General features: G+C 35.8%; 6 protein-coding genes and 1 non-coding gene across 7 annotated transcripts; 4 read left to right on the top strand and 3 right to left on the bottom strand.

Annotated features, from left to right (window-relative positions):
- Positions 1–15,750: 15,750 nt before the first annotated feature.
- LOC136812864 (uncharacterized protein F21D5.5-like) lies at positions 15,751–38,824 on the bottom strand. Its single transcript, XM_067069390.1, has 6 exons — positions 38,492–38,824; positions 37,198–37,371; positions 36,182–36,310; positions 35,800–35,907; positions 34,387–34,580; positions 15,751–16,472 (listed from the first exon to the last, which is right to left on the bottom strand). Exons 1-6 carry the CDS (start codon positions 38,685–38,687, stop codon positions 15,996–15,998), a joined length of 1,278 nt encoding a protein of 425 aa, XP_066925491.1. The 5' UTR covers positions 38,688–38,824; the 3' UTR covers positions 15,751–15,995.
- Positions 29,129–30,940, top strand: LOC136812866 (uncharacterized). Its single transcript, XM_067069391.1, has 2 exons — positions 29,129–29,213; positions 30,059–30,940. The coding sequence occupies exon 2, from the start codon at positions 30,061–30,063 to the stop codon at positions 30,757–30,759; it is 699 nt and encodes a 232-aa protein (XP_066925492.1). The 5' UTR covers positions 29,129–29,213; positions 30,059–30,060; the 3' UTR covers positions 30,760–30,940.
- Positions 38,825–39,121: 297 nt separating the features above from the next.
- Positions 39,122–47,142, bottom strand: LOC136812867 (ruvB-like 1). Its single transcript, XM_067069392.1, has 3 exons — positions 46,824–47,142; positions 40,935–41,016; positions 39,122–40,557 (listed from the first exon to the last, which is right to left on the bottom strand). Exons 1-3 carry the CDS (start codon positions 46,962–46,964, stop codon positions 39,413–39,415), a joined length of 1,368 nt encoding a protein of 455 aa, XP_066925493.1. The 5' UTR covers positions 46,965–47,142; the 3' UTR covers positions 39,122–39,412.
- An 850-nt stretch (positions 47,143–47,992) lies between these two features.
- Positions 47,993–83,165, top strand: LOC136812868 (oxysterol-binding protein-related protein 9-like). The gene is made up of 24 exons (XM_067069393.1): positions 47,993–48,202; positions 53,867–53,917; positions 56,153–56,231; positions 57,383–57,558; positions 58,010–58,054; positions 59,026–59,055; positions 59,640–59,690; positions 59,960–60,582; positions 60,966–60,985; positions 61,455–61,496; positions 70,863–70,936; positions 71,414–71,499; positions 71,797–71,878; positions 74,273–74,368; positions 75,682–75,769; positions 76,851–76,961; positions 78,648–78,711; positions 79,042–79,138; positions 79,737–79,780; positions 80,360–80,441; positions 80,982–81,073; positions 81,280–81,349; positions 81,801–81,866; positions 82,110–83,165. Exons 1-24 carry the CDS (start codon positions 48,092–48,094, stop codon positions 82,206–82,208), a joined length of 2,379 nt encoding a protein of 792 aa, XP_066925494.1. The 5' UTR covers positions 47,993–48,091; the 3' UTR covers positions 82,209–83,165.
- A 2,914-nt stretch (positions 83,166–86,079) lies between these two features.
- Positions 86,080–86,151, bottom strand: Trnac-gca (transfer RNA cysteine (anticodon GCA)). Its single transcript has one exon. It is a non-coding gene; the product is annotated as a tRNA-Cys (tRNA).
- Positions 86,152–88,312: 2,161 nt separating this feature from the next.
- Positions 88,313–93,122, top strand: LOC136812869 (G-protein-signaling modulator 2-like). Its single transcript, XM_067069395.1, has 4 exons — positions 88,313–88,655; positions 90,643–90,872; positions 91,653–91,899; positions 92,767–93,122. Exons 1-4 carry the CDS (start codon positions 88,424–88,426, stop codon positions 92,865–92,867), a joined length of 810 nt encoding a protein of 269 aa, XP_066925496.1. The 5' UTR covers positions 88,313–88,423; the 3' UTR covers positions 92,868–93,122.
- Positions 93,123–101,763: 8,641 nt separating this feature from the next.
- On the top strand, positions 101,764–126,013 carry LOC136812870 (uncharacterized). Its single transcript, XM_067069396.1, has 13 exons — positions 101,764–101,919; positions 102,663–102,783; positions 107,289–107,475; positions 108,864–108,999; positions 109,990–110,252; positions 111,644–111,818; positions 119,103–119,254; positions 120,110–120,238; positions 121,205–121,325; positions 122,416–122,604; positions 124,144–124,227; positions 125,104–125,241; positions 125,773–126,013. Exons 2-13 carry the CDS (start codon positions 102,719–102,721, stop codon positions 125,940–125,942), a joined length of 1,809 nt encoding a protein of 602 aa, XP_066925497.1. The 5' UTR covers positions 101,764–101,919; positions 102,663–102,718; the 3' UTR covers positions 125,943–126,013.
- Positions 126,014–128,128: the final 2,115 nt, after the last annotated feature.

A 128,128-nucleotide genomic window follows, 5' to 3' on the forward strand; every position in this document is an offset into this window, starting at 1 on the left:
TAATATTATGCACTGTGTCGTTAAAGTGCAAAACTTCCTATCAGTCAAAAGGTCAAGATACTTCGGTCAGCCGGAAGAAAAATGAACCTTACTAGAGGCCCCCCCCCCAGCGGACCTTCAATTCTCGCAATCACGCAAATTTTTTCCCAAATTCACGCATTCACGTAATATTTTTTCGCAAATCACGCCATTTTTGTTCACGCAAAGCTTTCCAATTCACACATTCACGCAAGTGAAAAGCCCTCTTCACGCATTCACGCAAACCGCTGGGGAGAGGGCCCTTACTAGGCTTAAAGATTGCACCAGTAATGAAAAAATTGGTCACTTCAGTTTACAGTTTACAGAATCAAATAAAAATAGCCAAATCTAACTGTATACACCTGAACTATTTTGCAATCAATAACTTAATCAATATACTTTAGTAAGCCTCTTATGAAATGTAAGTTTACTGTTAGAGCCTCTGGTCAAATATTGAAAATATTATTTCTAGTGTTTGTCCGAATTTAAAACATACTTGGAATCAAATAATTCCTTTATAGAACTGTATATGCCATTTAATCGTAAAGCGTAATGGGTAATCAGGACCACGGTGCGCTAATGACGACTTACAATTAGCCCAAAGTTTTGAACAATTTTGAAGATTTTTGCATCTAGCCAACGGGAAGCCGCTATGGAGGCGTAATCAGTCCTGATTACCCATGATCCATTTCGACTGTCAAATGGCCTATACGAAGCAAGTTAGAATTAAGTTTGTAACCAAACTCGAACCCAGTCCCATCATTCACTTTTTTATGATTCTGATAGCGCTCATGAAAGGTTTTACTCATTAGATGTCGTGTGTCGAGGTTAGTTAGGAAATCCTACGTAGGTCATGCGACATTACAATAGAATTTCAGCGCTTGACCAATAAGAAGCTTTGCAGGTTTTCGAAAACAATAGCAGCAATATTTTTTGCGATATTTACTTAATTTGCTTGGAAGAGCTTAAAGCACGACATCTAGACCTTCGGGCTTTATAGAAATATGTGGTTGTACCAGCATCCATCAGTAAAATAAAAAGTGTGATGCAAGTGGCTCTTGGGATGAGATTGGGTTTAAACAAGATTTCGTATGTGTAATTCAGTGCCGTAGCAACTGGGGGGGGGGGGGGGGGGCAAGGGTGGCTATGCCCCCCATAATTTTTTCAAAAATGGTTATTTTGCAAAATGCTAAGTTTTTTTTTTTAATTTGTCATAATTGTCTTTATGTGCATGTTTTGAGTGTATTTTTAAGCAAAAAAAATTTCCCCTCGCGGTGTCACTAAACTTCAGCCCCCCAATATGAAAATGCTTCCTACGGCACTGTACACCTACACTCAAACAAATTATCCTTTCTGAGCACATCATGCTCTAGCCTGAATGTGGCGAATGTGACGATCTGACCTGGTTGAACAGCCAGGCTACAGTCCAACAATATTGAGATCCACCAGAAAATGTCAAGAAGCAAGAAGCCGAAGCGGTATAAAGGACCGGCGATATAGCGAAAGTAGTTAGGACGCGCCGTTTCTTCAAAAATGAAGTTGAATTGACAAAACATGTATTTCAAAAATGAACATACAGTACCACGAACGACGGTATGCTAATGAAAGACCAAATGCTGGTCAAATGAGATTTTATCAAAACCCCTATCAATTACAACATATGATCTTTCTGTTCCTCCTTACATCACATGAGTTATTTAAGAACCATAAATCTTTAAGTCAATTACTGTCCCCTAATTATGGTGTCTGGTCAAAAGTCACGTAGGAAAAGAAAATGAGATTTTTTTAAGAAAAAACAAATGTCAAAAGAAAATTTAGAAGTCATTCGCCAGCCATTCAAAATTGTACATTTAATGATTAAGTGATTAATAGCCCATTACCAGACTAAAATGTATAGTATAAGGTCACGTCAGCATACTTTTAGTTGGAAAAACACATTACCCAAATATAACCGATAAACCGTGGGAGAAAAGATTTGTTTAATTTTGAGTAAGAAGTCCCTCTATATTAACCTTCGTGCCTTCTAAAGTCCGAGCCAAATTTTACATTAGTTGAACTCCATTTTCTGTTGGTTTCCCCACACGCCACGTTGGTTCGACGTTTATCTAACGTTCACAACGTCCATATGACATCAGATGAACGTTAGAACAACGTTGTGTGCCGTTTGGATCAACACTAAAACTTGAGAATGAAAGTGGGCACGAGGCACTTTTCGATACGACGAACATCGGTTTAAAAACACTTTAATTAGCTTATCATCAAAAGGAGACTCAATAGGCTAAAAGAAGGATTTTACAAGCTGATACCTTAGCTTCGTGGTCTCGCGTTGTCTCCTACTCAAATTCTAAGTCAACTTAAATGATGATTAAATCTTGATGAAAGTCCTCGCATTGAAAATTTATAATTAGTGACGCAGATATATAACTGCAAAAATAAACGTTTCTTTATAAGAACAAACTATATAAGAATATAAGAACATAAGGCTTCGATGGCCAAAAAGTTAAGAACAAGTTAAGAGCATTTTAAGGCTTTGTGGACTCAAAACACCATATCTCTTAGGAAAATGGACAAAAATACCCACAAAATGGTTAAAGTAAGAACATATTAAGAACATTTTTAGGCTTGAAACTGAAAAAGTTAAGAACATCCAAAGGCTTCAAAAATTTTGGATGCTCTTAAAAAAACGTGTAAGAGTACCCTTTTTCAAACTTCAGTTACCAAAGCGCTAAAGAACTTCTCGCAAAATCTTTGTAATTCGTTGTAAGGAATAAATGCTACATGGAATAGATTTCGTTTTTTTAGATTTTGAACCCTGAATTAGCTCTACGATATTCAAAAATGCATATTCTCAATGAGAATATGTAAATATCCCCAAGAAACTAAAACAAAAGTCGGACAGTCTTGATAATTCTGTACACAACGCGCATTAGCTCCGAAGACCGTGGCTCTGTACAGTTTGGTAGTTCTCTTTGAAGATTTTAATGAAGATTTTGGTATAATATCAAAATAACCTTGACCAACAGTGATTAGCTAAATCAAAACAACTACATCAAAATCAAAATTGTCAATCATAAACATAAACATCAAGTACCCAGTCTGTTTATGTTTTAATAGCGAAATGCAAAGCAATGATTTTTTTTGGACTGAACAATCAGGTCGTCAGATAATGAGTTTGAAGTCCCGAAGGGGCTAGAAAATAATCTTCAATCTTTCTCAAGCAAAAAAAAGTGAAGCCTTAAGTTTGCCAGCATTTAGAAAGTTTTGTTTGAAAAACACACGGTTCACGTGTTCTGGATGGGAAATGAGTGGCTTCATGAGTTTCGGATCTAGCCTTGGGGGCTTTTAAGTCAATGGGTCAGATAAACTCAATCACCACATCTTTTTGTACAGACCCTGGATCTGATACTTGGCAGCTGCTATGAGACTTTAATCGATACCGCAAATCAGCTCATTTAAATCTACCATGAAGTAATAGTCGAACGTGCGCAACGCACTGGGCTCAACTTCAGTGGCTTCAAATTATTCATAGGCCCAATTGTAGACCCCCAGATATTTACCCAATGAACAAGTGTGCCAAATTTCAACCAAATCCGACCATTTTGGAGGCCTGTAGGCTGCCCCAAAGTTTTAGCCTCGTTTTGGCGAAAAACTCGTCTCCAGTCCCCAAAAATCTAAATTTTTGAAAAAAGAAAAAAACACCCCCAGATATTCACCCAAGGAACAAGTGTGCCAAATTTCAGCCAAATCGAACAATTTTTGAAGCCTCCAGACTGCCCCAAAGTTTTAGCCTCGTTTTGGCGAAAACTCGTCCCCAGACCCCAAAAATCAAAATTTTTGAAAAATGAAAAAAACACCCCCAGATATTCACCCAAGGAACAAGTGTGCCAAATTTCAGCCAAATCGAACAATTTTTGAAGTCTCCAAGCTGCCCCAAAGTTTTGGGACATACACACAGACACACAGACACACACACAGACACACATTCTCAGATTCTAACTCAACTGAAGTTGAGAATAACCATCGCACACAAATCTTTCAACTAACACGGAGAGAATTCCAATAAATCAAAACTGATACCTGACACCATTTGTCGACTTCTCTTCCTTATGAAAGAAAACATCAAATACCGCATATATCGCATTCGTCTTATATCACTCTTTTTTCGATTTAAATAAGGGGTGCAAAAACAAAGAGACTCATAATTATACCTTAATTACGCGAAATCCCCTTAACAACAAAACGGTTGTCAAGGAATTTAATTAATACTAAAATGTTAAGCCTATCAACTCAAAAGCTAGTCTAGTGTAAGTGAGGAACGAATAGTACCATATTTGGAAGGAGATCGGCATAGTCTCATGTTTAAAAGCGACCGAGAACTCAGCATTGACAATTATCTCTCAATGGTTTCCTTTGAAATCGACAAAATCTCTAAGTGTCCGAAAAATGTCGAGTAATAGTCCGAAATATGAGACCCAGTATTAACTACAGATACAGATTCGATTGTGGGTTAGATATTTCTGAAACGCTTAATTTAAAGGGCTTCATAATTATGCCGTTCTAAACATTGAGTTTCAAGCCGTTCCAGCTTCGAAGATTGTTGTCAATTTTTTTTGTCATTTTTTTCCCCGTTGGCACGGAAAGGGTTATTGGAACTAATTTTCGCGATTTTTGGTGTCTACCGCGAGAATAAGTTCAACGAAATGTAATTTTTACTAAAAATCCTCAAAAATCTTAGAAATATGAAAGAATTTCCGCCGAAAGTGGGTGTCAACTGGTAAAACCAGTTTCGCAAGTACCCTTGCACCGCGAAAATAAGCTCCTTCCAAAATTAGTTCCCTTAAGGTAGTTCCAAACTTAGTCAGAACACCATGTTCCTTGTCTGAATCGAATACTAAAGTAAACAAGATGAGATATGGTAAACAAAAACACACAAACATTCTTAATTACACTACAAAAGCTCATTAAAGGATTACGAGTGTGACTTCCATGTTATTAATTTCCCCCATTAAAAGTTTTATGATATCATGCCGACCTTAAGTATGACATGACACCCCCTTAGGAAACACCTTATAAGGGAAAATGATGTAGAATGACTTCCAGGTCAAAAGAGGCTAATGAGTCATATCGAGTTGTTTTTCAAATTCCGCAGGTTGTAAACAAAAATAATTTAAATTCTTATCCAACTCCCTAAATTTCTCAAAATACCTCTGATCATTTTAAAACTTTGAATACCTTAAGGGAACTTATTTTGGCGGGAACTAATTTTGGCGGGCAGCAAAAATCCTAAAAAGAATTAATTTCGGCGGGAACTTATTTTGGCGAATGGCGAAATTTTTTAATTTTGGCGGGAACTAATTTTGGCGTATGACAACGTAATATTTTGATGAATTTCAGGGTTCATTTAGGCAAAAAAACAAAAAAATTTATTTTGGTGGGAACTTATTTTGGCGAGTGAGCAAAATATTTAATTTTGGCGGAAACTAATTTAGACGAAATTCGCCAAATCCGCCAAAATTAGTTCCCTTAAGGTAAGTCTGAAGCAAAAATCTTGAACTCCTTTTTCATTCAAAGTACAACAGCTTTAAGTGTACACGATGTTTTGCTATCATGTGAAAAGCACTCTCAATGTTTCCCCTTTGTAGCAAAAGAAAGTGTACACTAAAAGCAAATGAACTTTAACACATTCAGCCAGTTTAACAAAATCAACAAAATTAAAATACTTGTAACCCCAAATTAATTTGTTTTATAATCTGTGCAGCATGTTCTAATGTATATGACAAGTCTGGAACAGCACAAAATTATCTTTTAGACCCTTTTAAATGAACCAGCAAATTTAGAAACTACAAGAACAGTCATCGAAAGGTTACAGTTGAAAGCCAACAAACAATTTTACAGTAATTATGGTCATCAAACCAAATTTAATTAACGATGTTGGTTTCAGTACAATACACCATTTCGACCGTAGCCACCAATTGACGCCCGGCCATTTTTTGTCCGCTTTATCCCACTAAAACCGTCCCAGTCCTTTTTTCGCACCTATAGACAATAATATGTCAAAAAAGGATTGGATCGAGTTTAGTGTGATGAAGCGGACAAAAAAATGCCTGCGTGGCAATTGGCGGCTACGGTCGAAAAGGTGTATTTTTTGTACAAACATGTTCAATTGATTAATTAACTGACACTAATTACATTAATTAATCAAACAGTACTGGAAAAATTGACAGGTATCAAACTCTCTAAATTATTAACTGAACTCTCAGCTTAAAAAGTAGCCTGGATATGCACACTATTTTCCAGGATGTTTAATTTCAATGTATCAGGTTTACGATCTGAATTTCCTAAATTACTTAACAAAATCACCAAAAAAATACCCAACGCATGCACACCTCGTGACTCAACGATTACGTGCAAATAAATGTTTGTCAACCTTAGACTTACTACATGTTTCAAGATACACCTGACATTAGAATTGTATGGCTGACCCAAAGTAGTTTTATATTTTCTAAAGTATCAATTCTACAATCTGGAAAACCCCCATAATATCAATGTTGATATGAGAATTCTCTGGGTCCGGTGACAGCCTTTCACCCATTGATATTAGGGGGGAGAGAATTTTTCCCACAATGTTTAATCACAGATCTAGTATGCCCAGGCTAAAGCCATCCAGATAATTAAGATCTGTTGAACTTTCAATATCACATCTTTTAAGGAGAGAAATTTTCCGAAGTGACATTTTATAGAACATTCAAGGTGTCGACTTTAAGAGTATATAAAACGTGTTCAGAAGTAAGTCACGAATTCTGTGAAGTCAATCATCAGTCACAAGCGAAGATTTACACCCTGGGAAACACCTTAAGATTCTACTATTATATGAGTTTTTTACACGTTTTTTTATCAGAACAAACTATATGAGAGCATAAGGCTTCGATGGCCAAAATATTAAGAACAGGTTAAGAGCATTTTAAGGCTTTCTGGGCTCAAAAACACCCGTTCTCTTAGGAAAATGAGTAAAATTGTCACAAAATGGTGAAAATAAGAACATCTTAAGAACATTTTTAGGCTTTGAAACCCAAAAGTTAAGAATATCCCAAGGCTTCAAAAAGTTTGGATGTTTAGAAAACTTGTACTAGTTAAAACCGTCAAGATTTCACAGAAACATTTTAACTACAATCGAAGGCGAACCCGAAGAAGGCTCTCTTTTGTTGAGCCATCTTTCCGAAGGTGTGGGAGAGTGCCACTCCCCTTCCCTGTATTACTCGACTAACTCTTGACACTTCTATTTACATAGTACACAGGGTATTGAATATAAAGGCATCAAGTCCAATTCCTTGGTTTGCTCCGGTTGGGGATCAAATTCACAACTTTGTAGACCGTAGCTAGAAAGTTTACCTTTATCCAACGGTCCTAATCCAGCTGACACACAATGTTTTTTCAGCGATTATCTAACGTTCACAATGTTCATATTATAACGTTAGATGAACGTTGAAACAACTGCGCATGTCAGCTGTGAAAACTTACATTTTAAGACATTGAAAGATTGATCGTGAATCATGATATTACAAATATCAAGAACTTATTGATAAAACCTGGAACCTTTTCATTTGTACTGGGAAATCTCAATAAATGCTACGTTTTTTAAAGGTTTTATTTTTACGTAAGTCTTCCCGTTTCATATCAGACACATATTTCATATCAGGACAGTGGGTACCTTTTGTTATATTATGCTGATATACTGTAAGCAAAATAATGTTGTTTTTTCCTATTTCTGACCAATCTTGCTCCCCATCCGTGTCAATCCAAAGTGAAAAAGCTTGTAAAATAAAATTGATGAGTAAGCAAATGATTACTCTTGTTTAAAAACAAAACCTTTAAGAGCTTGACTACATTTTGCAACGAGCCATCTAGATATCATTGCGGTTAGATAGAATGTACAATCAGAATTTGTTATAAAATGCTCTGTCAAGCTATTCTTTAGTCCCACCCATGGCGCCTATGGTTCCATTTTAATTGAAAGGGCCATTTCAAAACCATATCAAAATTTATCGTCAACATGGAGCTTTACTTAAATCAGTTTGTAAAATAAGCCGATATTTTTTTATGGACCAGTATCGCAGCTTTAATATTTAATCATTGTTTGTCCCCTACAGGCTTATTTTTGGGATTTCATTACAAATTTTTATCCGCCAAACTTTAATATTTTTTGAATGTTTGTAGGAAGCTTCCTACGCCCCTTTAAAGTTATTATGTAATTCTAAAAATTCATATTTTAAGAGAGTTTGTCTAGTTCAAAGTTGAGAAATGTTAACTTTTTCCTGCAAAATACACACCAATGAAATTCCTCTTAAAAAATCACGTTAAGTAGCATTTTCCTTAAACAATACACGTTGAATAACAACTCCCAGTGAATGAATTCATTTTACTTTAAAAATGTACTATATAACATTTATAAAAATTGAACAAATTTAATTCCCTTAAAAATACACGATAAAGATATGCGATAAATGGAAAGAATGGACCGAATGGACCAAAGAAATAACTCAAAAATAACTTTGGACATTTGACGAATTTTTGAAACCAAAGAATTCTTGTGTTTAAAGACACATTTACCAGAAATAATTATAGTATAACTTAAACTTTCCAAAAATGTGATCTTCTTTATATGGTTCTAACGATTGATTTCCAAGCCCGAAGAGCTAGACTCGAGACTCCTGGATGGGAAATGAAGCCACTTATTTCCCATCCATAACGCCCACGCGTGGTTTTTACACAAACACCGGATTGAGTAAAATCTATCACAAGATTTCAAAAAATGCAGTCCTCAAAAACAAAGGAACCGCTAGATACAATCCGTCCTCGTGATTGCGGCGCATTCTGGATGGGAAATAAGTGGCTTCACTTTTTCTCTCCTTGGAAAGGTTAGAGATTCTACTCTAGCCCTTCGGGCTTTAAACTCAATGGTTAACTAACTATTCCAACTCAATAAATATACAGATCACAATATCTTGATACAAAATTTCCTGTAGAGCAAATCACAAATTCTACTTATAGCCATGAATTTCAGATAAGGGGTAACACCTTATGTGCACGCCCGGGTGTACGCCCTGTAATCGGATAGACTTATTTCAAATCCCTGGAAAAATGTTAATTCGACAAATTCAGAGAACTCCTTCTTGATAAAAATGAATCAAGCTTCCGGCGAAGATAATATACAGTTTTACAAAATTTCAGAACTTCACAATCCACTGAGAATTTAATGCCAACAAAATTTCGTTGGAACTCTCCCGAAATGAACAGTTCGATTCTCACGCTCATGAATCTAAAGCTATCGTTTTTGTGGTCCGAAAGAAAAATGGTTTCAAAAATAAGTCACGCGGTTTCACAGATTGAACGGAAACCATATATCCGTTTGTTACTAGCCATATTTGAAAAACATGGAAACAGCTTTTGAAAAATTGACTTTATAGGACGAAAAAGAAATCAAAAAAAATGATGAAGATCTAATCTCAGGTAATGAATATTGAAGAGAAAAAAAAACAAAATAGTGAAGGATTATTTCCTTACTAAATAAATGAAAAAAGGAAGAAATCTTTTTGAAAAAAAATAAAATGTTTCAATCAGATGGAATTAAGATGAATCTGTATTAGAAATTTATGATTAAAACTGTCGTGAGAGAACCTAACTTGGCGCCGAATATCACCAGCTTTGACAGCAGCTTTCAACCATTTTGAACTTTTATGATGATAGGCTTTTTACTTTTCCCAGGGACAAGGACAATGAGATTTTCCAGAATTCGCCAAAATTAGTTTTCGCCAAAATTTTGCAAATTCTAATAGCATCATCACACCGAAAATAATTTTCTAGTCACAACGGCCACCATCACACACGAATAAAATTATTTTATCAACCACGTATCACCCAATCACAGCACCAAGAAAACCACTATATCATCCCCAGCTGAGACACAACGTTGTTTCAACGTCCACGTAACGTTATATAGGCGTTGTGAACGTTAGATAAACGTTGAAACAACGTTGTGTGCCAGCTGGGTCGATATTCCGTAACAGTGAGTCTATACAGTATTCTAGGTTATGTAAGTCACTAACGTTGTCCTTAATTTAGGACTATTAAAATCCGCTATTTTACACAGCACTGTCTCAGTACCAAATTAGAGTTTGATAATATACTGTGTGGAAATATTACATCATAAGTAAAATGGAAGAAAATTTCAATGGGTTACCAATTATATGTTTTTTTTTATAAGCATAACGCTTATAAGCATATGAAGGCTCAGATTTGCAGAATTCCTAAGCATAACATGAGCATATATGTCAGCCTAAAATATTTTTCAAGTGGTCATTTTTATCTGTTTTTGTTTCATTTTTATCTGGTTTGGTAGAGGTCAAGTAAAAAATAAGACATTCCATGGCTAGCTACATTCCACTGCTCCCAAAATCTGAACAATTTTTTTACAAAATTTCTGAAATTTCATTAAAAAACTTGGCTTGGGGTGAATCATAAGCATAATTCTTAAGCATATAATAAGCATAAACTATGCCTGGATGCTTTGAGAACTTAAGCATACACGAGCCTGACCAAGGGGCATACACTTGCTTATAAAAAAAACATGTAACTTCTACTAAGAAACTCTTCTAAAAAGTAAGAAGAAGACAGTCAGATACGTCATCGACTTAGGATGTCATTTTTGTAACTGTCTCGATTTTGCATAACAGGTTGTTCTTACAATTTCCAGCTGGCACACAACGTTGTTTTAACGTTCAAATAACGTTATTTGGACGTTATGAATGTCACATGGACGTTATTTTGACGTTGTGTGCCGTCTGGGTGATCTTTAAAATAGATTTTTCTCGTCTAGGAAGTTCTCGAGTGAAAATCCGTAGTGCTGTGTAGACACTCTACAACTCATTTTCACGAATTTTATCGAACTTTTCGATATTAGTGTAGATAAATCTCTGAAAAAAAAGGCGAACCCAAAACACATGGTAACAAAATATGGTATTTTTCTTTGTTTTCAAAAGATTCTTTCAAGGCTTTGAAAACTTTGACACTATTATGCACTCCGACTCGTAATGTTAATATGGAAATCATGAATTCATGAATTTACGGGTCCCGTATACGGCCCCTTCAATTTTTCGAAGAATTTTCACAACCTTAACAACTTATCATTTTATCCAATTCAAAATGTTCTAGGGTGATCAAGGCGATATTTTTCCCCTAAATTTTCTCACATCAAACGGCTCGCCGGGGCTCACGGAATTAGAATATTTGAAGGACGAAGAAACAAAGTTTAAAGCCAGTTAGAACAGGAGGGGCGTTTTAAGCTGAGTAGCTAGAACAGGGGCGTTTTAAGCTGAGTAGCTAGACCAGGGGTGTTTTAAGCTGAGTAGCTAGAACAGGGGCGTTTTAAACTAAGTAGCTAGAACAGGGGCGTTTTAAACTAAGTAGCTAGAACAGGGGCGTTTTAAACTAAGTAGCTAGAACAGGGGCGTTTTAAGCTGAGTAGCTAGACCAGGGGTGTTTTAAGCTGAGTAGCTAGAACAGGGGCGTTTTAAGCTGAGTAGCTAGACCAGGGGTGTTTTAAGCTGAGTAGCTAGAACAGGGGCGTTTTAAGCTAAGCAGCTAGAACAGGGGCGTTTTAAGCTGAGTAGCTAGACCAGGGGTGTTTTAAGCTAAGTAGCTAGAACAGGGGCGTTTTAAACTAAGTAGCTAGAACAGGGGCGTTTTAAACTAAGTAGCTAGAACAGGGGCGTTTTAAACTAAGTAGCTAGAACAGGGGCGTTTTAAACTAAGTAGCTAGAACAGGGGCGTTTTAAACTAAGTAGCTAGAACAGGGGCGTTTTAAACTAAGTAGCTAGAACAGGGCGTTTTAAATAAGTAGCTAGAACAGGGGCGTTTTAAACTAAGTAGCTAGAACAGGGGCGTTTTAAACTAAGTAGCTAGAACAGGGGCGTTTTAAGCTGAGTAGCTAGAACAGGGGCGTTTTAAGCTGAGTAGCTAGAACAGGGGCGTTTTAAGCTGAGTAGCTAGAACAGGGGCGTTTTAAGCTGAGTTACAAAGGACAAGATCTTTCCTTTTCAGCTTTTGATAATTTCCAAATTTCCAAATTTCACCACCTCCAATTGTTCAGTAAAAACAAAATTCATTCCATCTTGAAAATGTACAATCTGGCCATAATCAAACTAAGCACGTCTTATTACGTCATTACTCATAAATCTCACGAAGTCAAAAACAATATTAAAATTTCACTCGACTTTTAAACCTATTTATATCATAGACGCCATTATGGGGTTGAAAACACAGCAGCATATGTACGAACAGTGGATGATATAGATAACTGAACCTAAGCGTTTTATAGTACACGTTTTTTTTCATAAGAATACTGTTTTTCAATTTCATCATGGATATTCTTAGACGATCCTATAGTCTAAGACGAATTCGTACTAAAGAAAGGAAAAGTAGCCGCGCGGGCGGGTAAAAATTCGGAGGGGGCTCAATCCCAATGTCTTATATTGTATAATTCATCACTTCCGCGGCATCTTTCTACACGACTTTGACCTCTGCACCGTATTTTTCCCGCGCACATCATCCTAAATTATTCTGACAGTAGTCTTAGGTTAGTATCCGAAATTCAACCTAAACATGTTATGTATATCGGAAAGAAACAATGGCATTTTTGTGAAAGTATTAAGCCTTACCGGGAATAATTGCCAATTTACAGTTAAAATGCTCTAAAAATCTTAATTTCTGTTGCCATAATGTCATGATGGTGGCATTCTTAGCATATTCTTAATTTTTCGGCCGATTTCATCATTAATATTCCTGTAGAGTATATTCGTATAAAAAACGTTTAGATGCATAAGTAACTGAACCTAAGCTTTTTATAGTATTTAGCACTGAGAAAGATTTGCTAATATTCATTTAATGTTAGTCTAATGTAACCTCGTCTTTAAAAGTAATGGTGTAATAATAGAGTATTATAGGTGTTTTTTTCATAAGAACAAAATATATAAGAACATAAGTTTCGATGGTAGAAATGTTAAGAACAAGTTAAGAACGTTTTAAGGCTTTGAGGACTCAAAAACACCCAATTTCTTGAAAAAATGGACAAAAATACTCAAAAAACGTGAAAATAAGAACATGTTAAGAACATTTTTAGGCTTAAAACTCAAAAAGTTAAGAATATCCGAAGGCTTCAAAAATTTTGGATGTTCTTATAAAAAAAATGTGTATCCAATTTCGGATTGTTGGCTTTACACTAAAACTTGAGCAGCCTTTCTATATAAGTAAATGACAAGCAATATAAATGACAACAACGCCATTTATGGACAAGCCCTCTCTCCTTGAGCAGACACCTGAAAATGAATTGCAAAAGGCAGTGCATGCGTATTAAATTCCATGATCGCACGTAGCTAAAAATTTGCCGATCCTGGATCTATGGGTAGACTTTAGAAAGCTTTAGATAATAGAAGCATCAAATTTACTGCTTGGAAATCCAGGCAAAATTTGATATGAAAAAAGACGGAGAAAAAACTCTTTTTATAAATTGAGATGGAGTTTTTACAAGCTCTTATTTGATTTGGTTGGTTGTTAATCAGTAATAAAACAATTTTGTTACTTTTTCTAAAGAACACGGCATTTTTATTATTTCAAATGACCAATTATTGAAGTATTTTATAAAAACTCCGAAACAGAAACATTGTCGTCTCTGACGAAAGAACTTCCAACACTGAGAATACCAATGGCCAGAACAAAAAGAAAGTTCAGTTAAAGGTTGAGATACATTTTCCAAAACTAACTAACCTCCTGAACGAAGACTTTTTTAGAAAATTGTAAATTATCTGTTCCTATTCAACCTGCAAATCCTAACTGTGACATTTTAGTTTTTTGAAATAAAAATTATGATATCAAGGGTAGAAATTAATAGACCTTTTTCCATTGAGAAAGTTTCCCCAGTATAGCACAGGAAAAAGTTTTTCACACTATATTAACACAGCATCGGAAGTAACCTCTATTTTCTTCCAAATAAGGAATATGTTGGGATGCAAAATCTAACAATTTGTCTAAGGTGGTGTTTACTTTTTTTAGAAGGAGAGACAAAGGAGGGGTACCGATTGCTAGATTTGTTTGGTCTTATACCGGTGGGATTAGACCTAGGAGTACCATGGCTAATGCCGACCTGTTTTTTATCCAGCTCGAATAAAAAAGCTAAGCTAAGTCCCCCACGTGGGACTTTTTTTGAAAGAAGTGACCCTGAATGGGACTGAAATTACAAAATTTTCTCAAAATTTTCCATATTTTTTCCAAAGTCCCCCGAAAAGATACCCTACTAGTGACTGATTTTTCTATTTTGGTGATTTTGCGATCCTACCTGGGACTCATGGAGGTGAAAAAGGGTACCATGACCAGCGGCTCATCCTCGTACCCCTTTTTGTCCAAGTCCCCCACCCGGAGGTTAGGCGTACATACATGCATTTTAAACACATTTTACCATCCTAAAACCCAGTAATTTTTTCTCACACTTATAGACAATAGAAAAAAGTGTTAAAAAACGACTGGATTGAGTTTAAGGGGATAATTAAATAATTAAGTGACACGCGCTGACCGCGCGACTACAGTCGAAAGGTGTATTTAGAATTGAACAGCAGTTTTTTTGCTTGTTGAAAATTTCTTCAAAAGTGAAACATTATTTAGAAGAGAAAACGCAAAAAAGTTTGGGAATAGGAAAAAATGAAGAAAAACAGTGTCAACTCTGAAACGAAAATTTTGCAAGTGTGTACAAAATATAAATCGGTATCTTTAGTAAAAGCAAAAAGTTTTTAAGTGTCAAATGAATTTGGAAATTTTGTCAAAAAGAACAGGTTTTCCCTTTCATTTTTCGTTACAAAAAGATATCAAAATTCTGATATGAAACTCTACTAACAAAAACTTAAAGTAGTCCAACTTAGATTAATGGTTCTTTTTTATCATTTTTGGACAGTACATTGTGTCCCTTTCAATTTGTCACAACAAACAGCCTCTATTTTATAAGTACACCCCCTTCCCACAGACCCGGCAGGTTCTTTTCAGCCAGTGGGGGTAAAAATAACGGACTGCAAGTCAATGGGGATTGTTATTATCATATTTTTTATCTTTTATGGGTGGGGATGGGGAAAATAAAATTATATTTTGCAGTGAGGATTGGTTTATTCGATTATTTTTAGTGGGGACAAGATTTGGAGTATAACGTTCCACTGGGGACGATATTTTGGCCAATTTTTCCAGTGGGATTGGGTCCCAGTGGGTCTGTGAGAAGGCGGTGTACAGTAGTCTGTAGTGGAAAAGCTTTTTTTAATGGCTCGGGATTTGAATTGCATTGTTTTCGAGCCAGAAATTTCAGTGGGGATGGTAAAGATAGTAAATAATTTGTTCTGAGGATTTGCTTTTCTGATTATTTTCAGCGAGGAGAAAAATTATATCATAAAGTATAATTTTCCACTGGGGACGACATTTTGGCCAATTTTTTCCAGTGGGATTGGATCCCAGTGGGTCTGTGAGAAGGGGGTGTATAAGTACAGTAAACGACTAGAAAGTTTAACTAGGAACACAACGAAAACAGATTTTTTACCATACCCTTATAAGACGAGAATTTTCGTACCAAAAATAGTCCAACCATCGAAACTCAAACCGATACGTGATCTCCCGAGTTGGTAAGCTACGTCAGGTCAAGGTTCAACGTTATCTGAACGTCACCTAAGTTGCTTTGACGTTTTACGTAACAAATAATATAAAAAGCAATTAAAGTACAATTGACTCTCGCTAATTCGAAATCGAACAGGATACACCTTATTTGATTCGAATTTTAAAGAGTATTATTAACATCGGAAACTGAGAATAAGTTCGAATTATAGAAAGAAATTCGAATTATAGAGGTTTGAATGAGCCAGAGCCTACTGTATTAAAGATCGCTTACAATTCATACTTCAAGTCCAATGCAGAAACTTTTCTTTCTCTTCATCTCCATCGAAAGTCGGTATAAACGGGATCTTAACAATTTCTTTGAAACCCTCACTTTTATCCGGCGCCACGTAACGACTCTTAAACACATTATATCCGACGTCGGGAACACGTCGGTGTTTGCCGTTCGTGATTAACTGACGGTAAAAGTTCATGTGTTTGGCGGCTTCGATGGTGACGTCAAATTGAAAACAACGGACGGGCATGTTGTACGTTTTTGCAATCTTGACGTAAGCCTGACGTGCTTCTTTTGACGGGTTTGTATTATCGACGGCGACACTTTTCTTGGCTTTCAAAGCTTCGTGAACGGTTTTCTCACATTTTTCTTGCGTCTTTAACGTGTCCCGATTAACAACGACGTAACCCTTACTCTCCAGATAACATTTCGCGAATGTAGATTTTCCAGACGCAGGAAAACCAACGAGAATCACCAGTTCTGTATCCTAGAAACAAAAAATAAGATCACGAGATTCAATTCTAAGAACCAAAGTTACAATCATGGACATAAATTGTGAGACAAAAAAAACTCTTATCTATATCTCCCTCCCCCCATTCGCAATGATCAATGAACGGTGGGACGGCCGTGCACAATGAACATGCAAATAGGGAAAAAGGGGGTTCAACGCCTTTACTGCAAATTTCTGTGTTTGTCTCAAACATTTTTGTTCATGGTTGTAGATGAAACTCCATGTCCCATGTCAAGGAAACAAGCAATACGTTTATGGACCTACCTGGCTGTTCAACAGAATAACATTAGTTAAAAAAACAAAAAACGTCAGAAAAAACAAATGAGAAAATCTCGAGGAATTCCCGAAAAACCACTTTTCCTGGATATTTCGTGATCTGGCGAGCGGGAAATTGTTTTTCGAGAATCTAACGAACGAACGAACGAACGAACGAACGAACGAACGAACGAACGAACGAACGAACGAAGAACGAACGAACGAACGAACGAACGAACGAACGAACGAACGAACGAACGAACGAAAACGAACGAACGAAACGAACGAACGAACGAACGAACGAACGAACGAACGAACGAACGAACGAACGAACGAACGAACGAACGAACGAACGAAAGAACGAACGAACGAACGAACGAACGAACGAACGAACGAAAACAAACGATTGTTTTAAATATTCGTTTCTTTTTTCACAAGTAAAAGTAAAATTAGCACATAATCAATACATCAGTATCTTCAAAATCAATCAATCCCATGAGACTTATATAAAACTTTATAAACTTTAAAATGTATATACAATTGATTATTCGATTTCGAGTGATCATCATGTCGTATACTCTGTACCAGAATGTATCTCACGTTTATCGTTTTGTAGTACACTCTGTGCGCATCGTCTGTTTGATACAAAAATTCCAGTACGGAGACCTCTCTGCGATGAAGTATGATTTATAAATAGCGACACTTCTCTCGTCGTCTCCCCTCTCTCACCTGCATTAAATCTCAGCGCTCATTTGAAAAATCTCAAATCAGAAAAGACGATAAAAACAGACGGCAATGAATTTTCAAATAAGCTGTAGATATCGAGTCTGCGTACAGACTAAATGTCATATAATTGTAAATCGTCAACTAGCGTATGCAACCACAGATATCATATTCTTTGACACACTAGATAAGCTAACTTTTCACAGATTTCCCGTGAAAGTGTTCCAATTTTGAAGTAGGCTCCACGCATCCCCTGATACGATTTGATATATAATTTAGTGTTTTGAGCACTCTGGTGACAACAGCAGTCTATGCTCGCTTACCCAAGCCGCACTGATGAGTTTTGGGAAGGACGAAACACGTGTCTGCGGATAGATGTATGATTTGATATATCAATATAAAGTCTGGGGATGCGCATTTTCTTCATCCTTCATATTTACATAGCATTAGTCAGATCGTAATCAAAATAACGGTAACATTTGATATAACGGTCCTCTCTTTCGGTTTCGAATCTTTCTGTATTAATTCGAATTGAAAAATTGGTTCCCTCTGCTGGAAAGATAATGTTAAATTTTCAATGTAATTTGGATCTTTCTCTAATCCGAAGAAAATCCTTGATTCCTTGCAGATTAAATGAAAGAAAGTCAACTTCAATGGTAATTTTTACATGGGGGCTTTTCGAAATTCTGCCTACCAAGAAATCCTTGCAAAATTTTCTGCTTGTAAGAAATATACAACCTTGTCAAGGAGTTTTTGTTCGGTGCTTCATATGTACAAAAACAATGGTTACGAATGGTTAAGATTTCATAATAACAGTGGGTTCTACTGACAATTTCTGCATTAATAATAATCGTTCTTTAAAACCATTCGTTAATCTTTGTAATAAACGAAGAGGAATCAAAACTTTGGAGTGGACAAACTATTTAGGTCGGGCTGTGGACAGCGAAATTTGTCGTTCTTTTTGTTTAGCAAATGCAGAAATTGTGACATTGAAGCCCTCTCATTTACTGTCAGAAAATTAAACGATAACCCATAATTCCATAACCCATCGAAATGTCCTCTTCACCTTGAAACAAACAAAAATATATGTTTCAATTAAAATACATATCAACTGCTTTCGACATCAAATAATATTTCAAAATCAAAGTCAAGCCTTCCCGCTCACTTTCGTTTTCTTCGCATACAGCATTTCTTCTGGCTTTCATCATTTGTCGGTCACGGCCTTTTATACTGCTGATACGTTCCGAAGAAAGCGAGCGGGTTAAAAGCGGGACTTTTACTCCATTTGCATCAAATATTGGCCGATTAGTACCACTGAATATAGCATTTTTACGATTGTTTATTCCGTTATGATTTAGAGATTTGGAGCGTAACAATGGGTTCTTCTTGATACACGAAAATGACGTTTTTCGTTCCGTAGGCGAATCAGTCATGACCCGCCCAACCAATAGTGGCGGAAGATTATCAGAAGGCATATGTTTGAGGGCGTTTTTGGATTGGCAGTGCCCTTCGTTGCTACTGTTAAATCCGTTCAACGTATCCACTAGTTGTTTGTCGGTGACAATTAAAGCGACCCTGGCATCGCTTTTCCCGTTCTCGTTCACAGCACCACTGGCGGAATGATTTTCCGCGAGTATAGCTTCCTCGGCGCATTCTTCTTCTTCGATTGAAGAATATCGCTCGAAAGAATTATTCTTAGATGATGAATGAGTCAGTAACGTTTTATGCTCTTCCGCAATAGGGCTGGATTTAACGCTTAATCGACGTAAGCTTTTCCCATTATTTTTGTTCTCAAAAACACTACGGTGGAGCGTATTGACAATACTATTTTGAAGAACAACTGCTTTGACCGATCTCCTCCATATCGATTTTTGTTGTTGAGTGTTGGCGTCCGCTTTGGACGCACGGCGGTCGCGCGGATTTGACGATTCAGTATCTTTCCAGTAGTAAACGTCGATTTTAACGGTAGGTTCGTTCAAGGTGCGATTCTTTTTGGTACGCATGCAAAAATCGAAACCAGCACGCGCCAGCTCCGTTTTACGCTCCCGCTTGGCGAGTTTCGAAAGCTGTGACGACCTTCTACGAAGCATTCTCTCTTGTTTGGTAAGGATTAGATAGCTTTACGCATATGATGTTGGTTTTGATAACGAAGAAGAATCGTTCTCTTATCAAAGGAGTGATAATCAAGTGGTCTAAAACGTCACCGTTACAAACAAATATCTAGGTTCGGATTCCCGCTTCTTCTTACAATGCCGAGCCGGCTGGACGTGGTCACCGTGAAAACAATCGAAAGACTATCTAAAAGTCATGGATTACTAAGCTATCCACGTAAGATATCGAGTCTATCTACGAAATTTTACCAAATGTTTTATAGCATGAATCGTATCAGTTTGTAACTTAAAAACATCAATTTTTGAATTTCAGTAGTAACAACAAGCAAACAGATTCCAACAAAATATTTTGCCAATTAGTGAAGATAGTGCATCCACCAGTCTCAAGTGAATCAATACTTCAAACCCAGACGTCTTTCATGAAAGTCAAGAAAACGTTGCATGGCGAGGCGCAAATACCAGGCTTTATGAATATCCCATCAAGCGTGAAATTTTTAGCTCTTAACTGAAAATGATAAACGAGATAACAAAGCTGATACAGAACGTCAAAAAAAGGTTTTTCTAACGTCCATGAAGTCCATAAAACGTCAGGTGAACGTTTAATAGCAGTTGTAGTAGGAATGTTTACGCAAAAATGTACGCATTTTTCCATAAGAGCAAACTATATAAGAACATTAGGCTTCGATGGCCTAAATATTGAGAACAAGTTTTTGAAGAATATTTTATGAAGGCTTTATGGACTCTAAAACACCCAATTTCTTAGATGATTGCACAAAAAGTACTCACAAAATGGCGAAATTAAGAACAATTTAAGAACAATTTTTAGTTTAAAACACATTCGAAGGCTAAATTTTGGATATTCCTAAATAAAAAAACGTAAATTTTGCAAAAACAGCACTGCACTAGAATACAAGTAGCGAATACAAATAACCGCACTCTAAGAAAACATAATTGATCTCACAGATAAGGTACTGTGTTTTCCCCTCTTTTTTGTGGCAGAATTGTTGCTAATCGCGATCCGTTTTAAAATTGCTGATTATAAGAAAAAACTGAGATAAAAAGTAACATTTTAAGGCGGAAATGGATTTTGCTAAAATAGGGGAGGAAATCATTGTTCAAATCAAGGAGGGAGTCAAAAGTTTAGTCTCAACAGGTCATCTCTGAGTGAGAGACTTAAGATCTTCATGATCTCAAGAGAGGCGAGTCCAATTTATAATTTGTTGTTTTACGGGCTTTAAGCTATCCAAAAAAGAGGGCCGGTCGGTCGGCGAAAAAATAAAAATAAAAGTAGAATTTCACCTATAAGATCTCCTGAAAAAGGCAGTAAAAGCTACTACATATTGACAAAAATGCGAAATAGAAAATAAAAAGACACAAAAGGTCAAATCATGGATAAAATGAAAAATGAAAATTGAACATAAAATTCTCAAAACCTTGGAAAAACTACCAAACTTTGACAGTCTATATTATTAACCCTATTCAACCTAGGCTTTTAGGGGCGGTTCAGAACTAGGGGGGGGGCTTTTCCTGTACCACCCCTTAACTTTTGATCTAGTGGGTCTTTTTGGATGAAATTTGGCACCAAGATCCTTGTGACGTAAGGTAAATTTTGACAAAAATTTTTTTTGATGACGTCACTCATCATACCCAAAGTGAGCAAAAACCGAAAATTTCCTTTGTTCTTATAAATAGCTATTGTATTCTAACAAAGGCTTTAGAAAAAAGTTGCCTGAGTTTAAAATCCTTATTTTATCTTAAATATTCAATAAATTACGGTTCAAACGATATATTTGACATAAAAAATAAATTTTTATTGAAAAAGTGTCAATTTTTGTGACACCTTACTGTCAGAAATGTCATCATGCTCAAGGTGTGAAAATTTTATTTACTTTTTTATTTTGAAGCTAAATAAAAGTTAGGAATTTACAGAAAATTTCACGGCAAAAGCTCTATTATCTCAAAAGCTATGACCAATAGTTTGACCTCCGAACAGAAAGACCCCCCCCTCCCCCCCTAGGCCGAATAGGGTAAAGCAATAAAAATAAAAATGTACTACCAAAATCAATTTTATTTTTATTTCGATTTTTGGAATTTCGAGGTCGGTCGGGCCCGTAAAACAACTTATCAAATTGGTCTCGCCTAACAAGAGCTGTGTTCTCAGCTGAATAAACGTTGTTTTAACGCCCATCTAACACATCCATGCCGTCTCTAAAACGATAAATGAGCGTTGAAACAACATTGTGAGCCATCTGTCTAAGCTGAAAATACTTGAAAGTAAAATAACGAGGAGCTAATGAAATTGAGTCAGCGTGAGTCAGCGTGAGTCAGTATCCATTTTCGTTAATCTAGGCAAAGGCAATAACAATTCCTACCACTGACACGTTTTTTTAATAAGAACATCCGAAATAGTTGAAGTCTTCAGATGTTCTTAACTTTTCGGGTTTCAAGCCTAAAAATGTTTGAGTATTTTTGTTCATTTTCCAAAGAAAACAGGTACACGTTTTTTTTTTATTAGAACGTCTTAATTTTAGCTGAGGCTGGATGTGCCTATTTTCTCATCGATTTTCAGCCTGAAATGTTCTTATTGACGTTCTTGAAATCGATTCGCTTAAAATCTAATAAAACCTTTGAATGTCGATACGCGTGTTTCTCGGCGATCGAAGAAAGACGAGAAACGAGTTTCTCAACGCTTTCGCAGGCTAGCGCTTTATGCTGCGTTATATATCTTATGCACGCAGATTGGGACAAGCTGCGCGCATGCGTCGGAAATATTTAAAAATGGCATCTTTCGATTCAGATAATCCTCGCATTTGCAGAAGAGCACTAACTGAGATTAGTTAAGTTAACCTTTTTAACTCTTCTTTCCTAATTTTTTCTTATATGTATAAACCGAGACGATCAAATTTCCACGGGACGTTCGATAAGAAATAAAGACAACGAAATCTGTGAAGAAGTGGTTCGAACAAAGGTGAATGTACGATTAACCGACAATTTACAAATGTAGAAATATTTTTGTTTAACAAAATTGTACGTAAAGGGAGGGAAGACCTTTAACCTCCGAAGGTTGGGGTGACGGATGCTATCGGTCGGAGATAATGTTTCCTCCAGAATAAACAGCCACTGGGGGTTTTACGCTACATGCTTCGTCACAAACTTTATTTTTTATATTTTTACGAGTTTATTTTTTGAATTCTTGCCAGGGGGGGGGGTGAAGCAGTTAGTACAAGACATCATGCCTACTAACTGCTTTCTCGGAAGAAGTTAGTAACACCACCACCTTGGTACACTTAGTACAGTTAGTACTAACTGAAATTAGCCTTGAAAAAGGCTTTTGACCTTCATAAATTCAATAAAATCAAATAAAATTTAAAATAAAATTTAATATCTTAAAAATGATTCAATTTTCCATAGCTTTCAATAGGAAAAAACAACATTTTAGAAAATCAAATTTCTATTGCAACCAGCAAATTGTTTTTAAGATTTGAAAAAAAAATTTCGAAAATTTGAAAAAAAAATCTACTTCCCCAAAATCTTTTTTGGTAAAATATTGTCTTTTTTTTTAATTTTCTCACAAAATCCTATTTTTTACACAGTTAGTACCAAAATTTGGCAAATTTTTAGCAGGGGACCACCCTTTTTTGCAGTTAGTACATCTGAGTACTAAGTGACTTTATCCAATTCATATGGCACACCCCCACGGTACTAACCGGCATGATGTCTTGTAGTAACTGCTTCACCCCCCCCTGTTCTTGCTGTAAACTGAAAAGCGGAAAAATTATCATTGTTTTAGTGTTAACCAGATTGTTATGGTGTTACAACTTCAGTATTTTTCACTGGTCGATCGTTCCATAATCATTTAACTTTTATATCATATGAGCGTGATGTTCAACAAGATAAAATAAATGATCGCTTTACTTTTCACTTATAAATATTATATTATATACGTATATATTATCTCAGTTAGTCGTGTTTAATGCAATATGATTCCAAAATGAAATTATGATTTGTTTCTTTATATCCTTACCACTCCAAGCTAAGACGAGAAATAGTGGAGAATGTATTGGGTTAAAAATCGAGTAAATTTACTATTATTTTTAGATGAGAGGAATGATTACAGTAATAATTGCACAAAATTCCTTAAGAACTCTAAAGCGAATTTCGTCAAACTATTCGATTCTCAGGCTGGACATGTTCTTATAATGTTCTTAAATTTTTGCCAAATTTCAGCCAAATGTTCTTATAAACTGGGTTCTAACAAAAAAAAACGTGTATTTTAGAGCCCACAAAGCCTTAAAATGTTCTTAATTTCGGCCAACGGAGACTTATGTTCTTATAAAGTTAGTCCTTATAAAAAACGTGTAGCAAATGAGATACAAACGCCTGAAGTGAGTAAAAAAACTTGAAGAATACCTGAAGCATCTATTACCTCCAAACTCCAACCTCTTACTCAAAGTTTGAGCTTAAAATCTAAACAAACAGGGAGATATCCTTTCAGTATTTTCACAAAAAAACGAGGTGTTGTCATAACTTCTAGTCTGTACCAAACTCTTCTTCGCTGACTGAAAAGATAACATGAAATATAAAAAAGCACTTCGGCGGGGTGGTACAGGATAGATAACTTCCTAACATTCACTTCCAAGGGCTAGACTAGAAGGGCTAGACTCGAGACTCCTGGATGAGAAATGAAGCCACTTATTTCCCATCCTAAACGCGTGAAATGCATGACTTTCACACAAACGCCGGATTGAAAGTAAGAGGAGTAAAGTAAAGTAAAAAAAGCAGTCCTCATAAAACAAAGGAACTGCTAGATACAATCCGTCGTCATGATTCCGGCGCGTTCTAGACACGTTCTGGATAGGAAATAAGTGGCTTCACTTTTCTTTGCCTGGGAAAGGTTAGAGATTTTATTCTAGCCCTTCGGCCTTGGAAGTCAATACTTCCTACCCAAAACTTTCTACTTGTCAGTAATTCAGCCAGTACGCATCTTCAAGAGAAAAAGTATCAAGTAAAGCGGTAACAAATTTTTCCCTTTTTTTAACCATAGCAGATAAAAAAAAACAACAAAGGAGGGAAAATAAAATAAAAGAAAACGAAGTGATGAAATCTAAAATGAAACAACTTTTCTCAAGCAAATAACAGAAGAACAAAAAGAAACGCATTACATAGGGATTTACATCTTTAGTAACTCTGTTTTTTTTTTACCAAAATGAAATTAAAGTCAATGTCCCAGTGGGGCTGAAATCGTAGGGTATTTTTTTCCCACCAGGGACAAAATTTTGGGAAAACTTTTCGGTTGGGCGGGGGGGGCGACAACTTCTACAGTATATAGTATACTACGTAAGTAAACTAAAGTATAGTTGGAAAGATATTGCGGAGCATGTAAATGAAATCTCATTTCCGACTGGGTGGACTGAATCTCTATCGGACAATCCCTTGTGGATAAGAGGGGCGGCGGGGCCATGTCGCCAGCGGCAGGTTCCCGGACCTAAGCCGTATCGTCAATCTAGTTCATAAAATGTTATCGTTAGAAAAGAGCTTAACAAAACACCCACTGAAAATTTCAAATTTTTTTTTCATCAAACGTGCCCGGGAGGGTTAAAACAATAGCGTCGTGGGACAACCAGATTTGGGCCTATCTGGGTAGGCAATTTCTAACTTAAAGCACTTCAAAACCGTTTAGAGCACTTCCAAACCGTTTGTGGTTTTGAAAATTCGTGGGAATTTCACTTTTTTCTAAAATATTACGACCATGATTGTAGATTTTGAGTGTTAAAGTTAGGGTTAAAGTTACTTTTAAGGGCCCCAGAAAAAATAACCACGGGGGAGGGGAGCACTGCCTCCTGCCACCGCGCTTACTGGAGTAGATTCCGACCGAAACTAAAATTCAAGAGGTATAAGTTTTTTCTATAAGAACAAACTATATAGGAACATACGGCTTCGATGGCCAAAATGTTAAGAACATGTTAAGAACATGTTAAGGCTTCCCGGACTCGAAAACACCCGATTTCATAAGAAAATGGACAAAAATACTCAAAAAATGGCGAAAATAAGAGCATGTTAAGAACATTTTAAGGCTTAAAACTCAAAAAGTTAAGAGCATCCAAAGGCTTTAAAAATTTTGGATGTTCTTATAAAAAACAACGTGTATCTTTTGTAGGAAACAGTATAAATAACCTAGAATGGTATCCGAGCTATAGCACATTCTGTATACAAAAAAATTTCGCCTAAAAATACCTCAGCTTTTAGAGCCCTACCAAAACAAGTATCAAGACTTTTTTTTCTTGAAAACTTAAACCTAGCCTAACACAGAAACCAGTTATCATGATAAAAAGGCATGTAATAAATTTCAAAACTAAATTTCAACATCTCGAACGGGGGAAAAAGATACAGATGTTTTTTTTTCGACTTAAAAAACCTTCAGTCGAGTGTTATGTATTCACACCACTTTCATTCTTCAGAAGAACAATACACCTTTCTTTTATAAGAACAAATCATATAAGAGTATAAATCTTGGATGGTCAAAAATTAAGAACAAGTTAAGAATATTTTAAGACTTTGCGGACTATAAAACACCCGATTTCTTAGGAAATAAGAACATATTAACCCTTTCCGGACGAGAGAAATATACTTTAAAAAATATTTCGACATCCACTACATTCACTACTTCTTTCAGTCTGCGCCACAATTAGTTTTATGGCGTGAGATGCTAGGCAATTCGATCTGCCTAGCAAGGGTGCAGTATGCAGTGCTGACGAGTCCTAATAAGGACGAAATGCATATGCTGCTCTGCCACCCAAATCTTCTGAAAGAAGATAGTAGCTGGACGAGTTCTTGGGAGGGCTTGGCTCTCGAGATATCCTTGTTTGAATTATGGCCATTAGTATGGGGCTAACTAAAGGGTCGAAAACATTTTTAGGTTTAAAACTCAAAAAGTTGAGAACATCCGTAGGCTTCAAAGAGTTTGGATGTTCTTATAAAAACACGTGTACTCTCAAAACTTTTCAGTCTTTGGGAGAACAATAGAAGGGATCTAAAAAGGGATTATTTTTTCATCAATTTTATGCTAGTGTAGAGTAATGTTCATTTTTTTGTGACAAAAAAAAACATTCGTATGTGGGTTTTTGCTAAAATTATTATCAATATTTCACAATAACTTGTTTTTCCTCCATATTTCCATTTTTACACTTCGTGGGCTCTTAATCTTAAAGAAGCAATGAAGATCCATAATCATAAAAAAGTTATGCAAAATCCAAGGGAGGTCTCTTAAATTGGACGTAAATCAAGGGACAACTAGGCTGAAGTCGTTTGTAATCTGTGTGATACAGTAATGTGGGTGTTATATGATAATACGATAATCATTACGGGATAACATCAGTTTGACTGTAATTTCTCTTTTCCAAATAATTGTTTTTGAACTATCTCTAGATTAGTCGTCTATTATCTTAAACTAAACGCAACTATTACAAGAATTTGTAGAAAATCCAGGGTTCTTTGAGATTTTGGAAAATCCAACAAGGACATCCTCAACATGGGAAGAAGCTTTTTTTAAACAGTCCTATTATCTTACACGCTTTTTTTAAAAGAAGGGTATTTTTTTCAATTCATCATAAATATTCTTAACTTTTTGAGATAAATTATCATGAAATATTCTTACGGTATTCTTAGGTTTGGATTCAAACCTAGCCTAAATCTACCATGTAATACATAACTCAAGCAAAAGTCATTTTTAGTGGAACCTGTCAGCATTGCTTGGGAGTAATTGGTAATTTAATGGTAAAACGCTCTAAAAATAATCTGCTTGAGCCATCTTTTACCTATGATAGTAGCCTACTTTCATTCAAAAATTCAGAAAAAGTTAATGATCCAATATTTCACAAAGTCCAAAAAAAAATTTTTTAACCGTTTTTTGGCCCAAATTTGCCCAAAAATTTTTTTTTCTCGAAAATCAAGCTCCGTCACATTCGAGGGTATATAATTTTACATATTTGTGCAAAAAATCAGAAAAAACTAATGAGCCAATCACGAGGAAAGCTTATAACGAACGAACGGACGAACGAACGAACGGACGGACGAACGGACGAACGAACGAACGGACGAACGGACGAATGAACGGACGAACGAACGAACGGACGAACGAACAAACGGACAAAGGTTAATTGGTAGGTCCAAAAATTGAATTATTTAAGAATCTATGCATGATTTTTAATACTTTGACACTTATTCCAGGTTCAGTATTGTTCTTATATTGTTCTTATTTTGTTAACAATTTTCAGCCTCGTGTTCTTATAAACCGTTCTGTATAAAATGAAGTATAGAACGTGAAGACTTAATTAAATCAAACATGCGTTTTAAGAGAACGAAACAAATTATAATAGTTAAATGATGATGAGATAATTGCAGAATTGAAAAATGTGGTTATAATTCAATCTTATTGCAACAATATCCTGGTGATGATGTTCTGAGAAAGAAGGAAAATAATACGAAAGTGAAATTTCGCCAGAAAACGGCTTCGAAAGTAAGATTGCACAAAAACGTTGTCTTTGTGGTGCAGAATCACTTTGCTTTATTCCAGAAATTTTAAACGTTTCTTTAAGAGGTTCTTACTCTCAGGATTTTGATAGCTTTATTTCTCAAGAAACGAACATTTAAGAGTTTGCAAAACCATAAAATATTCTTGGATTTTTTTGACCTCAGGAGCCTTACAAGTCTTTTCCACACTTTTTCAAAAGACCTAATATTCAGGGGGCATGCCGATACCGAATCCCTCCTTTCGGTCAACAGCGAATCCCTCCTTTCGGCCAACACCTCACCCCCTCCTTTCGCCCGACACCCAACCCTTCCTTTCGGCCGACACCCAAACCCTCCTTTCGGCCGACACCCAACCCCTACTTTCAACCGACACCCAGCCCCTACTTACAGCCGACACCCAACCCCTGCTTTCAGCCGACCCCCAACCCACCCATCCTAACTCAGGGTGAAAAAACGAAATAGGTAAAAAGGCAGACAATGTTATGGGTATTCGCACTGAATCTTATAAAAAGAAAAATCTAAATTCCTCTCCAACAACGTGCTTCCTTTGCAAGATATTCCGTAACCCACAAATTATTGTGTATTTATCCAATCAAATTTCAGTGCCAACACGAGGGTCGTAGAAAGAGAAACACTTTCTAAAATTATTTGACCACTAATGATCAAACATGCCAAACCAAAAGCATGGCAAATTACGTCCTTAATGATGCTCAAGAAAAATACACCTTTTTTATAAGAATAGCAAAATTTTTTGAGGCCTTGGGATGTTCTGAACTTTTTGAGTTTCAAGCCTAAAAAAATATTCTTAAAAACAAATTTTGAGCGTATTTTGACCATTTTCCCCCAAAAATGGGTGTTTTAAATCCGCAAAGCCTTAAAATGGTCTTAAAACTTGTCATTTAATGTTTCGGTCACCGAAGCCTTACGTTCTTATATAGTTTGTTCTTATAAAAAACGAATAGTTTCGGAATTTGTTTCTTCTCCTATAAATAGGGATGGAAAATCCAGAACACCATCATCAAACGTTTCCAAACTTTAAGAAGAGTGAACTAACGGTAAAAGGAACAAAAACTACTTCAAAACGCAACTTTTAACTAACGTAAGTAGTATTTGATTAGTTTAAAGCCTTACTGAGGAAAATGATAGGCGTATTTAGGCAAAAATAAGTGATGGATGTGTGCGAATATTGAGGGTTTTTGACAAAAAAAATGATTCCCTTCTAACGTGAAAGTGTCTGTAGGAAATTTACTTCAAGAAAAAGTGCTCCGAAAAAAAATTCATTTCTTTTGTTATTGTGGACTTTACTAGGCTGCACACATCCCCTCTGATAAGTTTTGATATAGGGGATGCGAATCAGGCTCACAAAACCGTTCCGAACTTAGCAAAAAATCTGCTAACCAAAAAAAGAGTTGAATGATAAAGAACTTTGATTGACAGTTTGTCGTCTTTTGTTATCTTGAGAGTTTTGTTTGCTAATTCAATTAATTTCGATAAACAAAAAGAAAGAGAGGAGAAAGAGAGATTTCTACCCATATGTTCTTTTTATTTGAATCTTTATTTGATTTCTATTTACGTCATCAAATAACTCAAACAATACACATCGATTTTTTTGAAAAATACAAGTCGCCAAAATTCTGCAAAATACATAGCTATTCGGTAATTTTCTCGGAAGCGATATCAGAGCCCGATTCGCATCCCCTATATCAAAACTAATTTGGGGATGCATGCAGCCTAGGACTTTACTGCTCTTTTAAAGTCACTTCCTCGCCAACCTCACCCAACATAAATGTCCTGACTACATAAACTGAAATGATTTCAACACAAAGACGGCTACTGACTTTGAGAGCTTATCGGCAGTGTTTGATTTAAAAGAAAATCTCAAAATTTGCTACAGTCACTCCCACTAATTCGAATCTTTGACTATAATTCTTTCTTTTGTTATAGAAATGTATTTGAAAGGCGTTCTGTGCCTCTTGGCACTATACCAAGTCCATGGTTACACCAAGATAGACGAAGGACGAGGACCATTATACAAGTTGAATGCTATCAGAGATACCTTCTTGGAAAGATATGGTGTCTCTTATGATAGACCATCGTTTGGTCAGCTCCTCATTGGCAAACATCCACAATACCCAATTAAGAGGATCCTTATCCAGTTCGAGACCTTACCACGTCATGTCTGTCCAGTTGGTAAGATAGAATGGGCCCGAATCTACATGTATTTTGTTCGGCGTCATCGGGCCAGCTGGTACAACAACCAACGACATCGTGCACCTTGGCTCGATTACACGGTTCATGTTCATCGTGTGAAACGATCCTGGGAAGAGAGTTACGCCAGGCCCCGATATCGATGTCGATCCTGCTCACATCGAGCATGGTACAAACCGTATTTGGATCTTGGTCGTGATGCAGTGAACGAGCCAGAATGTAAGAAAACCACAATCTACTCATACACACCAAGACCAACTTGGCTAGCTTTTGATGTAACAGGATCAATGAAAGCTTGGGCTGAAGGTGCACCCAATTACGGAGTTTTGATGAAAGTCTCTGACGAGAAAACTGAAGGTGTTGATTTGAGATTCTGGAATCGACACAATCGAAATGTAAATCTTCGACCACACGTTGTTGTACAATGCAAAAAGTAAACCCCGCCCAATAAGTGTCAAAATTGTAAACTTTTTATAACTTTGTGTAATTTTTTTACTGTCAAGTTATCCAACAAATTTTTGTGGATCTGAAATTCCTAGTTCATTTAGATAAGTTTTCCTTGTATAAATAGTTAATTCGAAAAAAAATAGATTTAAAAAAAATCAAAATAATTGGTCTTTGAAAATTTACTCAAAACCCAGTCTGTTATGGCGTAGAATAAGAAATAGTCCAGGTTACAGTATGTGGCCCCCAAAACGGCGATAAAATTTGAAACTTCTCTCAAATCTAGAGGAAAAGAGGTTTTACAAAAATTTTTGCTGCGTGAAAAGCTTTAACATCTCTACTTTATTTCCTGGAAGTTCTTTTTCAAAATTTTCAATTTTAACAATATTTTTTCGCTTAAAGATAGGTAGCTTTTTTCTAATGGCCCCCAAAACGGAGGTTTGCAATTTTAGCGAATTTTAGCGATTTCTCGAGATATCTTTAAGATATGAATACAAAATTTTGCCCATAGTTTTGAAATGTGATTTAGAGGGTTTTGGGCATAAATTAGTTTGTTTTGATTTACAACGTCGTAATCAAGTTTCTGAAAACCAATCTCTTTTGAAAATAGTTCCATTCATGTATGGAATATGCTGTGAAAATTTTAGAAAAACAGCTTAACTGAAACTGAAAATATTAAGCTTTAAAGTTATTTTTCTCCTACATTTTGTTAAAAAATGACAGAATTTGCCGTTTCTGCTGATTTAGCGAAAATTTTTATACATAAAATGTTAATTTTTTGTTATAAACTATTAACTTAAGCTGATAGGAACGGAATTCCAAGATTTTTTGCTGTTTCTCATATTTAGAATTTTCGGTTTTATCAATGCTGATTCTAGGGCCCTAAAATTAGCCTCCGTCTCAGAACGCGGTCAGAAAATTTTGCGGATAATTTCACAGCGAAAATGCATCCAGTGAAATGTGAGTAATGTATCATGATTCAAGTCGACTGACATAATTATACACATAATACATGTTACAAGTTCTGCCTACGGATTCTCAAGCTCGGCTATAATAAAACTATTACATGTTAGTAGCAGACCCGACTAACCAATGTTATGTAGCAGGTTGAAACATGAGTTTCTGCTGGAAAGATGCAGTTTGTTTTCAAGTTAAATCTTCAAAATAAAACAAACTGTGTGGGTTTCTTTACTTCCAAACAACCTACCAATAGTTTTGGAACACTCCATAATAAAGGAAGATGGCTCTTCTTGTGGATTGGCTTTCTGATACCCCATATAAACACGATGTGACATGAAAGTGAAGAGACATGACTTGTTGGTTTTTGTTTGATTTGTTGACTCATATATCTCATGGCAAATGGGATAGCAAATGACTTTTCATGTATTGCTTGGCTCTACATATGATACCTCTAACTTTGAACACCTCCAGAATGTTTAAAAAAGCATTTTACGAGATAAGTTTCAATTATAATTTTCATGGAAATTTTTAATCGACAGATTTGGCTTGGCGTCAGTTTTGTTTGGTTGATGTTTGGTATCGTGATCATTAAAAGCAATGAAATGCCACACAGTCACTCTACACATGATGCCTCCAGCCATGATTGGTATCAGAATGTTGAAAAAAGAACATTTTACGAGAAATTGTTGATAGAAATTATGTTGACTTATTTTTACAATTTTGGCGGTGTGGGTTTAGCTGGTTGATAATGTTTACACTGTGGGATGGTTTTCAAAAAACTGTTATATTGATTATTGTTTGTTGGAATTGATTACCAAAAAAAAAGAGAACCTTTTTTTGATAAATACTTTATTTTTTTCATGAATCGAAGAAACCGTGTGGATAGTATGTCTTGTAGTAACCAATGCAGTGTCTGTTTTCAAATTTTGAAAGCTCTATACCTACTGAATTGAAGCTCTGACTAGGTCTGTTTTTAAAACTTTGAGCCATGTTTTTTTCTTTGTTGCTATTAAAGATAGATTTTTAAATTGTCGTAATGTAAATTTATGGTAAAGTTTTAGTTTTTGAGTTTAGTTCATCATCAGTAGTACATACAGTAGTATTTTTTCAGTAATCCTTTCTTGTAAATATAGTAACATTTAACCAGACTCATTGCCCTCATTATATTCGAATTTGTATTTTTTTAGGACTGATAAGTACATATTTTTAAACACCAAAACAAAGCAAACAACATGCCAGTTCTTTCTGGACAAATATATATGTATACTTTATTGTGTGCTTTGAGTTCTATTTTAATCAACCCTCTCAACTGCTGATCTTTCAACTAGGGGTATCATTTAGGAGTATAGAATGGGCTTCCATAGTACCATTTTCTCTAAGTATTTTGTGCAAATTTTCAACAAAGTAGACTTCTTGACTGTCCTTGTCCCTTATGTTAAAGTTGTTCTGATGGAGGACATTGCTATTTTTGGTAGCCTTCACATATCAATAAGGAGCTTTGGTGTAAATGTTTTTTCTGATGAAATTATACTAATCTGAAACTATTAGGGCTTTATGAACTTTCTAGAACAATAATCTTGCTCCAATCTTGAGAAACACTGGAAAAATAGGTTAGCATTCCCTGCCATAATTTAACAGATTTCCTCTGCTTTCTGCTTGAAAACGCTGTCGTATAGCCGAAAACGAAAGTGAAACTGTGAAAACGTCCGCAAATTCGGGCCCAGTCCTCTTCCGAGACGGAGGCTAATACTGGTTGACCTTTAAGATGCTATATCTTTTATCCATCTTCTAAAGTCACAGATGTATCTGTATTTTCTGAAAGACATTAGGTTTAGAAATTTCCTATACCCCATTTTCATAACTTATTTATTTATCTTATATCCAAGGAGCTAGAGTGAGTTATATGCAATTCTTATCTAATTTTGGTGTTAAAATATTTCCTTCAGACGCAAATATGTTATTTTGAATCTGTCTCAAACCATAAAAAACATGCTCATTTCTAAGTATAACCATCATTCTTTTAAAAATAAACAAAAATCGTTTAATTCTGATAAATCTACAAGTCAGAATCCTCATTTTAATGACGACCTCCGTTTTGGGGGCCGTCTCCATTTTGGGGGCCATATAGATAGATAGATATGAGCCCTCCAAATGCATTCGGGATGGGTCCTACCCACGAAGGAGTAGGAATCACGGCGCTGATAGACACTGCGACTTGACAGACGCGAGCTGCCAAGCCATGGCGTATACCATGACACTCGAACGACACTGGGAGAGCGATGCTCCCACGAGGCCGAACCTTATGAGTGCTACGGCACGTCGCAATGACTGTCTAATCTACCCACACTCTTGTATCAGAGTAATGGTACCCAATTCCCCTCACATGGCATGGGTTGACCCGGGCGAAGGTATATTCACTTGCCAAGTGAATCGTAGAGACACGGTGGGTATTGAACTCGGGCCTCCCAGGCGGGAGTCAAGGATGATAACCACTATACCACTACGCCATATACTGTACATTAAATCTTTTCTTAACAGCTTTAAGTCGTAAAATCATTTTTTCTTCTCGAAAACTCGAAAGGCGTATGTAGTTCATTCAAAATGAGCGTGGTCAAATTAAGCATTATTTTCGATTACAAAAGTATCAAGAAAGCTCATACCTTAGATGTAATGTCCTCAAACTGTTTGACATCAAGATTTTGTGCTGACGACAGCAAAGTTTTGGGGTTGATCGAACCCCATTCAAATCTGGAGAATGCTTTCATACCGAGGAAATATTCTTCCGGCGTGTAAAATCGAACACCAACATTCGCCGCAAACTTTCGATCACTGCATGAATGATCTTTTTTCTTTCCTATAGAATGTAATAGATATATTTTCAAATAATTAGGGGAATTGAATTTTTATCGAATAAGGGAGCTTATCGAATAAGGGAGCGTCGTTTATGAGAGTTTCTTGTTGACTGGGACTTTAAATTTCATCGAATAAGGGAGCTTATCGAAAAATAAAATGTCGAATTAGAGAGCGTTCTCTACTTTGGCGTTCTTCAACTACAGTTGATTCTCTCTAATTCGATTTTGATGGGACAAAAAATGTTCCTCGAATTGCGGAAGGTGTTTTTTATTTATTGACTGGCCAGATAAGGGAACCAATATTCCAATTTGAATTATATAAAGATTCGAACTATAAAGGTTCGAATTAGAGGGAGCAGAATGCCCTTGATACCCCTCTATTATTCGATAATATTGAAAGCAACCGTCGACGAGAAACTCTCATAAACGAAACTCTGCTAGATTCGATACGCTCCTTTATTTAATAGAAATCCGATTTCGCTAGAAAATCGAATTAGAGAGCGTCAACTGTAATTAATATAAAGTCAAGCCTCTCTCATTCGAGTCTCAACAATTCAAATCCCTCGTAATTCGATCTAAAATGATAGCCCCTCAGCCTTTAAAGCCTTACGTAGAACCTCTGTAATTTGAATATTTTTCTTATTTCTAAGAGATTTTTGGGTCCCTTGATAGACATAGTCAACTATATGTCCGTTCTATTAAACAAAAAATAATTATCATCCCGGTTTGGCTATGGCCAGTATCCCCTGAAAAAAAAGCCTCTAAAAGATTCAGCTAAACCAAACCTTTTGGGACTAGCAGATGCATTTCAATAGAAACAGATTCCCAAACCCAGGGTTTACGCTGAAGTATTTTAGAACGTAAAGGTTCCGTTTCACTCCGAAACAAAATGAAGCAATTATGTTGGTTAAATTCAATTTTTAGATAGATAGAGTCGATATTTTACGTGGATAGCCCAGTAATCTAGGACTTTTAGACAGTCTTTCGATTGCTTTCACGGTGACCACGTCCAGGGTCGAGAATCCCTTGTTTGAGAAGCTGGTGCCTTGACCACTTGGTCATCGCTCCACGCTCTACGTCACTGCTAATGAATAAAACGACTCCATTTCATTTCGGAGAAAAACAGAACCGTTACCTTCGAACATGGTTTAAGAAGCTTGGTACGATACGGAAACTTTTGGGCTGAATCTAGCTGAATTCGAGATTCAAATCATATATTACCTTTTTGCCAATCTTTTGGCCTTCCCGAAGCGTCACCGACAAAAAATGAATTTTCTTTATCGATTGTTATTCCTTCATTACAATTCGATGCCATGAAGTCCCAAGAACCTAATTTTGAAACGAACGAGAATAAAATGTGCATTTTCGAAGCTTTTCCTCAGAAGTAACTATGGGTCTTTTTCTATAATCACGCCTGAAACGCCTTCAACCGTCTAAATGACTTTGAAAAAGTGCAAAGGGTCGAACCTGGGTCTAATTTCAATTTTACAACAAGTAAGCGAGTACGAGTATTGTTAAATATTCTGTCAAACAATGTAGATCATGAATGTGTCGCTCTTTTAAGTAACACTAGATGATACAGAAATTATATAGTATTGCTAACCTGTGTACGGTTTTCGGTAGACATTTTCACCAGTAGAGATGAATGCTTGTACTGGAAAACCTAATTCGTTCATCATTTTTGTGATCTTTCCTTGGATGTCACTCTCCTTAGCTTTGTTCTTCTCGATTCCTATATAGAATTGTATGGTAAATATCAGTCAAATCGAACGAGCAATTCAACGAATACGTGATATTAGCCAAAATTTACATTCTGGTCTGTAAAATACCAACCAGAACCGAACCAAATGATCTCTAATCAACCAGATTTACCACTGGTCAAAATATCCAGGTCATGGAATTTGTCAGTCTTGAGACTTGGAGGCCTTTAGCTACCCTTCCCAGGATTCTTTCCCTAATTAAACAGTATATACTCAAAGAAGGGCAACATTGGGCCGCGTTTGGGACTAAGAATTGAATTTAGCGCATTCTTTGTTTTAAGTGACACATTTTTCGAGATCTAGCCTATTTATTAATTTTATTCTCAATCTGGTATAAAATTGGTACTAAAATTAGTGATTTTTTTCAGATTTTTTTGCAATTTTTCAACAAAAAGAAATTAAGAAAAAAATAGAAAAGAAAATTTCCCAAGTTCAATTATTTTTGCATTCAGTCATGAAAGAGCATTGTTTAAAAAAAGTGTCAATTTTTGCAAAAAATTAATAATATGTTGTAAAAATCAACACTCTTGAGAAAAATGGTCCCGAGAAGACAAAATTTTTCCTGAAAAGACCAAAATTAGTTGGTGTCTTTGTCTAAATGTTTCTAAATAATTTAGTACATGGGTACTAGAACACCACCTCACTAAAATGGGGTGATGATATACAAGAAATTCTCGAAAATCCTTTAATCATCCTTTGATCTAGGTCCAAATGGACCTAGGTCGGAAAAATTCTACTACCGAACCCCCTTTGGTACTCTAACCCAAGTCGAATCGAATACCTTTTGCAGCAGACGGTTCGATAGACACTGACCAAACAAAAATATAACGCTTTTTTGCTAAGAAATAAAACAACAAACCTGCTTGATTTGTGAAGATAACAACTTTATATCCATCACCGCGCAACGCTTTTAATTTAGGTTGAACCTGTGATAACATGAATTTCCAATCATCTGCGTTCTTAGGGAATTTAGCATTCGATTTTGGAACGATTAGACAGCCATCCATATCAAAACCAGCGATTTTTGTGGATCCTAAGAAAAAGTATAAGCAAGATCTTACACCACAGGGCTGGACTTAAAAAATTGTTGGTTTGCCGTCACCCGACCGACCCTACCTCGAAACCTGCCGACCCAAAAAATTTTATTGCCATTTTAAAGAAGATTTTTTTTCCTTAAAAAACTTCAAACAATAAAAAATCAAAACTCGTATCTTGTTTGTTTCAAGCATAAGAATCGTAAATTCCCTGCTAGCACTTCTGTTTTTTATTCAAAATTACCTAAATGTAAACAAACTGTTAACCCTTCCATGGACGAAAATTTCATAAATCGCCAAAATAAAAAAAAATTCCCACCGACTGACCCACCTCCTAAATCTAGGGTCGGGTGACGGCAAACCAACAATTCTTTAAGCCCAACCCAGTGTTATGGAAAATTTGGCCGAGGAATTTGTCCCCTGGTAAGAAAATACCATTTCAGCCCTACCGGGAAATTGACTTTGATTTTATCCCCTATTAAAAAGTCAATGAAAAAATTTACACTCCAAAACCACTCCCACTTGATTCTTTGGGCCGGGCTTTCTTCAGTAGAAGTTTTATCCCCACAATGGGTAAAAGTTACAATGGAAAAGTGTATGATATTTTAAATAAATATCAGGGTCTGATTAAATATATCCTGATAATGGTCCGTAAGAGAATCTTTCAGTGTTGGCGGACCCCTTTTTATTTTTCTGGATGACTATTATGAGCTTTCGAGCGGTGATTGGCAAAAGCAATACAATTGCACGAAAAGACCCAGTCGCGTTTTCATTTTCAATAAAAAAACAATGTGGTTTTGAACGTGTCGGCCAAACAACCAGATCAGATCGTCTCATTAGTCATACAAAAGCGTGGTACCGTAGGTTAGTCTAATGTCAATATCCCGACAATGGTCTTCTGATTGATAAAGAAGGTTGGAATCGCTGATCACTGAAGAGAAAAAAATTAATCAGTGATTCCAATCTGTATACCTTTTAAATACTATTTCTAAGAAGGGTGTCGGAATTAGATGAGGGATGTCAACATTAGATCAACCCACGGTATACGCAATATCTGTCATGTGATTAGAAGCTACTCAAAAACTCCGACAAGGAAGAAGCGAGTAAAAGATAACAAACCTTCCAAATCTTTGCATGTCATATAAGATAACGGTTTCAAGCCTTTCACAGCATCACCATAATTTTTCCAAGTGGATTGAATCTTTTGTTTCTTTGATGCTGTGTTGCCACCACCAAAAGCGTCCAATAAGCTAGATTGTTTGGATTTTTTATTTCCCTTGGCTTCACTGACATCTGACGAAGCTGCTCTTTTCATGGTGTAGTAAGGTTTTGTATGTGTGACCTTGGTATGGAAACTGTAAAATATCTGGCGTCGGCGATTTATATTCAATAAAACTGAATAAAAACGTTTTCATTCATTCATTTTTTGTTTTTTTTTATTTTTTTGCTTCTGAATATAAGAAAAGAATCAAAATTTTAAGGGCAGTATAATGACTTTAGTTAATAATACTTCGGTCTGCTTCGGTGACTTAAATAAAGCTAAAGAGATGAATTAAAGCTTATTAATTAGAAGGAAAGCAAAGGTTGATATATTGTCGTATAACCATTAAAATCAAGTCATCATCTTTACAGCACTTGCGTATAAACGATCCTTATGATGTTCGATTTAGAATAAACATCAAAATATTATCATGTGAATATAGCAAGACTGAAGGTCATTCAACTAAGTTCAAATAATACAGACCTGAAAACGCTACACAAGATGTTTATTCATATCCATCATATCCATTTTCACGTACTATAACAATTTTCGAAACCTCTAAATATTTCAACAGATAAAAAAACTAATGGGAAATAAATGAAAAATATAAATCTTAAAAAATATTTACACTACCATAGTATCATTTTATGTTCATTCTGTGACTTTAGAAAAGCCCTTTTCACTGTCATGTCAAAATAAGATTTGTTGGTCAAGAATCGAAGCCCCAAAAACACACTTAACCACCTCCAGCAATAAGGTTCCCAATGCAGAAACAAACGTTATTTCATGTACTTGCTTTCCTGTTCAGCTAATAGTTTCGCAGAAGCTTTCGCGTCAAAGAAAAGTTCATTGACTTCTTGAATCTCATTTACGGTGACGCTCTCTTGACCATTGATTTTGGCCAACACAGAGGCAGGTGTTAGACATTGGACTGCATACCGGAGTGTGGTTTTGGTACCGATATCGCCAAGCTCTTTTAAGGATTCATCGTCAACTTGGATTCCTTCTGTCTGGCATCTGATTTTGATGATTTGCATCATTTCTTTTTGGGAATAAGGCATAGTACGGATAATCATAACACGATCTAGCAAATCCAAAGGCATACCGTGTGGAGACCGTAGATCAGTGCCCCTAATAAGGCAATGACCTCTGTTGGTTGCGAATATGACAATAGGTGATAAAGAGGATTCTAAAGCTTTATGTAGGTATGTGAAACACTCAATATCTAACATGTGAACTTCATCAATAAACAAAACACCAGGAACCAACTCAGCTACACCTTGGTCAATATATTTGTTGACCACCTTGTTTATTTCTTTCCGTAGTTTATCAGTGATCTCAGTTTTCTTTGGCTTCATCAGCTGACCCATCATAGACATTATGTCCTGTCCACCTTGGGGTCTAGCGTTGGCAATATCCAAATCATGCAGGGTGACATCCTGGACAACCTCTTTCTTCTTGTGGACATCGCCCTTTGGTAAAGGGACATATTCCTCAGCTTCTAAGTCAAATTCAGTAGCAAAAGCATCCGAGCGACCTTGGCGTCTCACAGCTCCACTGTTAGCTTCAATGTAAATAACATCTCCCGGTTCGACCTTTTCTTTCTGTAAACTCTCGTAAATGGAAGGATCCAGTTTTAACTGTTTGGTACCTTTTGCAGTTTTCAAACCGATAATAATGTGACTGACACTCTTTCCATAACCCCCAACTGGATTCTCTGTTTCAAATGGAGTCAACTCTGTGACTTCTCCTTCATATACCTCCTTGGTTTCCTTGATTCTCAATCCAATGGCTCTTCTGAAGTTCTCCATCAGCACTTCAGTTTTCTTGACTTCAGTAGAATAAACCTCACTGCCAACCATGGGGCAGAAAGGAACTTTTGGTCCCAGTTCCTGAGCAATAGCAAGTGCCAAAGCAGTTTTGCCTTTTTAGAAGGAAAAAAGAAGTTTTTATATCAAAACAAATTCATAAGAAATACTCAGATAAGGCATGTTGTTCCCTTTGAATAATGTTAGAGGCTTTCTCTCAAATCACACTATATTTTTCCTTTTAAAATAGGGTATTTGAGCATCATCTTATCATTTTTTGTTTTTTCCTAGGTTAAAGCTGGACTAATAAAAAATGTATTGCCATTTTAAATAAGAATTTCTTTTCTTCAAATCATAACCTTTATTATGTCGATCTCAAGCTTCTATCTTAAGACGACAAACCAAAATTTCTCCATTTTCAGTCCAGCCTGAGAGTGTTTATTAATAAAAGATTAAAATCAAGAAATAAAATCAGGAAAGAAATGATTAATACCTGTCCCAGGTGGTCCAGCAAGTAAAATAGCTCTGCCTGCCATCTTCTTTGCTTTGATCAGCTCCACTATAACACCACATGCCTGATAAAAAAGAAATTTTGAAAAATACTAGTTTTCAATATTAAATCTTACTCTAGGTAAAGTGGAAACTTGAGTCAAGTTATATAACTTTATTTGTTTTAATTGTTAGTTTTGAGGGTTAAATTTTTTCTCATCTTTAGTTATCAAACGAAAGCAGGAATTTGATGTGAGCGTTATTTTTTCAAAGAATCCTTTGACTTGAGCATCATTTCTTGAAATGGAAACACACGGCATTTCCCAAGCTGATAATTGCAATTTGATTGTCAAATGTAATCGAATCTCAATCGAACGACCGATTCCTGGGTAATATTCTGGTTATGTTCAATTGCATTCGAATAACGTTTGATCGATTCAATTTATTGTCAATTACATTTATTGTCAATGAGCTTGGATTATGTTTGATTACGATTATGTTCGAAGTTAAGTTTGATTACAATTTTAAATCAAATTGGCCAACTCCTTTGGATCTTAATAAGCGTGGACATCAGAAAATCAGATAAGACCGAGTGCATAAGTACATATTAGCATAAGAAAGTTTTAAGATTTTCTTCTAGCCCTTGACCCATTCTGGCCTATACTTCATTAGATAAGATTGCAGAGAGCACTCTGAAAATAATGGCCTTCATTTTCCACTTTTAGGCGGAGAAAATTTAACGCCGATTACGTAATCTCTCTTCAAGGATCAATCAAAATTTAGATAGCCGATTGTTTTTAGCGCCCGGCTCACTGGAACCTAGAGCAGTAGAGAACGGTTTTTGTCAAAGTTCGATTAAGTTTGATTTCTTTAATTGAACTGTATATTTTAAAGAATTTGTGAGTATTCGATTAGAGTTTGAAAACCAAACTTAGGTTCGATTCAATTTCGAACGTTTCGAAGTTCAATTAATCATATCTTGAATAGTTGTTTTGGAGAACACGACGGCCTATTGAATAACTGAATTACTCCACAACAGTTACCTAGAGACAAGATAATTTATCACCTTTTCATTCGCTGAGGAAAAGTAATGTATGTGGAGTAATACACTGTTTAGGAGTCTCGCTATCTCCACAATCATAGTTCGTCCACCTCCCTTTCTTAAGGGGGGATGACAACTTCCGAAAAGTTGAAGAAGGGGGATCAGAAAATTTTTTTTACGGGGGAGAGTGAAGTTTCCCACGGTTGCTAAAATCAAACCAGGCGATATCAATCGAACTGTTTGATTACCGAACTAATTGAACTTAATCAAACTTAATCGAACGATAAGTATTCGATTGGGGTCAGGATCCAGATACCAAACCCAGGGCCGGGGGGTGGTGTCAAATTTTTTTTTCAAATTTCAAAAAGTCAAGTTGGTATCGATACCAAAATGAGGGGGTGGGTCCCCCTTTTTTAATTTTTGCTGAATTTGAAATTGGTATCTGACTTAAAATGTTGTACCGGGTGCCTCAGAAAAAACTTTGGACGTTTGGCGAGCCACTGAGGCCGAACAAAGTCTTGTTTAGACTCAAAACCACTTTTATTAGAAAGAGGACATGCTAACTTAAATTTTGCGGTGTAACTTTTTAAGTTTGGTCAAGTAGTTGTCAAGTTATAAGCTTTTGAAGTCAAAATTCACTTTTCGAAAAGTGTAAAAAATACGTAAAAAAAGGTGTATTAAATTTATGCAAATAATGAAAAAATAGCTCAGTATTTGACTTATTTAACGACTTTTACGACATAATTAATTGTTAAAATACTTTTAAAAGCAGTTTTCGTTTAATACATCGTCAGTTTTTAGTAAATAGTCAGTTTTTAGAAATATTTGAAAAAAATTCTTATCGAAAACGCTTAAAAATGCTTAATTTAATACCCTTTTATTACGTGTTTTTCACACTTTTCGAAAAGTGAATTTTAACTTCAAAAGCTTATAACTTGACAACTACTTGACCAAACTTAAAAAGTTATACCGCAAAATTTAAGTTAGACTATCCTCTTTCTAATAAAAATGGTTTTGAGTTCAAAAAAGACTTTGCTTGGCCTCAGTGGCTCGCCAAACATCCAAAGATTTTTCTGAGGCACCCGGTATAATGTAAGTATAAAAACTTATTTGAATCGTTTAGACTATACCCTGATTCTATATAAAAGCTTTCTTCATTCTATAATTGAAATTAAATTTTTATTTAACTTTTGCTGCTCTCAATCCTTTCAATCAACCAAAATTCATTCAAAACTAGAGTTGAACAAACTGAGTCAAGTCTTAGCAGATCTTAGAACTTTTTTAGTCGTGATAAAATTTTTCTGTACATAACGTTCATCAAAGACTCTAGGCGTGCCTAATACAATGAGTTTTTTATCTAGTCTAGTTTATCAACTAGTTTTATGAATTTGATACATTTTGCCAATTTAGTTCAAGAAACTTAATTTACGTTGTGTTAGAATAAGAAAAACTTGTTTTCATTTTCTTGGAGTCTAAAGTGTGGTATATACTGTAATATAAGTGATTAATAAGAGGAATGTTCTTTGAATAAAAACATCCAAAGATTTTGTTTAGCGTCCCTTGTATGCAGTATCCTATGCATATAACTTCTTGCATTTTTACTGATTGCCAATTTAGGGTGGGTCCCCTTTTTCAGAAAAATCGGGATTTTCAAGTTCGTATCGATACCAATTTAGGGGGGGGGTGGCTCCCCCTTTTTCAGAATATCAGGATTTTCATGTTGGTATCGATACCAATTTAGGGGGGTGGGTCCCCCCCTTTTTTAGAAAATTGGGGTTTTCAAGTTGGTATTGATACCAATATAGGGGGGTGGTGGTGTCTACTAAAAGTCAGGTTTTTGGGCCCTGGGTTGGTATCCTGGACCTTGACCCCCCCTGCAATTACCGAACCAAATTGAACCAAGAAATTTTGGCAAAGTTTGATTACTGTTCGATTGATGTTCCATCGTGATTCAATTGATTTTTGATAGGTTCAATCAAGGTTCGATAGGTTCGATCAATGTTTGATAGGTTCGATTAATGTTTGATTCTCTTTTTGATTGCACTGTGCTTTCTGCTATCCATCCGCACCCTTTCAACGCGGACCCTTTAGGCCACTGCTTACCGTAATTTAGGGTCTATAGGTTTAAACCAATTTAGGGCCGAAATCTCAAGGGGCCTAGAATTCCCAAGTTGTCAATGTTCTCTGTCATTAATTCTATCGCGGGTATTCTGGTTTGTTATTCAATAAGCCACCGTGTTCTCCAAAACAACTATTATTTGGTCATCCGTATCAGAAAATCCATAACATTTGCTTTATTTTCTTGCTAAGCTTTGGAAAATCCAAGATTTTTCCTTAAAAATTCTTGAATGTTACGGAAATCCTGAAGTTTTTCAAAAGTAAATACACCGTTTAACAGTGTCGACTGCGCACGCGTATGAACAATTTTCCATTGTTTTGATTTTGGCAACCACAGGAATGGTAGTTAAACATCCAGTTGTCATAAGAAAACCCAGCAGAGAAATGGTAGGTAAAGAGCTCACTTTTAATCATAACTTCTTTTCCTCTAGATGAATTTTTGTGAAATTTTCAGGAGAGATACATAAAATTGTCATTAATATCATGTTCAAACATCTAAAACATTCTTTTTAAAGGAAAGAAAACAAATGGCAATGTTTACATTTCTCTAACCTTCCACATTACTAAAAGTGAGAATTTTTACCAACCGCCTCTACGGTGGAGATGGCAAGACTGTTAAACGGTGTATTGTAACGGAAATCCATGTCGTCCACAGATGGTAACGGACTATAACTGGAACCGCCCATTGTATTCGACAATTGAATCGCAATTTTTTGATTACGTCCGTTTGTGTTCAATCAGGGGGGGTTATGCAGTTATTATATAAACACTATGACAATTACTACCGTGGTGGTATATATATAAACCAAAATTTGGGAAAACAATTACTCCACCAGTGGACTAACTGCAAGATGGGTGGTGCCTAAGCCCAAAATTGTGGATTTTGGTAGGATATGGTGTACTAAGTGAGCAACTTTTTCAATTTTTCACTTAAAATTTTAGGCTTTTAAAAATTCCGGAAACAAAAAAATTCAAAACATTTTTTACAAAAGTAAAAAAAAATCATAAAATTTTTCTTCAATCAAGGCATGGAAGATATTTTAACAAACTTGGAAAATGATTGAGATATTTAACTCTTGAACGGTCGTTAATAAGACGTACCCAGTAAAATGGTATCAAAAATGAGGAATTCAGTGAAAAAATTGCCAAATTTGGCATTTATATATGGGGGTGGTATACACCAATTTTGAGGGTAAAATCAGTTAGTACACTATGGAATAACTGAAAGGGTGGTGGTGTCTGTAGAAAATGTCCAAAATTGCAGTTACTCCACATAGTGTCAAGGAGTAACTGCAAGACCCCCCCCCTGGTTCAATACACCTTTCCCGTAATTCCAACTTCTCAGAAATGAATGTGGCCTGGGAAAATCCACCTTGTGTATGAAATTGTTTGGGAAGTAAAACTAACGCGTTTTTGCCTGCGAGGGGTTAGGGAAAGTCAGTCAGGACCTCTTTGGTCTTTTTTAACATTAGTTCCGATAGAATAAAAACAAACCTGATCAACACAACCAAACCTTGTCTTGCGTTTACTCTTTCCTTCCCAACAACTTTCGTTTTTGGTTATGTAGGTTTTAAAATCCCCAAGTAATGAACCTCTTATAGCTTTATCTGAATGAATCTGGTTGAAACCTTCTGTCAGGTTTCATTCCGTACGTTTTTTATCCACGTGGTGAACGGGTTTCCCCGATTTCCCGATAATTAAAAATTGGAACTTTCCCGTGGGCGCGATTGGGCGTACCGCCATCGCGAAATATTTTTCGTGAAAATTTACCGTATTCTAAAGCTAATATAATCTAGATAGGAAACAAATATTAAATTTGATCTTTTTTTGTTCGTATTTCTAAATTTCAAGATAAAAGGAACTATCTACGAATTATTTTCTTTAACGGGCGTTGAATCGACATCGACATATTTAATGATGTCATAATCAATGCCGTGCATATCTTGTCAGCCCCGTGCATATTTTGTCAACATCCTTTTCATTGGATAAATACCACTAAAATATACAAGATAAGTAAACATAAATTTATCGCCCGCGAGCACGGCTTAGCTAAGCGCACCTCTCTTATTCATTATCTAAGAATTGAAGCAGGCAAAGATTACCGCGCGGCTGATAGCGGACGAAGGTTTTTTTGAAGATATTTTCAGTTATAATCCAAGGTTGAACAAACTAAACATAGAAAGGGGGTATTTTTTAGTGCTCTATACGATGATCGGTATTTTTTTTGAATTCTATGTTTAGATTTTTCTACCCAGCCCCGTTTCTATGTACGCGCGCCCTGTTGGTAAGACCTTTGCTTGAAATCGAAAGCGAAACCAAGATTATTTAGCGCACACTGCCGTTTGCGTAATATCGATAAAGTGAAATGAGGTCCTGACTGGGGAAAGTGGGTTTTCAGCTTCTAACTTTTGATAGCGATCTTCCTTTGGCAAAAAAAAATTCAGGGTGGTTATAATATCATGACATGAATAGATTGAACATACTAAAATTTGAGGGGACTTTGATCTACAGAACTTACGAAAAGCTCAAAAAACGACTTTTCCTAAGGAAACACAATCAAAAACAGGTTTGTTTACCTCCAGAGACCAAACTGTGGAGAGTATCAAAGTAATGCGAGCGCATTAGTGGGAAAAGTGTATTGATTCTCGGCGTTTGATTCATTCAATTAACACGTTTTGATTAGATAAAAAATTCTACTACTTCCACTAAAAGTTTGAACTATGAATTATTTACCTCTCTTGCATTTTCCTGACCAACCAGTCCAGATCCGACAGCTGAGGCAGTTCCATCTTCATTCAATCCTAAACCTTTGACATGACTGTGAGTTGCGATTCTTTGAGTTTTTGTTGTGCTTTTGACTTCCTCAATCTTCATGATGATCTTTGATTTTAGAACCTATTGAAAATTAAACTTTCCTAGAGTCCAAATCAGATAAGAGATGTTGTAAACTTTAAACAAAATGAGCGGTCTCAACAATCACAATCAAGGTATATAATAAACTTCTTCACAAAAGCGTGGTCGACGAGAAATGCGAATCAATCTTCTTAGAATCCAGTAGAATCGCGCGTTTTGTGCAGGTGAAAACTAGTTTCAATCAGCAATTCCGCCCCTTCAATTTTTTTCGTTCTTTCTAGTCCGTGGTAATTTTCCGGGGGTCAGGATTCGATTATTATCAGTTAGGGGTTAGGGTCAGGGTTGCTAGTAACGGCTTGTCACTGTGCCGGGTGCATACTCGGCGCCTTGGGCCCCGCAGGGTTGCTAGTAACGGCTCGAATTTCAGTCAGGTTAAAAAAGGGGTACTTTCACCCATATTATAATAACAATACCCCCGTCTTTTGCCAGTTCGGTATAATATGTTATGAATTGCGTGATTTTGCTGTGCGACGATGGCGCAAGTGGTATGGCGTCGGGATTGGAAACCAAGGTTGCTTGCATTTGGTGGTTCGAACCGAGGTGTGGGAGTAAGTTTCAGAATTAGCAAAATAGCTTCAAATAGTCAAGTTCAGAAAAAACTATGTCCAGAAATCAGAAAAGACAGAGTTAGAGATGGGAAATAGAGAAAAAGAGGAGAAGGGCGGAATTGGTGATTGAAACTAGATTTTTCCTTTTGTGCAGTGGTTTTGAGTGATAGCTTTTATCGAACAGAAAAATATTCTGCCATGGCCATGGCAACGCCCCTCCCTCAGGGTGTAAAAGATTAGGCAATTATTTGACAAGATTTCACAGAAACTTTCTTATGTCATTGAAAATTTTCAGAAAGTTTTAAAATTTTTGCAAAAGGTTTCTATCAAATCCATCTTTAAGGGTCTGTCAAACATCAAATTACAGAGATTTTGCTTTGGGCGGCGGCCAGCCGTAAACAAACTAAAGGTCATAGATCAATGTTACATGATCGTCCCATCACCAAAATTTGGTGGTTTTGGTGGCGAAAACTGGCAGCATTTTGAGTTTTGGAATCAAATTTCACATTGTTATTTTTATTGCAGTTTTTCTTATTTAGTATGGCAGTAAAGATGGAGGGTCCCTTGACGAAGTGGACTAATGTTGTTCAAGGCTGGCAATACCGTTGGTTTGTTCTTGATGACCATACTGGTCTCCTTTCATATTACACTGTAAGTTTTACGAATAACTTTATTACAGTTATATCCTTTAATTCAAACGTCTCTAGTGGAATTAATGCCAGACCTAAAAGTTAGTTCTTTTCTTCTTTGTTCCTTAGATGAGGCCCCTCCCAGCAGCGGACCCAAATTCACGCCATCACGCCAATTTTTTTTCGATTTATTTCACGCCATTACACCTGAAAAATTTGATTTTCACGATCACGCCAATTTTTTTCGATTTAACGTCATTACGCCTAGAAAATTTAGTTTTTATGCTCATAATTTTTGTTATATAAACTGTGTGTTTGGTCGTCAATCAATTTTTCATTGGCATTCTCATACGCGTAAGTAAGTCAAGATTATATCATTTTACCTATCGGAAACACCCAAAAAATCTGGAAGAAATTTGACCTCTGTTTTTCTATTTTTAGTAATACACAGGGGTAAATTCCAGTTTTTTTGGGTGTTTTCGATAGGAAAAATGACGTAATCTTGACTTATGCATTTCAAAAATTGCTGGACAACTGGTCACATCATCAAAGGGTAAATTAACAACGCCCCGTTAGGTAACGGAGAAAATTTTTGAATTTTGAAGGGTTCAAAGTGCTGTTTTAGGATCCATTTCAATTCAATTTGAAAAATAATTCATGTAAAAATAACGGAAATCTTTTAAAAGTACAAGCAACTTGAGGGGGGCATTAATTGTGAATTAGCGTGAATAGTTTTCAAAAGGGGAACGAGGAAGCGCAACCATGGTTTGCGCTGACGGGAAAATTTTCAATTTTCGACCCTCTCATAGCATTTGACTTTATTTTGAAGACTAGCTAGCAACTGTTAAATCGGAGGTTACAAGGATAAATGGCAGATGAATAGAACTATTTGCACCGTTTCTTTTATGTTTTAAAATGAAATCTATAGCTATAGGAGGCCCCACCATAGTTGGGGCCAACCAAGAAAATTTTGAAATTTAAACCCTCTAAATTGGCGAAAATGGACATAGAAATACGATTCAACTAATGAATATAATTTTCACGATCAAGCTGAACTGCAAATCTCACGCCATCACGCCTAAAAAAACTCGATTTCACGATCACGCCGGCACTTCATTTCCACGCCATCACGCCATTTTTTTCAAAATTTCACGCCATCACGCCACGAAAAACCCTCCGTCATGCCAACCGCTGGAGGGCCTCTTAGATATGTATAGATTTATTTCAATCAGTACCTGTGAGTGGTCCTACTTAAATCCGACAGCCCTGCCTAAATCCGATGGGGTCTTTCAAAGATACAAACTAAAATAAGAACAAACCTTTTGCAGTGACGCAATGAAGATACCAAAGTGTCAACTAAACTGAGAGATTTGATACACATTGATTTGAACCAAATTACAATAATTGTGCTTCTTATATAAAACATAATTTTTTATTACATAAATTGTAAACATGTTATAAAACGACCCACGGCATGGCCCGAACATGTTCGGGCCTCTTGATTAATACTTTTTAAAAATGGCCCGCGCGTGGCCAGCGCAGTTTTCGAACCATGTTCGGGCCAGATTTTCGAAAACTTGCTACGATCGCACGTGTAATTTCAGGACCTAATATTTATATTTTAAATTCCTTATTTTAGCAAATAAATTTAAAAATCTTCATCTTTATTCAAATATATATTGTTCAAATATAAAAGTTAATCATCTATTTTCCAATTAAGTTAGAAAAATTATTAAAAAGAATGATTTGAATCTTACATAATATGGTCTTCTTTTTATTCTTTATCCTGTTCCCTTTTCTCGTGGTCTTCTCCTATTCAAAGCAGAATTTTTCTGGATCGTTTTTAGTACTGTTATACAACTTTGTGAATCAAACTGGTATTTGGAACTTTGAATTTGTCTAATGAAAATATTTAACAATGGATGATGATAAACCAGGAAAGGTAAATAAAATTAAATTCTACTATTCCTACATGGCCCGAACATGGTCCGAACAAAATGTTCGGGCCGATTCAATAATACTGTTTTGTGGCCCGAGCATGGTCCAAACAGGCCCGAACATGAGCATCAGATTCAGAATAATAGAGGTAATTAATTTTACAACTCACACTTTTTTGATCACATTAATTGACATCTTGACATTATAACCATCTTACTAGATGTTTTGTTTCTAGAGTCTCTTGCAATAGTCTATTGTCAGTGTAGACCCAAAAGCTCTAAACCAGCATCTAATAACATGAAAACCAGAATATGATTCTTCAATGGGAATCAAAACTATAAAGTGCACTTACAAACATCAATTTGTCAGATCTAACAAGATTAATAACCGCACTGTCATCATTGACAATAAAACAAACGATTTTCTGTCAAGAGCCTTGTAAACATTCCAACAACTTCAATCAAAATGATCTATCACAGCTCAGTCTACCATTTTTAGCGCGGTCCGAGGATTGAGCCAAGAACACTTCGCGAATTCCTGCGCGGTTGAAAAATTTCAATCTGTCAATCATTTTCTCAAGCGAAGAGTACGCGAAGCGATTCTAGCTTTATGATATTGCCGCGGGTCATCAATGGATAGTATTCAATTATCATTATCCCTTTATTTTCATTCCTAGAACTTTTGCAAAAAAAAGGAAAAATAGAAAAGTTGTATATACCGTGAGATTGGGTAACTTGCATCAGTGGAGGCTAACATGCATAGCCCTCAAATGAATGACCTGTCTGGTCATTAAAATACAACTACACAGCTCCGCTCTCAGCTCTACTCTACCATTTTTGTTTTGATTTAACTTTGTATTTTATTGACCAGCCAGGTCTTTCATTTGAGGGCTATGCATGTTAGCCTCCACTGATGCAAGTTACCCAATCTCACGGTATTTTTTACTGCTCTATTCACATACTGAATCTGAAAGATCTTCTATGTGGCGTTTTTTGCAAACTTCAAAAAACTGATATTTGTCCCGCCTTTGCGGGACTTTGGCTTAAATGCTTGAGTGCAGCATATAGGGTACAAAGTCCAAACATGCGTGAAGAGTTAGGTCTACACTGATTGTTCAACTTGGAGAAGGAACCGTCAACTGCTCCAACTTGGGACTATCTTACGCAACATGGGACGGCCATTCCACCACCATTTCACCGATCCTCCAAAGTCATTTGATTTGAGTTCAATGAACCGCGTATTAAAAAATACACGATTTCTCTTTCACACCGAGTAGGCTTTTAAATCGAAATATGAACAAAATCCGTAGTGGAAAACACATGCGAATGTGAGCGTTTGACGTGACTTGCGCGGCAAGTTACACACTCGTTATTTGTTAAAATCTCATTGGGCGGTAGGCGGGGGCTCTTAATTCTCCATTCGGTGTCCGGTCATTTTAAATGAAAACCTTAAAAAGGGTGCGCTATCAGTGAAAGTTACCGTGACATGTTATGACAGAAAGTATGATTGACAAACTTGGTGGAGTTATCAAAACAAATTTATTGTCAAAGAGATTTAATAACAGTAAGTGAAAATACAGGCCAGATATCAACAAGTCCCATGTTGCGTAAACTCGTCCCAAGTTGGAGCAGTTGACCGAATGTTTGTAAACATAGAATTTTTTTCATAACAGTTATTTGGGGTGTCGGAATTAGGCAGGGCTGTCGGATTTAGGACCACTCACGTTTTTTAGAGGAGAACACAACGATTTAGCTAGGACCTACTAGGCGAAGGGAAGTCAGGTATTAGTTTACCGTTACCCGCCCGCATGTGTTTGAGGTACCGCTTAAAAATTTTCATTATTTCTATTTTTTTTCACATCAAATATGAAAAACATCAATACATGACTTACCAATGGCTCTGAACGGCATGAAGTCATCTTGCGTACGCATCCTCTTACAAAGTGTTCACGCAACTGATTTCATCCACACGCTTTGTATCATTGCTACTTGCGCCCCCAATGTGAAACAAAGGATACGAGTGCGCGCGCTTCGAAAAGAAGCGTTTTTATCCTCAGGTAATTTATATTGAAGGTGTATAACTTAATAGTATAGACACTTGCAGCGCGTGGGAGAGATAATGAAATTTTGCCGCATCGAATTTTGAATTCATTGTATATAACAGTAAACTAATACCTAACTTCCCTTCGCCCTAGGCTTTGTCATATTCAAGTGTAAAACTCCTGCTCTTTGGGATATGCTCTTATTTTAAATATTGAAATTCTCTGGATAAATCGCATGCGGACACTGAACTAAGGTTTTAATGAAACAATAGAGGGTTTCGAACCCCAAGCCAATCAGCCACGCGAGGACCCTCCCGGCGTTCTGGAACAGCTAAAAAACACTATTTTTCTCTCCGGAGCCCTTCCGGTGCTTCCAGAGCAAGTGATTTTTAACACATTTTAAAGTAAAAAACCTTTTAAACATGGTTACAAAAGAAAAACTGTTCTCAATGTCAACTTATATTTCTCAGATCGGATAGGATGTTACTCTGACTGTCAGTTCCGCATTTGATTACTCCATTCTATTTGTTTTGGCTGGAAATTTTCTGCTCTGTATTACCAAAATAAAACCCTAATACTCAAGTCAATACTCTAAAGTAAAGTTAGAAAAACGCAGCAAGATTTGCAGTGTTGTTATGTGTGCATGCTAATTTGGGAGAATGTTAGCGTGCCAATTTGAACAAAACTTATTTATAGGCAACATCTAAGGGGTCACTTACAAATCGATTTTAGGTTGACGTTTTTTTTTTCAAATCTAGAGACATCGATTTTTCATTCCATGTCAAATATTACTTCTCTTCATGTTTCTTTTTGATTGCTTCGTCTGTTTTGAAAACCAAAACAAAACGGACCCATATAGTGTGAACCCTCCCCCCTTTTTCTTTTTTTAAGAGCTGGGATCCAACTTTTAGTGCTTTATAGGGGGGATAGGAGATTTTCCGAATAAAATGGGGGGTTTGAGATTTTAGGGGGGGGGGTCAAGTAAAAATAGGGGGGATAACAACTTTTGGTCAAAATATCTATCATATTTATATTGATTTAGATATTTGGTATGGGACAACTAAAAAACAAGTGTAGATAGCTAAATCTTTGCCTGCGGCACCATGTTAAACTCTTTTTTTTCATATAATTTTTTATACAAATTTCAATGTTTTCGGTTTTGAATGACTGGTGGACTGCTGCTGTCAATAGCACGGGTTCGAAATTTTTTTTAAATAGGGGGATACACATATAGGGGGATGAAATAAAAATGGGGGGTTCAGACCTCTCTGCACACTATGGGCCCAATGTTTATGTCTTCTTTTAGTTTGAATGAAGGATTAATTCTAAACCTTTTCTTTGTTTATGTGCAACATATTTTTCAAAATCTGGCAAGGAATTTTACTTTCAATCTGGTGTTTGTGTAAAAAACCAAGCGATTCATACCTTTTAATGGGAAACAAGTGGCTTTATTTCACATTCAGGATTTTTGGGCCTATTCCCTCCAGATTTTGAAATCAATGGTTCTGGCCTCTTCTTTAACTATGTCCGTATTATTTAGATTATAATTCTTTTTTTAGGAAACTTGTAATTTCTCAGGAAAATTGTGATTTCAACAATGTACGATTTAAATGTGTATTCTATGGGAATTTCTTTTAGTTGTAACAGTTTTCAACTTTTATCAGGAAATCTAAGGGCAGCTTTATGACAATATTTTCTTTCTTATAGTCCAAAGATCGAATGATGAGAGGTGCTAGGAGAGGCTGTCTACGTTTAAAGGTAGGTGTTTATTCATTGATGAGAAAAGTAATTATTTTCAAGTTACTCTTTTCTAGACTTACTCTTAGGTTCCAAATAAACGGGGGGGTTCGAATAAACGGGGGGTTGGAAGATTTTCTAGATTTTAATAAATGGGGGGGACCTAATTCCCGGGGGGGTTGGAAATTGTAACCCAAAAATAAGGTAAAAATAGGCTAAAATCAGGCTATTTAGAGCAAAATAAGGGGCCTTCTCTTTGACAGCTGAAAATATTCTTAGAGATTAATAAACGGGGGGGGGGCCCTAATAACGTCCGGGGGGGGGTTGGAAAATTTTCGAAAAATTAACAAGCGGGGGCCCCGTTTATTTGGAACCTAAGAGTACTCTATGATTATATGCCTTTCTTTTATTAAATATTTCCTGACTCTTAAGTGTTCCATGTATAAGTTTTTAAAAATTATTTAGATAGTTTTGGATGTAAGATTTCACTGATGCAGAGATCCCACTCGGCATGTTTTTCATGATTTTCATGATTTTTGCAAATTTGGCATTTTTCATGGTTTTTAGCATGTTTTGGATCATTTTGGCATGTTTTTAAGAGATAGCTCAAAATAGCACTTTCAGCCCCCCAAAATGCTAAAATTTTCTCACTTGCCCAACCATGGTGGGCAACGTTAAATATTATCTTAAGTTTTCAATAAATACCATTGACAGAAATGTTAAAACAAGGATGTGTCAGGCAGGGGGGATCCATCTTTTCCAATGCTTTATAAGGAGGTAGGAGATTTCCCGAAAAAAATGGGGGGTTTAAGATTTTAGGGGGGGGGGGGTAAAATAAAATATGGGGTTTAGGGGTTTTTTCTCCGTTCAAGCTCTACTTTATAAAACAAGTAGCCAATTTTTGGAAGTTTTGTCAAGACTACATGTCACTGAACCACCTCATTATTCTTCCAGGGTTTAGACAGGTCCATGACCTCGGCAAAACACAGGGTTTTTTTAAAGCACCAATTTTTAAAATGTCTCTTACTTTATAGCTTGTATTCTAGTGTCTGGATATACATGATTTTTAAATATTTCTCCTTTGGGGCCAACCTTGGTTTTTTCAGGAACACGGCTCCCTCTAAGCTAAAATTTGTTATATTTATTATATTTTTCCTACATTTCAATCAGTTATTTTCTATTTAGTTTTCAACCCTTGAAAAGACACTTTTTTTGCATCTTGAAAATCATAAACTTTTCCTATTGTCCAACCATGATGGGCTACATTTTAAATTGCAGCCTTTGATTGATTAATAAATTCCAAGTGAAATGATTTCTACTTATGTTTGTGATATTTATTAGATTATATATCGATTTCTCATCATGTCTACATCACTGTTTTTAGGTACGGGAAACACGGGGACTTCGTTGATTAATAACTCTACTTTTTAGCGTGTTTTTCATGTTTTTCCATTTAAAATTAGCATTATTTAGCATTTTTTTCTGCTCTTTTTGGCATTTTTCCATGCATGTTTTTTCAAAAATGCCAGTGGGATCTCTGCTGATGATGGCACTTGAACAAGTTCGAAACATTTGAAATAAATTTTTACGTCTTTACAACAAGCAAGAAAAAGCTTCTGTCATTTAAAGTTAAACCTATGAAAATTCAAAATTCGTTTTTATTCATGGAGGTTCTTTTAAAAGGATATACTTTAGGCGTACAAACTTTCGCGAGCAAATACTTTCGCGAGGACGAAAAATCGCGAAATTCACGACATTTACTTTCGCGAATTTAACGGAAAAATATTTTTCGCAAGCATAAACTTTCGCGAATCAAGACGTAAAATTGAGAATTTTCACATGAAAAAATGGCTTAGAAACACAAATACTTCTTGGGTTGACTTGAAACATTTGTCCTTTGACTTATTAGTCTTTTAGCAGGCTATAAAAAGTGCCACAAAAGTTACATTTTATTCAAAGTTTGAAGTTTTACAGATTTTCTATTTTTTCAAGAATTTTTCGCGAGCATAAACTTTCGCGAATGGCCCTTCCTAGAATTTTTAAAGACATTTACTTTCGCGAAAAGGGCCAAAATTTGCGAAATAAGTACCTTCCAATATTGTTTGATATTTGCTATTTTTAATATAACAATTTGTGTAATTTATGTATTTATATTAAAATATCAAATTACCATCAAACCATATTTTTGCACTTAATACACAAAGGTACTCCATCCTCTTTACTCGATATTGAACTTATGTCCCCCTTTTATTACAGGGTGGTGTTGTTGGAATCAATGATGAGGATGATAGTACATTCACAATCACCTGTGATCATAGAACTTTCCACTTTCAAGGTAAACATTTTACACTTTGAATCATCTGAGATTCATTCATCCTACTGTTTTTTCATTTGATAGGTCAATTTTCAACATTTTCAAGCACTTGCACTTTCTGAACATAACTATAGATCTAATGAACAGAATTCGATATTAAATGACCCATCAAAGTTTATCCCCGTTTGTTGATAATTCTCACCATTCCCACCCAGATGAGATGGAGTTTTTATAAGATACTTTGATAATTGGTCATTTGAAGTAATAAAAATGACGCGTTCTTTAGAAAAAGTAACAAAATTGTTTTATTACTGGTTAACGACCAACCAAATCAAATAAGAGCTTGTAAAAACTCCATTTCACCCCTTCCCATCAGTGGTAGGTCCCATTTTTTAGCTAAATAAATTTTGGAAAATTTCGACTTTCCACCTCGTTATGATGGAGTAGAATCCATTCCCTGACGAAACACAATTAATGATTATATCCTGTTACAAATAAAACTGGTACAGGTTTTATTTCCTCTATCTTCAGGTTGCCTCCCTAGGATTCGAACATTTATACATAAAAACCCACAATTTTTCAAATCTAGCGCTATCTTGTTTAAGAATAAAGCAGTATCAAACTTACCATATTATTTGGCTTCTCCAGAAATTTTCAGTACCCTCCCTCACCCCCATGTTTATCCGACCTGAAAAAAATCAGCTCCTGGATGTTCAAGTTGATAGAAGGTTGTATTTTGTCCTGTACCCCCTGGATACACCCCCTTCTCACAGACCCGGTAGGGCATTACTCTTAGGTTCCAAATAAACGCCCCCCCCCCTGCTTGTTAATTTTTCGCTGAGGATTTAAATTCTTTTGTTTTCAAGTCAGAAAATTCAGTGAAGACGGGAAAAATAGCGCAAAAATTGGAGTGTAATTTCCCACTGGGGACGATATTTTGGCCAATTTTTCCAGTGAGAAGGGGGTCCCAATGGGTCTGTGAGAAGGGGATGTCTGGATATTTAAGTATTTTGTCTTGTACCCCCTGGATGTCCTCTCCCTCTTATAAAGGTCCTACCCCCTGGATATCCAGGTAGCATTGTAAGCCCTTGATATCTGATATCCTCAAAGGGCACGGACTATTTCTCGAAAAGCCCATTGTTCATTTTCACTTTCATTTCTAACTTCTTCAGCGCAAGATTCTGAAGAGCGTAGAAAGTGGGTGAAGAACCTTGAAGAAACCATTCTCAAACATTCTGGTGATGGTATTCTCAGTTCCTTTGATAATGCTTCCATGACAGAAGAAGAGCTCAATCGCAAGATGCAAGAAGCAGAAGCCTATTTCAGGATATTAACACAGCAAGTCAAGGTTTGGATCTATCTTTTTCAAAGAGATGGTTCATAGTCAGCGCCTTGAACCAGGAATTAGCTGTTAAAATTCTCGCTCCTTTATACAATTCAGTCCTTAGATAGCCAAGAAGGCTGGTGACCCAATTGAAAGGCTGCCTAAAAGTCCTAGATTAAAGTAAAATATCGACTCTCATCTACCTCACATCTGATTTGTGGATCCAATTTTAAATTTTTGTTTTCCCAAGAACTTAACAGCCCTAACTTTTTTCTATGATCATGTTCCTTTTGGATAATAATGACTTGCTTCTTTTCTTTTATTTATGGTCTTGATTCAGTTCATAAAATGCCTTTGACTCTATTTTTATGTTTAGCTGGTGTTAGACTGACAGAAATATTACAGAATCTATTTTGTGTTTTTGATACTGTAAGATAACTTTTTATGGTAATATCTTTGTTCTTCTTTTTCTCAGAAAATGGAATCACAGATAAACCATTCAAGTAACATGAAAGCTGAGGTATATCCGAAAATTTCGAAAATCTATGAATAGAATGAAAATTTTTACTACAAAAGTTCGTACGAAAGTCATAAAGTTCATGTAGTATATATAGCGTGACAAAGCTTTATGAATCTTAAACGATTTATAAGTTACAATGTTATGAAAACTTGAACTTATTATTTTAAGATTTTTGATCTTGCATATTATAAAACCTCTCTCTATATTTAATGACTATAACTTTTAATGTTAAGACAGATTGGTTTTTGCTTTCATAAAATTGTATTTTTTTTAATTTCTTGGACTTGAGAGACTTAGAGTAGCTCACAAGAAGTTTTTACTCTATTTATAAAAGTAACATGAAGGCTCAGGTGATTTAATCACCTTGTTAATGGTTTCAAAATAAGTCGGTCGTTGTACTCAAATAATTTATGGAAAGGCCTATAGACATTTTCATAAATTACGTCACGAACATCACTTGCTTCGTATTCAAACGATTGCCATGGTACTGTATATGTCTCTTGAGACATTGAATTACTTTTTATGAATAGGAAGTAGTTTTTAATAAAATCCACTTGAAGTTCACCATGGCAATAATTTCAAAACTAGGCAAGTGATGCTCGTAACGTAATTTATGAAAAGGTCTATTACTCTAATGATATTGCTCCAATGCACATTGGGCTCTTCCAGAAAAAATCCGTTCATGGGGGGTGGAGGATGAATTGTCCAGGGGTATTGAAAAAATGCTAAAAAGTTGCAATGTCCAGGGGGTGAATTCCAATGTCCAGGGGTAATTTTTTGTGTCCACGGGGTTGATTTGATGTTTGTCCAGGGGTATAACCCGTGCCCAGGGGGTTGAAAATCAAAATGTCCAGGGGTAATTAATGAAAAAAATAATATATCCTCCACCCCCATGAACGGATTTTTTCTGAAAGAGCCCATTATAATTTTTAATTCTCTATTATCGTTATTTCTGCTTTTTCTTCTTTTAGAGATCTTTTATACTCAAAGACTCGCTAACTGTAAGCTGGAACAATTTATTAAACCCTGTCTATGCAATGTTTATTAACTCTGTTCATAAATTTCTTTTTAAAACCTATTTTCTCATTAAATGTCAAGGTCATCAACGATTTTAGCATTTTGTATACGTCTCGAAATAGTCTATTATGAAGGTCAAAATAATATGGCATTGATGTCTAAAAATTTTAAATGATGTATTATGTTGTCAAAACTTTTATACACGTTTTTTATGAGAAGTTTTTGAAGCCTTCAGATGTTCTTAACTTTTCGGGTTTCAAGCCTCTTATTTGCAGCATTTGGAGTATTTTTTTCCATTTTCCTGAAAAAACAGGTGTTTTAGAGCCCACGAAGCCTTAGAATGTTCTTGACTTGTTCTTAAAGATTTTGGCCACGGCAGCCTTATGTTCTTATAAAAAAGCGTGTATGTAAAGGTCGCAAGGGTTAAGGGAGATCCCTGACCTCTTTTATAAATGGACTTCCTCTTGAGAGAGTTTCACTTCAGCTATGACTTTTTTCCCATCGATCAGATTTCAAGGGAATCATAGCTTTTAAAGTTAAATAAAACGTTCTTTTTCAATTTTTTTAGCAAATGATTGAGACTATGGGACAAACGATCGAGCTTCTGCATAATGCGAAGGTAGGCACAATTTCTTCTTTCGAGATTAATCAGGATTAATTAAAATTCAGAGATTCCATGATTTCCACCCGTCTCAGGGATAATAGTTTCGTTTTGAGTCCTTTAAGTGATTGAAATAATAATATGCAACATGAATATTATAATTCAAAAAGGTTAGGTTATTTAATTTATATTGCCAAGGGAAAATCTTTTAATAATGATGGTTCGCTTTTGAAACTAAAAAGTAGAGGGAAATCAACAACAAGACTTTTTTTAAATCTTCTTTTTAGACATCACTGGCAAAGAAAGTTCCCGTTCCTGTTCTCGACAACCAAAGCCAATCACCAGTAGACATTTCAGATTCGACGATAGATAGTAGTAGCAGTCCTGTACTCCCAGACACAGATGCATCCTCTTCACTAAACGATTCCACGTCCCCTGTCCACCTGGTGGTGTCTAGCAGCAGTGGGCCGAGTGGAAACTCAAGTGCTGATGCAGACATAGTAGAAGAAGCCTGTGAAGTCACTGAAACAACCAAAAACGATATAAATACACAGCAAGCACTAACACAAAATAATACACAAATACCTGGTCCTGTACAGGCTCCAGATGTGGACACCCCTACAATTAATCAGGAGCCTGCTCCCACCTTTCAGCAGCCGGCTCCCAGCCTGAGTTTTATAGAAACAGTCCCTATTTCCTCATACACCAGTAGTGATGAGGAAGACGAAGGAGATGAATTTTTCGATGCAGAGGAAGAAATAGCGGTTGACGATATAGAAAACAGTCTTAAACTTGAGGAGGAAGCTCTCCAACATATGAAAAATCAGCAACACGATAATGGTATCTTAGATATGAATGATGCAATCAGAAATGAAGGTTTACAAAGACAAAGAACAGAATCAACTAAAAGGTAACCCTTAACCTGAGCCTCCTAAGAATCAATAATCTCTGTTTATCATGGGATCCTTGCCCAGGAAGATGGAGGGATCACATTTTGTCTAGCATCGTTAATTTATAATAGAGAATACCTGAATAAATTACTCGCAATGATTTTTCAAGTGGAGAGGGGATATTGGGGAACCTGAAAACATACAGGACACCATGTTTTTATTAAAACAATTTATCATTGGCAATTTATCATTGCAAAGCCACAACACAGGGGTCCTGGGTTCGTCTTCTTGTACAGTTTATAGATACTATTAAAAGCACTAAATCAAGCCTGTCGATCAGTTTGTCTAAGGATTCAGAGAATCAGTAACACTTTTAAAGCTATTATCCGTTTTTCTTTTATAGCAAAACTGCATTTTCAGACGGTAAGCAATGTTAAATTATTTCGTTTTCGCTTGTCATATAATGTAGAAGGCTTATTCAGCGGCGGATCTGAGGATTTTTATGACGGAGCGTCTTTATTTCCTTATAAGGTCAAAAGAAACACTCTCTGTCATGAATTATGAACCCCGCTTAGATTCGCCTTTATCTGTAAAGAGTTCCATTGTTCCTAAGCTAAACGTGAGGTCTGGATATGAAGTCGCTTTATTTGAATTGGTAATTCGGATTATTTAGCCTTTAAAATTCAAAGAATTTATTATGAGAAAGACTCAGAGCAAATTGCTGTATGTAGGCCTCTTCTCTCGCCGATTAAATTTTTGAGTTCTACTAGAGGAATTATTTATCTAGTATCGACACCTAGTTTGCTATATTTATACAATATGATCATCGATACATAAAAGATTTCGTTTTATGGAGAAGTTTGTTAAGTTATACTTTTTCCTTGTTTTGTAGAAGAATACGATATCGGTCGTGATGATGAAGACGACGAAGAAGGTTTGTTTACGACGGTTTCCGAGGTTTTTCGCACACGGGAACTTACTTTCGCGCGAACTAGTTTTCGCGGGAACTAATTTTCGCGTTTTTGGGTGTCTACCGCGAAAATTAGTTCCGTTAAATTCAATCTCTACTAGAAAATCTTGAAAAACCTCTAGGAATACGAGAAAGTGGGGGGAGTCAACCGCGAAAATAAGTTCCGCAAAATGCGCCAATTTAATACCCTTGTACCCCAAAAATAAGTCCCAGATAAATAGAGCAACTACCTTTCTCAACACACGGCGGGTGAAGCAACAATGCGCTTTGCTGAAATTAGACCACAGTAGAAACCTTGGTTTTCCTTGTTGAAGTATTTTGACACTGCGATGGCTTCAAAATTTCAAGACTTAAACTTCAAGACTTCTTAAAGATGGCGCATGATTTTGCTTCAGATAAGGATGGAGAAGTTCCACTTAGTGCTTTGTTTAATATATTATATATGGTCATTCAGGCTTGGCAATAAGCTTGTCTACTGTAACTTGCGCAGGCCTGGCGAAAGCGGGGAGAGTCACTGGGGAGTTGCACGAAGCCTGTCGGCATTGATGGAGAAAATATTCGAGTTAAAAAAAAAAAGATTCCTAAATGTAATTCGAATGTTTTACTACCATCGTGGTATTATGAATATCCAGTAAAGTTATTACGTAACCTTGCTAGATCTCTATTATGTTTATCTTTGTACTGTACTCTGTTTCTTCAGCTGGAGTCTTAGAAACGTATCATATTTAACTAGCACTGGATTTTTGATATAGTAAAACTTTCCTTCTTTTATAACTTTTGAAATGACATTGATAAACTGATATTAACGACGAAGCTATCTTTTCTCGCCTGATTTGATAACTGGACTTTCTTTCGTTTGCAATCAACGTGTTTGATGACTCGAATTATTAACGCAAAATTAGTCTTACGTTACCATTCGTTGAAGTCAGTTTTCGATAATTTGCCTTTGATTTGATATTTTTCCGTATTTCTTTAAAAGCTTTTAAAGGCTTCTTACACTGCACAATAATATTTACTTTGTACACTACTTAGACTAGTAAACCACGTCGTTGTATTTCGCTGCAGATTAAACTTTCAATGGGATCTATTTTTTTTTATATGTTTTCTGAATACAACGACTAGTTCCAAAAGGCGCTATTTACTAAATAAACGGTGGAGTGCTTTTTCTACCGCGGCGGAGTGCTCACTCAAAACAGCGCACTCACTCTCACGGATTAGAATAAAAAATTAAACAAAACTCGGTACTTTTTATACTTTATTATTATGTTTTTTTATGACACTCTTAAAAAACTTGTTTCTTATTTTGTTAAATGAGAGGTGTTTTATCATCTTGTGCAATATTTGGATATACAATTTAATTCACTCAAATCAAAACAAACTCACATCCTGATTATTTTTTGATTTTAATGTATTATAAAAGAAGGTGAGTACAATGGAATATCAGTCATTTTAGAAACTTTTTTATTTTGAAAAAAATGAAAGTACTTGAAACAAGATACCAACAACAAGACAAGTAGTTAAATAAAACTATTCACAAAAAGTATGATTTGTTTGTCTGAATGAAAAGAATATATACTGAACTGTACCTACCAGCTATAGATACTCCAAAACAAAAATATTCATCATGTAAGAGGAAAAATCTCTTTCAAAAGAAAAAGATGAACATTTTTTAGAGAAACAACATCAAAAATATAAAAGATCAGGGGATCAGGGGCCACTGCAGGCATAAGAAAACTTTTTTTTTTATAGAAGCCAAAAAGAAAAATATTTTCAAAAAAGCAACAGCTTTTACAAAACATAAAATTATATGTATTTGTTCATATTGACCTCCAATTTTGCTATAAAAATTATATATAGTACAGTATACCTACATAAAATTACTTCCAAATCCAAGTAGATTGTTTTTAAATTGGCAAAAATCCAATCAAAATTTTCATAAATTTTATAAGTATATAAGCAGTATAAGCTTTGAAAGACTTTCACAGTAGGTATAAACTTCAGTCTGAACGTGTTCAACAACACCAGGGGACAACAAAAATTACAAGGTAGAAGTATGCTCCGGGGGAGGAGGGGGCACTAACCTTGACAACCGACGGGGATGTGCCCTGCGCTGGAGTTTGAGAAGTAGACCCTGTGAGATATGAATGTTTGGTAAATTTGGGACTATTTCAGAACGATAAATGATTCAATCGAAAAAAATCTGTAAAGTGGCAAAAATGACTTAAAGTAGAAGAAAAATTCAAATATTTTCTAATATTTCTAATATTCTCACTGTAAAAATTGTCTAAAATGACCCAAAATCGACCCAGTCAGGGTTACTATCTTGAAAATTAGTACAAATTTGGCACCCTATCATATATCTCTAGAGTCTGAAAAAGGGACCCTGATCAGCGGCATGTCCCCATACTTAATTTTGCCTAAGTGCCCCCTCGAAGTCTTCCAGTAGTGAAAACCCAAAACATCCTCGTACATCTAACAATTTCAAGGTAGTGAAATCCAGCTAAACAACGGCCGGGCTTCCGAAAACCCAGAAAACCAGTCATCTCAATGTAAAATGTTGTTATTTTCATTCACAAATAGAACCAAGATGTGTCCCACTGGTCAGCTTGTCAGAATATTGTTTTCGTATAAAAAGCATTCAATTTTTAAAAATTCCAAATTACTACTTTCACTTTTCATCATTTCCACACCATGTATCGCACCACCAAAAATGTTATATAAATACCATACTTTCCATCTTAATTTTTGAGGATTTCTGTAGCCATTTCAGAGTTACATTCTCTGGGATAAGGTTATCAAGTTTAACTTGTATTATAGAAAAAGCAGTGATCTGTTACCCAATGAATGTGAGCATAAACATATTGAACATTCCCTGCAAAAAGTATCCTGCATGCAGTCATGGAATCTGTCATATTATCATAAATACTGCACTTGTACTATAGATTTACCAACGTACCAAGCCAACAAAATTTCAAAGAAGACAGTGTTAAAACATGTCATGAATGTTTATAACCATACATAATCAAAAAATCTTTCAATCACAACAATCACATGAAAAAGTGAAAGTATAATCCATATAAAAGTTTGTTTGTTTTTTGAATATATCAACATCCCAACCAAGCCAAAAACAATGTATGAATAAAGTATCTCAGATAGAGAATGCCAAGACAGTTTAAATCTGTGTTTATAAACATTTAAAAGCATTAAAAATCTTCTCTTCTCAGTTTTGCAAAGAAGTTGGAGAAGTCCTCGCCACGTTTTTCTGTTTGTGTTTATATATTTTTTCTCATCCATAACTCTGAGAAACTCAAATATTGCGATGAGAATAGAAGAAAAAATAAGCCGTGTCCATTCATTTTATCTTCCCTCTTTTTCGAGGGAACGTTGCCTGAGATTAGATTGAAGCAAAATCCCGTATTGCACCGTTTGGAACTAGTCTGTCTTTCCAATCCACTCTCCCGCGGCAATTTTCTATTTTTTATAAGAAATCTTTATTATAAGCACTATTCCCGCGTTGCTGTGTTCAAGGAAAGACAGACGCTTGCTAGTCTATACACTACTGTGCGAAAATTACATTGTTAAATATTGCCGCCGACATAAAGTGCAGTTTAAGTAGCCTTTTTTACCTCCCATTTCCGGTGATCATTTGTGTTAATGTTTGTAAAACCAATTTGTGCACATGGTGTCTTGACAACAATTTGTTATGATTTGAATGCATCCATCACCAAGGGTTTCTACTTATCTCCACGTCTTAACTGAAGCAAAAATGTTCGCATGTTTTAAAAAGCTGTTTTCTTTTGTTAGGAAAGTTGTTAGAAGTTATGAATACAAAATTCATCTTTAATAGACATTTACAATGTTTTTGGAAAAGCGATGTATGGCTACTGAGAATGCTTGATATTTATGTGTTTTCTTTGGAACTTCAGTAAAATTATGTAATTATAACTACATGGCATAGAAAGAAAGCTCAACAATTCCTTGTTCTTAAAGGAAAATTATATTACGTTTTTTTATAAGAACAAATGGCTTCGATATTAAAAAACAACTGAGAACATTTTATTAACATGTTTTTTCTTGCGGGCTCTAAAACACCCTATTTCTTAGGAAAACGGACAAAATTGCTCACAGAAAGGTAAAAATAAGAACATGTTAATGACATTTTTAGGCTTGAAATCTAAAAAGTTAAAAACATCCAAAGGCTTTAAAACTTTTGGATGTTCTTATATAAAAAACGTCTATACAGGTTCTTATATAAAAAGACTTGTACGTGTGCAGTTTAGTCTACATTAATAGACGAATTATCGGTAGAAAATTGTTAATCTACTTTTTAATTAATGTTGTGTTGTTAATAAGAGAGCTTTTTATAAACTAACACTATTTGAAAATCTACTTACTAGTCTACATGTCAACCAAACCAAAACAAAGCTCAAGCACACACAGACTATACAGCATAATCATTAAAGAGGTGTTTTTAAATTATGAAGTGACTCCTCTGCACATAATACTATCTAATTCTACCACCTTAGTTTGTTGTTGATAGCCTGTAGTAGTTATGGTGGCATATTAAAATGTGCGAACTGCTAGTTCTTTTGAGAAAGTTCACCCATACAAGCCAATTGAAATACAATTGGAATGAAACAGTCTTGTTGGAACCACAGATCTATAAAGGCCGATGGGCTAGATGTCGGACTTTATGCCATCACAGGCATGAAAACCCGCTAAGCTTCTGATTGGTCAAGCGCTGAAATCCTACTGTAATGTCACGTGACCTAGGTAGGATTTCCTGCCTAACCACGGCACACTTTTCAGCCGAACCACGACATCTAGCCTTTCGGGCTTTATAAATCATAAATCTATGGTTGGAACTTTGGCGTGGTTTTTGTTATTAGCTAAATTCTTAACCGCAGCTTTGTATGCAAAAGTATTGCTTGAACCATGCTTGAACCTTCAAATTGATGAAAATGTTTAAAATCAGCTGATTATTTTATTTTATGTTAACTCATCGTTTTATCGATGGATAGTGCCATTTTGATGGTGCGATTTTTATTAACGAGGTCTTTCTCTTTATTTTCTTTTGCATACTTTGTATTTTAAGCACAGTGTACTTTTGCAGTTGAAAACTCTCCATCTAAATCTAATGAACTTTTTCGAATCAGCACTTTATACTCCATTAGATCGTCTGATATGCTTACAGTATTCTACTAGTGTAAGGGTGATGAAACCTTTAATTACTTTATTTCTAATGTATGTATAGTAAGTTTTCCTAATGTTGACAGCTCACTTCTAGTCTTGACACCCTTCTTTAGGGGCAAGAAAGACTCTAACACCCCTGTCTCACAGCCCCGGTGGAACTTTTGCTCAGTGGGGATAAAAATTCCTATTGAAATTCCTTTGTTCCAAGGTTAAACAATTCAGTGGGGATGGTTTTGAAGTGCAATTTTTAAACATTGAATTTCGAATGGGGATGAAATAAAAGTTAGTTTTCAAGAGGGGCTGAAATTCTAAGGTATTTTCCCACCGGGGAACGAAATTTTTGTCAATCTTTCCTGTGGGGCTTGGCTCCCAGCGGGTCTGTGACACAGGGATATATTCTACATCGTCTGATATGCTTACTCCAGCGTAATGGTTGCTATCTCTAAAGAGGGGCGACGGAATTTGGAGGGGTTTGTTTAGATTAGACCACATTATGGTACACATCTAAATTTTTAACTGGACCTTTTTATCTTATAATTTGGTCATGTTAATGTCTGATTGAATGTGTAGGAGAAAAATAATCATTATTTGTTCAAACGTAAATATCGATGAAATACGCTACACTTTGATTTCTCTCTTTTTTTTGGAAGAAGAACTTTTTCCAGGGCAATAAAAAACGAAGGATTAAGATATTGTTTGTTTTTAAGTTTTCAGAGAAACATCTTCCTTTTTTCAAGGTTTCCAAACCGCTCCAAACAATATTTACCAGACCAAATCAAAGCTTCTTTTTAATGAGCTCTTTTCACTACATAGCTTTGTCAAGTCAATGTCATTTTCCTCTTTCTGTATTACAAGGTTTATTTTCTTCTGAAAACCCTTGAACGCCCCCTGCTTGCGGTTCTTCTTCTTTTGAAGGATTCGTTTTTTCCTTTAAAAAATTATGGTTTTTCAACAAAAGAATTAATATTAAATGACTTGACAAAGCCTCTATCCAGGTCGATTATAAAAATCAAAGTTTTAATTTCAATTCAACCAAGAATCAAGGTCATATAAAAATCAGACAGTCTTTTATTCAGCAAAAAACAGTTTTGAATTTGTGGTTCACGAGGGGAAATTTTTCTTGCAGGACCTAATAATAGTCTTGTTTGTTTAGCTACAGGTACAGTCCCAGAGTCACAATAGCCAAGGGAATGGTGAATTTTATAGAAATTATTAGTACAACAAAGGGAGAAACTTAAATTCACGGATTCACGGAGAGAGTCACTGGATTCTTTCCACGAATCGAATTTTCATGAGATTTCGCGAGATTTCACACGAACAAATTGTTCAATCCTCTACAGCTTTTATTTCAGAAAGTCACTGATAGTTTATGGTTGGTATTTCCAAACTTACACAAAAAAAAGATTCTTTCCACTGAACCTTTTCCTTAAAAGTTGTTTCACGAAGATAAAAATCTTATGATTTCAATATCTGAAAATTATGGGAAGACATATGATTAAAAATCAAAATTCTCTTGAGATGCATCAAAGAGAAAAGGAAGATGACACCCTTGAAATTGAGGAAGGTTAGTTTAATATCTGCTCGTGGAAGTTATGAATATATTCCAAATCTTGAGAATGGTGGGGCTTACCTTGGTTGGTATAATTTACATGTTTCCCTCACTGACCTTTATATACCCTGGACCAAGCTTCTCAATCCCAGCCACGCAAAATCTTTGATCGGAGTTTTTAGAAAAGTGGTACCCTAATGGCGGCACTACTCGATAGCGGTGTAAATGCATCGAGAGCGCTAGGTCTACTTTTCCTCAAATTCCTTTTATGATGTAGCGACGTTAGACGTTAATTTTTAACATTGCAATTCCAAAAAAACTCCAATCAAAGATGGCGGATATTGCTTGGTCCTGGGATATTTAAAGGTCAGTGGTTTCCCTAAAGGAAAAGGCGAACTACTCCAACCAAAAACCATAAAAATCGTCAATGTTGCCCTTTTTCCGTCGGTGATATTGGTGTTTGAAAAAAAGTGTCAAAGTGTTTCGGTGTCAAACTTGCTACGTGGTGAAGAAATAAGGATCTTAGGAACTTTTTGATGTCGTTGTTGACGTTGAACTAAGAAAAATTCGTCGGTATTTCGGTGCTCCTGACCCATGTATGTCCCTCCCTTTTTTAATACACGGGTTTTTGAACACTTTGATGGTCTGCAATGTTTTTATGTGTTTTGATTTAAATTATCAAATGACGTCAGTTCTTTGAAACGGCACTGCAATGACTTGATGTTATGTCTTCCTAGATTTCTGGTTGAAATACTTACATACGATACGGTGCCGAGGAAAGACATTGTTCGTCTTGTACATACAAGTTCTCAAACTGCCAAGAATCCCTTTTATTACTTTTTTGGACCTACCCCGGTGGGGTGGAGGTCCTATAAATTAACCCATGTTCGTTAGTTAGTTAGTTACCAGCTTTTCTCGAGATTGGCTCATTAGTTTTTTCTGATTTTTGGCACAAAGGTGCATGACCATAAACCCTCGAATGTGACGGAGCCCGATTTTCGAAAAAAAAATCTTTTGGGCAAAATTGGGCCAAAAAACGGCTTAAAAACGGGTTTTTTGGACTTTGTGAAAAATTGAATCATTTATTTTTTCTGATTTTTAGCATGAAAGTAGTACAATCATAGCTAAAAGATGGCTCAAGCAGATTTTTGCAAAAAAATCTTTTTGGCTCAAAAATTGCATTTTTATCTATAAGAAACCACTTTTAATAAGAATACATCAATGTTCTTAGCCATATTATTATTATTATTATTTTTATTAGTTTTTTTAAGATGAAAATGTCACGGTGGAGGGTAATGATTTGAGTTTTCTACAAACACTTATTATTTTTTTGGCTAAAAAACGAATCTTTATCTTTAAGAATCACCAATTATAAGCATAGATCAATGTTCTTAGCCAAATTATTATTTTATTATTATTTTTTCTAAACAAAGAAATGTCACCTTAGAGCGCGATGATTTGAGTTTTCTGTAAACACTTATTATTTTTTTGGCTGAAAAACGAATTTTTATCTATAAGAATCACTATTTATAAGCATAGATCAATGTTCTTAGCCAAATTATTATTTTATTATTATTTTTTCTAAACAATGAAAATGTCACCTTAGAGCGCGATGGTTTGAGTTTTCTGTAAACACTTATTATTTTTTAGGCTGAAAAACGAATCTTTATCTATAAGAATCACTATTTATGAAGTTCATGCATAGATCAATGTTATTAGCCAAATTATTTTTTTATCATTACTTTTTCTAACAGAAGAAAATGTCACGGTAGAGTGCGATGGTTTGAGTTTTCTGGAAACCTTATTTATTAAGCTGTGCATTTTTCTGATAGTGGTTTTTACAAAGAAAAGCGCTTAATAGCTTTTTTATTTATTTTTCAAAAATCTTTTTCAACAGTGTCGATAGTTTCTCTCAATAGATATGCTTTCATTTTCTTTATTTTTTTGTGTATTTTGACCCAGTTATGTCTTATGTGTTTCATTGTTTCAATGTTCACTGATTAGTTTGATAACCAGGTACACGTTTTTTTTTTTATTAGAACACCTAAAATTTGGCTGAGCCTGGATGTGCTTATTTTTTTAGGAATTTTCAGCCTAAAATGTTCTTAAATGCGTTCTTAATCTTTCAGACTATTGTAAATCGACAATATGATACAAAATAAAGAGCACTTAAATTTGGCAAAATTTGGACAATATTTGACACTCGATTTTGAAGATCCACCCCTAAATTCGGTTAAAACTGCTTAAAAAGAGGAAGAAATTGTAGTTTCTTGTCATTTTTTTCCATACTGAGGCTGGGCATGTTCTTAAGATGTTCTTAATTTTTCGACGAATATCAGCCTATATGTTCTTATAAACTAGGGTCTAATAAAAAAAAAAACGTGTAGGTCCATAAAAGTATCGCTTGTTATAACCAGAAAGAACCCCTTGCATTGCGTTTCTGACGTCAAAAAGAAATTATATCAACCGACTCTCTCAAGCTTGATCAGGTCGGAGTAAACATCCTACTTTGAAGAATCTTTATTTTTGACGAGTTATCGTTTGAAATTAAATGTTAATATTCCCTTGCTCTTTTCTTTCGTTTCCAGCCGACATGTCCAGTCATGGTTCAGTTATTTCACATCTCATTTCTCAAGTCAAAATTGGTATGGATCTAACAAAGGTATGTAAATAGTATTTCTTGTCTTTTTCTCTAGAAACTTTGATTTTTCTAACAGGAGCTCCTTAAGGGATAATTTCATGGATATTTACGGCGTTCCTAAAATCTTACATTGGTTTTTCATTCACTGATTCTGTGTGAGTGTGACGTCATTTTCACCTAAAATCAGCCATTTACCTACAAAATGGTAGAATGAATATCTATGTACAGAATGATTTAGTAACATTTTGATAGCTCAGAATATTTCCTGTTATTTCCCGTTGTTAGTTAGGAGCAGGCAGCTTGCTTAAGGTTTGCTTGAAGATAGTCCCTAACTGGATGTTGGCGAATCGGTCTATAGGCAGGGATTTAAGTAGTAACGCCTGCTGGGGGTACCTACCTAACATTCAGGGGCTTCCTAAGCTGTTATTCCATGCCATGCTGTCCATGATAAATAAGTGCAGTAGTTATCAAAATGATATTTCTGTATATCTACCTCAGGTCACGCTACCAACCTTTATATTGGAAAGACGTTCGCTATTGGAAATGTATGCTGACTTCTTTGCGCATCCAGACCTCTTTAAAGGGTAAGACGTGATCGAATTCCCCGCAAAATTAATTCTTTTGAGTCATCCGCCAAATTAAATTCCCCCAATCCTTTCAAACCCCTCCCCCTTCCTCGGAACATTTTTTAAAGAGTCACAATCGTTCAAGAAAGTTTAGCCCCCTCCAAGTGATAAGGGGAGGGCACTTTCTTTTCATCATGAATAAAATGGGAATAAATGAGAGGTTCTCTAAAAATTTGTCACTTTTAAGTTTTGAAGTTTGAACTAGAGTACAAGGTCCATAGGAAAGAAAACGAGGTTTTTCCTTATTTACTTTAGAATTCCAGACTTAGACGATGCAGGAGATCGGATGCTTCAAGTTTTGAAATGGTATCTTTCGTCCTTTCACGCTGGTCGTAAGGTGAGAATATTTTGTTGTTTTTTTCCAAAAAACACTAGGAAGATCTCAAAACTCAATGCCAAAGATGATGAAAGTTCTTCCGTTCGAGGCAAATTTTCATCCCACTGACACCATAGTATAAGAAAGCCGCGGCTGGAATATGTACCACATTTTCTTTTCAGTTAATTGCTGTTCCATCTCTGTCTCCGAGCTTTATAAGAACATCAAGATGCTCAGTTTATTATTGGTAGATAGTTTTTGAAATTGTTCTCTTATTTTCCTTCAAAAAAAGTTTTTTTATTGCTAGATATCTTTGAATCTGTACCAAATAGAACACTTGAACTAATTTTTGACATATTATAGGGGTATTTTGTGGAAACTATAGTTTTTCGCCAAAACTGAAATTATAAGAACTATATTCAAGATGACAACTCTCCTGTCAGTTTGAATGAGGAATTTTGAAGGTGCTGGCTTGAAATTTTCACAGTATTATTTTGATGTACTTTTTCATTGATTTCTAAAATAATTTCACTGAAATATTGCGAAAGCATTCGAGGCACTTTATTAATTTTTGAGTTCTTTCAGCCCAGCCATTTTGTGCTTGTTTAAATTTCTTATTTTTGATCTTTCCTTTACAATGATTTTATAACTTGCATTATAAAATTATCAAGGGCATGTCATTAGTGTCTAAAACGCGCTAAGAAGTAAGTATTAACGACAAACCGATAAAATTTACCATTAAAGATGCTACATAACTAATTTCTTGATCAACAAATAGTCATCAAATACGACAGAGATAGAACAAGAGAAATTCAGATGTTATCATTCCAGCCGCGGCTTTCTTATACTATGCTGACACTAAGCCTTTTCCATCTCAAAATAAAATCAGTCAATTCAAAAGACAATACAATACAATAAGCTCCATGCCTCTAATTCGACTTCCATATAGATTATTATATCATATAGACCGATGTTGAAGTTCGAGTTAAAGAAAGATTCGAGTAACAGTAGTTCGAATTAGAGAGAGTTGGTTATATGCCCTAATTTTGGAAAATTTGCATTGACAACTGTCATAAAGTGTAATACAATTGACTCTCTCTAATTCGATCTTCATGGGATCAAACATTTCATTCGAATTAAAGAAAAATTTGGAACACATGGAGTAATTTAAACTCTCTTTCACCTGAAGGCGACCAATATATTATGAGTTCGAGTTACAGAAAGATTTGATTAATAGAAGTTCGAATTATAGTGAGTTGACTGTACGACCTAATTGGGAAACATTCATACTTAGTCCGTTTCACATGTGATACTGTACACTAGCCACTTTCATAATGTAATCTAGACTGACCACACTGTCATTGTAACTCTACACTGGCCACACTGTCATTGTAACTCTACACTGACCACACTGTCATTGTAACTCTACACTGACCACACTGTCATTGTAACTCTACATTGACCACACTGTCATTGTAACTCTACACTGACCACACTGTCATTGTAACTCTACACTGGCCACACTGTCATTGTAACTCTACACTGGCCACACTGTCATTGTAACTCTACACTGGCCACACTGTCATTGTAACTCTACACACACGGTTGTAACATTGTTCATTGTAACTCTACACTGGCCACACTGTCATTGTAACTCCACACTGGCCACACTGTCATTGTAACTCCACACTGGCCACACTGTCATTGTAACTCTACACTGGCCACACTGTCATTGTAACTCTACACTGACCACACTGTCATTGTAACTCTACACTGGCCACACTGTCATTGTAACTCTACACTGACCACACTGTCATTGTAACTCTACACTGGCCACACTGTCATTGTAACTCTACACTGGCCCACAACTGTCATTGTAACTCTACACTGGCCACACTGTCATTGTAACTCTACACTGACCACACTGTCATTGTAACTCTACACTGGCCACACTGTCATTGTAACTCTACTACTACACTGACACACTTCATGTAACTCTACACTGACCACACTGTCATTGTAACTCTACACTGGCCACACTGTCATTGTAACTCTACACTGACCACACTGTCATTGTAACTCTACATTGGCCACACTGTCATTGTAACTCTACACTGACCACACTGTCATTGTAACTCTACACTGGCCACACTGTCATTGTAACTCTACACTGGCCACACTGTCATTGTAACTCTACACTGGCCACACTGTCATTGTAACTCTACACTGGCCACCACGCTGTCATTGTAACTCTACACTGGCCACACTGTCATTGTAACTCTACACTGGCCACACTGTCATTGTAACTCTACACTGGCCACACTGTCATTGTAACTCTACATTGGCCACGCTGTCATTGTAACTCTACACTGGCCACACTGTAATAGTAATCCTGTTTTTTTTTTCACATTTTAGAGTACAGTAGCAAAAAAACCATACAACCCAATCCTTGGTGAAACATTCCAGTGTTTCTTTGATTTGACGGATGACCCAAACTACGGAAAAGACGAGGTACGGTACAACTGGTTTTATGCTGCCGTGAAAATCTCATATTCCATTAGACTTTACTTCTGAAATAAGGTCACGGATCACTCGCCAAGTTTGTCGGACTTTTTTTCTTACAAACTAATTTATACTTGTATTTATATGTATTCTCTAATTTAACCCTTTGAGCGCGCAGTAGTTTTGAAAAAGTTGAAAAATTTCAATGATTTTTTTTTTTAAACTTGAAAATTCAAAATGGCGTAAAAGCTTGTAGCTTTTGATTTAGACACTCGTTTTGGTACCATTGGAATGGTAATTTTGTACTCTTTCAAAAAGCATTCGGTTTATGCCCCTTTAAATCAAGTCCTAGGGACCTGGGACCCAACCTTTGGGACTTGGTATTTTGGCTGTTTCAGGACGCGAAAACGCGTCTCATGGAGTCTAAGGGTTAATGAGACCCCTGATAAAAATTTTTTATGGTCAAAACAACTTCAAATCACTCCTATTTGTCATTTTCAGTCATTTTGAGCAGTTTGGAGTCTTCAAAAAAAATTTTAAAAAATTTAGTTAACCCTTTGAGCGCGCAGTAGTTTTGAAAAAGTTGGAGAATTTCAATGATTTTTTTTTTTTAAACTTGAAAATTCAAAATGGCGTAAAAGCTTGTAGCTTTTGATTTAGACACTCGTTTTGGTACCATTGGAATGGTAATTTTGTACTCTTTCAAAAAGCATTCGGTTTATGCCCCTTTAAATCAAGTCCTAGGGACCTGGGACCCAACCTTTGGGACTTGGTATTTTGGCTGTTTCAGGACGCGGAAAACGCGTCTCATGGAGTCTAAGGGTTAATGAGACCCCTGATAAAAATTTTTTATGGTCAAAACAACTTCAAATCACTCCTATTTGTCATTTTCAGTCATTTTGAGCAGTTTGGAGTCTTCAAAAAAAATTTTAAAAAATTTAGTTAACCCTTTGAGCGCGCAGTAGTTTTGAAAAAGTTGAAAAATTTCAATGATTTTTTTTTTTAAACTTGAAAATTCAAAATGGCGTAAAAGCTTGTAGCTTTTGATTTAGACACTCGTTTTGGTACCATTGGAATGGTAATTTTGTACTCTTTCAAAAAGCATTCGGTTTATGCCCCTTTAAATCAAGTCCTAGGGACCTGGGACCCAACCTTTGGGACTTGGTATTTTGGCTGTTTCAGGACGCGAAAACGCGTCTCATGGAGTCTAAGGGTTAAAAAGAAATCGTTTCATTTCAAGAGGCTGTATTTTAACTTTTTGTGACAACTTTTTTTGTTAGCCCTGCATTTTTACTTACTCTGTTTGATTTTCTTAATCGCAGAACAATTTATCACAAGACGGACCAATACCATGGGGAACAAAAGAGGACGTCACTTTCGTCGCAGAACAAGTTTCTCATCACCCGCCCAGTAAGTTTTTTAAGACGATGATAATATTAAACATGAAAATGGTGAGCTATTCCATTTAATATCCGTACATGGGGGTGGAAAAAAATTTTTAAGCCAAAGATAATTCTTCAAAATATATAGGTACCCCTTGGAAAATTGCAAAATTTGCAGAAAACCCCATGAAAAAATTCTTCTCTACACCTCAAAATGAGAGTCGACGAACAAATCTTTTACCCCCTGGAAGATTTAGAAAAGCTTTTTACCCCTTGAAAGGATAAAAAATCTTTCCTTAGATCCCCTTGAAATTCTTTTTCAAATTACTTCTTGGAAGTGTTCGTCCACGACCCCCTGTATGGATCTAAGATGGGTTGGCCCAAGAAATTGACACGATTGGAAAAGTTATCTATGCAGAGGACTTTCTCTCTTTGAAGATATCAATCTGTTTGATATGTAAGGTACACTTTTTGGCTTCGCAAACAATGGACGTTTTTAGCTGGGCTTTTAAAAACATTCCCCATCGAATTACGATCTTAGATGTTTGTACAGTTGATAATCTCTAATTCGACGTTTTACTATTCGATACGCTCCATTTTTCGATAACATTAAAAGTCACCGTCAGCGAGAAACTCTCTTAAGCGACACTCTAATACTCTCGGGTACCTAATAGCCGGGGGGGGGAGTTGGAAAAAATCTCAAAATTTAATAAGCGGATAGGTTGGAATAAAAATGTCCTGGGTGAAAAATGTTTGAAAAGGAGGCTAATACAGCAGAATTAAGACAAAAAAGGGAACTTTCAAAAACATTTTCCCAAAATTTAATAAGAGGTTGGAATAAGAATGTCCTGATGGAATATTTTCGAAAAATTAATTAGCGGGGAGGACGGCTATTAGGTACCCGAGAGTATGCGATATGCTCTCCTATTGGATAAAAAACCAATTCCCCTTAAAATCGAATTAGAGAGCGTCAATTGTACAAACAAATAATGTATATTCTCTGTAACTCGAATAAGTACATGGACTAAAATTTGTTCGAATTATCGAAGAGACTTGCTTATAAGGTCTTACTTAGTCTTACATATTTCTATCTCGTCTTGTTTTTTCAGTATCGGCGTTTTATGCTGAATGCGAGAACAAAGATGTCTGCTTCAACGCTCACATATGGACCAAGTCCAAATTTCTTGGTCTATCTGTTGGTGTACACATGGCTGGCAATGGTATGTAACAGACTTAACATTTTTTTATATGAACAAACTATATAAGAACATAAGGCTTCGATGACCAAAATTTTAAGAATATTATAAGGCTTTGTGGACTCTAAAACACCCAATTTCTTAGGAAAGTGGACAAAAAATACTCACAAAAGGGTGAAAAATAAGAACATGTTAAGTACATTTTTAGGCTTAAAAAACTCAAAAAGTTAAGATCATGCTAAGGATTCAAATATTTTTGATGTTCTTATAAAAAAACGTGTAATTAATCACATTTTCCGCCAATTTGACTAACGTCCACCGTTATACGCTTTTTGTACGAACAAACTATATAAAAATATAAGGCTTCAATATGGTCCGTTGCTCATAAAGCATTTTCAGAGGTTCGGAATGGAAGTGCATGTCGGCGATGTACGAAACCCAAACAAGCCTTCGAAAACTGAATATGCCCAAGGACGCTCTACACAACCCCTGAATCTTTTGATAACACAAATCTTGAGCCCATCCGCCTAGATGACAACTGTTTCTTACCGGTCGTCGATCAGTTTTGCTACCTTGGCACAATACTCTCGAGGAACTGTACTGATGAAGCGGATGTAAATAATAGAATACGCAAGGCCAGTAACGCATTCGGAGCTTTACGTAAGAGTGTCCTGTCCAACTCACACATATCTCTATTCGCCGAAAGTTCTGTTTACGAAGGGCTTATCTTACCAATCCTCTTATAAGGATCTGAATCGTGGTGTCTAACTGAAAAATTGTTTAACCTTCTACGCGTATTCCACCGACGATGTGTTCGATCGATGTGTGGTGTTACAATGAAACATGTTTTCGAGTTCCGTTTAACTAATGATGAGTTATTACATAAGTAAAGTCTTTTATCGATTGATAGTTATGTTTACAAACGGCAGCTCCGATGGCTTGGCCACGTTACACGTATGAAATATGATCGTTTACCTCGTAAAATGTTGACGTCTTGAGTCTGTTCCAAAAGGCCAAAAAGAGCCCCTGAATTCACTTATGGTCGGGGTATTTTCAAATGTTTGAAAAAGTGTGAAATTGAGAAAAGTAATTGGTTTTATTATGCCTTGGATCGAATGAAATGGAATGGATTGATTGCTAATGTATAGAGTTTATTTCTCTAGTTTTTACTTGAATTTCTTTTTCATGTCTAGCGCTATGATTTTCCTAGGACATAATTTTTTATTATTTCTTAGGCCAATTTCCCTTGCAGAGATGGTACATCTCTCTCTCTCTTTCTCTCTTTCTCTTCAATATGGTCAAAATGTTAAGAACAAGTTAAGGCTAAGGCTTTGCACAATCTAATTTATCAGTAACTTGCGCAAAAATATTCACAAAATGCTATAATTAAGAACATAGTAAGAACATTTTTAGGCTTAAAACTCTGTCACACAACGGTGTTTCGCCATTTTTTGACATTGTAAATATTAGATAAACGTTGAAACTATGTTGTGTGCCAGCTGGGTATTCTATGGAAACCATGGCGCTCTAAATCCATTAGAACGTCATGATGGAAACAAAAATTCCGGAAATTTTACTGGAACCCGCTCGCTGTCTTTTGGGTAAAATCTAGACCTGCGACATAATTAGTTTGTTTTGCCATCAATGGGTTGTTTTTTTCGAATTGTGAAGTGAAAAAACCTTGAACTTTCTGTATTTTGTATTTTGTAGGCAATGTTTTCGTATCGAAATGGGACGAGGAATATATCATGACGTTCCCAAACGCTTACGGAAGGTGAGAAGTGACAACGTTTGCATGAATTTTCTCGACGGCCGCGGGGACGCGCCCATTAGACCTTGTTCGAAATCATTTTTTGACAAGTATTTGAACTGTTCTAGACAAAATTCGGACCCTGAATAATAAAATTTAAGACTGTAACAGACAAAATTTGTACCCTTTTTTTACGCAAAGTCTGATACATTTTCCAGAGGACATTGGTAATGGCCCGTCCTGATATCTATCTTTGTCTCAGTGAACCCAACCCCCCCCCCCTCGGGTGTAAAACTTTTTGTTGTTTTTTTTCAGGTCTTATTTCAAAAAAATGTTAATCTTCTTTTCATTTAGATCGATTTTAACAGTACCATGGGTAGAGTTGGGCGGTAAAACGGAGATCACGTGTCCAACAACTGGTTTCAGCGCCCAAATTGAATTCTTAACAAAAGTATGAAATATTTCAAATCAACAGATTCCACAACTGGAATTTTCGCGGAACAGATTTTCGCGGTTTTTGGACAAATCCGTAAAAATTTCTTCCCTTAAGGTACCTCCCATAACAATCGAATCTCAAATTTAAAAAAAGATTTGACTGCGTGTAATTTGCATGAAATAGATAGATTTATTACTAAACTAAAACATTCAGTTCGGGAAATTGCATAGAATGACAGCGATGTCAACTGATGTCAAATATCGCAGCTTTTTTGCTGCCTTTGAACCAAGAACGGGGTTGCAGGGTCACGAACGGGGTTCCAAAATCATCATGTTCATTTTGTAGACCAATCCAAAAGTAAACTTCTCACCCTAGGATACTAATTTCCTACCTAGGGATTTTTGTGTTGTTGGTACACTTTTTGTTGCTCAAAATTTAATAATCTATCTATCTAAGGGCATAGATCTATCTGTTGACTTTTCGTTTTTCAAAAATAATCTTTTACTTTTCAAACATTTTTTTTAAGATAAGATAAGACAAAAAGAGGTAAAAGAGATAAAATAATACACCCCGACAAGACTAGAGGTTTCATATAATATCCCTTTCGTTTTAGCCATTTTATGGAGGGAAAAAGAATATACTAAGAGCTGAAGTATAGTAAGTAATTTTCCTTTCATTTCATGGTCAAATAATACGTGTTATATAGTAATATAAGTGTTATATGATAATGTGGCAAATGTAACAGGATATTGTTTGAGTATAATGTTCTTCAGTTTTACTCATAAAACTCTACTTTTTATTTAATGGTATACTTTAGGCGTATTTCCTCAAATTCACGAAAGTAAATGTCGAAATGCGATTTTTCGACCTCGCGAAAGTTTGTACGCCTAAAGCATATTCATTCAACTTGTTAAACTGTTAAAAATAATAAATTTTCAAGGTGTAAAAAAGGTGCCCTTACCGTTCACACATGCCCTCCGGTACTGGGTATGCCCGCTCACCCGGGAATTCAACCCTTTTCAGTGTTAAAAGTTCTTCCGTCTAAGAGGGATTTTGTCGAAGTATATAAATACAGGCTTTTCCGTCTCAAAATTCTGTATGATTTACCAAAATTATCAAAAATAAACGCTAGTTTGTCGTGTAAAATCTATTTTCCGTCTCAGATGTAAACCTTACTTTTCATCCCCAAAATTGTCAATAGTTTTCAAGACGTTAATGTTTTGTTTCCACTTATAGCGCACCTTCGCAAAAGAAACCTTTTCTGACGGTCAACGGCCCTTGGAACGGCGTTATGCATGCAAAACGAGCAAATTCTTCGGTAAGTCAGCTCTCAAGAGATGTATTTTTCGTCTGAAAGTTCTCCACTCAATTTTCTCTTGAATGTTTGTGAACAAAAAGTAGAATCTGTAATCTTTTTCTATTTTGTTATTGTTGTTGTTCTCTATAGTAGGGGGGGGGGATAATCCTTATGATATGTAGCATCTTTCGTGGGACTCAACCGCATGTGATTGGTTTGAAAGTAGATAGGATTTTGAAACTAATTTGAGAGAGGACCCGTGGATTAGGCATGGCAAAAGTTGTTATAGCCAAAAAACTGACGTTGTAAACGTTGCAAACTCCACGTTACTTGGTATTTCGGACCCTGTAACCGCTTAACGTTTAGCAATCATTTTTATATGGTAGTTTTGTATTTTTGTATATGTAATCTATAACCATACAGGGAGGTTTCAAGGGTTCTGCGATACCGAAATACGGGCTATTTTCCCTCAAATACCGCAGCATCTGATTGGCTTCCATTCTTTTACCAGGCTATTATTTTTCAACGCGATCTATAAAAATCGGTCATCTTTACTTACAGGAAACGGAAGTCTTCGTTGACACTTTTACAATGCCAATCGTCGATAAAAAAGTGAAAAAGGTTCCCAAACAACTGGAATTTGAATCGAGGAGGTAATTTCTTACTTTCTTTTACGTTCATTCATTCATTCATTCATTCATTCATTATTTAATCTCTTCCCATTCTTGTTATTGCTACAGGTTATGGGAGATTTATTCATTCGTTAATGCATTCATTCATTCATCCATTCATTCACTCACTTGTTCATTCATTCATTCATTCATTATTTAATATCTTCCCACTCTTGTTATTGCTGCAGGTTATGGGAGGATGTAACGAACGCGTTGAAAATCAATGATATTGAAAATGCAACGGAAGGCAAACATAAGGTATGTTAACGTTTCTGACCCTGCCCAGTTGGACATCGTTGTTTCAACGTTCACCTAACGTTATATGGACGTTGTGAACGTTATATAAACGTCTAAAAAACGATGTGTGCCAGCTGGGTTATAGCGTAGCTTGATTTCAAATCTTATTTTACTGAAGCCACCTGAAAATTAGCCAAATTAACAAATCAAAATGGGTGCGAGTCAAAACTATAAAGATATATTAAATCTTACTGTCAGATAGACCCGCGTAGTGCAGTCTATCAAAAGTACACCCTTACAGTGTATTTCAAGGGTCTCGGAAAACCTACCCTTATGGGCGGCACCTGCCGTGCAGAGTCGGACCATACGACTGATCCCCGGATTGAAAACCGCTTTGGCCTATCCAGAGGATGGGTATTGTATTTTCTTTGTATTTTTAGTCTTATCACTTCTCCAATCTCCTTTTCAATAGCTGGAAGAAAAGCAACGGCAAGATGCGCGCGTGCGGAAAGATACCAACACGAAGTGGGTGACGAGGGTAAGTGAAAGAACCAAGAAACAAACTCTCGTTGTTTATTTGCTGTGTAAACCCGTGGTTAATTGCATCATTTTAAAGTCAAAAGGAGCACAACACTAGAAAAAAAAGATCAGTTATAGCAAAAAAGCCAGTTATAGTAAAAAATAAAACAGAACAAAAAATCGGTTTAAATGAGGTACATACTGTCTGTATTAAATGTGTTCGTCAGATTTTCTAATTTTGTTGCCCCCTTTTTCTATCCAGCTTTTCGACGAAGAAGAAATAGCTGAGGGTGAAAGACTTTTCAATTACAAATGGCCCTTGTATAAACGAAAGGGGATGAAGAAACCGGGATCCACTTAAAAAAAATCACTGACAAGACAAAGATGCGATTGGCGAAACAAGGCCAGGCCGTTGGTCGGTTGGTCATTTGGGTAAGAAAAACTTTGGTTGAAGGTCTAGTCGAGTTTTTCGAAACAGTGGAACGTTTAAAAGCCAAAATCGATTGTAATAACTGGTTTATTCGATTGAATCGATTTAATGGGTTTTCACGAAAAAGGAGGTTCGGATGCTATTTGTTGATTGATCAAGTTGGCTTTAATTTCCCAGGTGTTGGGAAAAATAAACCATTTGTTGAAGAGTGCTGGGTAAATTGTTTCGTTGTTATGAGATTGTTGGAACACTCTGATTTCAAATCAATGAAAAACTTGACAAAATCGATTTTTTTCCATCTCGTGATTTTTAAGTCTGTACTGAAACTGAACAAAAATTAATTTTAAATCTAACCTAGTTTCTTTATCAAACTCAGTTACAAATTGATGTTGAGGAGGCTTCTTTTTCAATTTTTCAGTACACAATCTCATTTTTCTATTTTACTGACCACCCTGGATTTATACACTCGAAAATCAGACCCCCTTCTTTTTATCTTCCTGACCACCCTGGACTTCACACTTCCTCAACTTAGGAGGTACAGACTACAGACTATTTTGGAATAGCACATAACTGGGCAGAATTTTACAGAATGTCTTGGACAAAATCTCAATTAGTAAATCTCAGTTTCCGTACATTTTATGATACAAAAATATGCATTTTAAAACTCTAGCATAGGAATTTTACATTTATAGTTTAATAAAAGTGAAAATATTACAATTACAACCAACTTGGACTCTGTGAAATGAGGAATTGTGATTTATTTTTTTCAGCAATATTAATTTTTGATAGAATATTTTGAAATATATTAATTAAGTTTTAATAGCTTCTGTTTATACAATTTTCTTTTTTTGTTAAAATAATTAGAAATAAACTTTAAATAAGTAAAAATTTATAACTTTTTCAAAATATTCCATTTTACATATCCGGATGGACTAACCTAGCAAAGTCGCAGCCGTTTCAGTGCCGTAGCTACCGGAGGTGCTTCCTATGACACTGCGTTTGGAGAGCAAGTGCTACAAACTTTACTTCTCTTTCTTATATAGAACATTTTTTAGAAAAATAAGAACACTTTAAGAACGATGTGGTTCTCCCTGGGCTTCAATTAAGTCCGAATTATCCCTCCCAGTCGTTATCGTCATGGTCATCTGCTCCCTTAAGTTGATGGCAAGTCTTTACACCCCCTTCTCGCAGAGCCGGTGGGCTGTAATATTCAAATTGATTAAAGTCTGTCTCATGTCTGTCGTATCTTTCATGGATAAAAAGTTACAGCACTGTGAACTGTGTGAAGTTGGTCGTTTTTGGCCGTTTTAGGCCTACTTCAAAGGGCTATAACTTTTTATCCAAGAAAGATGCGAAAAAACTGAACACAGATTTGAAACCAGCAAGGTTCAAATATTTAAAGATATTTCTTAATAGCCTGATTTTTCAACTTCTTCATTTTTCAATTTTTCAAAAATCTTCATCCTTTAGATTATTCTCTTTGGAAATATCTTTCCAACGGTGTATAACTTTCTAACATACCATGAATGGGTGCTGAGAAAATGCTAAAAAACTAAAGTGTCCACATACATTTGAGACAGGCTTTAAAAGGGGGGGCTTACGGGGTTTGCGATTTCCAAAATATCGAATAATTTTGCCAAAATTTCCGAAATTCCGTAAAAAAATACTTGCAGTTCCGATTAAAAAACTCAATAATATCACATGGCCCCCGTCATCGGGGGGGCCAGGGGGGCCATGCCCCCCCCCCCCCCCCAATATTTTGCAAAGTGTTTTTTTTTTTTACTTTGAAAAATCTTATATATACCGTTTAGAGGCGTGAAATAAGGGCAAAAAGTCGAAAATTTTCTTCGTCGCCCAACCATGGTGGGCGACATATTTTTTTGGCCCCCTCAATTCGATGCGCACGCCGGGGGCCATGTATCAATATCATCATATTATTAAATTATATTATATAACACACGCTTTTTTTTTATAAGAATGGTGTAAATCCATTTCATCATGGATAATCTTAACTTTTTTGGGAAAATCATCCTAAAATATTCTTACAGCATTCTTAACATTTGGTACATACGTCTCAAAATTCCATGATGGTGATATTCTTAGCATTATTCTTAATTTTTTGGCCATTTTCATCATGGACATTCTTATAAAGTGTATTCTTATAAAAAAAGCGTGTATTAGATATTATATAATATCAATAAAAAAATTAAAACGAACTCTAGTTTTTTTAAATTTTATTTTCAACTGATGATTGTCTCCACGGCGTGAAACTATTAGTATTGAGAAATAAAACACATCAACTTCATTCGACAATGATATATATATGCTTCCGATTCCGATTGGTCAAGCACTCTTCTGATGAATGAGAGTTCAACTCGGGGTTCAACTCAACAAGAAGTTGATATTACCGAAATTTCGAAGCAAAATTCATGGATTTCCGTAGACTAGCAAACTAGTCTGTAAATTAATCATGTCAGAGGGCGGGAACATAAAGGCGGCGGGCGTTTGATAGAATAGGAGCTGCGTAGGAGAGCGAGCAAAAGTTGGTGAGAGGCTGCTGCTTTCAGCCCTTGCCGCCGACAGAATTTCTTCCTACGCTTACCTAACTCCTACGCTCACTTTTCCCGCGTGATACCGTTCCAGCCCGACTGGCGTGCCAGTCTAGGATTTCCGATACCGAAACAATTTCAGAATTCCGAAATACCGACGGAATTTTGTCAGATTTCCGAAATTCCGAAGAAAAAAGGGTCGATTTCCGTAATTCCGAAATACTGTACGCCCCCCACTTTAAAGACCATGCAGCCTCTCCACCCAGCATTGTTAGCACGGAGCCTCTTTATAGTAAAACTTTCCCTTTGTGACTGGCAATTTCCTTGTGAAAATTCCCTATGATGACTGACAATCACAGTTTGTATTTCCATGATGTGATACTCACGAATATACAGTAGTAGTTCAGTAGTGTGTGGAAAAGCTTTTCTTAATTTTTCACTTTAAAATCGGAAACGATCATCTAAATAAAAAAAACGAACTTTTCAAGGACCCCTAGCCTAGAAATCTAAGCCAGATTGATGGTAAGTTATGATTGAATATCAGTTTTTAAAGGCAAACTTAAAATTCCGTATATCATAAAAATCATTAAATCGCTGATAGTTGCCTTCAGCCGTATATTGGCCTTATAAAAACTGGCTTGGTTAACCAGGCTAAAGGACCCCTAGCCTTTGAGTTTAAAGCCCTTCGGGCTAGATGTCAGAGTGTGCTAGAGTAGAATCTCTAACCTTTCTCAGGCAAGAAACGGTGAAGCCTTGAAAAAAACAGGCGAGCCGCTCAAAGCTGCGCAACTTTGGTAGATTTGTTGGCTTCAAATCCTACCAAAGAGATTGACTTCTAGCCTTTGGCTTCTAGTTCTACTTCATTGCCCCTAGCTACAGTAGCGAGTTTATGTATGTGTGTTTTTCAACGACGGAGACGGTAAGGTTCTAATTTGACTAAATCCTGACCAGCCGAGGACGACGGTAAATCAGCACTTTTACCGTCCTCGATTTTGCGGGGCGGAATTGCGGGTTTTTCCAAACCACTTCAGTCACTCTACCGTCCTCAAAAGTGCAAATACATAAACTCGGTAGTATCTTCACGACTGAAGAGCATCATTAATACACCTAGAATGACGTCAAGATATATGAAGTCATTGCATTGAAACTTTCATAAACAAAGAATTATGACGTCATTTCTATATAAATTTATCACCAGACCCCCATAAAGCCGACCATAGGTGTAAAATGTTTAAACACAAGAAAAAAAATTCAGGGGACACCCGGGTTTGAACCAGGGACCTCTCGATCTGCAGTCGAATGCTCTACCACTGAGCTATATCCCCACGATGTACGATCGAGAAAATGATATTTAAATTATTTGCTAAGTATGCAAATTATTTGTTTCCTCTCCAAACAATTTTCTTATAAGCATTTTTTGATGAAGTAGGTTTGAAATGTAATCTTCCCCGTGATCTGATCTTACAAGAACACAATATTTTGGTAGTAGTTATTACTGGACTGGACTAAATGGAATAGAATAATAGCGGTAAATATTATTAGCTACTGAACAATTATGCAGAGCATGAGTTCCATTCAAAGATTATCGAAATAAGATTTTTCTTCTAGCGGTTTTACTTTTATTTTAAGAACACTTTGATTGCAATCAAATTATTGTAACGACAGCTCATTTCTCTGTGGTGTGGTGGTCAATTAATGGATTTTTATCGGTTTGGACAAAAGATTACTACGTTTTTATTGCTTTCTTTTTCTCCTTTCTTTCATATAAATTGTTTGGTATCATGCTGAAATTTGTTTTAGTTTTAAAACATATGTTCTGTATGTTCCATGGTTCCATCCCGTTCTGTTTTTGTTTTCTGTTCCAAAACACTCTACTTTTTTTTTTTTGGGGGGGGGGGGGTTCAGGGGGTACCCGATCCCGCAATTTTGCTCCTCCGCCAACCATGAAACCCCCTTTTTATATATAAGAACATTAATTTTTGAGGCTTAAAAAACAATAAGAATACTCAAGGAAAAAATCTTTAGGCTTCAAAAAGTTTGGATGTTCCTATAAAAAACCGTGTAGTATGTAGACCATTGAGTTTCAAGCCCGAAGGGCTAGAGGTCAATCTATTTGAAGCCAACAAATCCTACCAAAGTTGCGCGGCCTTGAGCGACCCGCCTGGTTTTTACACAAATGACAGATTGAAACTAAAATTTACCGCTTAATTTCGAAAAATATATCACTGGAAAACAAAGGAATTGCTAGATTCAATCCGTCATCAAAAATACGGCGCATATTTTAAGGCTTCAATTTTTCTTGCCTGAGAAAGGTTAGAGATTGACCTCTAGCCCTTCGGGCTTGAAACTCAATGATGTAGACCTAAAATTTAATCAACGTCATTAATGCATTTGGCAATTTTAACGCCTTTCAGAATATAAAGTTTGGGCGAGCCAATTTCAGTACTCACTTTATTTCATTGATACAATCAACTCAATCTAATACTCTACTAACTCGAACCTCTTTTATTCGAAACTTTCTGTAATTCGAACTAAGACGAGGGGTAAATTACTCGAAAAAATCTCGTAAACTTCTTAGAAAAATCACAAAAAAATCACGCAAAAAATCAAAAATCACAAAAAAATCACAAAAAAATCAAAAAATCACAAAAAAATCACAAAAAAATCAAAAAAATCAAAAAAAAAAATCACAAAAAAAATCAAAATCACAAAAAAATCACAGAAAAATCAAAAAATCACAAAAAAATAAAAAAAAAATCAAAAAATTACAAAAAAATCACAAAAAAATCAAAAAATCACAGAAAAAATCAAAAAGAAATCACAAAAAAATCACAGAAAAAAATCAAAAAATCATAAAGAAATCACAAAAAAATCAAAAATCACCAAAAAATCACAAAAAAATCACAAAAAAAAAATCAAAAACAAAAAAAATCACAAAAAAATCACAAAAAATCACAAAAAAATCACAAAAAAATCACAGAAAAAATCACAAAAAAATCACAAAAATCACAAAAAAAAAAAAAAAAAAAAAAAAAAAATCACAAAAAATTCACAAAAAATCAAAAAATAACAAAAAAAAAACACAAAAAAATCAAAAAAATCACAAAAAAATCAAAAAATCACAGAAAAAATCAAAAAATCACAAAAAAATCAAAAATCAAAAATCATTTCGTACGCTTTTTTCGAAGTGATTTACCCCTCGAACTAAGATATCCCCCCCCTTAGCTAGAAAATGGTGTAAATACTGTACTCTCTATAATTCGATGATTCGAATCTATCTCTATTCGAAGAAAATTCTTGGTCCAATGAAGATCAAATTAGAGAGAGTCAACTGTATTTCACATTTGGTTTTAGTGGCTTCTAGGCTATATTCTTAGCTTTGTTTGGACAATTTTGTACTTTTTGATCGTGTCATCCTTTACGCAACCTGGTCCCCGTGTATTCCAGGCTTTATTTACGTTACTGATAGACGCTATAGAATATTATCTAGCGCTATCAGTAGTAAACATAGAAAAAGCTGATAATACGCAGGGAACGAGGTTGCCCTTTACGTATTAGAGCATAAATATAAAACAAGGGAAATATTATACAAAAAAAATGCCACCGCCAGTAGAAAAATCGAATGAAGAAGAAGATGAAGAAGGAGAAGAAAAACCAAAACAAACGGTGGCACCAAAAGTTCGTGAACTACCTGATGTTGACATTTATGAAAAACCAAAATTTGGAAATGAAGATGTGGAAACAAGCGTTATGGAACTTCAAAAAATCTTGAAAGAGAAATTGAAAGGGAAAAATATTGAAGAAAAATACATGGCATACAATGACTTAGGTATGTATGTAATAGTTTATTTCAAGTTGACGAACAGGTAGCAACAAAGGCTAATAAAAGTCAACGCTACTTTACAATTTGTAAGGTGATTACAGTTGAGGCACAAGGGCCTCTAAACCGTTCTTGTACAAAAAATCTTTTTAAAATATAATTTTTCACGAGGGCTTCCTCGTACCCTCCATTTAAAATCGTCATTCGATCTGGCTTTATTCATCTCGTCTGCTCTCTTTTTCCAATCTTTGATTTGTTCCCTCTCCATTTTTGTCAAGTCGTCGGTGATACTTAATTTCACGTACTTCTCGTGTTGTTTCAATTCAGTCAACTTCTTCATGAATCTGTATTTGTTATGACTGTCTTTGAATACAACTTTGATTGGGCGCATAACCTTAGATTCTTTTCCAACACGAGAGACGTAGGTTGGTTGAGTCTTTAAATTAACGTCATTCAGAAGCTCAGTAACGAAATCGATATCTTCTTTATTTTTATTTTCATTTACCCCATGGATAATGATATTTGCGTCTGTCGATAGTTTCCTTTGGTCCTCAATTTGTTCGTCGATTTTTTCCTCTCGTAGTAGCTGTTTCATGCTATTTACGCTTAATTGATCATTGTTTTTAGTAGCTTCAGCAAAACTTTTCTTACGTGGTTCTGTTGCGGTTTGAATTTTTGCAGTCTTGTTATTCAACGTCTCTTCTATCTTGGATGTTAATTTTGTTTCTAGCGTGGAAAACTGGCTCTGTATTAGATTGGTAACTTGATTTTTATCCTTGATGTATTCCTGATATCTTGCCTGTAAATCTTTGATCATTGTGTTTAGACTTTTTTCACTCTCACTTTTGACTTTTATTATACTTTCGCACGATTCGATTTCTTTATAACTGTGCGTGTAGCTTTTAATTCTTTCCACTTGATTATGAACTTTTCTACCGAGTTCTTTTGCCGGAGAGCAACAAGTTATACATACGTATTTTCGGTAACCTTTATTTAAAAACATATTTAACTGGTATGGTGGTAGTCCAGTGCAGGCATAATGTAGCGTTCGTTGGCATTTATGACATTGAATTCTCATTTTTTCATCGTCTTTTATACAATTATGCTCGGTACATCGATTGTTGTCACTCGCATCTTCATCAGGGATCAGGATCTTGCCAGATGATGTCGTTTTTGGTTGAAATTTGGCTATTTTTTCCATATTTTTAAAATTTTATTGAAAATTCTTCATTTTTGGGTAAGCCTTCAAAAACCATGAATTGTTACATTGCCGTCGTGAGCAGTGCATTCATAGACCAAAAAATAATTGGCATGCCTAATGTTCAATTTTGCATGTTGAATATGTTTGCAATGATATTTGGTTGAATCAGTGGGAGAGAAATTTTCTTCCAGTTCATCCTATGGCCTGCAAACCTCACAGTGCTATACTGGCACGCCGGGCTGGAACGTATCACGCGGGAAAAGTGAGCGTAGGAGCTAGGTAAGCGTAGGAAGAAATTTTGTCGGCGGTAAGGGCTGAAAGCTGTTAATCAGCAGCCTCTCACCAACTTTTGTTCGTTCTCCTACGCAACTCCTATTTTAGCAAACACCCACCGCCTTTATGCTCCCGCCTTCTGACATAATTAATTAACAAACTAGTTTGCTAGTCTACACAATGCTGGTAGAATGATGACCAAATTTTCCCAATCACGGAGAATATAATTAAAAAGCTGTGTCAACTGCTATGCAATTTCAGTGGGAAGCATGCCAGTACTGACGATATTTTCCGCTGGACACAACAACATGCAACTGAATGGTCTTAAATTTGAGCACCTTTGCCTACGGTAAAAACGAGTTTACAGTCGGTAGAATTTGCCAGTCTTTCTTTGAAACTTTTCTGCCGATTTCTTCTCCGTATACGGCCAGAACGCCATACCGCCATATTTTCCCGCCTTTACTATCACTGTAACGGGCGATAACATCGTCTAGGTGACCACATCCTTTTCATATCCTTCAGGTACTGCTTACTACCGCCTATTCAAATTCGACAAAGCTGAACTATGCCATCACCAACATTTACAATTAGCGAAACCGTCTGCTTCTGCATTAGCTCTGGCATCTAAACGTCCACCAAACAAAAAAGAAGAAATGATAGCTCTTACAAATCTCGGTTGTGTCTATCAAGCAAAACGTGAATTCGAATTAGCATTGCAAACCTTCAAAAAGGCCTATGATATAGCGGAAGAGGTAATACAAAGCTTATGGGTTATTCTTTCTGACCCAATTTTAGGTAGACGCTTTTAAAATCCTTGAGTGACCAAAGAAAAAAGAGAATCTACTGTATTATCAGACCTTTATTAGAAGATTTTCCTCCGAAAAATATACTTTTGAATATACTTTTGACCCTGGAAGCACGCGCATGTTTTAGTTTTGATCCTTATGCCCGGGGGGGGCACTCAAGGTAAATGACCTACCAGACGTTCGGCCCTTAAGGGTAGGTTTTTCATAGTTCAGCTAGTGCACTGTAAGGGTAGGAAATTACCAAGCTCGCACTGAACTGCACTGTAAGGGTAGGAAATTGTGATAAAAGGCCAATTTTTTGCCAAAATTGGCACAAAATTGGTCAATTTTGGAGGAAAAATTCCACATCTTCTTGGAAAATTGCAAAAATTTTCGCCCTTACGGGCGAGAAATTTTGAAAAAGTGCACTGTAAGGGTATGATTTTTCATGGAAATTCACTGCACTGTAAGGGTCTGATTTTAGAAGTCAAATTTTGGGCCGAACGTATGGTCGTTTTCAGATCGAGTGCCCCCCCCGGGTCCTTATGACACCTCTGTCTTTGCGAACCGAGAAGGATACGGTATTTTAGCTAGGGCCCACTTTCTATAATTGTAATGACCTAAATTAAGTGTCTATGACTAAGATTCATTTTGTACGGGTAGGTATCAGATTGCCTTTTAAAATCAACAGGGCGGCTTATAGAATTGGGATAAAATAATAATGAAAAACCCTTTTTTATCCTCCAGTTAGATGAAAACGCTTCACAAGCACGCATTCTCAATAACATGAGCAACATTTATGAAGCCAATTTTGATTTTGAATCTGCAGTTGAATGCTTAAAATCAAGGATGGAATTCATGCACGAAGTTGGTGATATCAATGGATCAATCAAGACTTCAGCAGCTCTGGGAAGTTTGTTTATTCTACTTGGTGATATTAGAGAGAGTATTATGCATTTTGAGAATGCTGTCATTGGGCTTCGAATGAAAATTGGTACGTGTAATTTTCCCAGCTGACACACAACGTCGTTTCAACGTTCATCTAAGGTTGACAACGTCCATATATAACGTTAGATGAACGTTGTAATAACGTCGTGTGCTAACTGGGTTACCTGTCTACTACAACCATATATAACGTTAGATGAACGTTGTAATAACGTCGTGTGCTAACTGGGTTACCTGTCTACTACAACATTCGGCAGATTCTGTCAAGTCGCTTTTTCAAGTGGGGTTTGTACCTTTACGGTGTGACGGGATTGGCCCTTTTTTAATACGGTATTATGGGATTTGCCGAAGAAAAGACGGGAAAACGGTATTTCAGATGTTGACGGTGATTAGCCTTATCTTTTGTCAGTATTCCAGTATTCTACCCTCTACAAACCGGTGTGACAGTGTTGTAATTTTTTTCAATTTTCGGGATTCCGGGACTCAGCCAAAATTTCAACAGTATTTCGAACCGCTACAAACCCCATTTTTTACTTGATACTGGAGAGTAGAGTATATATTTTTTACGTGGATAGCAAAGTGATATAGTACTTGATTGTCCACGGCTAACCGTGGCTTTACTATCTATAAACTGAACGGAATATTAGCAGGATCGGGGATTCGAACCGCGAAAACCTGAATTGTAACGCCTTGGAACAATTGTTCATCTCTCATTGACTCTTCCATCGTATAATAATGTATAAATAAAACTATTTCAAATTCTAATTGGAATTTTGCGCTGGATAGAGGGTCTAAGTTTAGATTATTTCATATTGTTTTGGCATGCTTTGATTTCAGTATAAACCACTGAAAAACTGTTATGATGAAAATTACAAACCTGAAAATAATACTGGCATGGTTTTCTCTTCTTTTTCAGTGAAAGCACAACAAGATGAATTTGAAGCAAACGCCCAACCACCCGAGGGCGGAGAAGATATGATTGATAATGATGCTTACTATGACAAAGGAGTAGCATGAGCCTTGCCACTGATCTATTGAACATTAACTGGATTGGGCATCCTTCAAAGAAAATGTGACTTAATTTATTGACACTATACCACTGATCTATTGAACATTCACTGGATCGGGCATCCTTCAAAGAAAATGTGACTTAAAAAAAAAGTCTATTCACGATAAGTGTGCACTCTTTTTTCATTTACCTATAACTTTTGAAGGAATTCTTCAATCTTTATGAATTTGGTATCATTGGAAAGATATTAGTGAGTGGAACAATTTGAAATAAAAAAAACTTTAAAAAGATTGTAAAAATGAAGATAAAAATGAAAAAGAAAAAAATGAAGATCTTGTAGAAAAGTGCTATAACTATCATTTTCACTGAAGTAAATCCTTAAACATCGAACGTCATCACTGTGAAAAAAATTCTCAAAAATAATCATTCAGTCAAAAGATATCAAACAAAGTTATAAGCTGATTGACGTCTAAAAACGCTGTTTTCTGCAGTTTTTTGCTGTTTTTTGGGGTCAATCACTTATTAACTTTGTATCATAACTTTATATTGAATAAATATTTTAATGAAATTTTTTCACAGTGACGATCTCCTAAGATCAAAGAATCTCTCCAGTGAAAATGAAAGTTATAGCACTTTTCTACAAGATCTTAATTTTTTTCTTCTTCAAAAAAGAGTGCAAAAAACATTTATGAATATTTATGATGAAATTGGGCAAGCAATTAAGAATATTGTAAGACTATCACCATCATGGAATTTGGCAATCGAACCTAAGAATGCCATTTTTAGAGCATTTTACCCATTAAATTGCCAACTATTACCCAGCAATGTTTAAAGGTTCGGCAAAAATGCCAAATCTTCTTTTCTTGAGGTTTTTCAGAGGAGTGGGATGGAATAGAAAACCAGCTTCTCTGATTACCCAAAGGGTTATGATCGTTTCTATTGAAAATGCTTTTGTTTTAGCTTTGATTAGTTCGTTAGGAAAAATTTAAGAAAAGACTCGTCCTAAAAATTGGCTGGTTTCTATATGCTTTGACCATAAAAGTGGATTTGCGTTTTTCGTTTTTTTTCTTCAGATTCTTTCAGTTTAAAGTAACAAATAATAATGTTTTACAGATTTCCAGGCCACCGTGCAAGCACATGGACCTCTATAAATCGCTCACACATTGGTTTGGTTTATTACAAATGTTAACTTCAAACAGATATGCAACAATAGTGACAGTTTCAATCATACTCAAACATTTTCTCTTTCCAAGCTAGACCGAGGTTTTCTTTAAACTCTTGTATTGTAGATGATTTAACTACTTTTTCAGGTATGCTATTCCACTGTTGAATGCCCTGATAGTAAAGGGAGTTGCTCTGTGGTCCACGGACACCATCGTTCCCGAAAATTCTTACCAGCTCAGAATTATGTGTTCTCATTGGTCTTATTCGTTGGTTAAATTTCTTAGGAACACACGATTTTTCATAGTGATTTAAATGTTTAAAGATCTCAACCATATCACTTACCGCACGCCTATATTTTAGACTTGGGATTCCAATTCTTTGTAGTTTGCTTTCATAACATAGTCGTCCAATGTTTCGACTGTTTTTGTAGCGCGCCGCTGAACACCTTCTATAAGTTTTTGTGTTTTTTCAGTTTCGGTGACCAAATGACTTGGGCATATTCTAGGTGGGGCCTGACAAATGTTATGTAAAGTTTACGGAATAATTCAGGAGTGAGATACGTGAAGGTTCGTCTAATTAGACCAGCCATTGAGTTTGCCTTTTTTACTTGGTTTGATATATGTTGGTCGAATGAGAGATTTTGGTCAAAGATAACTCCGAGATCCTTTTCGAATTGTACATGTTTCAGTAAATTTCCTCCGAGTGTGTATTGATGTACATGTTTAATTATATTTGGCTTACCTAACGTTAGTACATGACATTTGTCGGGATGAAATTTTAAAAGCCACGTATCTGACCATTGCTGTAGTCGATCGATGTCCTCCTGGATTATAAGTGCATCTTCAATTGATTCTACTTTATTGACAAGTTTAGTGTCGTCAGCAAATAGAAAGAGTTGTGATTTAATTGAATCCGGTAAATCGTTGATGTATAGAACGAAAAGGGTAGGCCCTAGGACACTACCTTGGGGTACTCCACTAAGAACTAATTGTTTTTCGGATTCAAATCCATCTACTTTAACTATCTGAAATCGATCCTTCAGGAAGTATCTGATCCATTCAAGCAACTTATTTCTTATTCCGTAGGCTTCTAATTTGATTAAGAGCCTTTGGTGGGGAACTGAGTCGAATGCCTTTGCAAAGTCAAAACTGCGTCAACAGCTTTACCGTTAGCAATGTCTTCGGTACACACATCTAGATAGTTTAGCAGTTGTGTTACTGTTGATCGGCGATTGATAAAACCATGTTGCTTGTTAGAAAGTAGTTTCTCTTGCTCTAGATGCGACATAATATGTGTTTTAAGAATCTTTTCCATCATTCGACACACAATGGATGTCAGGCTAATCGGACGGTAGTTTTCCGCTATATTTTTGTTTCCTTTTTTGTAAACAGGTGATACATTAGCATGCTTCTAGTCGTTTGGGAGACAACTTTTGTTGAGAGATTTTGTCATTATTAGGAATAGCGGTTCTGCAATATATTCAGCGAGCTCCTTTAGCATCCTTGGGTGAAGTTCATCTGGCCCCATGGATTTGTTTGGATTTAACGCCTTGAGTTCCTTTTTTATAGTTTCAGTTAGTATATTTATCTCTACTTCTTTATCCGTCCTGGAATGGAATTCAGGGATAAATTTTACATCATCTTATTGCCTAAAATAAAAGGTCTAATCATAATTATATTGAATTGTTTCGATAATATTTGTTCCAGCTTCGGAAAAAGCAAATAAAATTTCTTATTTTTTTGTATTCAGGTGTTTATCTAACGATGTGGTCGTGATGCGGTTATATCATTAGAATTGGTAGGAAATTTTGAGCAAGAAAACAGAGATATCTTGTGGTCTGAGTGAGATGTTCCAAAAATATAATCCCCTAACGTTTACGCATAATCAGACTCAAAACAAAAGAATTCCATCAATTTATTTGTTTGGCTTTGATGGATTTATAATTGAAAACTTCCAGTGTAAACGCGCCCTTCGTCTGACAGTGGTGGTGGTGATGGTTAAGACATCGTTATCCATTGATGTACTGGTGATCAAAATACATTAGAGTTGGGTAATTTAATTTGAATCAAAGTAATTGATTGCTTTGTCTTGACAATTTCACCACTCATAAATAAATGCGTCCAAAGTTCTTTAAGTGTCTATTTGATACATGTCACACGTACCTCATATATGACATGCTATAAACAGCATTTAATCGGGGGTAATAACATGTTAACATAACATATAACATGTAATTTTTTCGACATAGCGAGATAATATTTATGTCAATAGAACATGATAAAGATAATTGATATCGTCATATTATATTAATAAGATAACCTTTTTATGTCGACATAATGAGATAATTTATATCAATATACAAGATATAAGATAATTATTATAATATAATATAAGGTAATATAACATTTCGATTTAAAAAGATGAACGAAGATATAATTATATCAACACAACGAGGGCTTATGTTAACATAACGAGATAAAAATTATGCAAATATTATGATAATATTATGATAAATATTATGATAATATTATTATAAATATTATGATAAATTTATGATAAATATTATGTCAACATAAAGAGATAACGCTCCCCCGGAGGGGATTCAAAACCGGAGCCTACTCTCTCCTGCGTTTGAGTCAAAGACGGAGTATCTCGATAGTGGAGGAGTGTTATCTCAATAGTGGAGGAGCGTTATCTCGATAGTGGAGGAGTGTTATCGCGTTAAAGTGACTTAAATTATGTTATAAATTATCTCGTTATGTTGAGATAAATTATCTTGTTATGTTGAGATAAATTATCTCGTTATGTTGAGATAAATTATCTCGTTATGTTGAGATAAATTATCTCGGTATGTCGAGATAAATTATCTCGGTATGTCGAGATGAACTATCTTGTTATGTCGACATAACTATCTTGTTATGTCGACATAATAATTATCTTGTTATGTTGACATAATAATTATCTTGTTATGTCGACATAATAATTATCTTGTTATGTCGACATAAATTATCTCACACAATAATTATCTTGTTATGTCGACATAATTTATAATTATCTTGTTATGTCAACATAAATGATCTCGTTATGTCGACATAACAATTATCTTGTGTTTATTATGCTATTACCCCCGATTAGGTGCTGTTTATAGCATGTCATATATGGGCCACGGTACACATGTCACATGGAAGGGAGTGGTGAGTTGGAGTAACCTGGGGTCGCCATCTTTTTTTAGAGACTGGATGGTGCGATTAAGTGGTCCGGTAGTATATGGTAATATGCTTTTGCTTAGGCGATTTTAGGCGATTTTAGTTGCTTTTGGAAGGTAAAAATAGTATGAAACAATATTTTTATTTGAGAATGAAGGATTGCAAATGTGTCATTGATGTTTGTTTCTCATTTTTGATTATATCTTTCAACTCCAAGTAGTTTTATTGTTATTTGGATTTTCAACATTTTCTCTCAACATGACGACCTCGCCAAACGCTCCTAGTCTACTTCACTGGACCGGCGGCACCCATACCCTTCAGGAGCCTTGGGCTCTTATAATAATATTTGAAGATGAAAGCAGTTCTACTTGAAAGAACTTTGAAAATTCATATTAAATGAATCGGTGAATGTCAACGAAAAAGCTTTGAAATATATTTCACCACAGTTACCAATAATATTTGAAGATGAAAGCGGTTCTACTTTAAAGAAATTCGAAAATTCATGTAAAATGAATCGGTGAATGTCAACGAAAAAGCAACGAAATATCTTTCACCACAGTTACCAATAATATTTGAAGATGAAAGCGGTTCTACTTTAAAGAAATTCGAAAATTCATATTAAATGAATCGGTGAATGTCAACGAAAAAGGTTTGAAATATATTTCACCACAGTGACCAATAATATTTGAAGATGAAAGCGGTTCTACTTTAAAGAAATTCGAAAATTCATGTAAAATGAATCGGTGAATGTCAACGAAAAAGCAACGAAATATCTTTCACCACGGTTACCAATAGTCTAACCAAAGTGTTTGCCATATAATGAATATTGTGAAATGCTTTCCAAAAACGAAAGAGGAAAAAATAAAACTCATGCCGTTGTTTATGGTTTTGTATGATCTTGCCACAGATATCTTACATAAAACACTAGATATAGCTACTCTCTCTCTCTCGTGCGAAAGCAATATGATGCACAATCTTCGAAAGTAGGCCATAGCTCGGTACCATTCCCTCGCCTCCTGGTTTCCTGCCATGTCAATTGTTTGTTCTCATTGAACAAATCACTGGTAGTTGCCGAACGGTAGCCTGCTTCACTGGTATACTCAGCAAAGATGCCTCATTACACACCTGTGTCACCCGCTGGAACCCCAGCCCCACTGGATAATCTGGCAAAAATACCCTGTAGTTTTAGCCCCGCTGGTAAATTGACTTATATTTCATCCCCACTCGAAATTATGTTTAAAAATTGCACTCCAAAACTATCCCAACTGGATTTTTTAATATTTGAACAATAGAATTTCTAACCCCATTGGGATTTCAATAGGTATTTTTATCCCCACTGAGGATAAAAGCTCCGATGGGACTTTGAGACAGGGATGTCTCAGTATTCTGTTCCTGAGAAAAGACAGAATAGCTTTATCTAGTATTTTATAAAATACATCTGTGGTCCTTACATACGAATATTGAATTCGCGAAGATTAAAAGAATAAACGTACTTGAGATCTTAAAAAGGCGAGTTTGGCGCTTCGTATTGTAGACATTCAATAATCTGAAACAAAAAGGTTGCAGGTAAAATGGGATGATTGAATATCGTCAGTGAATTGGAAAACAGTCTCCTTTGCTAAAAAGTAGATCAAGGGTGTGAACCATTGAGTTTATAGCCTGAAAGGCTGGAGAGGAATCTTCAATCTTTCTCAAGCAAGAAAAAGTGAAGCGGAATTATGGATTAGATCTAACGCTTTCTATGTTTTCTCGTGGAGTATTTGTCAAAATCTAGCGACGGGTTTTACTTTTAATCCAACGTTTACATAAAAACCACGTGAGTCACGCGTTTGGGAAAGTTGGGAAATAAGTAACTTTATTTCCTTTCGTCCTTTCAAAGAGATTCAAACTCTTCGAGGCTTTAAAATTAAATGGCGTGAACACCTAAGGCTTGAACTTGAATTTGAAACGTGTTGTACATTAAAGGAAGAAGTTTTGGCGGGAATTTGATTCGGCGGATGGCCGAAAAAGTTTTTTCAGAGGGAATTTAAATTGGCGGTTAACTTGAAAAAATTAAATTTGGCGGGAATTTAATTTGGCGGAAAAAATACATTTTTGTCAAAAAAACGCCATTAAAAAAAGAAAAAACCTGTTTAAAAACCTGAAATAGCACACATTTCACATTTGGTGGAATAAATAGAGCAATTTAAATTTGGCGGGACTTTAATTTGGCGGATTTTGACCAAATTCGCCAAATTCGCCAAATTAAGTTTCCGCCAAAATTCCTTCCTTAGGTATGTGTGAGCACTCTGGGAGCTGGTGGACTCTTCACTAACAAACTTTAATTTTCCGAATGTTTCTAAAATTCTTAAAAAAACTATTCCCTCTTTAAATGCTTCCAATGATTTATGATTTAAATCTCTCTACAATTCGAGAAAATTTACTATCAAAGTTAGTTAGGATCGACTGAATTCAGCTGGCACACAACACTGTTTCAACGTTTATCTAACATTCATAACGTCCATGTAACGTTAAATTAACGTTAAAATAACGTTGTGTGCCAGCTGGGATTCACAGGAGAAATTATCGCAGTTGTATTTGACCCCCCCCCTTCCTACGGTTTGCATGATTACGTGATTGTGTCGTGACGTCGTAATATATAATTTCAAAAAGTCATAGTACGTGATTTATTAGAGAATTTTTTGGGTGTTACGGCCTGATGAAATATTATATTCTGCGTGATGGCGCGATTAAAATTTGTTCAGTTGTTTGTGTGGTAGTTGGTAAGATTTTTTCTTTAAAAACCTAATGAAACTTTTATGTACGATTCAAAGGATCATTAACACGAGAATGAGCATGTATATATTTCAAATATTGACCACTCTGTGGTTGGTACCATCATCTCTGGCAACATTGCCAACGGAAAATTCAATTTGCAAACCAACAGATGACCCCTGTGAAATCTGGCTGGTTGTTAATGAACGTTTGACTATGTTTAACGATACTGAACAATATATGGAAGAAAATGGCAAGGAAGTCAGATACCATGGACCAAGTTGGCCATCAATGGTAAGCTATAGTTTTTTACGGTCGAATTTATGCCTTACATTGCATTAATTGTCGACAATAACGTGTAGACTCATTTCAGAGCCTTTCAATACCCTTTTTTATGACGTGCCGTTTGTTGCAACAATTAAATGATTTTCATGTTTTATGAGGAAAATGACTGACGGCTTTTAAAATTCATTATTTAACGTTTTTGAAAAATTATCAGTTTTATGTTTTTGAAAAATTATCAGTTTTACGTTTTTGAAAGTTGCACAATCGCTTCATCACACATCCCATTATATCCCGTACATCACCTTGGGTATGATAACAAAAAAAACTTAACTTTTCAAAAACGTAAAACTGCAACTTTCAAAAACGTAAAACTGATAATTTTGAAAAACGTAAAAATGCGACTTTTAAAAACGTAAACTGATGAATTTTAAAAACCGTCAATCATTTTTCCTCATAAAACATGAAAATAATTTTTGCAACAAACGGCACGTCATACTTTTTTGCAGAAGATTCGTGGTCGAACAAAAGTGACGAAAAAATCGTTAGTAACGAAATCTTTAACCGTAGAATATTTTTGGCCGATGAAATAAGTGTATGACGGATTTTCCGCCGATAATGTATCCTATCTCCATTTCCAACTGGCACGCAACGTTGTTTCGACGTTCATCTAACGCTATATGGACGTTTTGAACGTTAGATAAACCATAGTATAGGAAAGCCGCGGCTGGAATGATAACATCTAAATTTCTGTTGTTCTATCTCTGTCATATTTGATGACTATTTGTTGATCAAGAAATCAGTAATGTAGCATCTTTAATGGTAAATTTTATTGGTTTGTCGTTAATACTCATTTCTCAGTGCGTTTTAGACAATTAATGATTTGCCCTTGATAATACAATTGCATTATAAAATCATTGTAAAGGAAAAATCAAAACTAAGAAATTTAAAACAAGCACAAAATGGCTGGGCAGAAATAACTCAAAAATTAATGAGGTGCCTCGAAATGCCTTCACAATATTTCAGTGAAATCTTTTTAAAAATCAATGAAAAGGTACATCAAGATAATACTGTGAAAATTTCAAGCCAGCACCTTCAAAATTTATCATTTAAACTGACAGGAAAGTTGTCATCTTGAATATAGTTTTTATGATTTCAATTTTGGCGAAAGATTATTGTTTCCACAAAATACCCCTAAAATATGTTTAAAATTAGTTCAAGTATTCCATTGGGTACAGACTCAAAGATATCTACCAACAAATCTACCTTTTGTGAAGGAAAACAAGAGAAAAATTTCAAAAACTATCTACCAATAAGAATAATAAAGTGAGCATCTTGATGTTCTTATAAAGCTCGGAGACAGACATGGAACATGATTGAAAAGACAATGCGTTACATATTCCAGCCGCAGCTTTCTTATACTATGGATAAACGTTGAAACAACGTTGTGTGCTAGCTGGGATTTCATCATGAATGTCTATAATTATTCTCAGAATGAAGCCGATGATGGGATGACGAAAACTAAGTACCCAGAAATATTAGTGGATGGTTGGGAGAAGTCGGTCATTGTAGCTAATCATAGCCTTCCTGGACCAGCCATCATAGCATACAAAAACCAGAATATGGTCATTCATGTCACAAACCAACTGATCAGGTATAAAATACCCCCTGAACCATTCAATATGATAAAAGCGAGGTTAAGCAAGTGTTTATTTAGACCGTTCAATGCGATGTCATGGGCCTGTACATAAGATTTCACTTGCATGGTTTGTTTTGGCAAGTTATGTACAGGCCTACGGTATCGCACTTTACGGTCAAAATAAACCCGTGCTTAACCTCGCTAATAGCCGTACGTGCGGAAAACCTTTTGTCTCTTTTTTTTCACTATTGATTTTCGCTCTCAAAAAAGACCCTCGACCATTCAATGTAATTATTTCATTATCTCAAAAGACAATATATTCTGAACTTAAACTTTGCCCTGGTTGACTTAAAAAAGGGCTCTTTTTTGTTGTTTTTTTGATGATTTTTGAAGTCAATCACTGATAAACTTTGAACTATATCTTTCGATGGAATAAATCATTTTGAAAAGTTTTTTCACATTAATGATGTTCTAAGATCAATAAATCACTCATGTGAAAATAGTAATTATAACACAATTATTGAAGAAGTTGATTTTCTTCTTCTTCATTTTCAATCTTTATTTTCCGTTCTTTTTCGAGTTTTTTCTTTATAACAATATTCCACTCCTGTTTATCTTTTTAACAAGCACAAAACCGCTAACTAATTCAAATTCTATCAAAAGTTATTGAGGTTTGAAAAAACACTGCCAGCTAATTTGAAATAGACTTTAAAGTTTAACTTTGAATGTCTCTTCGAATATTGTTTTCTTCATTTTAGTGAGGCCGTAACAATCCACTTTCACGGCCAACATCAAAGAGGAACCGGTTACGCCGATGGCGTCGCTTACATCACTCAGTGCCCAATTTTACCCGGTCAAACTTTCACTCAAAAATTTAAGGTGAGAGATTTTTTTCGCTTAAAGATTTTGTTTTTAAATAAGAGTGATTACGCACGAGCGAGCGCAGCGAGCGAGTGCGATTCTTTTGGCAAAAGCGCGGGAAAAAAAGCTGATATGCGGAGTGATAAAATCGATTTTTACCCTTTTTCAGCCTCGTTTCCATTCAGACTTTCGTCGTCGTGTGCAACTGTCTTAAGTCCCAATATGGAGAATTATCGCCTGTACCCGACTGTCTGTTGGAAGCATTACGTAATTACGCACGAGCGAGCGCAGCGAGCGAGTGCGAATCTTTTGGCAAAAGCGCGGGAAAAAAAGCTGATATGCGGGGTGATAAAATCGATTTTTCAGCTTTTTTAGCCTCGTTTCCATTCAGACTTTCGTCGTCGTGTGCAACTGTCTTAAGTCCCAATATAGAGAATTGTCGCCTGCACCCGACTGTCCGTTGGAAGCATTACGTAATGGATTTTTTCCAAATCTCTTTGTAAATCGAGCTCCGGCGTCAAAAACAGTAGAGTATTTTTATAGGAGGATGAAGACGTCATTTCTTCAAGAAACGTCGGGAGAAATTATAAGTATCCTTCTCGATCGGGTAACGTCGCTCGGTTCGGAAGCGTATTGTTGACCGGACCATACTGCCTTTTAACAGTCAAAACAAAGATGGCGGCAAAAATAAACAACTGGTTGCTACCGCTCTTTCGCTATTTTTCTTTGGTTTTTATGCTTTAATGAGTTGAATTGGATCATGATTTTTGTGTGATTGCTACAAGAAATGGTTGATGATGAAGTTTTCTTATCATTCCTTCCTGAATTTGATGTTTCCTTTGGTTTGGCATGAGAGATTGATGCAATCTCTTCTTGAAAAACAGGATATTTTATCAACTTTCACAACAAACTAACTTCAATTTTGCCCGTGTGTTTACACAAATTCTAACAAGACAGTTGACTGAATATTTATGGATAAATCTGACCATACTATATTTGAAAAATTAAATACTTGCGACATCAAAAAAGTTCAAACTCACTTTTTTATGATGGTCGGTAGATGCGGCACCCAAGGAAATGGTTGTGGTTGGATATGAACTGGTTAGCCTTAATGTAAAAATTTAAACCCAGAGCAAAATTTACTGATTGATGATTGATGTTTTAAAAATGCAACGTGGAAAACTTTTGGTTGTGAATTTGGACCATTTTCACTTGCACGTGCGTTTAAAACGTGGAAATTTTTGCTGTGAATTTGGACATTTTCTTCTATGTGTGTTTTAAACGTGGAAAACTTTTGGTTATGAGTTTGGACATTTTCTTCCATGTGTGTTTAAAACTTGGAAAACTTTTGGTTGTGAGTTTGGACATTTTCTTGCACGTGCGTTTTTTAAAACGTAGAAACTTTTGCTGTGAATTTGGACATTTTCCTCCACGTGCGCTTAAAGCGTGGAAAACTTTTGGTTGTGAATTTGGATATTTTCTTCCACATGCGTTTAAAACGTGGAAATTTTTGCTGTGAATTTGGACATTTTCTTTCACATGCTTTTAAAACGTGGAAATTTTTTGCTGTGAACTTGGACATTTTCTTCCCCGTGCGTTTAAAATGTGGAAAATGTTTGTCGTTTAAACTTGCATTTTCTTCCACATGCATTTAAAAAATGTAGAAAAGTTTTGCTGTCATGCAAAAATAAAAAAACATGTAGTGTTTCCGGAATGCGGGTGAAGGAAAAAAGCTTTGATGCGGCCGGCCAGAAAAAAAATTTTTATTTGATTTTTTTGATGACTTAAGTAATATATAAGATCATTGAAATAGAACTTTAACCATAAATTTTATGTACAAACAGTGTGAAGTAAGCCCTGAATATACTAATGTATCAACTACTAACTAACAAACAATTCTTGATCTACAAGTGGGAATATCTAACCAAACTACTTTTAAAGCTTAATGCTCCAACTTGATTTCTTTTATAATGAACTATATAGATGAACCCATAGTCTGCGGCCAGATCAGAAAATTATTATTTTTCACCCGGTTGGTTTCCAGAAACGCTACATTTTTTAATTTTTGCCTCATTTGAAAATTTTTTCAAGTATAATATCTTGGCATGAAGACTTTTTTTTTTTTGGAAATTTTGGAAATTATGATTGCCAATTATGTGACATTTTTGCATTCATGCTTTTGAAATTACAAAATGCCTTCTGCTAGGGGAATTTTTTCCTTTCGACGTTCTTTCAGATTATGAAAATGTTTCCCAGTATATGAGATTTTTTTTTCTTCTTTTGCATTACACTTTTTTTATATAAGAACCAGTAAAATTTTTCTGAGCCTCGATTTTTTTGTTTTTGTTTTTTTTGCACTTTGAGCTTCTATAATGTTCTTATTAATAGGATGAAAGTCAGGTATTTTAGGAATTATACCCAATTTTTATTACTTTGACCCCTAAATTGATTGAAATTGAGTAGTTTCAGGCTCAGCATTGTTCGTAAATTGTTCTTATTTTTTGGCGATTTTGAGCCTCGTTGTTCTTATAAAATTGTTCTTATATTAAAAAAAGTGTGTGTTTGAAATTATGAAATTGTTTCCCTGTTTTGAAAGTTTTTTACTTTTTGACATGCATTTCAAAAAATATAACTTTTGGATGCTATAATTTTTTACCTTTTTTTCAATATTTTATGTATTTTACCTTTTTTCCAATATTTTATATATGAAAGTATATGCAAAATATTTCATCTATTTTGAAAATATAAATTTTCCTTTGGTTTTCTTATTGTAAAATATTCTCAATTTTTGATGAACAAGATCAATTTTTGTCGATATTCATTACCCCTGATTTAAGAAAACGAGAAAAGAGAAAAAGTATTTTAGGTTGAAATTTTAAGATATTTGAGTTAAAAAAACTTCAAAAAAGCAGTTTGTTTTGAAAATAGAATCAAATTTCTTTTGGTTCACCAGAGTTTGTACATGTTTAAAATGCATTGATAGAAATTTTCCTTGCTCTCGTGACGATCATGAAAATTACCAAAAAAGGTTTGTTCACCATGCAAATATCGCGAAAATAGCCCAAATCATGCCTCGAATTATTTCACCCAAACGGCTAGGTACAACTTTTTAAAATTGTATCATAAAATGGCTAACTTTCTCATTCCCGGGAAAACATGCCTGCCCCGTCTCCGGGATCTTTTTGCTTCTAGGCGTCTCCGGCTAAAATCGGTGTTAAACAGTCGAGTACTATTGCAAACTAGGAGAAATGCGTGTATTTTGCTTAAATAGGATGATTTATCCTAAATAAGATAAAATCGATAGCTTAGTTAGGAGAAATAGCAGAAAAAGTTGATTTTCTGAACAACTTCAGAGATCCGCGTCTTTTTAACTCTCTAAATCAATTATACTCATAAAGAAGATCATGTTAGGCCAAATGTTAGCTTCTTATCAGCGCGGAGTGAAAAAATATAAAACATTTATCCTATTTTGGATAAAATATACAAATTAGGAGAAATAATGCTTTTGTTACACGCTTTGCCGTATGAAAAATATAAGCGTGAATGAAAAGTGTCGAAGGACGAGAAAGTGTTCATTCTCCTTGAAACAAACCAAACAAACGTAAATTGCGCAAATGTGTCTACTACAATAGGATAAGTTTATTTATATCTAAGTTTCTATTCTTCAAAACATCGTTACGAGCAAAGTTTTTACTAAGAGAGTTTGATGCATAAAATCTGAAGTTTGTCAAAAGTTGAATAACTTCTGAACGCACGCTGACTGATGGATCAGACTTCACAAGCATACTATACTGGCTCCAAATTTCTTAAATTTATGCAAAGCTTGACGCGGATCTCTGAATTTGTTCAGAAAATCAACTTTTTCTGCTATTTCTCCTAACTAAGCTATCGATTTTATCTTATTTAGGATAAATCATCCTATTTAAGCGAAATACACGCATTTCTCCTAGTTTGCAATAGTATTCGACTGTTAAATCTACTTTTGTGGCGTTTTGGTCCTTTTCCGTTGTACACTAGCAATCGGAACGTTTCGCTGGGAATAAGGAAGTTTAGCAATCCTACGGTATGTAGTGTACAAAACCTTTCGCTTGCGAACACGAGATTTTCGTATCGTGCGTAACCCCTTTTACAATTGATTATCTGTATTTTTCATAGACATATCCTAGTGGAACATTCTTTTATCATTGGCACATTGGTGGGCAAAGAGTGGGCGAGTTTTCAAGTGATGTTTAAAAAGATCTTTTAGATATCACTTGGACTAATAGACCTTTTCAAATATTACGTCACGAGCAATGCTTACCTCGTCTTTAAATTATTGCAATGCTAATTGATTCTCAGAGGAGTTGATAAGAACTTGACTCTATTTATAAAAACATCACCTGAAGACTCAAGGAATTTAATCACCTTGGCAATGGTTTCAAAACGAGGCAGTCGTTGCACTCAAAATAATTTATGAAAAGGCCTATTAAGAAGGCTCGTAAGATTTAGATTGAAATTTTAAAAACCATGTGCATCTTCCATAGGCTTATCCAAGTGGAACATTCTTTTATCATTCGCACATTGGTGGGCAAAGAGTGGACGGGTTATTCGGTGCTTTTATTGTCAAAGAGCATGAAAAAGAAGCCAAAAAAACAAGAAGCTGGAGGTACAGGAGTTGACGATGAGTTTATCATGCATGTTAGTGATTGGTATCACCAAAGATCTTCTGAGGTGAGTTTGAAAGGACTTGGGTGGCGGGCGGTGAGTTTGAAGGACTTGGGGTGGCGGGAGGTGAGTTTGAAGGACTTGGAGTGGTGGGAGGTGAGTTTGAAGGACTTGGGGTGGCGGGCGGTGAGTTTGAAAGGACTTGGGTGGCGGGCGGTGAGTTTGAAGGACTTGGAGTGGTGGGAGGTGAGTTTGGAGGACTTGGGGTGGCGGGAGGTGAGTTTGAAGGACTTGGGGTGGCGGGAGGTGAGTTTGAATGACTTGGGGTGGCGGGAGGTGAGTTTGAAGGACTTGGGGTGGCGGGCGGAGAGCAGAGGGTGTAAATAAATATTGAATTGAACGTCTATTTAAAGTAGCCAAGAAATCTAAGCTAGTTTGATTCAGTCACCACGATAAATCAGATGGTAATTTGTGACTGAATACCTTATCGGGGAAAACTTCCTTGGGGAAAAGTGACGAAATTTTGACCAAGTGACGAATATTTTTCCCCGACGAAAATTTTCCCCGATAAGGTAGGAAAACTTAAAATTCATAAATATAAAAAATCTTTAAAGTGCTATATTGCCAAAAGCCGTGTGCCCTAGCCTTCTTCTACGGGCTTAGTTAACTAGGCTATACTTTAAGGCCGTTCGAAATGGATCAAACCCATGATCAGGACTGATTGAGCTTCCATCAACTTTTTGTTGGTCAGACACAATAATCTTCAAAAAAAATTCAAAACTTTGGACAAATAGTAAGTCGTCACTAGCGCACACTTTACGACTGTAAAATGGCCTATTGGACCATGTCTGATAGACCAGAAACTAAGCTTGTCCATACCCAGCCGGCACACAACGTCAAAACAACGTCCATTTGACATTCATAACGTCCAAATAACGTTATTCAAACGTTAAAACAACGTTGTGTGCCAGCTAGGTAGAGCGACTTACACCGCGTTTTGACTTTACTGATGAACGTTGGAACAAACATTTGGTAAACGCTATCAGAAATACTTTGATCTCCTTCTTTAACAATACAGAGGAAACTCGTTGTTTCAACGTTCATCTAACGTTACATGGACGTTTTGAACATTAGATAAACGGTGAAACAACGTTATGTGGTATTTTTTTTATAAACAGACTTAAAATCCTAAAATCCGCTGGAAGAACTCCCAATTTTAAATGGTCGATTGTTATTAAATATAGATAAAATCATACAACAACGTGTCCAAATTCTGCAATTCATGCCTTTATTATCATTTGTATTTATGACCCTAGGGATTCATTCCAATTATATTTTACGATCAATCCAATCATAGCATTTGTCATTTTTCATTTTATAGCTGACGATTCGATAGAGATGAAACTTGAAGTTCTATAATTCAAATTTTGTTTTTTCTTGCACTGTATAAACAGATATACACAAGAGTGACTTTCTCACAGTTTGCACCCAAAAATCAAGTTTATGGAAGAGATGGAACAAAGCTTGAAGGTTTTGGATGGCACTCAGGACATATTGAAGGGCGTGGCCAGTATTATGACAGTGTTAAGAGTAAGTCTAAGGCTATTATAAACATTGGATGATGGCCAAAAGCGGCAGCGTCTTAAACCAAGTTCGTATCCCCGCTCATTCCAATGTTCTGATCAGTACGTAGAGCTGGTACGGTATCACGCAGGAAAAGTGAGCGTAGGAGTTAGGTAAGCATAGCTGCTGAAAGCAGCCTCTCACTAACCTTTGCTCGTTCTCCTACGCAGCTCCTATTTTAGAAAACACCCACCGCCTTTATGTTTCCGCTCTCTGACATGATTAATTAACAGACTAAAGTCTATTCACGATAAGTGTGCACTCTTTTTTCTTTTACCTATAACTTTTGAAGGAATTCTTCAATCTTTATAAATTTGGTATCATTGGAAAGATATTAGTGAGTGGAACAGTTTGAAATACAAAAATCTTTAAACAATTCTAAAAATGAAGATGAAAATGAAGAATAAAAAATGAAGATCTTGTAGAAAGGTGCTATAACTATCATTTTCACTGAGGTGAATCCTTGATCATCGAACGTCATCACTGTGAAAAAATTCTCAAAAATTCTCATTCAATCAAAAGATATCAAACAAAGTTATAAGCTGATTGACGTCTAAAAACGCTGTTTTCTGCAGTTTTTTGCTGTTTTTGGGGGTCAATCACTTATTAACTTTGTATCATAACTTTATATTTAATAAATATTTTAATGAAATTTCTTCACAGTGATGATCTCCTACAAAGAATCTCTCCGGTGAAAATGGAAGTTATAGCACTTTTCTACAAGATCTTCTTTTTTTTCTTCTTCATTTTCATCTTCACTTTTAGAATTTTTTAAAGATTGTTTTATTTCAAATTGTTCCACTCACTAATATCTTTCTAACGATACTAAATTTATAAAGATTAAAGAATTCCTTCAAAAGTTATAGGTAAAAGAAAAAAGAGTGCACACTTATCGTGAATAGACTTTAGTTTGCTAGTCTAAAATTTATTATGATTACTGATATCTCCCAATTTTAGAGCTATGGACCAAAGTGCCAAATACTGTCTACACAGTGACAAAAGGCAAGAAGTATCGATTCAGAGTAATTGGAAGTGGATTAGACCTGCCTCTTCGTATATCAGTAGACAATCACTTACTCCAATTAGTCGCTTCAGATGGTTACGATGTTGAGCCTTACGAAGTAGAATCCTTTATCATTAATCCTGGAGAACGGTTTGATTTCATTATCACTGCTGATCAGGACATTGAAAACTACTGGATTCAAGCTGCTGGATTTATGGTAATTTTCGCAATTTTCGTGTACATTTGTTTTCATTGTAAGTAAGTCTGCGACCCGAACGCTACTCTTTCGATAGCTATCTACCCGAACGATTTGATTTCATTATCACTGCAGATCAGGAAAACTACTGGTTTCGAGCTGCGTAATTTTCGTGTACATTTGTTTTCATTATAAGTAAGTGTGCGACCCGAAGGCTCCTCTATCGATAGCTATCTGCCCGAAAGTAGAAGAGGGCACCACTCCTTTCCCTGGATTGCTCCACTTACCCTTGATCCTTCTCCTAATTGCTGAGCATCAAGCAGAGAGGCATCAAGTACCATTTTTGAAATCTTTGGTATGGCCTGGCTGGGGGTTGAACCGGCAACATTGCTCACCGTAGCTGGATGCTCTACCACTGCACTAAGGTCGCTTTGTTTTCATTATGCGACCTCAAATCTAACCCACAGCTCGTCTTAAACGGATTCAAATTCTTTTACTACAATCATGGTCAAAATATATTGACATTTTAGTGTATTTTAACGTTTTTCAGAATTCAGAATTTCAAAATTCTTCTTTCCAACTGTATTTTGACGCGCTTAAAATTCATTTGTGGTGTTTAAAATTTCTGAAGGAAATCCTCTATCATCATCATCATCGATACAGCACGGCTCTGATGTGTCACTATCACAAAGTACAATGCCTGGCAAGCGTTGTGATTTCCCTATTTAAAATCATGGTCGAAATATATTGAGATTTTAGTGTATTTTAACGTTTTTCAGAACATAAAGTTCGTGTGAGAATTGCTATTTTAGCACTTCAACTTTTCTTTTATTGAATATTTCGATTTTGGAGGGGTTTGATAGCCTTATTGGAGCAAATTTGAGCTGAAAAATCATTTGTGGTGTTTAAGATTTCGCAGGGAAATCGCCTTTGTCTCAAATATTGTGTCCATGATTGTAGACGATAAAGAGTACGTACTCTATAAGAATTTTAATTGAAGATGGATGAATTAAAATTTTCCCAGTGGGGCTGAAATTGGAGAGTATTTTTCCAACCGAGACGAATTTTGGCCTAATTCTTCCGTGAGGGCGTTCCACCGTGTCTGGGACACCGGGGTGTGTGAATTGTGTGTACAAACTCTTCTTCGATGACTGAAAAGATAACGCAAAGTTCGCTTTGTTACGCCCAGCTGGCACACAACGTTATTTCAACGTCCATACAACGTTCACAACGTCCATATAACGTTAGAAGAACGTTAAAACAACGTTGTGTGCCAGCTGTTACGGCTAGGAGACATTCCATGTCTGAGACATACTTACACACAGCAAGTTTTTTCAAAATATAAAAAACGCCCGTGGCGGTGGAGTGGCTAAGGTGTGTGGGGGTGTGTACAGACTTTTATGTTATTTCAGGAATGGGATCATCCAACAGCAGCAGATAACACAAAATACGTAAGAGCGATTCTCCGTTATAATGGTGCTGAAGAAGAAGATCCTGACATCGAGATCTCCAAACATATCAATTGCACTACTCAAACTGGAGATGTGGGACAATGTTTAATCGCTAACTGTGCATCGGTTCTTAAAGGTAAAGAAAGTTTCCCAGCTGGTACACAACGTTGTTTTAACGTTCAAATAACGTAATTTGAACGTTGTGAACGTTAGAATAACGTTGAAACAACGTTGTGTGCCAGCTGGGAAGTTTATTTATTTGCAATTTTGAGGACAGCAGAGAGACTGAAGCGGTTTGGAAAAACACGCAGTTTTGACCTTCAAAATTGAGGACAGTATAAGTCCTTGTTTACCGTCGTCCTCAATCAATCAGGATTTAGACAAATCAGAAGCTAACCTTCACAGTCATAGAAAAACCCTTTTGTCTCACCCTCAGACGGTCAGAAAAGAGAAAGAAACTCTCTTTTAAACAACATAGAAGGAAATGGTATCTCCAACAAAAAAACCAAGTCCATCGTGAGAAACTTTCCTGGTGCAGACTCGCAAGATATGATTAGCTACCTTCGGCCCGTTTTGATAAAAAAGCAACCAAATTATCTTATTTTACACGTGGGAACAAATGATATTACTTCTGGATGCGATACAGAAGCAAATTTGGAAAAGATTCGAAGATTGATCAATGAGCTAAGTCCAGAGACTGAGCTCATAATTTCCAAAGTTGTAAATCGTGACGATAAACCGGGGATGTCAAAAAAAGTTAAAAATGTGAATGATATTTTAGAAAGCTTTGCTGAGAAATATAATTTATACTTAATTGGCCATGAAAACATCTCCCGTAAAATGCTGTCGAAAAAGAAACTTCATTTGAATGGAACTGGAATTTCGCAGTTTGCACAAAATTTGAAAACCTTTGTGGCTGAATATTGTTGAGAATTAGAGGTTGACCGGAATGGAAATGCTAGTGTTGGAAATTTTGAACCTCCTGTTCATGGTTTTGATGTAAATGGTTTGAAATCTGTACAAAATTTGAAAACTAGAAATCCGAGTAATATTATAATTTCATATTTGAACATTAATTCTATTAGAAACAAAATCTCTGATCTTCGAACGTTCATTGACAAAACATTTGATATTATTACTATAGCAGAATCGAAACTCGATGAATCTTTTCCTTGCGCTGATTTTAAAATACAGGGCTATCATTTCCCCCCTTTTCGTCTAGACTGTACATCGAACAGTGGGGGACTTCTGACTTATGTGAAAAGTGACATTCCTACACGTCACTTGACTAAATTCAATTTAGACCCTGCTTTACATATTCTCCCAGTAGAACTTAGGCTTAGGATCTAAGAAGAAAAACGAACTTTTAAAGCACGTTGCTGCTGAACAACCTCATATAATTGCGATCACCGAAGTCAACACCTAACGAAAGTTGAATTTGAAGAGACTTGTCTATTAGATATCAATACAGCAAAGCCAACTACCAGTTTATGAGATCTCATCTAAGCCATATCAATTGGTCTATCGAATTCATCCAAATTCGATTGAATTAGATGTGAATGAGAGTTGGGACCTATTCCTAAAACAAATGATCGAGCTCCGAAACCTCTATGTGCCACTTACCCACAATAAGAACAACCTGTCAAATCAAAGAAGGAAAGGGAAGCATCCCTTAGATCCAAAAATTTGTCAGATAATTAAAGAGAAACGTAAGGCGCATAGAAAATGGATCATCTCACTTCAAAATGACGACACTGAGAGACGTAGAAGGGAGTACGTAAGATGGCGCAACGCCGCTAATAGTGCCCTGACTCGCTCCAAGAGAGAGTTCGAAAAAAAGATCAGCGAACAATCAAAAACAAATCCAAAAAGATTCTGGAAATATGTACGCAGCAATCTGAAAGCAAGAACGGGAATACATCCTCTCCTCGAAAACCCTAATAATGAAAATTCGATCAAATATGATGATAAAAGTAAAGCCAACATACTCCAGAGCCAATTCTGTAGTGTATTTACACGTGAGCCACTTGAACAACTCCCTGAATTCCATTCCAGGACGGATAAAGACGTAGAGATAAATATACTAACTGAAACTATTAAAAAGGAGCTCAAGGCGTTAAATCCAAACAAATCCATCACCCAAGGATGCTCAAGGAGCTCGCTGAATATATTGCAGAACCGCTCTTCCTTATAATGACAAAATCTCTCAACGAAAGTTGTCTCCCAAACGACTGGAAGCATGCTAATGTATCACCTGTTTACAAAAAAGGAAACAAAAATATAGCTGAAAACTACCGTCCGATTAGCCTGACATCCATTGTGTGTCGAATGATGGAAAAGATTCTTAAAACACATATTATGTCACATCTAGAGCAAGAGAGACTGCTTTCTAACAAGCAACATGGTTTTATCAATCGCCGATCAACAGTAACACAACTGCTAAACTATCTAGATGTGTGTACCGAAGACATTGCTAACGGCAAAGCTGTTGACGCAGTATACTTTGACTTTGCAAAGGCATTCGACTCAGTTCCCCACCAAAGGCTCTTAATCAAATTAAAGCCTACGGAATAAGAAATAAGTTGCTTGAATGGATCAGATACTTCCTGAAGGATCGATTTCAGTTAGTTAAAGTAAATGGAGCTGATGAATCCGAAAAAACCATTAGTTCTTAGTGGAGTACCCCAAGGTAGTGTCCTAGGGCCTACCCTTTTTGTTCTATACATCAACGATTTACCAGATTCAATTAAATCACAACTCTTTCTATTTGCTGACGACACTAAACTTGTCAATAAAGTAGAATCAATTGAAGATGCACTTATAATCCAGGAGGACATCGATCGACTACAGCAGTGGTCAGATACGTGGCTTTTAAAATTTCATCCCGACAAATGTCATGTACTAACGTTAGGTAAGCCGAATATAATTAAACATGTACATCAATACACACTCGGAGGAAATTTACTGAAACATGTACAATTCGAAAAGGATCTCGGAGTTATCTTTGACCAAAATCTATCATTCGACCACATATATCAAACCAAGTAAAAAAGGCAAACTCAATGGCTGGTCTAATTAGAAGAACCTTCACGTATCTCATCCTGAATTATTCCGTAAACTTTACATACATACATTTGTCAGGCCCCCACCCTAGAATATGCACAAGTCATTTGGTCACCAAACTAAAAAAACACAAAAAACTTATAGAAGGTGTTCAGCGGCGCGCTACAAAAACGGTTGAAACATGTGGACGACTATGTTATGAAAGCAGACTACAAAGAATTGGAATCCCAAGTCTAAAATATAGGCGTGCGGTAAGTGATATTGGTTGAGATCTTTAAACATTTAAATCCACTATGAAAAATCGTGTGTTCTAAGAAATTTAACCAACGAATAAGACCAATGAGAACACATAATTCTGAACTGGTAAGAATTTTCGGGAACGATGGTGTCCGTGGACCCCAGAGCAACTCCCTTTACTATCGGGGCATTCAACAGTGGAATAGCCTACCTGAAAAAGTAGTTAAATCATCTACAATACAAGAGTTTAAAGAAAACCTCGGTCTAGCTTGGAAAGAGAAAATGTTTGAGTATGATTGAAATTGTCACTATTGTTGCATATCTGTTTGAAGTTAACCTTTGTAATAAACCAAACCAATGTATGAGCGATTTATAGAGGCCCATGTGCTTGCACGGTGGCCTGGAAATCTGTAAAACATTATTATTATTATTATAAACTGCTAGTATTTAATATTTACAGACCCGATAGAATTAATATTGATTTATTTTTTGATACTTTGTCTAACGCTATACACTTCTATGAAGTAGACTATAATAACATCATAGTCATTGGAGATTTTAACCTCGAACCTACCGATCCTAAAATGGCACGTTTCCTTGAACTGAATGACATGTCGAATGTCATCAAAACAAAAACCTGTTTTAAATCTGAAAAAGGAACGTGTATAGATCTAATCCTAACAAATTCTAAAAATCTTTCTAAAAATTCAGGCACGGTAGAAACGGGGCTTAGTGATTCCATCGGCTAATTTATGCAGTGCTTAAGACCCGTACACGAAATTATCTCCGAAAATTATCAATATAGAGATTATAAAAATTTTATAAAAAAATAATTTTTTATATGAACTAGAACATTGCATTTCCAGTAACATTTTGAAAATTACGATCAGTTTGAAAATGTCTTTAATAATATTGTAAACAGGCATGCTCACTGAAAACCAAATTCTCAGGGCAAATAACAAACCTCATGTCACAAAAGACCTCAGGAAGGCTATCATGATACGGTCCCATCTCAAAGCGGTGGCTATAAAATCTAAACAGGCCTGAGGATAAAGCTATCTACAATCGCCAGAGAAATTTGGTTGTTCAATTAAACAAAAAAGCAAAGAAACTTTTCTTCGCAAAACAATCAAAATTCCAAACATTTTGGGATGCCATAAAAACTAAATTTTCAGATAAAACTGCAAAAGCTGAAGGAAGATTCAACTGTAGAAAATGATGTTTTACATACATCAGATGAACATGTTGCCAATATTTTTAACACTTATTTAATAGGATCACTGAAAATCTTGAAATTCCATCTTGGTCAAATCAATCTACATCCCTGAATTCGGATGATACTTCTGAGTTAACTTTTCAAAATCATCCAAGTATTAAGAAATAAATCGAAACCGAAATTCAGACCAAATTTTTGATTTCACCAAGGTTGAAGAGACTGAAGTTCTCAAGGTCATTTTGAGCTTAAACAATTCTAAATCTGTAAGCGGGACAATACCGACTCGTATGCTTAAGATTGCTGCGCAAATACCTGTGTACCATTTTTGACCACGTGCTTTAACAATTGCGTGGAATCTGGAACTTTTCCTGATCGACTTAAGCTTGCTGACATTATTCCTAGTTTAAAAAAGGCTGTTTGACGGATAATTAAAGCCAATTATAGACCGATAAGTTTACTCCCAGTTGTATCAAAATATTTGAACGCTTGCTTGATTGTAAATCAACTCAACGTTCATTTCGAGCCTCAATTTTCTAAACTTCTTGTGGTTGGTTCAGAAAAGGCCATAGCACTCAACATGCCATTTTAAATATGATCAGACAATGGCAAAGTGCTATAGCAAACAATTTAAAAGTGGGAGCGGTCTTGATTGACTTGTCGAAAGCCTTTGATTGCTTGCCTCATAATCTACTTCTTGCAAAACTCTCTGCTTATGGACTCAGTGAGAGTGCTGTTAGACTAATGCACAGTTATCTCAGCAATCGAAAGCATAGAGTTCGTGTAGGGTCACATCTAAGCTCATGGCTTGATATCTTACTTGGGGTACCTCAAGGCTCTATTCTAGGTCCCTTGTTGTTTAATATTTTTATTAATGACTTATTTTATATTATAAAAGAGATATCAAATTTTGCAGATGATAATACTTTATCATCGTCTGGCCCCAGCATAGACGATGTCAATCTAAAACTTTTGCGTCAAACTACGCATAGTTCTTGATTGGTTTAAGCATAACTCAATGGTTGCAAACCCCTCAAAATTTCAACTTATAATCCCGGCACCTTCAACACAAATCTTTCTCTTCCGATAGAAAAAAAAAATAACATCAAAAGTGTTGATGTTGTTAAGCTTTTGGGCATAAAAAATTGACAGCAGACTGTCATTCATTCCTCATATCACCGAGTTATGTAAAAAATCAAACCAAAAAAACTCCGGGCATTAAGAAGGGTAAGAAATTTCTTATCGGAAGACAAAGCAAAACTTCTCGTTAACTCTTATATTCTTTCACCCTTTAATTATTGCCCACTTGTTTGGATGTTCTGTGGAAAGGGGGGAAATAGCCTGATTGAGAAATGCCATCACAGAGCACTTTGTGCTCTGAAAAATAAATCAATCTCGAACTATGGTACCTTATTAACTGATTGCAACTCTGTAGATATTCATGCACGAAATCTTAAACTCCTCATAACTGAAGTTTTTAAATCTACGCATGGCCTTGGGCCGCGTATTATGCATGGTATATTCACAACCTTGCAATCTCGTTATACACTTCGTTCCGGTCATACTCTAATCTTGCCATCATATAAAAAATATAACAGTGCTTTTGGAGTCAATACGTTTGACTTTAGAGCTGTATCTTCTTGGAATAAACTACCATCTTCCGTTAAATCAAACGATGATCTTAACACTTTTCTTAAAGCTCTAAACGAAAGCGATATACTTTCCAAATGCACATGCAAAAATTGTAAATAGTTTTTCGTTTTCTTTTTCTTAGGATTTTAATTTAATAGCTTTTATATAATATTTTTACGACAGTTGGACTTAATTAGAATTTACTTTTGTATTTTCTAGCAGGTTTTTACCCAACTTTAAATAAAGAATAAAAAAAAAAAAAATAAAAAAAAGGATAAAAAAGGTTAAAAAAGGTGACTTTTAGTGACTCAATTTAACTTCTTCCATCTTATCCAGCTTCACCCAACGAAGTTTTTCCTTATTCTCCGTCATATTAAGAGACCACTCAGTCAACTTTCAAATCACACAATCACGAAAAAAAAATTTCCAAAATACGTTATCACGAGTTAAATTTCCTTTCTGTCACGATCACGTTGATCACGCCGATTCCTCCGATCACGCAATCATGCACTTTAAAATCTTAAATCACAAAATCGCAAAAAAACACCAATCACGCCATCACGAAAACCACTGAAAGCTTCTTTTAACATACACTTTTCAAAGTATTCTCTTCAATCTCGCCCCTAAAACAACTTGCACCACTTTTTGATTTTATTGATGGATCTAGTTTGGTGCAACAGTTTGTCAGCCCTATCGGAAGGAATTTAACCCTTTAAGTGCCACGGTCATTTTTTCTGAGTTTTTTTAAGAAAATCGCTAGTTCAAACTTTAAAGGCTTTTATATCTGGATCTAGAAGGAGTTGAAGCTCGTTTATAGTTCGTGGATAGTTTAGAGTCTCCTTATTCTTTTAGGCACCTTTCGCCTTTGTCTGCCGTGCGGAACCGCCTGAATAATAGAAAGGTGACCATTGGTAAAACGTCAAATTGATTCGCTGGAGGACAGAATCAAGTAAAGCAGACCCAAATTTGGAGGTTCTTGGATCACTCGTTGACCAAAAAAAGTCAAAAAACGGTCAAAATCTTAAAAAAGTAGATTTTTTTGACTTTTTGCCTTAAAATCTCGCTGGAAAGACTCACTTTAGATTTTTTTTTGCTTGACCATAAAGCCTAATCCAATCTCTACGAGTTTGACCAAAAATGACGATTTCTAGCTCAAACTTGGAATTACAGGAGGACTTCGCCCTCCTACATACCCCATGTCTGATATATACGACATTGGCACTTAAAGGGTTAACAACAAGACATTATAACCTGTATATTTATTTTTACATTTAGGTTATGATTCCAAATGTTTCACAGTTGACAACCTGAAGATGTCTGAATATGAGTTAGATAGAGAAGAAGTTCCTGACTTTGATAAAGACAATGCAGGTCACAAAGAAGTCTTTCTCAATTGGGTCACTGGTGGTGAACATTCTCCTTACAAGGTAAGTGAAACATCCAATCAACTTAAAATTGTAGTTGTTTTATACATTGGAGGCTGGGGCGTACGGGTAAAACGGTGTGACTGTATCAGCTTTTTACTTTTTTTCTGTTGGTATATCGGTAGACTAGCCCAAATGACACCCAACGTTATTTAAACGTTTATCTAATGTTTATAACGTCCATATAACGTTAGATGAACGTTAAAACAACGTCGTGTGCCGGCTGGGAGTAAACTACGTTGTATTTCGCTGCGGCTTACGCCTGCAATGGGCTCACTACGTTCGCTGAATACAACGTCTTTCCAAACCACTCTCCCGCAGCGATTTCTATTTTCTAAGAACTCTTTATAAGCACTATTCTCTGCGTTCCTGTGTTCAAGGAAAGACGGACGCTTGCTAGTCTAGTATTTCAGTGTTCGAAAAAAAAAAGAACTAGTGGTCCCAGAAACCGTCAACAGGCGACAATTTTTCTCAAAATCCAAAATATTCGGTTTGTATAAACTTTGATTTATCCCAGCTACATTTGACTCTTCCTAATTCGAGTTTCGAGTTATGTGAGTTTCTGAGTTATGGAGTTTCCACGTTTTACTGTTCGATACGCTCAATTATTCGAAAATATTGAAAACCACCATCAACAAGAAACTCTGATAAATGGCGTGATAAATAAAGTATGACACTATACTATTCGATACGCTCCCTCATTCGATTCCCCTTGAAAATCGAATTAGATCGCATCAAACTGCAATCTGTATCACTTTTTGCGTATTTTTACTATGTCTGCTAGACTTGGTATCATAAAAAAAGATGCTCGTGCTTTGCATACTCAAGACCAAATTTCATATTTCTTTGTTTTAACAGGTGGTCAATGGCAATTACTTTTTAAATCCTCCCGTCAGTTCACTGACACAACACGATGATATACCAGAAGATATATTTTGTGATCCAAGCAGTTGTAAAGGGGAAAAACTTTGTGAATGTTATACAGAGGTATTTATAACAATTATTTTGTTTGGTGAATGGGCTTTTCCAGAAAAAAATCGTGCACCCCCTGTTGAGGAGGTCCATTTCCGTTCCAAGGGGGTAAGGTTTGAAATGCAGTGGAATTCCATAAGGGTAGACGAAAATCCGTCAAAAATAAGCGGAATTCCAAGGGGGTAATAATTGAAAATTTGTAAAAATTCGGGATTCCAGACGGGTATGATCCTAAAATTGCCTGGAATTCCAAGGGGGTAGGTCACAAAAGGTTGGACCTCCTCAACAGGGGGTGCACGGTTTTTTTTCTGGAAAAGCCCAATAAATTAACACGTTAAGCCTTTGTGCACGCTTTTTTTTTTTTCAATTAGAAATTTTTCTAGATTTTTTTTGAAACCCAACACTTTAAAGTGTCATAAAAGCTTGTAGCTTTTGATTTAGAAGATAGTTTTGGTATCATTGGAAAGTGATTTTATACTCTTACTAAGAGCATTAGGTTCACGCCCCTTTAAATCAAGTGGTCAGGAGCTATGACTTCAAGTCTGAAACTCAGTATTTTGGCTTCTTTTGGACGCATATACGCGTCCCTCGTGGTCTAAGGGTTAATCTCATACCCAGAGCTCCTTGCATCACCTTTTTATCATATTTTACTGATGGACGTGATATAATCTTTCTTGGACACTATCAGAATCGAGCTGTCTAAGGGACTGGGTTCGAGTTGCGAATGTGATAAAGCTAACATCTGTCAAGTAAAATCGTGTGAAACTCTGGGTTACAATATTGCTATGGTATATCTGATGAATAAGATGTTGATTGTCTAGGGGTCATCGGTTCGAATTCCCACCCTTTCCGATGTTCCGTTCAACTTGAAGATAACTGGGCCGGGTTGCCATGTTCACCGTGAAAACATTGACTAAAATTAAATTACTAGATTACTGGGCTAGTCATCTAAAATTTTGACTCTCTTTTTCTATTCAACAGTTAAAGGTTGAAGCCAATCAAACGATTCAACTGATCTGGACAAACGTTGGAGGAAAGCATAGAGCCGATAGAAACCACCCTATCCATTTACATGGTCATTCGTTTCATGTTTTAAAAATCGGTAGGTGGAAACATAGTGTTCGAAGCTCTTATTTAACTTGGGATGAAACTCTTGGATCAATTAGATGTCGTGCTTCAAGCTCTTTTGAGCAAAAAAAGTGAATATCGTAAAAAATATTGCTGCTGTTGTTTTGAAAAACCCGCGAAGCTTCTTATTGGTCAAACATTGAAATTCTATTGTAATGAAAGTCTTGGATCGTCCAAAACGCGTGACGTTCAGGCTTGGATACAGAGGGAGGCTATAACCAATGGAGGAGAGTGCACTTTATTATCGTATTACCTTATATGGAAACTAATTACTCTCCATCAATAAGATAGCCTACCTCCTGTATCCGACCCTGACGTTACGTCGAATTCAGTAGCGTAGACAGGAGGGACACAAAATTTGTGTCGGAGAGCAGATTTTTATTCGGCTCCCGCCTCCCAAGGGTGGGGGGGGTTCATGGTTTCATGGTTGGCGGAGGAGCGGAATCGAAGCATTTTTCGGACGGAGTGGCGGAATTTGGCGAAAATTTAGACAGAATTAAGGAAATTGGGTTCTCCGACGGGGACGGAAAATTAGACAATTTTAGTGCCGAAAAATGGAATTTAGCAAAATACAGAATTTCGGGATTGGCAAAAAATATTCAAAATTCGCGGAATTTTTGACAAAACCTTGAATTTCAAAGGGATTTTCAGTGGCGGAACTTCGGCTCATTTTTAGACGGTTTGACGGGAATTGGAGAAAAAATTGGCGGAATTGTGGAATCGGGTACCCCCTGAAGTCCCACTCCCAAGTCAGTGTTTTTCAAAAGGCATCCTACAGTATTTTGCTTGAAGACTTTTTTAGCGCGGTGTATATCATGGCTTTATTATACTTTTTTACAAGAACAAACTTTATAATAACATAAAGCTTCGATGGCCAAAATAGTTAAGAACATTTTTAGGCTTTACGGACTTTACTCAATTTCTTTAGGGAATTGCATAAAAACACTCAAAAAATGGTAAAATTAAGAACGTTTATAGAACATTTTGAAGCATAAAATATCTGAAAGGTTAAAAAATTTTTGGATGTTTTTATAATAAAAAACATGTATTATTATTCATCACAGGTCTTGGCAAGTACAATAAAACAAATGGTTTATACCTTCTTGGTCAATATACGGATGACATAGACTGCAGTGGATCAGATGCATGCAACCAACCCAAATGGAAGAATCAAAATTGGGGTGGTAATGATATCCCTGGAATGAACGTCAGTGGTCGACCAATACAAAAAGATACTCTTACCATTCCAGCAGGTAGAGATAGTTTGTGATAAAGATAAAGGTGCTACCGTAATTTCTCTAATTTAGTGCGTCCTCTAATACACTGGTTGCGAAATTAAATACTGAAGTCAAATCACGCTTTTACTCGAAATCTTTATGCGTTTGTTACATGACATTCATTTCTGGTTGGTTGGATTTTATCAACACTAATAAGGTTATTAACTGTAATTTGTAAACTGTAGTTAGCACGGGAATAAAATCACGTGAACTTTTTCGAGTAATCACAAGTTTTGACTGCATTGTAATAATTTTACAACCCACGTATTTAGTGCGTCCTCTAATTAGTGCGGATAGATTATTTTGGTAATTTTGGACCCATTTAAATCCTCTAATTATTAGTGCGGTTCGTGATAAAGGTACTACCGTGATTTCTCTAATTTCGTCCTCTAATTAGTGAGAAAAGATTATTTTTGGACATATTTAAATCCTCTAATTAATAGTGCGAGTAGTATTATACCTATTTATGATTTTCCTCTAATTTAGTACGGCATAGTTCAAAGTTTCCTTTAATTATAGTGCAGACTCGATTTTTTTGTTTATTTAACCTCACTTACTTTTCCACGAAAAACGGGGGAAAATGGGCATCAAGGCCACTGGAGAAAAGAGGTACTCCTTCGATCTTGTGAAAGGAGGAATTGAAATACCCACTGATGTTGTTTTTAAAACAAAAAGCCACAAACTTTACAGCCATATGAAGGAGAAGACTTCTTCTTTTGTTTTCCAATTTAGTGCAGTCAGTCGTAAATTTTCCTCTAATTATTAGTGCGGTAAAAAAATTGTCTGTTCGAAGCAATTTATTTCCTCTTATTATTAGTGTGGCATCTCCAAAATAATCATTTTTCCGGCCGCACTACATCAGAGAAATAGACGATATCGGATTTAGATAAATGCAATGCATTCTGGTTTCTAGGGACTCTCAAAGGAATTATAATAGATCAATTATAACAGATTATAATTCTTTTGAGAGTCCCTAGAAACCAGAATGCATTGCATTTATCTAAATGCGATATCGTCTATTACAGTTAACGTTAAAGGAACGTTGGCCTAGTAGTCGGAGTCAGTGCTACGTATTGGGGATTTTCGGTTCAACATTGTCTAAAAGCCTTAAATCCCAGCTGGCCCACAACGTTGTTTCAACGTTTATCTAATGTTCATAACGTCCATATAACGTTAGATGAACGTTGAAACAACGTTGTTATACAGTAAAGCTTAGATAACTCTTCGACTTTTATTTGGTTTTATCTGCCGAATAGATGTTCTCCATTTTATATTTTAAAGCAGAATTATTTGTGGATGCCCCCCACTGGAATCACACCATCATGAGCACGTCATCACATCAAAACCATTCTCTAAATTCGCGCCATCAAAACCAAAAGATTTATTTTATCAGTCACGTACCACACGCTTTTTTGTACTCGTAAACCTTGCCATCCCAAAAGGCCCAATCTCGCCATCGCGCAATCCGCTTGGGGCCTCTTTATGTAAACTCCACAATATTTTTTTTGTTTCTAGGTGGGTATGCAGTGATCAGATTCAAAGCTAGTAACCCTGGCAAATGGTTTATGCATTGCCATATCGAATTTCATGCGATGACAGGTTAGCTATTGTTATAGACTGGAGTCGTTTATAATGCGTGCAATACAGTAGTATAGGCGTTATATAATAATACTATTTATTATTGTTACGGGGGTTTAATTTGTAGACTAAAATTGCGCCCTCGATTACTTTTTGCTTTATTTCTACTATGTCTGAATTAGTCGTCTAGCTTGCTAGACTACTAGTATTACTGAGTTTTACAAACGTTTGTGTCTTCAGAATAGATACAGTTATAGTCGACACTCTCTAATTCGATTTAAAAAACGCCTTGTACCGAGAACAAATGTTGAGTCTTGCAAACGTTTGAGACGAATTCTAATTCAATTTTTAAGGTAGACTATGCTATAGTCTAAGACGAGTTTCATCTAACGGGAACAAACGTGAAGACGGGAATTTTTTACGGGAGTAGCTGTTGTAAACACAGACTCTATCCGCCGCGAAACATATTACGTTTTATAGTATACAAACTATGTTATACCATAATATTATATTATACGGACGATAGCATCGTCTATTTTCAAGGGAGATTAGATTTTCATCGATTAAGGGAGCGTGTCGAATAACAGAGCGTCAAGTAAGAGAGTTTTTTATTAACGTAGAATTAGTGAGCGTCAAGGTTTTTTCCAGGCCTATCTATCTCCTTCCTTTCATACCACTATAAAAAGTTTAAAACCCCAATTGGGTGAACAGAGAGTAGTGTATTTTCCACACTAGGAATTACACTGGTTGTGTAGTGTATGTGACCCACTGGTCAAAATAAAATTGAGGTAATCGTTTGGGAACTAGCATCGATGGGATGGCAATGTGGCCAGAATATTTTATAATATATATTATTGTACAGGCTCTTATAATTCTTTCTGTATGAATTCAACTTAGGAATGGCAATGGTATTAAATGAAGGAGGCACAAAGAACCATCCTGCGCGACCAAAAGGTTTTCCCGTTTGTCAGAGTTATTTCAAAGATGAAGATTTGAACCCTGTTTACATCAAAGAATTGGAAGCTGAAGAACAAGGTGAGAATTTCTTCTGTCAATCTCATTCCCGTGTATGCCAGGCTTTATTTACGTTACTTATGGACGCCAGAAAATACCATGGTGTTGGCTGATGCGAGTTGCCCTTCTCAGAGGGGGGACTTATCGGCAAAATTACACTGCAATGCAATGGTTTCAAACCCAGGAACAAATGAAATCTGACGTTTTGTTTTTGAATTAAGTAATCTTACGTGTTCGAAAAACAGACAATGCCAGGGTTATCTAGCGCTATCAGTAAGCATCAGAAAGCTAATAATACACATGGAACGAGGTTGTTGTTCTCTAATTAATTTCACAGTTGACCCTCTCTAATTCGAACTCGGATCAACCGGTTTTTCGCCATAGGTAAAATTTCACAACGTATGGTCTAGGTTTCATGGTAATAAATTCTTCAAATTCTTGAAGCTCGCTGATATTTAACAATCTTGCATTTTGTATTTAGTCTTGATTTAAAAAATAGGCACTGTGCCACAGCACAACATTTTAATTTTCTTTCTTTGTTTCTTATTTCAGCTAAATATTGGTTTAAATTAGGTGTGGCGTTTGCCTCGTTATTCGGTGGCCAGTCCGTTGCTGCCCTCGTTTTCTTCGCTTGGAAATACAAATCATCAGGAAAAGGAGCTAGCGGTAAAGAAACCGGTGGAAAACGAAACGAGGATATGGAACTTGTTCAGAATACGTAAATGCAAAAATATCGCAGCATCTTTATATAACACTGGGCGAAATAAGAGATTTCCAATTCTGGAAATATCTTGAAAATGTGACATTTCCATATATATTTGTAAATATGGAAATATGACTTTTCTATATTTTCAAAGTTAAGGGAAATCATATTTCATGATGTTTCAATGAATTTCAGATTTGGAAATATCATAAAATATGATATTTCCTCAACTTTGGAAGTATAGAAAAAGTCATATTTCCATATTTTCGTCCATATTTTACTTGACAAAGACAAACGTCGAAATATTGTACACGTGTGTGTTTTTTCTGTGAAGCTACAAATGTATATGGATATATCATATGTTCAATATATTTCCAGGATTGGAAGTCTCTTAATTCGCCCAGCGCAACGTTAGATAATCTTTGAAGCAACAAGAACTTTGTATTTTAAAGACTCCTTTAAAGTTTTCTAGTTTTTGTAGGGCCACTTTCGTTTGGAAGGTGAAAAAATTGACCTTTGTTATCTGCACATACCCCAGCACCCATTTTTCAATACCCCGGGTATTGACGCTAGGGGAATATCAGGGGTGTGAAGGACATTTATAAACATATGGGCATTTATTTTGATGTTTCGTATCAGTTGGGTCAATTTCAAACATTTTTGTTTTTGTTAAATAAAATTATTATAACTGATTTTTGTCTCACATACACGTTTTTTTTTTTATTAGAACACCTAAAATTTGGCTGAGCCTGGATGTGCTTATCTTTTTAGCAATTTTTAGCCTAAAATGTTCTTAAATGTGTTCTAAATTTTTCAGACTACTCTAAATCGACACTATACGTTTTTTTTTATATAAGGAACACGTTTATAAGGAACTCGAGGCTGAAAATGGTCAAAAAAATAAGGAATTGTTAAGGAACTGCTCAGGCTGAGAATAAGAAAATAATTTTTAAATAACAGTAAGAGATGGTTATCCAAACTTAGCAGCTACGTAAATAAGGAAATCGATAAGGAACTTTGAGGCTGAAATACTCTGTAAAAATAAGGAACTCCAGGCTCAGAGCAAAGTTAAGGTTAACGTTAAAGTTAACGTGTATCATGCAAAATAAAGAGCACTTAAAGTTGGTAAAATTTGGACAATATTTGACTCTCGACTTTAGAAAATCCATCCCTAAGTTCGGTTAAAACTGCTTGAAAAGAGGAAACAATTGTATTTTTTTGTCATTTCTTTCCAAACTGAGGCTTGGCATGTTCTTACGATGTTCTTATTTTTTCGACGAATTTCAGCCTGAATGTTCTTATAAACTGATGGGTCTAGGAAAAAAAAACGTGTACGCTGCAGAATTTTACTCTTTTGTATGATGATAAAATATTTTAGATTTGAATCCAATAGAGAAAATTTGTAGAAATGGATGAAACTGTTTTGAAATTACCGTATCCACAGGGCTATCACACAGCTTCAATGACGAAATATACTGTGACGACACAGACCCACTATCTACGGCTAATTACAAAATTCATTGTCGTAGAGGGTCTGTTGTCATTGTCTTTTCTCATTTGAGATTTCTCAACCGACTGCTGCGATGGAGTATTGTGGAGAGAGGGCAGACGATGAGAGAAGTGTTGCTATTTATAAATCATACTTCATCGCAGAGGTCTTCCCTCCACGAGAATTATTTCCAAGCAGGCAATGCGCATAGAGTGTACTACGAAGCGATAAACGTGAGATGCACTCTGGTACAGAGTAGCTTGTTAGCAGTCCTTGTGGTTTTAGTCCTTGTGAATTTAGGACTTCCAAAGACTTCAAATGACTAAAGATGGGTGAAGTTTAGCCACACAGGTGTTGCACCAGAGAGCTCTGAAAAGGTTGTTTATACTTGATTAAACCATATTAAATATGTTCTTCTCGAAAAAGATGAACAGCAAAGCTAACCCTTCAATCTTCAACCTCAGACAAAAAAAGGTCTCAAGACATTTCCTTCAATGTCGAATGGATTTGCAATCAGTGCCATAATATATTGGCACTTTTCGCTAATTTACTATTTTTCGAAAATTGAAGTTCGAGCGAGAATCTCAATTTTAGGCCTTCAACTTGATTTCATCGATTATTTCGATCTGGGAGGGATTTATTGGTTTCTAGGCTATATTTCAAGCCCTACTGGACCATTTTTGAACTTTTGGATCCTCAGATCCTAAGGTACTTAA

The sequence above is a fragment of the Clytia hemisphaerica genome, unplaced genomic scaffold (genome assembly GCF_902728285.1).
Source record: "Clytia hemisphaerica strain Z4C2 unplaced genomic scaffold, Clytia hemisphaerica genome assembly, whole genome shotgun sequence".
NCBI classification, from domain to species: Eukaryota; Metazoa; Cnidaria; class Hydrozoa; order Leptothecata; family Clytiidae; genus Clytia; species Clytia hemisphaerica.

Excerpts from the sequence above, each read along its gene's own strand:
- LOC136812864 (XM_067069390.1), bottom strand. The coding sequence starts at position 38,687 with ATGAAAAGAGCAGCTTCGTCAGATGTCAGTGAAGCCAAGGGAAATAAA. Across the intron at positions 37,372-38,491 it reads GACATGCAAAGATTTGGAAG|GATCCACAAAAATCGCTGGT; the intron begins GTTTGTTATCTT and ends ACTTTTTCTTAG. Across the intron at positions 35,908-36,181 it reads CTACCGAAAACCGTACACAG|GTTCTTGGGACTTCATGGCA; the intron begins GTTAGCAATACT and ends TTTCAAAATTAG.
- LOC136812867 (XM_067069392.1), bottom strand. The coding sequence starts at position 46,964 with ATGAAGATTGAGGAAGTCAAAAGCACAACAAAAACTCAAAGAATCGCA. Across the intron at positions 41,017-46,823 it reads GTCAGGAAAATGCAAGAGAG|GCATGTGGTGTTATAGTGGA; the intron begins GTAAATAATTCA and ends CTTTTTTATCAG. Across the intron at positions 40,558-40,934 it reads TGCTGGACCACCTGGGACAG|GCAAAACTGCTTTGGCACTT; the intron begins GTATTAATCATT and ends CCTTCTAAAAAG.
- LOC136812866 (XM_067069391.1), top strand. The coding sequence starts at position 30,061 with ATGTATTTGAAAGGCGTTCTGTGCCTCTTGGCACTATACCAAGTCCAT.
- LOC136812870 (XM_067069396.1), top strand. The coding sequence starts at position 102,719 with ATGGCGTCGCTTACATCACTCAGTGCCCAATTTTACCCGGTCAAACTT. Across the intron at positions 102,784-107,288 it reads CTTTCACTCAAAAATTTAAG|GCTTATCCAAGTGGAACATT; the intron begins GTGAGAGATTTT and ends CATCTTCCATAG. Across the intron at positions 124,228-125,103 it reads CGAATTTCATGCGATGACAG|GAATGGCAATGGTATTAAAT; the intron begins GTTAGCTATTGT and ends AATTCAACTTAG.
- LOC136812869 (XM_067069395.1), top strand. The coding sequence starts at position 88,424 with ATGCCACCGCCAGTAGAAAAATCGAATGAAGAAGAAGATGAAGAAGGA. Across the intron at positions 88,656-90,642 it reads CATGGCATACAATGACTTAG|GTACTGCTTACTACCGCCTA; the intron begins GTATGTATGTAA and ends CATATCCTTCAG. Across the intron at positions 91,900-92,766 it reads TGGGCTTCGAATGAAAATTG|TGAAAGCACAACAAGATGAA; the intron begins GTACGTGTAATT and ends CTTCTTTTTCAG.
- LOC136812868 (XM_067069393.1), top strand. The coding sequence starts at position 48,092 with ATGGCAGTAAAGATGGAGGGTCCCTTGACGAAGTGGACTAATGTTGTT. Across the intron at positions 61,497-70,862 it reads TGATGAAGACGACGAAGAAG|CCGACATGTCCAGTCATGGT; the intron begins GTTTGTTTACGA and ends TTTCGTTTCCAG. Across the intron at positions 70,937-71,413 it reads TTGGTATGGATCTAACAAAG|GTCACGCTACCAACCTTTAT; the intron begins GTATGTAAATAG and ends TATCTACCTCAG.